The sequence below is a fragment of the Magnolia sinica genome, chromosome 8 (assembly GCF_029962835.1).
Source record: "Magnolia sinica isolate HGM2019 chromosome 8, MsV1, whole genome shotgun sequence".
NCBI lineage: Eukaryota > Viridiplantae > Streptophyta > Magnoliopsida > Magnoliales > Magnoliaceae > Magnolia > Magnolia sinica.
The window spans coordinates 26,847,035-26,985,088 of NC_080580.1; the positions used below are offsets into that span (position 1 = coordinate 26,847,035).

Below are 138,054 nucleotides of genomic sequence, written 5' to 3' on the forward strand. Positions count from 1 at the left end.
ACCAATCCGCTTCCATCCGGAGACGAATGCGGATTGCGCCCTACCACCGCACGTCTCTAGCCTGAACAAGCAAATGGACCACCTAGCCATTTAACGCTCGGTGGTTTGTGGACGCCACCACAATGTATGTGTTTCATCCATGCCATCTATATATTTTTCCATATCATTTTATGGTATAAGACCAAAAATGAGGTATATCCCAATCTCAAGTGGACCACATTACAGGAAACAATGTTGAATGAACGTCGTAGACTATTAAAAACTTTTTGGGTGCCATAAAAGTTTTGGATCAAGTTGATCTTTGTTTTTTTTCCTTCATCTGTGTTTGTATGACCTAATCAACAGATTGGATGTCAAGTAAACAATACAGTGGGCCTTAAGGAGGATTTTAATGGCTAGGTAGTAAATAAAGTGAACACGTTGAAAACCACGATCCATATAACATAACAACCACGACCCATATAACATGACAACTACGACCCATGCAAACCACGACCCATATGGGGCCACATTGATGTATGTGTATAATCCATGCCGCCCATCCTTTTTGTTGTGTCATTTAAGGTGTAAGGCCCAAATATCAGCCTGATCCAGCGCTCCTGTGAGTCAAAAAATAGAAAATAATGGTGACTGTAGAAACTTTCTAAGCTCATTGTGATGCTTGTTAGAAGTGGATACTGCCCAAGTCATGACTTTTTGGGCCCACAACGAGCTAGCCAACAAGGTGGACAGAATAGATCACCCCATGGTGGGCCTCGACTCCTATTATTTAAAAATAAACAAATGGATGACAACCATGATCCATTCGAAGGGTCGTGGTTCGCATGCACTATGGATGTTATATGGGTCGTGGTTGTCATGGGTCGTAGTTATCATATTACATGGGTCGTGGTTCTCATGTGATATGGGTCGCGGTTGTTACATGTTCACTTCCTTTACTACCAAATGAAAGGATAGCCATTGGTACAATAGCCTAAGGCCCACATTGCCCAAGTTAGGACTTTTTGGGCCCATGCCGGGCTGGTCGACAAGGTGGAAGAATAAGATCACCCCATTGTGGACCTTAAGTTATGATACCAATGGTTTGATATGAAAAAAATTGAACACGTTGAAAACCACAATCCATACAACATGAGAACCACGACTCATATAACATGGAAACCACAACCCATGCAAACCACGGCCCAAATGGGCCGCAGTTGTATGGATTGTAGTTTTCATGCTATATGGGTCTCAGTTGTATGGATCGCAGTTGTCCTGTTATATGGGTCATAGTTATTCTGTTATATGGGTCGCGGTCGTGGTTGTCCTGTTATATGGTTCTCAGTTGTATGGATCGCGGTTGTCTTGTTATATGGGTCGCAGTTATCCTGTAATATGGGTCGCGGTCGCAGTTGTCTTATTATTTAGGTCGCAGCTATCCTGTTATATGGGTCACAGTTATATGGATCGCAGTTATCATGTTATATGGGTCGCAGTTATCCTGTTATATGGGTCGTGGTTGTCCTGGGTAGTGGTTATCCAATTACCATTATTTTCCTGTGGTGTGGTCCACTTGAGATTTATATCCCTCTCATTTTTGGTATAAAACTCTAAAATAATCTGTAAAAATGGATGAACGGAATGGATGTAACACATACATCATAGTGGGCCCATAGAGCACCGACCACCAGCCACGGGGCTGTTAGCAGTGGGGAGTAGCCAATCCGTTTCCGTCCCGGATACGAACGTGGATCAGAGAAAGCGGATTGGTTAGTGTACCTCACACCAGCTACATAGCTGTTGTATTGAAGTTAGCAAGTTATGTGTGTCTAATCATGAGGTATATGTTATATCCAAACCGTTCATCCATTTGGTAAGTTCGTCTTAATGCTTGATATGAAAAATAAGACAGATCTAACATATAACATGACAACCACGGCCCATATAATAAGATAACTACGACCCATTTAACATGACAATCACGACCCATATAACATGACAACCACAACCCATGATAGCTACGACCCTTACCACATAACAACCACAACCCATATAACATGACAACCACAACCCATATAACATGACAACCACGACCCATGATAACTACGACCTATATAACATAACAACCACGACCCATCTAACATGATAACTACGACCCATGACAACCACGATCCATTTTTGGTAGTGTAAATGGATCGAAGGCTACAGATTAAGGTCATGGTATACTCCAATTGATCTTTGGATATGCTTCAATTTTGGGCTCAACCCCTTAAATTAGATGGAAAAATGGATGGATGGCGTGGATAGACCACATACATTTAAGGTGGGTCCAACTGAGTACTCAATCCGATTTCCTCTCTCGCGCGCAACTTACATTGGGAAAGAAAGAAAAACGGGCCAACCACACTCCTACCTCATGACAACCACGACCCTTTCCTCATGAAAACCACGACCCATATAACATGGCAACCACGACCCATACCTGGGTTGTGGTTGTAATGTGGTAAGGGTCGTGATTGTAATGTAGTAAGGGTCGTAGTTCTCATGTTATATGGGTCGTGGTTGTCATGGGTCGTAGTTTTCCCAGGTCGCGGTTGTTACATGTTCACTTCTTTTACTATCAAATGAAAGGATAACTATTGGTACAATAGTCTGAGGCCAACAATGGGGAGATCCGTTCCGTCCATCTTATCGGCCAACTTGGCGTGGGTCCAAAAAGTCCTGACTTGGGCAGTGTCCACTTCTAATAAACATCACGGTAAGCCTGGAAAGTTTCAACAACAGGTTCCATTGTCACCATTATTTTCTATTATGTGACCCACACGAGCTCTTGATCAGGCTGATATTTAGGCCCTAGCCCTAAAATGACACGATAAAAAGGATGGACGGCATGGATTATACACATACATCAATATGGGCCCCACGAGTTTAGTCCTTGCCCACGCGCAAAAAGGGTTCCGTACACATCACTTTACTAGCATTAAATACTACGTAACTTCTTAGTCCCTAGAAAACCATGCAACTACTGAATCAAGGTCAGGGGTATTTTCGTCCAAAATAAACTCCAAAAGTTGTCAGAAGGCCCTTTAGGGAATATATGGGGTGTTATAGCGTTCGAAGTAATTTGCCCAAACTTCGAGGTGGTACGGTCAATTTATATATATATATATATATATATATATATATATATATATATATATATATATATATATATATATATATATATATATATATATATATATATATATATACCTAAATTCTTACCCAGTTACCCTAACCATTTACAGTAATCCAGGCCGTCCAAATCGTGGGTCCCTTTGTAGACGAAGCAAAGTCCCAAAAATCTATGACAAAAGCCCTTTCCAAAAATCAAGGCCGTTCAAGTTACCTGCCAAAGCTTTTCCCGAGGAGTAGATGGAGCAGAGTCAAAAAATCAAGGCTGTCCAAATCGTGGGTCTGAAACTGGCCCGAACTCACCCAATTGCTGACCGAACCGGGTTCGGGCTAGACATGTTGGCCTGGTGACCGGGCTGGGCCGCGTTCGGGCTGGTTTGGCTGGTGAGCAGGCCGGGCCGGGTTGAGCCCAGTTCGACTCGGTTCGGCCCAATGTACACCCCTATCTACACCACTTAAGGACTGTATCTACCTCATTTTTGGGCTCATGCCCTAAAATAATTATCTAAAATGGATGGACGGCATGGACAAAACATCTACATTATGGTGGGGCCAGCATAGCACTGTCAACTTTGATACGTAATCCGCATTCGTCTGGGAAATCGAGATACTTTCTCTGAGAATCCCTCTGGCGAGGGCGCAAGTGGATACACAGATCCACTAAGGTCAGTGAATCCCTAACTGTGGGGCCCATTGTGATTTATGTTCCTTACATCCACATTGTCCATCTATTTCGATAGCTCATTATAGGGCATGATAAAAAAATGAAGCAAATCCAAATGTTAGGTTGGCCATACCATAAGAACCAGTCATGATTGAATCCCCACCATGATGTATAGGTTGCCCATACCACCAGAATGTTTATTTGCCATCCAACCTGTTGATAAGGTCAGGAAAATCTGGATGAAGAGACCACATAAATATTAGCTTAATCCAAAACTTTTATAGCTTAGGAGAAGTTTTTAATGGGCAATTACGATGGTTTGTTGTATTATAGTCCATTCGAGACTTGGATCTACTTCAATTTTGGATCATACCTTAAAATTAGTTTTCAAAACGGATGAACAGTGGATATATGGCTCATCATCATGGCGGGTCCCACTCTCATGGATCCCACCTACTTACTGGATTTCCGGACCCACCACGCCAACTCATGGACTTCTTACCGGAATAGGATTAGGTGAGACCCTGGACTCACCCAAGAGGATGCAGCTCTTACCATGGGGCCTATCCTAATGTATGTATTTTGTATTCAAGTCATCCATTCGTTGTTTTATTATTATTTTAGGGCTTTATCCTAAAAATTAAGTAGATCCAATCATCAGGTGAACCATACCTTAAGATATAGTGATGATTGACCAGATTAATTTTAAGGCATTATCCCCAAAATAATAATAAATAAATAAATAATAATTAATTAATTCTTACCATACTTTTATGAAAAAACGTATGACATTTTAATTTTCTATTAAATAATTTAGTTTATTTGAATTAAATGGGTGTTATTTAAAATAGTTTTATTTTTATTAAATAAAAAATAAACCCTTCATGGTATAAAATATCTCCAGGCAGGAGACAGTGGCAAATGTGTTAAATTATCAAATTTCAAATTTTTGAGACATTTGTTAACAAACAAGATGCTACATATCCTGTACTTAATTTTCAAATTTCAGCACTTCTTTTGTACTCTTACCAAACAAGTTGTAGGAATTTAGATTCAGATACATATTCAACTTCAGATTTAACAAGTAGGCCCTGGGACTATCGGCCCAACAGGATCCACTAATCCACTGGCACAGCTTAGTGGATCCGTGGGTGGGACGCCTTACTGTGGGGCTTACAGTGATGTATGTGACTTACATCCAAACCGTCCAACCATTTTTACAGCTCATTTTAGGTCATGACCCCAAAAATGAATTTGAGCTAGGTGGACCACACCCCAAAAAACCGTGGTGAGTGAATCCTGACCATTAAAACCTTGTAGATTTCACTAGAATGTTTATTTTCCATCTATCCTATTGATAAGATCACAAAAACCTAGATAAAGATACCACACCAATATCATTTTTTGATCCAAAGCTTTTGCAGCGTATGTGGAATTTTTAATGGTTAATTACCACTGTTTCCTGTACTATGTTCCATCTGAGATTTGGATCTGCTTCATTTTTGGGATCATGCCCTAAAATGAGCTTTCAATACGGATGGACGGTGTGGATGTAGTCATATATATCAAGGTGGGCCCCACAGTCAGGGTCCCACCCACCTCTACACGTGGCAAACAGCGAAAATCCAGTCTGTCGATCTAGAGCCTCCTCTGTAGTGGGCCATTTTGGAAAGATGAACTTTTGTGATTGTACAGAGCCACATGAGGCCCACTTGCATACACAAATACATGCCACGTGTACAAATGTCTGTGCGTGAGTGTGGATCTTCATACTTTGCCAGCGCATCAAAGATTCCCCACTCAGACAGCTCCCTCCGATCCAGGAATGGCAAGTGCACGGAAGGGGAGCGGATTAGGTTCCTCACCCAACACGGTGTGGCCCTGACCATGGGGACCACCTTGATGTATGTATTATATATCCAATCCGTCCATCTATTTTTTCAGATTATTTTATTTCATTATAGAGAAATTAAATCAGATCCAAATCTCAGTTGGAATGTACTATAAGAAACAGTGGTGATTGGACGTCCACCACTAAAATATTCCTGGGGCGCACCTTAATGCCCATCGAAATTTTTATTTTCCATCCAACCTGTTGGTAAGATCAAACAGAACTTTGTGAAGAGATAAAACAAATATCAGATTTATTTAAAACTTTTGAAGCCCACAACGGTTTTTTTATGGTTAATCTCCAGTTTCACGTAGTGTGGTTCAAATTAAAGTTTTTATAACTTAAATGTTTTATTCATGACCTTAAATGATCTTTTAAAATGTATGGACAGATTTGGATTTACAATAGATATATTAAGACGTGCCCTATTTCCAGGACCACACCAAGTTGGGTAAGGCCAGGGCCGCACCTAATCCACTCCCGCACGGACGCAGATTCCAGACTGACACTGACAGTAGCGACGTCGCTACTGGACGGTGCTTCGTGGGTCCATCATAACGTAAGCGTTTTATCCATACCGTCCATCCATTTTGTATCATTATTTCAGGATACGTGCCTAAAAATTAACTAGATCCAAATCTCATGTGAACCGCACCACAGGAAAATAATGGTGATTGAACGCTCACCATTGAAAACTTCCTATGGCCAACTGGAAAATGGATGGACGGCGTGGATAAAGCACATATTTGGTGGGGCCCACATAGCGTCGTCCAGTAAGGGCAGTTGGTTAGTTGAAAGTGTACTTGCTTCACACGTGGAAATGAAGAGAACGCGTGCAAGATAGAAACTGCTCCTCAGCCGATTCCCACTGTACAGATACCATGTCTCCAAAACAAGGTTGATACGATCATGAGGTGGCCCACACGTGTAGAAAACAAATGAACGGTTAAGAGAAGGCCACCCACGATCCAAAGTATACATACGTTCCTCGTTTCTAAGGCTAAGATTACGCGTCTCTTTACACACGTGAACTTTGAAATTTGGACCCCCGTGTCTATCTCATTTTAGATTTTACCCTTAAGGATTCGTATGATACACTGCGTTCTTCTTCCCACAGTATACTCAGGTTTTCAACTCTGACAATTTAGGGCCGTGGTCCATTAATCAGGACCATTCATCTAGTTGATCATTTAGCAAATATTCTCAATGTTAAAATCGTAACATTTCATTTTTATGTAAGAATAATTAATTAGAAAGATAAATTCAGCAACGGTCCAAATCAAAACTAAAATATAATAACACAAAATTTTTGTAATATGGCCCATATATAGTAATAAAAAAAATATCAACAGTCCAGATTACCGAAAAATGAGTCCCTCATTCGTTAACTGAAAATCAACGTACATCATACAAGGAGGTTAGTCGCGTATCATACAAAAATGAAGCTATCGGATATCCTCTACGATGGAAGTGGATTGCCACAGTGATATCCCTGTGGCACGACGTGGCCCAAGCTCTGAATGTATGTGTTTCATCCACGCCGTCCAAACGTTTTTCGAGAACATTTTAGGGTATGAAAATGAACCAGATCGAAACTTCAAAGGGCCCACTCCATAGAAAGCAGTGGGGATTGAACATCCACGGTTGAAAATTTCCTGGGGACCACAAAAGTTTCGGATCAAGCTTATATTTGTGTTTTCCCTTCATCCAGGACTATGTGAACTTATGAACAGGTTGGATGAAAAATAAAACACGGTCGGGATTCAATCTACACTGTTTTCTGTTGTGTGGTCCACTTGAGCTTTCCATCTTCATCATTTTTATCAGTAGCCTAAAATGATCTGGAAAAACGGATGTACGGTATGGATAAAACACATACATTACGGTTAGGCCCACAGAGCTTGGACCACGTCGTGCCACAGCGATTATCCCTGTTACGGGTGCCAAACGCAGTCAGCTTCCGAACTCATGTGATAGTTTGTCATAATTTGAAAATTGGTGGTGAATCTCCATTAAGTTGGTAACCATCGGAATTCGGCCCATCCACTGGCTTACTGTTAACCGTCCATTTAAAAACCATCAATTGAACGTTTACGATTCCTCGATCAGTACCATCTTACAATGATGCTACATCAACAGTGTACTGAACAATTTAGAAAGTCTTGATAGCTGTACCACTCGTGTGGAGGAGGAGTCACCACCATTTCCACGATGGTGATGAACTATTACAATAACCCAACCATGGACCACAATATAAGGGCCCCACATCCACGCGGCCGTCAGCATCCCTTGTCGGGCGAAATATAGGTGCGGGAGAGCTATTTGATACTCTGCCAGACTACGAAACATGATACTCGTTCACTCAGAAATTGCATACGTGTCATATACTAACTCCAATCAAACCGACTAAATCATGCAATCCACTGTTTCCAAATCAGTGACCGAAAATCGAATCAATCAATCCTAAATGGTGGAGACTTGTTTGTGGAAATATCACTTTATCCTTAACCGTCCAATCAATCCAGTAGAAAGGTAATAAGAAAAGTGTAACGTTTGGATGGTGATAGATGCAAGCTGTACCCCGTGATTTGGAGAGTTCAATTTTAATTAAATGTTGCCACGTCTGCAATTCCTAAGTAATATCTAAATTCCAGCGTACCATCCGTCACACTCTGCCAGAGTATCAAGTGGTTTTTTCTCTGTAGGAACCCGAACGGCCTTCTCCCATATTCGCAACCTCTTCTCTGAGAGAGAGAGAGAGAGAGAGAGAGAGAGAGAATCTGTTATCTGATATCTCTCGTTCGTGTCTCCCTCGCAATACGTGCAAAGGCATGTGAGAGGTATGGGAGAAGGCTTCTCTCCAATCATACTTCCCTTTTTGCCCCCTTAAATCTCTTTAATTTCCATCTTCTTCTTCCCTCGCTCTCAGCTTCTGCTCCTGAGATCTTCATCAATTTCTCGCATCAGCACCGCAATTTCTCGCGATTCCATCTCTCCAGGTACTGCTTCTCTTCCTCCACGCTTCATATTCCTTCTCTGCTGCTTTCTCACGTCGATTTCTCTCTGTTTCTTGATTTCGTGAATTTCTCTTTTCCATCTTTTTTCTTTTCTTAATTTTCATTTTTTGTTGGAGATTTAGATTTCTTGGGTTGTGAAGGGCATTGTAGTCTTTTTCACACGGGCTTTATTTGCATGCTACTCACGGGATTGAAGTGATACGGTGTTTTTTTCCTTCTTAATTGACAAAAATGCCCTTCCAGACGACTGTGATGTTGACAGTTTTTAACTGGAGTTCAGGGTATTATAGTCATTTAAAGAAGGCCAGTTGGGGTTGTTGTTGCGAGCGATGGGCATTCAAAGTACCATAGACCTTCTAACGATGGTGGACCCCACTGCTTCGGCCGGTAGAGCTCATAATCATGCTTGCTCCGCACGTGCCGACGAGGCGCACGTGTGGCAGATCGGAGCTCTCTCTCACGAGGCTATACCGGCTGTTCTGGTGCCCGGTCTGAAAATGTCGTTGGGTGTAGAAAAATCAACGGTTTAGAGATGTTTGCAGACGTTCTGATTTCTGACAGATGATCAGATCCCACCGATTTATTTGACGCGCTCAGGGTCGATTGTATGACGTGGCGGGTACAGTTACAAACTGTGCTCGAGCGTGTACAATGACATTTCTTATACGACACTCGGGCCTACACATATCCACGGCCTGAGCTCTTGTAAGCATAGCCGGTTTTTCCACCGTTGATAAGATGGGCTCCACCGAGGAACCCCAAAGATTTAATGGCTACGATCTTCCAATCAACGCCCTGAATTTAATGGTCCGGAGATGCTATCTCTACTGTATACGACGAGAATTCCGAGGGGGACATATACACGCAGTTAACGTGTTTTAGATAAAATTAAAGGGTATTTTGGTAATTTAGTATGGTGAAGCCATGGAATTCGCCGCTTTCTCCGGCCAAACCCCGTATCTCGCCCGCCGAAAACTCCCATGTGTGCTCGTTCGGTGCAAATCATTTTCGACATTTTCTTATGTGAAATGACAGTTTTATCTTTTTCTTTGTTTTACTGATTAGCCTCCCATGTATTTAATTTTTACTCTAAACTTTAATTTTAAAATAATAATAAAAGTATTTATATAATTTTATAAAGTATAATTAATTAACCACCTATAATTCATATTTTATCCTGACAATATTTTTATTTAATTGAATAATTCTTTTCTCACAGTAGCTTGCAACCTGCCTCTGTAGATTGTTAGCTTGTTTGAGTCGACTCTAACTTGATCAAGACAATCTTCACCTTATCTTGGGCAAGTTGGACCTAGTTATCATCACTTGGTGGGCCATGACTCGACTCAATATCGACTGAGCCGACAAGTAAAAAAATAATATTTCTCTCCTTTTAATAGGTGTTAGATGTACATACATATAATATTGTTTTTTCTGTATGTAGTTTGTACCTTTTTCTTTTAACCATGAGATTTGTTTTTTCTTTTAAGTTTAATTCCTTGTATATCTACGTTAGTCGTTACCTCCATTTCATCATGAACCCTTGGTGCAAAGGGTCATACAATAAATGACTCGTGGCAATGATATGGTGATCTAAACTCGCCCATTGGATATGGACAATTAGTTAATTAGGCCATAATAGTTTGGATGATCCAATTAGTATAGCTCTAGATGTATGTACCCTTTCACAATGGGACCCACAAATTGGATGATCGGATTTCATTTAAACAAGCCACGTGCATGGAGTTAGGTGAAAGTCAGACTCCATTACCAGTAGAAGCTTTGTCACAAGGGTTGTCTCCTTACAGGTGGTTTGGTGGACTTTGAGGTTTGGGGATTGTTTTTATTTCAATTCAAGTTAAAAACGCACGGTAGACAAACAAACAACAAACATGATAGGTGGGCCTTTAGACACCCTAAAAGCAGATTTTTAGATAATACTTTTTGAGATATACCCCAATGCTCACAAAGCACTATAAAGTTACAATGCTCCTAGTTGCATTGAGACATGAAGTTTCAGTTCCAAACGATTGATTTAGAGGACCCCCACCATAATCTATGTGTTACATCCACACTGTCCATTCATTTTGCAAGATCATTTTAGGGTATGAAATGAGGTAGATCCAAAGCTCAAGTAGACCACACCACAAAAAGCAGTGGGGATTGAATGCCTATCATTGAAATCTTCCTAGGAGCCATAGAAGTAATGGGGCAAATAAACATCACGGTGGGCCCTAGGAAGGTTTGAACGATGATTGTCACTACTTTCTGTGGTGTGGTCCACTTGAGCTTTGGATCTACCTCGTTTTCAGGCTCATGCCCTAAAATGATCTTGCAAAATGGATAGAAGATGCAGATATAACACATACGTCATGGTAGGGCTCACATAACTTTGCCACGTCAACACACCACCCATGTTGGTGGCAATTCGCTTCCTAGATTTCATAGGCACACTAATTTGACAGTCATAACCATCTAATGATTAATGATTCGCCTTTAATATAGATGGATGGTCAAGATCATTTACACAAAAATAAGTCCAATCAACAATTAGATGAATCGATTTGTTGGCCTCATCATAGATTGCTTATGATTCTAAAGAGTCACTTTTGTTAGGCAATTGTAACCATCTCATCCATGGCTTAGAAAAAGGAGAGCTACGAAAATAAAGAGAAATCAGAGCTATAGAGCATGATTTACAGGTGAAGGAACCTAAACGGTGGGCCGGGTGACTCACCTGTAGGATAGATTAGATCTTGCAAACATATAAAACATTTGCACATGTGATGACAACATTCCATTCGAACTTCCAGTACCGCTCGACTAATGAGCCGAAGACCGAAATGTTTTAAATTCAAATAGTAAATGTTAAAACAACTCACTCAAGGACTCTGAAGAGGTAATTTGTGGCATGCATGGCCGTCCAGGCAAAGTTCGGCCAAATCGGGTGGCCCATGATCAACGTCCCTGGTAGATCGGTTTCAAATTGGGACCTGGGTGAGGCCCACTTCATTGGAATATATCATAACAAAATCTCAAAAATCGTACTTAGATATAATCTATGTTAGAAAATATGGCAACCACTGCCATGAAAGAGGAGAACTCGCGTTAACACGTTCTTTTTATGAAAAAAAAAAAACGCTGTAGGTTCAACACAATGGAGAACATATCTATATATGCTGTGAGAGGCTAACCAATTTCTAAGATTAATACACTACACAAGGCCTGTCGGACCACAGGTACTTACAAGTAGCGAGAGGAGTACTACATCTATACAAAAGATATGAAAATTTTCATTTCTACATGTCATGAAGAAGGATTTCAAAAGTTCTATTTAAGGAAATTTCTGAACATTCTTTTTTAAATTGGACTTTTTAAAATTGGTTATGCCTAACATCTTTTTTCAACTTGTTGAAGATGTGTCGGACTTCAATTGTATCGTGAAAATATCTATAGCCTGATTATTGGACTTGCAATACTTAAGGTTCACATGCTCTTGAAATAAAATATGAATGATTATTGATGTACTTGCTGATCCATGAATTAATATTGGATTCTTTGTAAGAGAGATTAAGGAACTATTATTACAATAAATTATCACTGGAACATTTTGAAGACTCTGGATCTCTCAAGCATTCTCCTTGGCCAAATGGCTTCATTAATGTACTTTGTTTCTGTAGTTGAGAGGTAAACACATCTTACTTTTTTTAAGGTCTAAATGGATGGACAGCTTTCAAGATAGAGGACATAGCCTGACATGCTCATACATATCAGTGCCTCAATCACAATATGTGAACTAAAAATTAAATTCTTTAATATGTGAATAGAGAAGCTCCTGATTGATTTTTTTTTAATATATATATTAATGGCTCACTTGAATTAACTATTACTTTAAAAAAATCTCAAACTCACTCTTGGATAATCCTTATGAGAACATATAAAAGCAATTACTATGTGACGCAGGGAAGAGTGTGAAAAAAGTGAAGAGGAAGATCACCATCTTCCTTAAGTAAACAAAACCTTGAATCTACAACGAAAGTTTTTGAGTCTACAAGCAAATAATAGAGAAATTTCTGGTATTTTATTGAATAATGTTTCTATAGTTTTTCTCAATTACACCATTAATAAAGAAAGCCAAACCCTAATTCAAAATTACTAAAATAGTAAAATTCTAACCATAATTCAAAAGTTCATGAAAATAATAAAGCTCTTCTAAAGCCTAATCTGCCAAAAATAGAAAGTTCAGGTAAATCTTATTAGGAGATTACTAACATGATTACAAGAAATTTTTAAAATGACAAAAACCCCATAATTCTAAAAATAAGGAGATACGATAAAATTAGTAATTTTTTCTAAAATCGTAATTTTGAACCAGAAACCTGTGTTTTCCTGCAAAACGGAGGTACACAACTTGTTATGTGGGTCAATTGACCCTGGAACTGTTGTTATATAAAGATCGATAAGTTATGCATTTTATGATGATGCCTAGCTAGATCAAAAGTTACAGCTAATTTACGGTCCACACTTCGAACAATAATTTCTCCATATTATGAATAAATTTCTTCGAATCGAACGCATTTGAGGCCTAGTTACGTCATGCGGTACGCAGGACTGGGCCTGGATTTGACAGACTACTTTTATTTTCGTTTGGATTTCTTTTGGTCCAACCATAAAAAGAATGCATTTATAACACATCCTACATCACTAGGAAAGATGAGAATTTGTGTTAAGATATTAAATGGACATAAGACATTTATATGCTATATATGAGAATATACCTATTTTTAATGATATCACTCTAATAAATGAACATGCAACACCAAGATATATGAGAATATACTTATTTTTTAATGATATCACTCTAATAAATGAACATGCAACACCGGGCAGTGGACACCTAACACTAACCAATGACTATACGACATGTTTCTAACTATAATCACTCAAGTTGAAACGGGATGCATTCATACAAAACATATAGGAAATTCTCATTCATATGGTTATTCCTACAAAGGGCTCGAAAAGTCTTATTTACAAAACAAATTTCCATGTATGTCCCTTTGAAACATGGTGAGTAAACAGGTTCTCTTAAATGCATGACCCTAATACAACCCAATTTCTATGGATGATTATAAACCAACGATGACTTTTTATGGATGTCTATTTTCCTCAAACATATATAGAATATCCCACTTCTTGAGCTAATCTGATGTTTTGAAATGGCATGTTGAAGAAGGCCCTACCTGATCAATGGCCCTGATCATTTATCCATTTTTTGGATTATTATAAACCAACGATCACTTTTTTTTCTGTGTTTTTGCAGCAATGGATCCGTCGGATCTCTCTTCAAAGGCCCCTGTCATTCCACCTCTCCCAAGGGACTCCCGCGGCTCTCTGGAAGTTTTCAACCCCTCATCCTTATCTCCAAGGTCCACCCTCACTCAATCCAACACCAGTAAGTTCCCATCCTACTCCACGTGGCAGAACAAGGGAGACCCACGTGGGACCTCAGAATCCGAGTCCCCCAAGCTATCAAAGTCTCCCACGATGCCGCCCACCGATGAGATAACCTCATGGATGGCACTCAAGGACACACCCCAACAGCCCAAAGACTCACCAACGGTCACGATCGAGAATCCAACGGCTAAGATGACAGGAGAGGTAGGGGCAATCGCGCAGCGGGCAGCAGAATGGGGACTTGTTTTGAAGACAGATGTAGAGACGGGTAAGCCACAGGTGGGAGTGAGGAGATCAGGTGAGGAAGGAAGTCATAAGGCGGTAGTGTCGAGAAGGAATTCTGGTAATTCGGTTAGGAGTTCGGATGAAGAAAGTGGATCGAGAGGGATTCCCAGAGCGTCGGAGGATCTCAAAGACGCGCTGTCCACTTTCCAGCAGACGTTCGTTGTGTCCGACGCGACGAAGCCTGACTATCCAATCATGTACGCTAGCGCTGGGTTCTTCAAGATGACCGGCTACCTGGCTAAAGAGGTCATTGGCAGGAACTGGTAAGTGGGGCCCACTCTCTCTTTTTTTACAAGGTTTGATCAGGGTCGTTCATCTGGTAGGACCTGCTATCTATGTGCGTGGCCCGGCTAGTGGTACCTATACCGCCCAAAGTAGGAAAGATGTGGGGCCCACATAGTGTATTATCGCATCCAACCATTCATCAGACACGCTCCATTGAGTTGTAAAACAGCCTTCTTCTTGTCCTGACCCTTCATCCAAGCTAGATTAAGGACCTGGACGGCTTGGATTACGTATACCAACGTAGGATCCCCCCTCCCCCAAAAAAAAAAAAAAATCAAGGGTGGGCGTCCACTCTAAACTTTTTCATGTTTTATGGCCCACTTCGTTTCCATTTGAGCTGATTTTTTAGCAGGTGGACAGTGTGGGACAGAGATTAAGTGGTGATGCCAGCGCCACCCCAGTCGAAGAGTGTTGATGTGTTAGACGCTGTGGGGCCCAACTTGATGTATATGCTTTATATCCACACCATCCATCCCTTTTTCCATCTTAATTTAAGGTACAAAATCAAAAAATGAAGCAGATCCGAAGGTCAGGTGGACCACACCAAAAGGAAACAGTGGGGTTAGTGGCATCCACGATTGAAACCTTTCCAAGTCCAACCGTAATGTTTGTTTGTCATCCAAACTTTTGGTAAGGTCACTCCGACCTGGATGATGGGAAAACACAAATATCAGCTTGATCCAAAACTTTTGTGGCACCCAAGAAGCTTTTAATGGTGGGAGTTCAACCACCATTTTTTCATGTGGTGTGGTCCACTTGAGCTTCAGATCTGATTATTTTTTAGGTTCATGCCTTAAAATTGAGGGAGCAAAACGGATGGACGGCATGGATGTAAAAATAAATACATCACGTTGGACCTACAATACTGGTGGGTGTGATTTTGGCAATAGCACCTGATGTGTGTCCAACACAACGAGACAATGCAACTGATGCAGTGGATTGGATGTGATATAAACATTACGGGGTCCCCAATATCACTGAAGTGGGCCCTCATGTGTACCAAATTTTCAACCAACGGTTAAATGTCTAAGGTTCATGCCTGGCACAGATTTTGGCCATTAATGCATGGACCAGAGGTGATCTAGCAGCACTTTTGGGATTATACCCTAAAATGAATGAAAAAAATGAATGGATGGTGTGATAAGGTCCATACATCACGGTGGCCACTCAAAGCTCCCGCCCCTTCCCAGCTGGAGAAGGGCGGGGTAGGACGCAATCAGCATCTCATGCACAAACCTACGGTTTGGCTGTGGCCCTGACCGTGGGGCCCATCGTGATGTATGTGTAGTATATCCATGCCGTCCATCTGTTTTGCCAGATTATTTTAGCTCATAAGCCTAAAAATGAAGCAGATACAAATCACAGGCGGACCAAACTATAAGAAACAGTGGTGATTGAACTCTCACCATTAAAAAATTCCTAGGGCCCACCCTAATGTTTATTTGCCATCCAACATGTTGATAATGTCACAAAAGCTTGGATGAAGCAAAAATAAATAACAAACATCAGATTGATTCAAAACTTTGTGGCCCACAAAAAGTTTTTAATGGTTAGTCAACATTGTTTCCTGTAGTGTGGTCCACTTGAGATTTGAATATGCTTCGTTTTTGGTTTCATGCCATAAAATGATATGGAAAAACGGATGGACAGCATGGATACTACACATACATCAAGGTGGGACACATGGTCACCTGTTTTACATCACCAAGTGTTATAATGTGGTACATCACAAGTTTAGCCCTTCAATGGTATCCTTCTCAATAATCCAAACCGTTTATATAATGGGGCACACAGTAGATTTGGGTTGCCCACAAAAAAAAAAAAAAAAAAAAATCTCAGATTAAAAGACTCTGACTGCCCATATCTAAAGGAAGAGTTAAATGATCAATTGGTTGAAATACTCTAATATACAAGTTTTTAGTTTATTTCATATTTTAAGGTGAGGCCCATCAAATAGATGGTTTTGACCATTGAAAGATGACCCAAGATCTACACTTTAAAATCCCATATAATGGAGTAGTAGTTTAGTAAGTATTCCAGCAAACCGCCTCAATGAATGGACAGATTCATGCACGTGTAGTATTGGAACCTGTAGTATAGTAAGGTTTGCATTCTATCATTCCCATGCAGTGGGTAAGTAAGGTTGCTCCGGTCATCAGGTGGGCTGCATGTTTATAAACAAAACCTATATTAAAAGACATAAACAGGGGTCCACGTTCGATATACATGGGACCCACCATTTTGAGTAATCTGATCACCCTACAATGTAGCTTGCTCGATTTCCATGGGCCCACCCTCACCGTTTTGTAACCTTAAACATTTATTTTGTGGGCCCACACTAATGTAGCTTGCTCGATTTCCATGGGCCCACCCTCACCGTTTTCGGAACCTTAAACATATATTTTATGGGCCCACACTAATGTAGCTTGCTCAATTTCCATGGCCCCACCCTCACCGTTTTCGAACCTTAAACATTTATTTTGTGGGCCCACACTAATGTGGCTTGCTCGATTTCCATGGGCCCACCCTCGCCTTTTTGGAACCTTAAACATTTATTTTGTGGGCCCACACTAACGTAGCTTGCTCGATTTCCATGGGCCCACCCTCACCCTTTTCGAACCTCAAACATTTATTTTGTGGGCCCACACTAATGGTCCACATTATAAAAATCAGATCAGACCATCTAGTGTGCCTTACGCCTTACATGGACCATGAGCCATGGTCCAAACAAACAATAACCATTGTAGGTTTACCCATCAACTCATGGTTAGAATGACTCGGTCAGTTCAACCCAACCCGAGTCACAACCTGACCGAGTCAGGAGTGACTCTGGATTGATTCTTGGTATCGAACTGGATTAGGTTCGACTGAGAGCAAGTCAGCTGGAACGAGTCAACTCATCCTGGTTGCAGTGGGACCCATAGAATTTTTCACCCATGAAATTTTTATAACCATGGGTGAACCATGAGTCGACTCGTTCGAGCTGACTTGCTGTCAGTCAAACCTAATCCAGTTCGATACCATGAGTCAATCCATTTGTACAACAGATGAATTGTACAAATCATCATAAGAAATGAAAGTTGTATAACCTGGCCCATTCTTCATGCTTCCATGTATTTGATCTTTCTTAGTAGATATTGAGTTGAATTTCTTGCTTGTTTAGCCGATTCCTTCAAGGCGCGGACACCGACCCAGCTGAAATTGCTAAGATAAGGGAAACACTAGAGGCAGGGACGAGCTACTGTGGCCGTTTATTGAATTATAAGAAGGATGGGACACCATTTTGGAACCTGTTAACGATATCACCGATCAAGGATGAAAAGGGGAGTATTCTTAAGTTCATCGGGTGAGTTTCTAAATTCCCCTTCTCCATTACGTTGGCCTTAAAAATTCAAATTGAATCAGTTGACTCAGCTCAGTTGATTTTGAGTCAACTCACATTACAAACTCAGTTTTGCTAGTTGAGGTTTGCTAATCATCCGAAATTAAATGAATTAACAAACCTAATGTCTAATTAATAAGGCATTTGTTTGTTGATCCGGTTAATTGACAAACTCACTCTGACCGTCCATTAAGTATGCACTGATTCTCCGGTTGGGAAAACAAATCAACGTAATTTTTTGGTTAAAAGCCATTGACACCAGGACTCACAATTTTTATAGTTTAGCTTGACTTGAGCACATGTCACGTGAATATTTTTTTAATGCATGTGTATCAACTATCATACTTTGTCATAGCATCAAAGTTTCCTCCATAGAGGTGGGCATCGAGTCGAGTCAAGTCAAGTCGAGTCGAGTCAAGTCGAACCAAGTTGGGGCTGATCCGACTCCATAGGCTTGACCCGAACTCGACCGGACTCGGTACCAAGTCCAACATGCCTGACCTCATCCAAATCCAGGTCTAGCCTGGACTAATCCGAACAAAGTCTAACCCGATCACAAGTACCGAGTCAAGTCGAGTCAGCACCGAATCGGATCAGGTGCAACGGGTATCCATGGGCTGAAATCACAACTCAAAAGCTAGGTACACTTGTGATTATATATATAATGGTACTTTGAGATCGATCTCATGGGAACTTCCCATGATGTCGAGCTATGTGGGCCCCATCGTGAAGTGTGTTGAACATCAACAATGTGCATTTGATAGGTCCCCTTTAGTTTATGGGATATCCCAAAAATTAGCCATATACGGAACTCATGTGAGCCATATCATTTAAAACCATGTGAAGGCATGCTTAAAATATATAAAAGCACTTGGTGTGAGTTTTGGATGCAGCTAAAACTTGCTCTGACCCCTCATCCAAGTGGGACACACACAATGGATGGGCTAGATTTGTGAACCACATCTCTGTGGGCCTAATAAGTGTTTATGAATGTTTTAATGGGAGGGTAACCCCTCTCAATTGTTGTATGTGGTGTGGCCCACCCAAGTCATGGATTCACTTGATTTTTAAGCCCGTGGCCCACCATGGAATGGTGCATCTAACTAATGGAGTAGATGTTCGACATACATCACAGTAGCGCCCACACAGCTCAACCTCATGGAAAGTTCCCACAAGGTCTACCTCATAGTACCACACACACACACACACACACACACACACACACACACACTAGTCGAGTTTCTAATCAAGTCAAGTCAATACCGAGTTGGATTTTGAATTGAGTTACTGGGTGACTCGAACCCGACTCGGTTTGAGTTTGAATTGGACAAAGTCAACTTGATTTGGATCAACTCACCCACTCAATTCGGATCGAGTTGGATCTAAAGGAGTTGCACGAGTTGAGTCGTCCCATACCCAGCTCTAAGCATCTTCACTCAATTACCTAAATGTTATTACTTTTACTTTCTTAAATTTAATTCATATTCTTAAATAACTTAAAGTTTCAGTTATCAAAAATATTAGTTGCATCAAAAAACTTACCTCTAACATATAGAGACGTAATGTAGACCAATTTTCTAAAGGTTAATGGCCTAATATCCGACCGCTCGTTTCAAAGTGAGTTGAGATTTCCCACTATCATTGTACGATGGAGATTGGTGCACACCAAGTTCTCAGTGTGCATTATACATCGATGCGTACACTCAAATTGGAACCTTATTTTATACCATCATACATGGTTTTAAAACTCAATGAGTTGACTCAGGGTTGGTCAGACCTTTTTGTTGAACAGTACAAGTCCAAGTCAGTTGGACCCGGGCCGACTCAGCTGAGTCGTGACTTGACTCGAGACTCGAGGAGTCAGTCCAAGTCGCTGAGTCTTAAATCCATGTCACTTATCCATATCAAGCTCATGGCTTAAGAGCTATGACATGCATGTGTAGCATCACAAGTGCAATGGGAATGGGAATTTGAAAAGGATGCAAATAAACCTTTTGTGGTTGCAGAATGCAAGTGGAGGTGAGCAAGCATACGGAGGGAATAAAGGAAAAGATGGTCCGTCCAAACGGCTTGCCGGAATCCTTAATCCGTTATGACGGTAACGATTTCATGGACCCCACCTTTTACTTTTATTTTTATTTTTTTTATTAGAGATTATTGTCTATGGCTAATGCAACGTATCAGATTCCTGTGATTACTGGTCGGTCTCCTATCAATATCAGAATCTGACACCACACCACTCTCGTAGATTGAGAGTGATGGGTATGCCAATCATGTAGGAGGAATTCTGACAAGTGGGGCCCATTTTTAGGTAATCCAAACCATTGGTCAGTTGCATGCGATCATGATATGCTATACCCAAAAAATATTACTTTGATAGGATGATCCTGATCTAAGGATTTGTGGCCTAGAAATAGATGGTTAAGAAGGAAAATATAGCAATTTCCCCTATTCGATTCCAAAAAAAATCCCATGGTTGATCCTGAAAACACTCAACAAATCAACGGAATGGATTAACAAATAAATGGGCCCTTGTACCCCATCTTTACCGGTGTATGGGCTGGATAATGATAATAGTCGGACAACCCTCTTAGATGGTGGTGATTCAGGTATTTTGGGCGTCTAACCATCATTTTGAAAATAATGTTGTTGGCATACGGAATGGAGTGATGTTTATCCGTTGCAATCACTGGGACCCGATCAGACCCGACCCTTTTTGGGAAATAAATGCCTTCCTACTCCGACGGTTCAACTGCTCGGGACAAGTGGGCCCGATGCGTCTATATCAACTGCTCACCTATATTTTTTTTTCTCTCTCATTTAATTCATTTATGACATTGTGGCCCACAAGGGGCACCCTTTTGAATGGACAGATGGGATTGGCTCTGATCCCATTCATCAATTGCCATCATATGGACCGAAGGAAATGTTTGGACTTTGGACCATTTACTTCTGGCTCACCTCATGGAATAGACAGATAGCAAAAGGGCTCAAATTCAATAAAATAAAATACACAAAAGAGTCTGTTTGGTCAGGAGATCCTGTATAAGGATTAAGTCTAATTCTAATTTTGACCCGCCCTAAAGGTGATTTCCTCTTAAAATGTAAATTAGCAGTGTTTTTTTTCTCTCTCTAGAACTTAAAAGTAATCCCATGTAAGGAGTCTTACATACTTAATAGAAATTACTCAATCATGCTAAAGCGGTGATTTCCTCTTAAAAATATACAATTAGCTGAGTTTTTTTTTTTTTCTCTCTATAAAACTTAAGTAATCTCATCTAGGGAGTTTTATATACTTAATAGAAATTTCATTCAAATACTATTTTCGAAAATATTTTTCAATAAGCTACCTCATTAATCCAAGCAATTATCACTTGAGTACCTCTCGAATTAATGGCGGTTTGAGTTGGCTGATGTGATCAAAGGAGTGGGTGGTTGAGTGGGCCCCACCATGATGATCATGTGAAACCTAACCTGACCGCCAAGGGAGTCATCCCATGTAAGGTGTAGGGCCCAAAATTCATCATCAACTATACTTCAAATGGACCACATGACTGAAAAGTGTACAAGACAACACTCAACCTCCAAATTGTTTTCCATGGTGTGGCCTAACATAATCACAAACGGGCTTATTTTTGAGACCTTGGCCTAAATTTTGGTATGGCATCTAATGGTTTAAGTAGATTTTATATAACCATCATGGTGGGCCATGTAAAAATTAAGCATGGGCGTCTCTCTTAGTTGTTTCTTTTGATATGGTACACCTAAATCAGATATTAATATATTTTTTTACTATAGGGCTAATATGGGATTATACATCTAATTATCGGAGTGGATCTCACATACTTATCATGGTTAGCCTCATCAAAAATCAAGGGTGGCACTCTTATAAAAATTACTTTTTAATATTTATGATCTTTTATTGTATGATTTAGTCCTTCTACTCTATTTTTCTAAGAGGGACACTTGCCCTTGATTTTTAAAAGCCCCATGTGTATGCTTAAACTTCACCTTGACCATTCAATGTTTAATCTCGAATTAGAACCACGGCCAAAAAATCGGGCTGACTTATTATTCATGTGAGTTATATCAAAACAAATTAGGCTGACTTGTTATTCATGTGAGCAATATCAAAACAAATAATTGACAAAGAGACGTCTACTCTTGATTTTTATAAGGCCCACTATGATAATTATATGAAATCCATTCCAACCATCAGATACCACACCAAAATATAAGCATAGGCCTCAAAAGTTAAGCTTATAAGTGATTCACATGGGCTACACCAAGCGAAAACTTTTGAAGAGTGACATTGTCTTATACATTGTTTCCTATTTGTAATGAGTAGCAGGTCTTTAGAAGAAGTTGCAGCAATTTGGAACCACGCAGTTAAAGCAATGTTCTAAAAAATACAAATATTTGATTTAGATCTACATAGTAAATATGGTGATATTTATTAGCAACAAAGATGATGACGATCAGGAAAGATCAACCACATAGGTCAGTAAGCTCAACAACACACTATTAACAAACTATGATCGATGCAAAGATCAAGTGAGAACAACCACAATTCAAAGATCAAGTCAATTAATAATCAGAGAATCACAGAGTAGCATACTGTCAAATAACAAATATGATGATTAAAGATTTTACAAGCAAATGATGGACCAATAAAAGAAGAATTAAATATCAGCATGTTTGATACCATAGTGAAATCGACATCCCTCTAATACTATATTAAACGGCACCAACCGTTAATCAAATGGTAATCAACAATGAGCATTCCCAATATATAACACATTCTTAGGTTGAGTATCAGTCGATCAATAGATAAATGAAATAGATAAGAAATGGATAAAAATTAAACAGAGAGTAGAAAAAAAAAAAGATATGAGTTGCAATAAGATAGAAATATGTATTGCATTTTCAAGAATAAAATCTAGCATCTCTCTTTATAATAAGAAAATGTATTACAAAAAAATATATATATGGTGATTCTTCTACCCTTTTATATAAGTTAGACCTAAGCCCGTTACACTTATTTCGCTTAGTTAAGATTTCTATTTGACTCAGTGTTAAAGCTATTCAATTTGGTCCCGAAGAAAGAGATACTTTAACAATTTAAAAGTAAAAAATAATTATTATTATTTTTAATTAGCTAGAGTATATCAATAGGTTTCTTCCATTTTTGTAATTGTTATACTCACATTTTCTTTTTAATTTCAATTATCTACCCATTGAATATGTTTAACTAATTTTTATGTCTTTTTTATTTTAAACTTTTTATTAAAAACCTAATTAATAAGCTAAAAGGATTTAGACTTATAAAACGTGTCAAGCTAAGCTCTTTAAACTAGGTCCACGACAACCCACGTTATATCATCACTCACTCTGGCCTCTTTTCTAGGTAACCATTTTTAAGGCATGGCAATTGCACTGAGGTTATCCAGGTTACCCTTAGGATTGCAAATGGTCGGGTTTGGGGCAAGTTTAGTCAAAACCAAACCCGTCCATTTACTAAATAGATTTGTGTTCAAATTTTAGATTCAAACCCTTTTTTTTTTTTTTAAATGGCGGATCTAAGTCAACTTCATCCGACCCATTCTGAGTCTAGTAAAGGGAGATCCACCTCGACCCATTTATAAATGAGTCGGATCTAACGGGTTTAAACTTTTCATATTACTTATCAAGGTATGCAAGCATTTTTATCGGGTTTAAAATCGAGTGTAGATAGGTCTGACTGTAGATGTGTCCCTTGCAAAATAGATAGAGCCACCCATTTACTAATTGGGTTTGGGTCAGGTCGGGCCTAATATAAAGAAAATCACACTTGACGGCTGCATTTTACTTGCTCAAATAACTATTCCATACGGTGACGACTTTCACTCTGGTCCAGTTTGCCTTTCTATTGGTCACCTCTTCCGTGACTCAAATATAGAAAATGGTATTGGCTCTAATACTAATTTTTAAAAACCTAAACAATATGCCAAAAACTTTAAGATTGAAGGAATGCATCAAGTTAATCTTTTTAAACTATTATGATCATAACACTTATTCTCACAATATTTAAGATATATTAAATGTAAATAATAAAATAAAATTGATATTCAATATTAAATTTATAATTTTATAAAAGTTTTATACAAAAATATTTGAAAATTAACTTTACTAAAATATATATATAGATATGTAGTATTTCATTTGGATATTTATTTTTAAATTTTTGTGATAATCTAATATAATTGTGTTATTTTTTTTATAAAATAAGATTTATTTTCAAGTCATATCACAAGTCAGACCCAATAAATATTATAATATAAGATCAAAATCATCATTATTATGCCCATACTTAACAATATATATAACAACTAAATAGAATTGTTAAATAGAAGTACAAATGCCCTATAAAATTATCTCTTATTAAGCTATTGATGAATTAAAGTACTAACTTTATATAAATGAAACTATTTAAATTATCATATATATTATTAGTCTAACACTCTTTCTGTTATATCTTTTAACTTGATGAGATCTCAAATAATCACATATTATAAACTTATAATCATTTCATAAGTAAGGAAGAGACTTATAAATAAGGTGCTTAGCAACTAAACAAAACACATGTATTGTGTTAACATTACATTCATTATAAAAATATTTGAACTTCACATTTTAAAAATTAAATTTATTAAAATTACGAGTTTGCACAGCACAACATTCTCATATGCATGAATAACACTTAGTATTAAAAGTATTTATCTATTAAGTTACTTTATAAATATATTATAATTTAAAAATTACAAGCGATCAATCTTCGTTATTATACTTGTGATATATACAATAATGTTATCCATCACGTAAATAGCACATAATTAACATTTATCACCATATTATAAGTTACAAAGAATAATTTTTTTACTTTTTGATTAATTTTTTTATTAATCTTTATTAATACTTAATAATTAGTATAACTTATCTAATTAACTCATATGAGTCTTAACTTAGTTAACATTTTAAGTCTAAATTTATAGTTTTAAAACTTTATTTTTTACTCTCTTTATATCATAAGTGTGCATATGTATGTGTGTATGTTTATATCATCTCTATTAGGATTTATGTCCTTATGTATTAAAAATAGGATATTCTAGTTTTGTAATATGTTAAATGAGATATAAGGATACATTTTCAGATAATTAAACAGACATATCAACAATTGACGAAAAAAATATTCTAACTTTTTTATATTAAAAAGACCCTACTAATTCAACATTATTTTTTTTCAGATCTTTAACGGATCGAAGGATTAAGATTATCCTACTTATGATATTTTTTTAGCATTTATTCTTCTCTATTAAGCCTATAATATCAATAGTTTGGATCACCTAAATATGAGTCTCTCTTGTATGAATTAGCACGTCATTGATTGTATGATTTTACTATATATAAAGTGGTACACATGCCATTGTTCAAATAAGATGATAAAATATATTTAGTCTTAAATTGCATAATAAACACTACAAACTTAACATCAGTTAGAAAATAGAAATTAAAAATAAATAACTATTTTTTAAAAACAAATACTATCAAGCAAATAAAAATAGAATAATAGTAAATGAAATTTATAAAAGAAATAAATAACTCAATATTTGATTAAAATATGATTAATTTATCTAATAATTTGTCTCTTTTACAGCTCGACAGAAAGAAATGGCTACTAGTTCTGTGTCCGAGCTTGTTTTGGCAATAAAGCGACCTCGTGCACTTTCTGAATCAACAAATCGCCCATTTATGCGAAAATCTGAAGGAGGTGGAGAACAGGCAAGACATGATGCCATAGGAAGAAGATATTCAGAAAATATTGCTCCAACAATACGTACTTCACATACTGGTATTAAAAATTCAATGCAAAAAATCAATGAAATGCCCGATGAAGGAAAGAAATCAAAAAGATCAGAACGACGTTCTTTTATGGGGTAAAGTTTTATTTTTTCAATTGTAACTTATATTCATTACTATAGTTTCATCATTGTGATTATCATTAATAGGAATAATATTAAATAAGTAAAATTATTTGAAGTTTTTATCCACCTTCAAATAAGAATGTTGTCATTGGCTTACAAAAAATGATATTAATATGAGCAAAACTAGCATGCTCAATATTGATTTTTTATATCCCAAAATGTAATTAGATGATCTTATTCATCTAGAAATTTAATATATTAAATATTAACAATTTCTTTAGTCTTGAACTGTTCGTTTATAATCCACAAGATTGACTGTCATAATTATTTAATTAGATCAAATTTAAGCACTAACTAATCATTTTTGTACTACTGAATAATTTGAATTATGTTAATATCATTTAATTAGATCCTAGTTTAGTTTGATAAATAATGTGATTTTTATCCCTTTTTTTTTTTTTTTTTTTTATAATAATTTTGATATAGATTAGTGTGGACAGAGAAGTGAACATCTGATTGTAAGCCGACGGTGCAGATGGTTGTGTTTGTTGCGCTCATTTAGTATAACACCCTTAGCTCATATTGTAAAAATTATACTAATTAGGTAACATTAATCATCAATTAATAACTTGTAAAATAAATTATGAAAAAAATCTTCAAAATCAATCTCTTCAAGTGATGCTATTTGTTTGATAAAATTATGAAAGATGAAATACAAATTATCATAACAAAAAATGATAAGGTTTGGATTACTAAATTTATTCAATTAATTATGTCTCGAATATAATAAGTTTTTTCCAACTAGTATGTAATTGTACATGTAATATACGTATAACATCTAACTCATCCAATAAGTTACTATGCCTTAAAGATCACATAATAGAAAAATCAAACATCTTAAAATTTATATACTAGTTATACGATAACATTATTATTTAATTAATTTTATGTGAGATATATATTCATTTAATTAGTAGCATTTCTTCATAGTGGATGTTAGATTGCCAACATGTTTATCCGACACTAGTTAGATCATTATCATTTTTTATTCTAACTATATAATTATTTTATCTATTTAAAAATTCACATTTTCTTTTATAATAATTCATTTTAAAACTACAATTGCATAATTCAATATAATGAAAATACTCTTGAATTTATAATATAAGACAAATCATAAAAAATCGATAATTTTATTGTTAATTGGATATATTATTTAATAAGTAATCTTAACTATCAATTATTTATAATATAAATTGAATAGTTAAAATAATTCAATTATTATATTTTTGCTTAGTAGTTTAGAAAAAATAAGTAGAGTAAATAATTAAAAGAAATATATCATTGTTAGAACTGGGCATTAGACCGAGTTAGATCGGATTGGTTCTAACTTGATTTGATCCGAAATCTACATGGGCTGACCTAAACTCAATCCGATCCAGGACATCTGACTCGACCGATTCGATGCACGGGTGGCCTGACCCGGATCGAGTCGGATCGGGTTGGGTCTGTGGGTCAAATTATTATTTTTTCAAATACTCTAAAAAGATTACCAAAAATGAATAAACGGTATGAATATAATAAATACATCATTGTGGGGCCTATGTAATTTTGATCTCATTTGAGCTGTTCGTACAACTCGGAGCTTGAGGCACGTCTCCGCTCGTCTTTGCACGACACATATCTACACAGTTATAAGCTGGTGTGTTGACGTGTCGTGCACGAAATTGAAATCGGATTGCGTACTGAGTTGCTCTTATCATACTGAGTAAACTCAGTTGGGCGCACCGTGAATGTATGTGGTCTATCCACACCGCCCATCCGTTTTTACACCTCATTTAAGGGGTTGGGCCTAAAATTGAAGCATATAAAAGGCTCAAGTATATCATACCACAAGAAACAGTGGGAATAATGATTTCCACCGTTGAAACCCTACTAGGCCCCACGGTGATGTTTATTTGTCATCTAACCTGTTCATAAGATCATATTGATATGGATGAAAGGAAAATAAAAATATAAGCATGATCTAAAACTTCTGTGGCTCTCAAGAATTTTTCGATGGTAGACTTTCAATTCACACTGTTTCCCATGGTGTGGTTCATTTGAGATTTGGATATGCTTCATTTTTGGGCTTAAGCCCTAAAATTATCTTATAAAATGGATGGAAGAAGTGGATAAAATATATAAATCACGGTAGACCCCACAGAGTTTACTCAGTACGCTTAGCGTAGTGAGTTACTCAATACATAATCCGCTTCCCACGAAATTGCATTGCGGGCTCTTATCGTACTGAGTAAACTCTGTTGAGGCCCACCGTGAATGCATGTGGTTTATCCATGCCGTCCATTCGTTTTTCCATATCATTTTAGTAGTTGAACCTAAAATTAATGCATATCCAAAGCTCAAGTGGACCATACCATAGGAAAAAGTAGAAGTATTAATTTCTACCATTAAAAATTTTATGAGGCCCCAGTGATGTTTTATTTGTCATCCAACATATTCATAATATATATATGTGTGTGTGTGTGTGTGTGTGTGTGTGTGTGATAAATATCTGAAAGAATTACTCCGGATCGAATCGGATCCATTCGATTCGGATTGGTCCGAATTGACCACGATCCAAACTCGATCCGAAAAACTGTCAGATCTGAATGGCTCTACTCGATCCGCACCGATCTAGGCCATCGGTTCGGTTCAAATGGGGTTGGATCGGGTCGAATCCACCGGATCGGGTCAGACATGCCCAGCTCTAATCATTGTGTTTTTTTTTGTTTTTTATTTTTTATTTTTTTTATGACTTACAAGTAAATAGATAATTCATATTGATCAATTGCATGCTCTACATATATACATGCAACTCATAATATTAAATTATTTCATATTCATACTATTATTGCTACTAGTATTAATATTAAATCAAATAACATAATGCATACGAGAAAGAAAAAATATAATGCAAGACTTATAACTAAAATAAAGAAAGCTCATTGAAGAAACTACTAAAAAGCGTTAAGTTAAAATTTTATGACACTCATGAGTTTGGGTTTATTAAACCATGTCTTAGCCCAAAAGTGGAGTAGGTTATTTCACTAGTTTAGTGCACATCTAGCAAATAACTTAACAAAATTTTGAGCAACATCTTATATTATATTCTTGCATATGGCTCATTTTATGAATAAACCAACATAAGTTTTAAGACAGGAATATGATTATGTTTTATATCGTTGATAATGACTTAGACCTTATATTTGTGTGTAGCAATAGCATTTGTGATATAAGCACGAAAATAGGGAATGAGAGAAAAATATTTTTTATAAGATAAGTCAACCTTAATGTTGAAATATATCCTGTATACTATTGAATTATGAATTCAAACTGAAAAATATATATATATATAAAGATTGACTTGGGATGAAATGTGAGAGACAAAAACAAAGAAACCTGTACAGATAGACACAAACTTATGTATCTTTTTAATATAGAAATTTTTTTTATCAACAAGTAGAAATGTCACATCTTGACAATATTTTTAAGTATTGAAGCTAATATAAATAAATAACTTAATTTACTAATTTAGTATAATAAAAAATCTCATGTAAGATAATTCAACTTAATGTTTATAATACATATCAAAGATTAGCCTTATGTTGAGCAATTATAATAGTTCATAGTCTAAAAATAAAACTTATAAATAATTGATACCATATTATAGAATTAATCAAATTTTGGAGCTATAGTCCATTTATGTAGTTAGCCGTCATTAAATGGTTTATTTCACCATTTGTTCAATAAAAACATATAAAATATTTGTTTTCTTATTATTGAGAAAAATAACATATAATTCAATTTTTCTATTTAAATAATTTAAGGTGTAGATATATTATTAAATACATTAAAATAATTAATTTGATAAAGTAAAAAATAAGAAAATTTTATTTTTTTTCTAAAATTTATATTGACTAATTCTAAATTACAATTATATTACTTCCAAATTCAAATAAAAAGTACCTAATAGTATTTTAAGGGATACTTGCCCATTTTTAATATGGTAAGAAATAATATTTGTTTTTGTTATTTCATCTTCTTTTTTTTAAATTTTGCTCACTTTTATCATCATTTTCTATGCTAAAGTTATAATTCAATGGTGGACTTACCATGTTTCAAGATCGAAGCCTTAGATTTGAGCATGCCTTAGTTATAAAGAAAAAAAAACTTTAAATTTTTATAATCTAGTTTAGTGATATAACATATACAATCTTACAATTTTGATAAATTAAAAGTACATGCATTTAATGATTTCTTTATTTTTCTCTTTAGGTTTTTGAGAAAAAGACAATCAATTGATGAAAACCATGAACTGCAAGTAACTATGGATGAAGATTTATTTGAAGATAACGATGATGAAAGGCCCCAAAGCTTTGATGATAAAATAAGGAAGAAAGAAATGAGAAGAGGTATTGATCTCGCAACAACGCTTGAACGTATTGAGAAGAATTTTGTTATCACTGATCCAAGATTGCCTGACAATCCTATTGTAAGATTTACATTCTACTTCTCATTTTCATCAATTTTATTTTTAAATTTGAAATATAACTACACATACAAACATATATATATATATATGTGTGTGTGTGTGTGTGTGTGTGTGTATTTATAGAGTGATGGCCTCCTGTGAGTGAGAGATCGTAAATACTTACGTATAAGCGAAAGGGCCCTATCATGATGTGTTTTTGAAATTCACTCTAACCATCAAGTATGTGATGCAATTTGAGGCATCGAGCTCAAAAACTAGTCCCATCTATAATTTAGGTGGACCACATAATTAGAAACAATGTACAAGGTGATGACCACCCTCCAAACTATTTCCCTTAGTGTGGCCCACCTAAATCACCGATGGGCTTGATTTTTAGGCCCTGAGCCTTTTTTTTTTTTTTTGTAACATCTAATGGTTCGAGTGAATTTCATATAATCATTACAATGGGCCCCATAAAATAATCATTACAATGGGCCCCATAAAAAATCAGTGGTGGATGTCTCTCCTAATTATTTTCTTTGGTATGGCTCACCTAAATCACAAATGAGCTTAATATTTAGGCCATGGGCCTAATAATGGTTGACTCAACTGATGGTTGGAATGGATTGTATGCGCACATCATGATGGGAACCATAAAAAATCAATGGTGGGCATCCATCTGGACCTTGGGCCTACATGAGTTGGCACATCTAATGGTCAAAGTAGATTTTAGAAAAACACATCATGGCGGAGCCCACCCAGCCAACCACTCATTTACTCGCACGTAAAGTTACTTGCGACCTCATTCACAAGAGGCCATTAGGCTTTGCGCATGCGCGTGCGCACGCATATATAGATATTACAAAAACATTAACAATAAGTATTAAAAGAAAGATAAATGTTATTGATCATTTTAATTGTCAGATTTTTGCATCAGACAGCTTTTTGGAGCTTACAGAATATAGTCGTGAAGAAATCTTAGGAAGAAATTGCAGGTATGCTTTTAAAATCACTAAAATATTTTTTTAATACCTAAAATACGTTTTTACTTCAATTTGCTTATCCTTGTTTTCTTTAGTTAGCATAAATTGAATTTGGCATAAATTGAATTAAAAAACTGTCAAATTTATATTTACATTAAAATAATAAATTATAAGAGAACTATCATAAAAAGTTAAACCATGTTATAAGCTTTTTAATTTTATTTTTTAATAAGAGACATTTGTTCGTACTTCAGGAAAATGTTCTCATCTAACATGTTTTTCTTGGTAACCTAAACTAGATAGAAACGAAGAAACTTCTTAAATAGAAAAATTACTTTATTAGTATTTTTATTCACATGTATTACTTATCTTTTATAGTAAGAAAAATAGATTTCTCTTGAAAAAATAGAAAATAAAAATATTAGATAAAAAAAACATGTGATTTTTTAATAGTAGTTATTGAACATGAAAATTGATATACAAACAAGATATTTCAAATACATAAAACAAAAGCTGATAAAAAAAATATTTAGCAACTTAAGAAAGGTCAATAATAATCAAAGTTAATTAAAAGCTTAGAACAAATATTTTATTAAGTTAAAAATTTAATATTTGATGTATGTACAAATTTGCTTTATATTATAAAAAAATAATATCATGTCTTATATTTATTAAGCAGTTTGTTCTACAACTTACATTACTACATAATATATTTAATTCTTAATAGATTCTTATTTCTGTTTTGATTTTGATATACAACAATTACGAAGAGTATTAATTGATTCACGATCATGATACCAAATGATTTAAAAGACAACTATATTTTTATAAAAATTATTAACATATTTAATCTATGCTAATATTATTTATTTATTTATTGTAATATTATTTATTACTTGTTTTATATATATATATATATAATCTATCTTATTATTTTATTGCTTGTTATATCCTAGTTAGTTTTAGGCCAAGCTCCGGCTCAAGCCAATCTAGTTCAGCCCAGCTTACCCCAACCTGACTTATATATACATCTCATATTTTACATTGCCTACTCTCAGGTTTTGTTGGGTAAGGTCAGGCTCGAGCCTAGCCAATCTTTCAGGTTCAAGCTTGGGCTAGGATCGGGCCTTCAAGCTAGTTGTCGGGCCAGCTTAAACCCGGCCCATCACCACCCCTTGGCACAAGGTGAGAGATCTGAACCGTCCATCGGGTGGGTTCCATTGTTTATCTTCTAAAATAGTTCACAATGTTAGAATTTGCCAGGCAACGTAAGAAAACTTATTGAAAGTTTTTCATCCGTCCATTTCTTCTGTAACCTGTGGCCCACCTATTGATCGAGTCAGCCCAACTTCTGAGAAAGTGCACGAAATAAAAAATAAAAATAAAACCACGTGATGGATGGATTGGATCTCATGATCTTGTCACCTACGGTTGTAAATAGTATGAGCTTGTCTGAGGAATCAGTGAACTAATTGTTGATCGATCTTAGCCGTCCAATTGGTGGCCATCAGTTTGGGAGTTCATAATAAAATGGTTAGCAATCCAAATTCAGTGGGAAAGGTGAGACCATTGAGATTACCTCAGCCATTAATAATGTGGCCCATGATTTAGACGGTTTGGATGCATCATGCATTATTTAGAAAATGGTGGTGAACACATGGGCCCCCTCTTGGAGTCTGGAATGAGGCATTCGGATGGGCCCACTGTAGATGGACCATGGTGAAATATTTGTTTATGTGGACGATCCTAACCGTCCGTTCAAATTGACCTCAGCTCGCTGAATATGAATCGTTGTCCTTTGCATTCTGACCATCCATCACAGGCGACAATGGGACCCCACCAGATCTTTCAAATGGTGGGAATTTCGCACTGTCTCTCCCACATTGGAGGCCACCCAATGACCGTTTTCAGCCATCGAAAATAGGGGCCATTTATGTGGAGGTTATGCAGACATGGATGACTTGGTCCAACTGGAAGACCCACCGTTAGAGCCGGGCACGGGACGACTCGACTCGGCTGACTCGACTTGTCCTACTCAAATCCGACTTCACTCGAACCGAATGGGTGAGTCCGTCCAAAACGAGTAGGCTTTGCCCAATCCGAACTCAAACCGAATTGAGTTCAAGTTACCCAATAACTCAACCCAACTCAACTCGGGTTCAAGTATATATATTTTAAAAGAAAATTTTAATTTCTAATTATCTTTAACTCTATTTGCCGCACCTGACCCCGACCTGATCCAAATTCTCTCCCTTCCTCATCCTCCTCTTACAAGACCGACACCCAACTACTCTCTCTCTCTCTCTCTCTCTGTCCGACTTGGTAGTTCTAACCGGGTCAGACTCGGTTCGAATCAGTCCAGGCTAAACCCAGACTCGGATCGGGTCATGCATGCTTGACTCGGTACCAAGTCAGATTGAGTTTAGGTCAAGCTTATTTCAAAACTGGATCGAATCAGGTCAGTCCTAACTCGGTCCGACTCGACTCAATGCCCAGCTCTACTAGTACCCATTCTGTTTGGCAATGCTCACCACAGTCCTGGAATGATGGTTGGCAATGGACTAGAACCGTCCATTATTGCTCCCTGGGCCGACTCATCAACGGTCAGGATTACCCCTGAAATATGAGGTTGTGGTGGGTCCGATGACCTAATATTCGGTCTGATTAATGAACGGGCTGGATCTGGGTGTAGATTTGACAATCTTTCTTTGAACCCCAACCCAATCCTAATCCAAGCCCTTTATTTAAGAGAGCATGAGTTTCAGGCCCAGTTAATAAATGATCAAGGCCGTCCAATTGTAGCCCGCTTAGAATCCAGCCCGTTCACACCCATTGTCAGCGTAAACTAGAGCAACTCCCACCGGTAAATTTGTAAGCCCAACTGGCTCAGCCCAAGCATATCTACCGTTTGTTTCCTTTTTGAGTTTGTGGCCCATGGTTTAGACGACAGCGGTTGGACCTGCAGTGGATGCACCATGGACCGAAAAACCTTCCAGATTGAAAGATCCTAGCCATTGAACTTTTTTCCCTTTTCTGTTGGAATGTGGGCCATTGCTGTATTTCCTTTCTTAACCGTTTATCTGCTGACCAACTTATAGAAGGTCTACACGTCAGTTTGCAAAAGTGCTCCCATGTTTCAGAAGATCCATACCGTTAATTGGATGGGCTCCAACATGGATTGGAGTTATCATAAGTACCCTGATGGAATAATCCTAACCCTTCAATTGGTTGGTGGCATGCAAAATAGACGGTCCAGATAAAAAAATTACAGCAATGGTCCATATTTTCCATTTGAAATGGCCAAACATTGGATGGCTAGGATGTTATGGTCTTGGATATTCTTGGGAACCACACTGGCGGGTGATTCAATGGCCTGGATCACGGAGCAGTGGGTGCCCCACTATCACAGACGCCCAATCTTTTAGCTGAAGCCCATCAGAAATTGTAGATCCTGAAGCATGGGAATGTGAATAGTGTCCTGTGTCCAGATGTATCAGTCTATCCAAATAGGGCCCATCGTTCCATAATCCAGACCCTTGATCTCGTTGATCTTAACATGGATCTCGGATCCCTCAAAGAGATACCCGATTAGAGCCAGCTAACCCTATGATCGGTGGCCTACAAATAGTAGGATGAAATAAAATAAATCTAGAACCCTCCAATTTATAAGATTATTGTGTCATCTCCCATTTAAGATGGTCTCCATCAGATCAACGGTTTGGATCAATCAACCATAGTCCACAATTGTAAGAACAGCGTGCAAAAGTACACTAATCACCTTCTTACCTGTGTTAGTTTTACAAATTTAGAAAACGGTGGTGACTTTTCAACCGTACACTTGCCATAATCCAAATCGCTGATCCTATTACTGACGGAGCATTACCGAATAGTTGCAATTAGAAGAAAATCTTACCATCTAATTTTCAAGTTTGAATTTGGACCGTTCAGTATTTTACCTTTAACTATATATTCTATAGCCATTAATCGGACGGTTCATATTGCTTGATCAGTGTGATTTTGGGCATATTCTCCATCCGCAGTAGGACCCACAATTTAGATGGTCTGGATAGCTGAACATCAGTGCCACGTGCATACTCCTCAAAGACAATTTAAACGGTGACGATGCATTAGAACATAATAATGTGCGGATAGATCTAGTAGGTACTAGTGGAACCCTGGTTAGGTAATCAGAACCGTCAATAATCATGGGCTCCACACCTAAATGGTCCAAAATTCACCATCATGGCTGCTGTCTAAGTCATTCAGGACAGTTTTCATGTTCTGACACATCAGGACCCTAAAAATACAACTCCCCTTCCGGAAGCTGATTGCGTGGTGTGCCACACACGTGTTAACGTCACCAAGTGCTGTGGCCCACCATGATGTATCTGTTATATCCGCACCGTCCATCCATTTGGCAAGATCATGATAGGGTACGATGCCATAAAATGAGACAAATTCATAGCTGACAATAATTCCGACCGTTGAAACCTTTATAGGGCCACCGTATTATTTATTTGAAAAAAAAAGTAAATATCAGATTAATCCAAAACTTCCGTAACCTCTTGTAAGTTTTCAACGGTATACATTCAATCCCCACTGCTTTATCCACATGAGCTTTGTATTGTCTCAATGTATTATTATTATTATTATTATTATTATTATTATTATTATTATTTTTCCTGTTCAAGCTTTAAAATGAACTCACCAAATGGATGCTTGGTAGGCCCATAAAACTTGCTGATGTCAAAACACCACCCCAATCGGCTTCCTCTTCATTCAATCCCCAAGGCTTTTACGTGGTTTGGCGCATGGTATTAGATGAGGTTACGTGGGATGGAATTGCATTTGATGGTGTGCCCATTCCACTCAATGTTTGGGAAGAATGGAAAAGCTTGGAGATGGAATTGCATTTAGTCCGTGCTAATTCCACTCAAGGTTAGCAAGTGGTGTAGGTCCCACCATGATGTGTGAGCTAAATTCATACCGTCCACCCATTTTTCGAGATTATTTTAGAGGATGAGCCAAAAAAATCAAGTAGATCAAAAGCTCAAGTAGACCCCACTATAGCAAGCAATGGAGATTGAATACCTATAGTTGAAAACTTCTTTGGGGCCACATAAGTTTTAGATTTACCTCATTTTTAAGCTCACGTCGTAAAATGAGGTTATAAAACAGATGATCAATTTAGATATATAACATGTGTTATTCCCAATAGTTTCGAATGATGATAAGTATATTTATTCAATGCACCACCGTATTACAAAGATAGCATGGAATTAAGCTTACTCCATGGTAACACTGGACAATCCTTGCATACGTAATAATTACACTTTCTGAATCACATCCCTCCAAATCCTTCCCGCCTAAATATCAGACGGTTTCGAATCAAAAGGACTTGTGCCTTGCAACTCCATTTCTCAGAGAGAGAGAGAGATGGTAGTTTTTCATCTTTCAGTTCTAGAGATGCTAGATTATCCAATTTGGTGGAAAATCATCTACAGTTTTAGCTTGAAAGCATCCCATCTCTTCTGCAAACAGCGAGAAGAGGAAGCATCGGATTTTGGATGAAATTCTTACTTTGTTGCAGTTTCAGGTAGTATCAATCAGTCCAATTTCATGACTGTTTTTTTTTTTTTTTTTTTTTCCGTTTTTTCTTTTTCCTTTTTGGAAAGATGCTTGTGTGAGAATAAATCATAACAGGACCACCCGATGAAATTACCTGCATTTTCGTTTTGGGCTTGAAGGAGATGAAATTGGAATTTTGGAGATTAGGGTTTCTCCTTTCTCCTCTCTTATTTATAATAATAAACTTATTGGAAAATATTTAGTATTCTGTAGGACTACCTGGTATGGTACACACTCCCCCTCAAGCTGGAGCATGGAGGTAACGTATACCCCGCTTGAATACAATACCAAACAAAGATATCCCAGCAATTGCCTTTGTGAAAACAGCAGCGAGTTGATCTTTAGAAGATAGGTTTGGAGTAAGAGTACTAATAAGACTAGCCGCTAGTTTCTCTCAAACGAAGTGATAATCAACTTCTATGTATTTAGTATGCTCGTGAAATACTGGATTTGAGGTGATATGGGTCGCTGCCTGATTGTCATAAAAAAGAGGAACAAGCACAATAATGAGAAGACAGCTTGGAAAGAAACGATCATAACGACTGGACTTCACCAGTGACATGTCCCATCGACCTATACTTAGCTTTTGTAGAAGTACGGGTAACGACAGACTGCTTCTTGCTTTTCCAAGGAACTAAGTTACCACCAACGAACATACATAAGCTTATAGTGGAGAGCCTGTTATTGCTAGAACCTGCCCAATCAGCATCACAATAGGCACATATTTGTAGGTGTTCATGATCAGTAGAGAATTCCTGTTCCTAGAGTTGACTTCACATGTTGAACTGTGTCAAGGTGATGTGAGCACAGTTTCTGCATTAATTGACTAACCATAATGATGGCATAATCTATATCCGCCATCCGGGCATGTGGTAAATAGATAAATGAGCTTTTCAACCAATCTTCTATATGAGGCAGGATCATCAAGAGGACTTGATTCCTCTTAAAATAAATGATGATTCACCTCAATAGGGGAGTCCATAGGACATGATCCAAGCATTCTAGTGGTTTCCAAGAAATCAAGGGCATACTTTCTTTGGGAAATAAAGATGCCATTAATGGAACAATCAACTCCAATCCTGAAAAAATAGTGTATTGGCCTAAGGTCTTTTATTTCAAATTGGCAAGCAAAAAATGCCTTAAGAGATGAGATCTCATCCAAACTATTTACAGTCACCACAATTTCATTCACATGAACATCAATAATATTTAAGGAAGCCCCATGCTTCTTAATGAAGACGAAATGATTGGAAGCGCATCATCGAAACCTAATTTAAAGAACAACAGTACTGAAGCTTTTGAACCAAGCATGAGGGGATTATTGAGACCATATAATGCCTTCTTTGGTAGGTACACTTTTCCTTTGGATTAAAGGGGCTGAAATCTTAAAGGTTGGCACATATAAAATTTCTCTTGTAGGTCTCCATGTAGGAAGGCATTCTTGACATTAAGCTGATGAAGAGGACATTTTCGATGTGTGGCAATGGATAGAAGAATACGAATGGAGGTCAACTTAGCCACTAGAGAGAATTTATCGTGATAATCAATCCTACTTTTATGTGAATCCTTTAGCAACTAGGTGAGCTTTGTACCAAGCTATTGTGCCATCTTGATTATATTTGAGTGTAGACTCATTCACATCCCACTGCGTGATGTCCTTCAGAAAGAGTAACTAGCTCCACTTGTCTGTTAAGGGCAACCATCTTATCAAGTACCGCTACCTTCTATTGTAGATCTTTCACGGCCTCTGCACTATGGAAGGGACTTAAATGAACGAAATTGCATAAATGAATGCACGAAAGGATGAAGAGAGACAAGCATAAGACATGTGATTACTAATCGGGTGAGCAGTACTACAGTCGGTACGATATTGAGCTAGGGGGATAATGATACACTTGGCTTTTCATACAGCAATGGGAAGACCAGTTGTAGGAGGATCCCTCGGGTCTGTAGCTGATGAGTCAAATGAGGTAGGACAATGAGTCTTAATGTTTACCTGCTCAATTGTGGTGGTGCAATCCAAAACTAGAAGGCGAAGAAGCGGAGAAGAAACGTTGAAGCCAAATTAGGAAACTTCCTAAAAAATGGGACGTCTTTAGAGATATATTTATGTTACTAGACAGGACAGTAGCACTTATACCCATTCTGAAAGCTGGAGTAGCTAAGAAAAATGCAACTGATTGAATGAGATGTGAGTTTATCCTGTGAGGGTCCCCCAAAATGGACAAAGTATACACACCCAAACACTTTAAGAATCATGCTAAATAGAGATGAATCAGGTTTTAAAATTTGACATGGATACATAGTTCCTGGAGACTGAGAGAGCATACTATTTATCATATATGTTGCAGTAAGAACTTTATCATCCCAATACACTTTAAGAACAAACATCTTTTACCTCTAACAAATGTTTGTTTTTCTTTTCAGCAACTCCATTTATTAATGTGTGTAGACACATGAAGTTTGATACTCAATCCTCCAATCTATAAAAAAAAAAAAATGTAATTCCTTACACAATATTCTTTAGCATCATCTAAACGAAACACTTTAACGATTTTATTGAATCGAGTTCTAACATATTTAATAAACATTTGAACTATGGTAGGCATTTCATATTTAGACTCGGGTACACAACTAGTCTCAGTAGAGCGACCCTTCCAACTACAGCAGTATTAACCCTGTGTCGGAACTTAAGTCGAAGGTGAGGGTGCAAGTCATAGCAACGGTCCCGAGTATGTCAACAACATCCACAATGAGTGCAGACCAAGCTATCCAAATCAATGGAAGAGAGAGGTGGTCTATCCATCTGCCCGCTAATCTGACTTCAAATAGCATAGCCCCCTGGATTTGGTTTGTACCCAGCTGCAAAGGTAGACTTTTCAGAAATAGACGCCTCTGTAGAAGCATATCAATTGGCCTCACTTTAAATATAGTTGTAAGTTGCTTCCAAAGGGGAGAGCTCGTGCCCAAAATTTAAACTATTTGAGGTTCAAACTCATTATAAAGCCCATCAAGAAATTTGAAGATGTGTTGCTTCTTATGCGGCTGGTGTGTACCTTAGGGGGAACATATTGTAGCATATATTGATCAAGTTCCTTCAATTGCTGGCAGATAGAGATGTGGTAAGCCTCTAATAAAAACTCCCCCTTACGCATATTCACAATCTCTCTATGTGATTGATATGTGCAAGCGAGGTCATGATAATGAGAAAACATCTTTGCAATAATATCCTGTATCTATTGGGTTGTTGAACATATCATTGATAGATCACCAATATCAGGCTTCATAGACTTAAGCAGCTAACCCATAACAGTGAAAGTATCACATTCCTAGTCATCATGTGAAGGGTCACCTATAAATGATGCCAACTTCCCTCCAACTATAAACCCTAACTTCCCTTCCCCCCCAAGGTATATTTTAACAAATTGTGACTACTTGTGACTATCTAATTTCACGATAGTAATGTATAGGATATGATGTTTATTAACAGATCCAGTAAAACTAGCACACTAACTATCCATGATGTGTTATGCGGGAACGAAAAACAATTTTTGATGAATTTACAACTTAAAACAAACTGAACGATCACAACTTCACAAAATAGGTAACAGATATTGATTGTCGAGGATGATCATGAACACAACGGCATGCGTCATGGCTTTGGACAGTTGATTGCCGCAAACATGCAACCTAATACCACTTACATAGAGGACTTGCATGCCGCTACGTCACACGAGGTGGCTGACCATACTAGAACACCAGTTGGTTTGAGAGGATTTAGGAAGAGAAATGAAGATGAAAAGGAGATGAGCAAAAGAGAAAGGTGTGAGAGAAGATAAGAGTTTTGAGATAGAAGCTTTTGGTCTGTTAGGGCAATAATCTACCCACACCTTTTATTATAAGGCTAGAAATACAGAACCATACTCTACAAGAGTGTACAACACTATATACATACACACCCTAAAAATGCACAAATATACACACAGCTATAAATACATCATTTGCATGCTCTATACTCCCCCTCAAGTTGGAGCATAAATATTGATCAAGCCCAACTTGCTAGTGATACGAAGAAGAGCATCCCAACTAAGAGACTTGATGAGAACACCGGTCAGTTGTTCTCTAGGCGAACAAAAGGAGACAATTTCATTGTTAACAACTTTTTCCTGAATGAAATGACAATCAATCCCAATGTGCTTCGTGTGCTCATGGAACACCGGATTGCTGGCAATATGAATAATAGCTTGATTATCGCAATTCAAAGGAATGAGACTAAAGGGATTATAACCGAGTTCCTATAAGAGGGTTTGAAGCCAAGTACGTTCACATGTCGCATGACCCATTGCTCGATAATCAGCCTCAGTAGAAGATCACTCCACGATTGATTGTTGCTTACTCTTCCAGGTGATAATGTTGCAATCTACAAATGTACAATTAGAGTTGTGCATGAGCCGAACCGAGTCGAGCTTGGCACAGCTCGGCTCGGTTCGGCCAGCGGCTTATCCCAGCTCGAGTTCGGCTCGGCTCTTTCCTCGGGCCTGACTGGCCAGCTCTGCTCGGTTTGGTCAGTAGCTCGGGTAAGCTCGAGTTGAGTTCGAGCCAAGTTTGAGCTTGAGCTTTCGATCCAAGTTCAAGTTCAAGCTTTCGAGTTAAGTGTTTTCTTTTTAGTTTTTATACAGGCGGGCCCTTTTTTATATTATATAATATAAAATATAATATATTAATTAAGTTATAACTTGAGCTGAGTCAAGTCGAACTCAGGCCTGCTCGAGCTCAGCTCGAAATTCTTTAGAGCTCAAAAAATCAAGTCAGCTCGGCCCGAACCTAGCTTCTGAGTCAAGCTGAGTTGAGCTTATCCGATCTGAGTCGAGCCGAGTGAGTTAACCGAGCTAGCTCGGTTCGTGTCAAACTCTATGTACAATACCCAGATGTAAATCGTCGATCATCTAAACTTCTAGCACAATCAGTGTTGGAGTAACCAAATAGATAAAGGTGGCCATGCTGTTGAAATAGTAAACCTTTGCCTAGGGAAGATTTGAGATACTATAGAATATAATATACCGCTGTCAGATGTGCGGTATGAGGGGCATGCATGAATTGACTTACAACACTCCCACAACACATGAATGGAGAGGTTTGCTTAAGGCAATGGGAAGATCATTGAGAGAGAGAGAGAGTTTATACCTGAACCACCAGCAGGAACAAATGAAATGATGAGCTGCTGATCAGGGGAGGATTTTGTCCGTCGATGATACACAAGGATATGCTTTGAGACAAACGGAATGAGAGTATCATCTAGACAAGAGATTTGAAGGGGTATTGTGTTAGACTGCATAAGCTCCCCTGACTAGTAAGAGGATTATGTAGAGATTTTCCTTCATCGGAACAATATTGAATATCTTCAAAGAATGTCACATTGGCGAATACATATCTCTTACCAGTCAGAGGATCATAACAACATTTATTCCCCTTTTGTGATTGAGAGTAACATAAGAAGACATACTTAATGGCCTGAGGACTTAACTTGTCATTACTACCATCAAGAATCTAAATAAAACATGTACGTCCAAAAATCTTAGTGGGTAAAGCAAAGGGTTTGTTATGCAGATGCAAAATTTCGAATGGAGACTTGTGTGATAATATTCGAGAGAGAATGCGATTAATTAGAAACATGGTAGTAAGCAAGGCATCATCCCAAAATCATTTAGGAAGATTCATACAAAGTAAGAGGGCATGGGTGACTTCAAGAAGGTGACGGTTCTTTCGCTTAACCAAGCCGTTTTGTTGAGGAGTTCGTGGACATGAAGTACGGGATAAAATCCCGTGTTCTTGCAAAAAAAAAGAGAAGAAAAGGCATGAAACTTGTACTCGCCTTCATTGTTAGAGTGTAAAATTTTAGGAGGATGGGTAACCACCTCATTATAAAATATCTTAAAGATATCAAACACTTCTTGCTTAGATTTTAGAAGATAGACCCATGCCATCCAAGTGCAAGTATCAATAAATGTTACAAAATATTTGCATTCAAAAGTAGAGATAACAAGAGGCGGGAGTGGGCCCCCAAACATCAGAGTGGACTAGTTCGAATGGTTTGGATCTCCTCTCAAATGAACCAGGAGGAAAGACAGATCAATGATGTTTAGAGAACTCACAAGTGTCACAACATAGAAGTTGAGATATAGAAATTGAAGGAAATAGAAGTTTTAACCTAGATAAGGATGGGTGCCCTAAGCAACAATGCCATCGAGACACTGACTCCCTATCTAAGGACAAGGCACTAAAGTGTATCATAGGTGCATCATCCAAGAAGTAAATTCCTTCACGCTCATGGCCCCCCACCAATCATATGCTTTGTGTGGAGGTCCTTAAACACATAGTGATAGAGAAAGAAGGTTACTGAACAATTCAAGGTTTTCATAAGAGAACTAGAAGATAATAGATTAAGGGGGAAATGAGGAACATGTAAAATGACAAATGCATGGAAGGAGAAAGCTTGTTGGAACCACTTCAAGATACAGGAGTTTGGTTTCCATAAGTAATAGTGACAAAATGTGGCTAATTGGAGTGAGGAGGGAAGATAAGAGCAAAATGGATATGGGAAGTGGCTCCAAAGTTAATGACCCAGGGATAGGAAGAAGAGGACACATGAAAATTAGTACTTGACTAGGCTATAGTGGCTCTGTAAGTGTCAGGAACCTCTCGAACATGAAGACGCACCAATGCATCATAGGCCTCACGGGACAAAAGAACAGACTCACTCGTGGAAGACTTCTTTACTGCAATTGGTTGTAGAGTCTTCTCAGAACTGGTGGAGGTACTACTGGTGACAGACACATCGGCCCAAAATGAATGGCCAACAAGATCCCAACATCCCTCAACTGAGTGATTTGTGCCCACACAATGTGTACATGTACAAGGTCCGTCACATCCACGTCCTCATCCACTGTGGCCACGACTACCATGATTAGTATCACGACCCCTGCCTTGGCTAATCAATCCATTATCACGTCCATGTTCTTGCGCACTCCAAACTAGAGCTCTAGAACTATGGGTAAAGGAAGGTCGGTCCCCGGTAGCATATGCGGATCGATCAGGCAAAACGAATGCAGTGGTGGATGAGGTATCAACCATCTAATATGAAATGGAGAGCTAGTGATGTCCTAGATGGTGGTGAATAGGACAATGCCAAAATAATCGAAATAAATGCAGAATATGTAAAGATTACAAAAATCTCAATTGCTTGAGTATTGAAACCTTGATTCCAAATAATTTGTAGGACAACTTTTACCTAAAATATTAGGCAGGACAACCTTATTTCACGAATGTCTTTAAAATCAATCTGTCAAACTAGTAAGAGAATATAAAAAGATTACAACATTCACCACGAGAATGAAATAATAAATAACATTCAATCACTAAAAAGAATAAAACATTCACCACACGGCACAAGGAGTTATAGTGGTTTAGTGCTTAAAACAACCATGCCTACTCCACTCCCAAAATTACTTCCCTCATAATTTTCGCTTTCACTATAATAAGTTTTTCACAGGTTCACCTTAACAACCTGTTACAGTTCCTTGTGATTTTCATGGGCTCACATCAATAAAACCCCTTTTGTGATTTTCACGGGCTATCACAAATAGAAACTCCTCTGAGATTTTCACAGGTTATCTCAGACAAACCTCACTGAGATTTTCATAGGCTATCTCAGAAAAACCTAAAAAGAAATACAGTAAATGTACTTATCTTCAAATGGAGATTCGAAGACGTGGCAGAAGCTTGTAGCAGAAGAAATTCTTTCTTGAACGTAGATGGCACAGTGTTCAATCAAACAGAAAGAGTCTAGGGTTCTATAGATTTTATAAATGGAAAACTCAAATGCTACTTGATTCAATTATTTTAGATCTCAAAGAGGAGTATAAATTACCCTCTTAGAATAAGATTAAAAAGATCTAGAGATAAGGGAATTGAATAAGCTATAAATTAAATTTATAAATACCAACAGATAGCTTGCCGAGGACTTGAGCTTCTCTCTCTCTCTCTCTTGCAGAAGAATTATAGTAATTTTTGTTGTAAATTAGAATGAGAGAAAGCTTCAATTTATAGGTAAAGAGGTTGAAACTTCGGCTGGCCGGAGTCCACCGAATTCGTTCCAATAGCTCTCGGATCGCGCGGGATAAGATATATTTAAAATTCGGATGGCCCGATGACAAATTCGGTTGGCTGAATTTCCGCAAAATTCAAAGATTTTCATTGCTGGAATTTCACCCAAACTTTCTTGGGCTAGCCGAATTTCAAGCTTAGGCTAGTCGAACCAAAACTTAGGCTAGCCGAATTTTCAACAGATTTTGTTATTTTGTTTGAGCTTGAAGTTTGGCTGACCAAGGAAGTTAGGCTGGCTGAATTCCAAGATAAAAACACTTATAAGAACCCAATATAATGAAAATTTGAAAGTACCTAATCCTAAGGTCTTTCTAGGGTTATACCAACTGTGTTTTAGCAAATATATGAGTCATTTTGTCTTGAACTTTGACTTGATCTTGTCTTGAATACGGGCGTCGATTTATTGAGAAGATGTGTCGATCCTGAGTTGATCAAAAGCCATGAAGAGTTGTTGTGATTCCATATTTGTGATCTAACCTTGAAGCACTTTTGTCTTACGAAATTTGACAACCTATGTGTGCTTAACATAATAGCACTTACATAACACATAGCATAGATAGCTATTAGAGGAGGAAGATGGTCCATGACTATAATCCGCTTCCAAACACTATAATTGTCAGAGTCGAGACCAAAGAGAAATTGCGTTATTTGAGTTTCTTCGCACTGCTTCCATGCATGTTCATAGTCCATTATTGATGCAGGACATGGAAAATTAAATATGATATGCAAGATTTCAAGCTTAGATCCTACCAATTCAGAAACAATCACACAAATTCCACGTCCCACATGAAAATCCAAACATACAATTAAAAAGGGGAATCTATGCGGGTCCAAGCCGACACAGGCTAGGACTGGACCAATAAAAATTATAAACCAAATGATGTCAAAGGGAAATAAAATCAACTACTCATGCATAAAAATCAGTCCCTAATCCAAGGGATTCCCTAATTTCAATTCAAGGAACACTAAGGTGATAAAAAGGGGCAAATTAATTAGGGATCATGTAATCTAGGGTTAGGATTCATGAAAAACGGCTATGAGAGGATAAAAGAGGATAGAAACCTGAGCCAAATGATGATCCCGCCTGTGGACAGGACGTGCGTGTGATCCCGGCCGCACATGTGTGGGGCCCACTATTCAGAAAAAGACCACCTTGGCCCTAGTCGGCCAGGGATGGACTCCAAAACCCCCAAATCTCAGCTCGATCCGATGTACGGTTTGTGCGTGGTGCTCCGCCGAAGTTTCAGCTCGTCTGCGGGCCGAAATCTGGAAACCTGTTGTAGTGAAGAAATCTGATGCAACAAAAGGGCAAATTCGAAGTACGGATGGTGGGGGAAGATGGAAGATGGAGGTGAATTGTGATCGATGTGGCTTCGCACCACGGTAGTTAGCCCTTCGAAAAGGGAGGGCTTCGCACCCACTTTTGAATTCTTCCACAACTCACGAAGAGAGCAGAAAAATAATGCAGGAATTTTTTATTAACTTCAATGAATGAAAAGAACTACAAGGGGTGCCTATTTATAGGGAGAACCCTATACCCAAAAACTCGCACCATGTGCGACACCTATTACTTGGTGATGAAGTAAACTAAAATAAAAACCAAACAAGGAAATCTAAAGCGTTCACGATGTTCTAAATAATAACAATAAGCAAAACCTAAAATATAAAGCCAATTCGACGAGTGGGCCACGATCATGAGATCCTATGGTGGGCTTTTCTTGACTATCGGGCCACTTTTCTGAACCAAAACTTGACTTCTAGCTAGAGGCCCTCCCTGGACATCGTCATCGAGCTAGATCGATGGTGGGGTCCTCTTTCTACGTACGTACGTGCGTAGGGGGGGCGGCGTGAGTGCGCTTGATGTCCCCATCAATTATACAATGGGAAGGGAGTGGATGATAGAGATCCAACTTATCCCACATACCCCAAAGAGCTAACAAGTACTCCTTCCTTCAAGGATCTTGAATCCTATTGAAATTTCCCGATGTCTGAGGTCAACTAAAAAATTCTAGATACATTCTAAGCTTCTGAATACATATCATAAAGGGTGTCCCATATTCTTTTTGTTGAGTTAAGGAACATGATAGAATTGCTCATAGTAGGTTCCATATTGTTAAGTAGTCAAGCCATGACTTGGTAGTTCTCCTTTGTCTAAGTATTGAAATTTCCATCAATAGAAGCTTGTGCTTCATCCAAGATATAAGAGGTCTATCTCTTCTTTCTCAAAATAGCTTCACAAGTTGAGCCCACTTCAAGTAATTATTACCATTCAACTTTATTGTTGTGATTAACAAGGGATGGGATTTCGAAGATCCCAAACTAGAGCTCGAACTTATCATCCTCTATAGGGGTCCACAAACACAAACCTCAAGAGCAAATCACTCAAAGAGGGACACAAGAGGCAGGAACAACAACAAATTCACGTAAAATTGAGATCCAGATGATAGCTTGGAGGTCTAGAAGTAGTTGAAGAGGGAAAAATCATCAGTAAGGACCAAGAGATGGTTGAAACAAGCATCACCAGCACTTCACAGGAGAAGATCAAGCACCGGAGCATACACTGTGAGCTGTGGTATATGTTCAAACCCACCAGGACCCAACACCGGCATTGTCGGTCCACGTTTTGGCATCACAACACCAAATTCACTCATCACTCCAAAATAGCACCTTGAGTAGATAAAGATAGTGGATACGACCCACGATGTGAAGAAAAATACAAAAAACAGCTACTGATTTGAGGATAATGGATGGAAATCATAAATTTGGGGGTTTTCCGCCGGATGTGAAAAATGGCTCAAACATACCTCAAATGATCTCCAAAAATCTTTTAAAAAGTACCATACATCGTCTAAAATCGAGATGTATCAAACCATGTCCTTCTGATGTCGGTCATATGGTTGCTGACATAAATAAATTCTTGTGGAACCAATAAAAGCGAAGATCTATGCTTTGATACCAAGTTGATATGAGAGGATTTAGGAAGAGATGAAGAAGAAAAAGTGAAGAGCAAAAGAGAATTGTGTGAGAGAAGATAGAGTTTTGAGGGAAGTTGTTGGTGTATTAGGGCAACAATTCACCCACTCCTTTTATTATAAGGCTAGAAATATAGAAACATACTCTGTTGAAGTGTTCAACACTATATACATACACCCACCCAAAAAGGCACAAATACACACAACTATAAATACACCACTTGCACGCTCTACAACATCGCCGAGCTAGTGGGATGTGGAAGCACAAGTATGGCGTTGCTGAGGGTGGTTGGACGGTGTTGGCTGGTGGTTGGAGTGCCACCGAGGGTGGTGTGAGGTGGCGGTTGTGCAGCTCAACTATTGGTTAATGGCGAACAACGGTGGCATGTGGCAGCGAGATCTGCTGTTGTAGCGTAATGACCTATAGGAAGAATGGGGGAGGGAGGCGGCAATGGAGGCAGTAGGCATCGTGTTGTTAGTGAGCAACAGTGGGGGGGTGACGAAGACAAGAGCTGATGCTACAACAACAATAGGTGGGGTGACATGAGCAACCTGTTACTGTTTGGTGACGTAAACTACTATGCGGTGGCGGCCTACTGCTATGCAACAGCAACGGCCAATTCCGCCATTGTTGCTACTGAAAAAGAGGAGAGAGAGAGAGAGAGAGAGAGAGAGAGAGAGAGAGAGAGAGAGAGAGAGCGCTCCTAGGGTTTTGAAAACCTTGGCTCTGATGTCATGAAGGAGATGAATTTGATATTTTGGAGATTAGGGTTTCCCCTATCCCTCTCTTTTTTATAATAATAAATAATTTAAAAATATTTGCTATATGCAAGACTACCCAATACGACACACACTCAACCTAACAAAGCTGGCTTTTTGTATGGTTGGGGCCTAGTTTTGGTGGTCTGAGATCGTTGGTGGGCCCCAGAATGGGTGGCGATGTTGTTTGATTGGTAACCTTGAAATGGACAAGTGGTAAGAGAGTGTATAGCCAATGTTCCATATGCAATGGGAAAGTGACCATCGATGGCATGGTTGGGCTTGTTTGATGGAGGATATTTTTGTTCCATTAACCATTGTTGGTGGGGCCCACTCAATAAATGGTCTCGATCACTTAAAGATGCGACCTGTCTGCATGAAATACTAGTCCCGATGAAAATTCTAGTGATTAGGGCTGGCCGTATGAGGATTCTAACAGGAAAACAAAAAAAAGCAGGTAAAAGTTGGTGTAATCCTTCTTCTCATTAACACATTTGTAAGCCAAATGAAGGATGCTGAGAAACAATTTGTCCTTTCGAGATAGTTTGATTGCTCCCAATTTGGATTGGATGGGATTAATCAAGTGATGCAAGACAATTAACCACTTGCTCTAAAAGATCGAACTGATAGAGCACGGCGAATTAATTCCTTTATCCCATGGCCCAAGCCCCACATCCATGGTTTAGGTACTCGGCCAAACCCTCCTCATGGGCCCCAAATCCATGGGTTCCGCCCCCTTGTGGGCCTCAAATCACATGTGTTCTGCCTCACACAGGCCCCAAATCACATGGGTTCCGCTGGCTGCCCACCCCGAGTGTGCCCCCACATCCAATAGACCACCTCACTCGAGCCAGTGTGAAAAATGCCCCCGCATTATCGAAATTCTCAATTCTCCAGTAGTTTTACTGGAACTTTTACAAAGGAAAAACCCACACTCGTCATTTTATTTTATTTTTCATTGAATTGGATAGTGATTTAGTGATGGATTTCGAGAAAGTTTGGAATTTGATTGGTGGGAAACAGGATTCAACAAAAGGCAGGAAAACTGTCTTCCTCATTGGTTTCCCTTGTTTGCGACTGATGAGGACTTGCGAAATTGGTTTTCCTTTCCACAGTTTCCTAAAGGAACATTTTCTTTTTCCTCTCTAAAACCTAAGAAATGGAGATTTCCACCCTTTTTGAGAGACATCTCTTTTGTTTTGACCATTGACTATTCCACATTTCCATTGACATCATGCATGCTAAAACAAACAGGTTATTTAAGGATTCATTTCCACAGTTTTTTTTTTTCCTATAATTTTCGGCGGATGTGACGTATTCCCTTCCTCGTCTACTTTTTTGGTTTCCACCAAACCAAACATGCCCTTAGGGAATGTTCGTAATTGTATGAGCAGAGGATTGCTAATCCCAGGCAGTTGTATATGCCCACTGCTCTGCATATTTGCAAGATCCAGTGGCCTCTACCATATAGATGCCCTGGCCCAAAAATCAGGCAGGCTGTCATGCACAAAACAAATGTACGGTGAAAACAAGTTTATTGTAGCCATCCATTTGTTTTATGCACCGTGTCCCATCTGATAGTCTGCCATTCTGATTTTTAGGTCAGAGCATATACGTGGTGGGCCACCTGATGGGCGGCATGGATGTACATCACAGGTTCCAGATTGGTACATTTGGCAGCATGTAGAGAGTTTGGCCTATAAATGTATCAGATGAGCAAATCTATGTATAAGGGTAATGAGGAAATTGAAAATAAGACTACTCAATTTTCTCATGATAGTTAGCAGTAGGTGAATGATCAATGCCAAATAATAATGGGTCCTTTCGTGTCTGTACTTGTTGAACATTGCCTCATGGGAAGACTCTCTAAGTTATCCCCCGGGAATATATGATGCTACGGTAAAGAATAATCTTTTTGTTTTGTTAAATGAAATCTCAAGGACCCATCGGACCCAATTTTATGCCAATTAAGGGCTGTTAAAGTGAGGAATAAAAAATGGCACAGTTGATTGAAATAAAAACATTCTAATCATAGCATGGTAAAGAATGTTCTAGAGATGAAGCTAATTCCTTCGGAGAGTTGTATGATAATTGTGGCTTAGATTTGTATTACTAATTCATATTTAGTTAATTTTCTCAGTGTTTCGTATACACTTCTATTCCTATAACTATCATTTCTAACTTGGTTGAATCAATTGCTTTCTGTTTCCAATTAAAATTCTATAGGATAATTGGGAACCATTTTAGGTAGTTTGTTAGATTTTACGATAGTTCCAACACTCATTGACTCAACTCAAAACTCGCCGAGTCAAATTGACTCAATGAGAGTTTGAGCCAAGTCTCTGGGAAACTCACTACTGGACCTGATGCGGCCTGGACTTGGAGAGAGTCATCGGGTCAACTCAAAATGACCCAGCATGAATCAAACCAAGTCACTTGCTTTCAAGGAGGGATTTTATTGAAAATAAATGATGCGGAACTGGGATTCAACCCCAAACATCAACCAAGGGACGCAATGCCCTCAACCAGTGAGATAAATGTGTTTTTTGTTGGTATGAGATAAGTTCTATGTTACTTATACTAAATTTAACTAATTTAAATATCTATTAACATTATTTTCAATTTACAATAATTAAATATCGAGTCAAGTTTGGTCGAGTCTTCGAGTCAATATGACCCGGCTGGCAATTGACTCGAGTTTTTGGGTTTTTGAACTATAGTTTTTACTATACTGATCCATTTGAATTAAAAGAATGTTATGGACGAATGCCGAGTACAATTTCTTCAATAAATGATAAGAACTGAATTCCCTATCAGTAATGCATTTCTAATCTTTTCGTCTTGAATCTCCTTGCTTTATGGGTTTCTAACAGGTTTCTCCAAGGCCCTGAAACTGATCCTGCGACAGTGAGAAACATAAGACAGGCTATCGATAACCAAACAGATGTCACTGTCCAACTGATAAACTACACGAAAAGTGGTATGCTTATTTTGTGAATTTTGGAATAACATTATATTTTTTTCATTGCCTCAAATTTAGTTTGATGGTCGATGCTAGGCTTAGTTTTTCTTTAGAAGGCAATACAATAAAGATATCCATCTCCACAACATTAACTTTTAGATTATAATTAGTTCTTGTTATAAAATTCATGTCGATATCTCTATTGGCTTACATCCATTGACTTCCTTTTAATTTGAACTTGATTCATAGGCCGCCCCCTCCTGCGATAGACTTTTGTAGTTATTAGTGCATCTTGCAATGGACAAAATGCATTGAATTCATCGGATCTCTTCCTAAGTTGGTGAACATTAACATGGTACCATGCACCAAGGGATTTTTTTTTTTTTTTGGTATGTGCATAATGGGATTTCACAACGATTATTCTCATCTTGTATGGACAAAAAAATCTGATTTTGGCTGTTCCATTGTGTTTATTTATACAAGCACAAAAGCCTTTTCAATGGTCTGTGAAGCACTGCATCTTTTAATATGATGAAATAGTAATGGTATATTTTATTGGGTACTGCAATAAACTTGTCATTCATCATGCAGAAGCTGCCATAACAAGATTTACCTCTTTTTCAAGAGGCAATCTGTCACGCCACAGACTCGGTAACCGGATTCAAAAGGAACCCGATAGCCGGTTCTGGCCACAACAGCCTCTGTAGTACCCTATTCTCGGCTCCTGAGGCAGGTTCCGATCTTGGGATCCTACAAGGAGGATTTTCATAATAGTAGAATCATTTCCAATACGAGCATACCCAAGATCACAGCAAGTAAAATCTCGAAAATAACAAAGGAACACATCACAAAATTCACTATAAATTTGAACTTTTACAAGCTTTCATAAGGTCCAAAAGGACATACATAAGATAATAGAAGAAGGAGAGAAAAGTCTGCAACACTGGGGTCCTCAAGCTCAACTCTACTCCAAGCTCTGCCGCTACGACTCCTGCCTAGGATCTCCTGCACGCATCAATCATGCATAAACTTATAGAAACTTGGAGGGTGTTGAAAGTGTGTGATAATAGCGCGCAGAAGAATAATAGGAGGTACAGGAAAGGAAACATGTTCAATGACAATATCACCAGCTTTACCAAGGCTTGTCATGAATACGATGCAATGAGTACTGGGCGCCATACCAAGGCAATGCATGAAGGGGCTTATACAGCGGATGCGAATGCGATGCAAAGTAATACCAGTGCTCATAACCAATCCACATATCAAGTACATTTCCAATCATAAGGAAATCACTGGGGTACACTGCTGGATGACTGTCGCTCTACAGACCCTGCACGTAAGAGACCTCACTACCCGCCTATGGACAGCCAATCACCGGCAAGGCCTGACGGTAGCGGACCCATATACGAGCTGGTTAGACTCAGCCTAGCAATGCCTCCTTACATCAGGCGAGTAAGGCCACACCCCTACCTAACCGACTACACAACGGTGGGAGTTGCGGCCTAACGGTATAAGGCCCTCGTGCGCTCATAGTTTCTACTCGGTCACGAAGTTGGGGTAGATCCTTAGTACCATGGAAGTTTTGAGAATTTCACCCATGGGCATCCTATGCACCCTGTATGCTCAAGTAATATTTCCGATGTCCACACATACGGCTATCCACGAACGTTCCTGTGGAGGCGAGGCCCTGGTGAAGCAAGGGCGGTATCATCATGAAATGCGATGTCAATGCATGAGTCATACATACAGATCATGCACAACCTTCAGGCACTCAATGTGCACAAGGGGAGAAACTCCATCTCTCTATGACCACCACACGATGCAATCAATTCACACAGATGATTCATATGGGTCACAATGATGTAAGTGCGCTACTTGTAGAATATATTTCTCCTTCCTAAGGAGGGAGAAGGTCTAGATACGTAGACAAGTACCCTAAGGAGAAGCGAAGTCCTCTAGTGGGGGCCCAATACTTTGGGATGGCCCACAAGCTAAGAGAGTCATAAAGCCTCAAGGAGGAAGCGGTCCTAATAACGTCCAAGGCGGGCCTTCAACCACCTATGAGGACCATATGGGTCTACCTTAGGGCCACCAAGGAGGACATGCAACCTCAACTGGGTCCCAAAAGGTAGCCCACTACGCATATAAAGTAAGGTCCAAGGCCCAAGCAATCCACGGCCTAGTGAGCCATACACTAAGCCCAATACATAGGCAACATGGTGGGCCCTCAAGTAAGGTTTGGGCCCACCCATAAAGGTCATGAGTCTACTCATTATGGTGGGCCTAATGGGCAGCCCATTATTCCAACATATTGGTGATCCTTATATTGAGAACAAGTAAGTTGGACCTCACATCTCGGTCCATGTATGGGTTTATTTTAATGGGCAAGCAAGGCCCAACTACTTGAATATTTGACCCATAAAACTCATCACAATGGCATGATAATATAGGCCCTAAGGGTCCAATGGGCCTATCAAAAAGTTTCAAGACAATGGGCCTAGGAAAACCCAACAAATAACTAAGAAGACTAGTCCAATAAAAGCCCGATTGGAATGGGCCTTAAATATGCACTAATTAAGCCCAAAATCTAATTAAAAATAGGGCAAGATATGTGTAACAATATCCCCAAATTTGGTGGACCATGCTGCCCCAAAACATCCATTTATGGGCAGTAACCATGGGTCTATTGCTGAAATTCCAGCCTACCCACAATCTAGCATTAGTGAAAATTCAAAAATTAATTAAATTATATGTTTATTTTAGTTCCTGGTGACCCATACATGTCATAGGGGGGTCCACCAAATGAAGGGAGTGGATTAAACGCATAAATCAGATGGGCCATACTGCTGGACTGGACGTCCAGCAGCAGCCCAATGGGCTGGGCGGCTCATGGTGGGCAGCCTTATGGGCCTGGGTAATTAGCCCAAAACTCACCCAAGTGGACCCCAAAAAATGGAAACAGAGGGAGGTGGCTATGTCCCACATGGACCAAGATTGGATGGAAGGTGGGACAACAAAACTCATCAAGGTGGGCCCACAAGGTGGCTTGGATGGCCAGCCAAGGCTGGACGCCCCAACCTAGTGGGCCACTCCATGCCGCACCACGGTCGGTACAGGGGCCCTATGGCCCTGAAAATTTGTATGGTGGTCCTTCCATGGGTGGGCCACACCTCTACAAAATTTCGCGATTTTTGGATAACTAGAAGTATTTTAATTAATTTAAAGAAAACAGTCTGTCCAGAAAATCTGTCTAATCTGGACGTCCCAACGTGGTGGGCCGGTCCAGCCCTTGCCACGGTGTGCGCAGGGGTCCATTGGCCCCAAAAATTTATAGGTGGGTCCTACCATGGGTGGGCCACCCCTCTGTAAATTTTCATGATTTTTGGATACTCATAAGTATTTTAATTAAATTTAGGAATACAATCTGTCCAGAAATTCTGCTAAGTGCAGAATTCTTGATAAACCATGATTGAGTACCCAATGGTGTGGGCCCTGGATGTCCAAAAATTGGGAAATTAAATTTAAACCTTCCCACATATATGTAGTACAAGGTAGGGTCCACCAAAGTAGCCCACCTGATTAGAAACTATTTTAAAATTTTGAGTTTCCAAATTGCAACCTTGCTGGAATTATAGCAGAAATTTTAGCAAGGTACTCATATTAGCCCACTCTTTTGGAGACCCAAATGAGGTCAGTTGAGACTGAAATTTGGCATGCTTATAAGTGGGACACGTACCTTCAAAAATCATATATCACTTGGTACAAAACTCTCCACCAAAAGCCCCAAATTCTGGCCTCAAGTTGGCCCAAAAATCTGTCCAGACAGATTTGGACAGCAACATGTAATTGAAAGAAATTATATATAGACATCATTTAAGATAGGATTTAACCCCCAAAAATCATGTTGTGGACCACCCCAGTGGGCCCCACAAATATCCAGACCTTCCCCATCATCAAAAACCCCTTGCATGTGCCCCATTTAGGTGGATTTTGGGGCCACATGTCTAAGGATGGACCGCCATGGACGTCCAACCTCCATGGATGGTCTGGATTTTTGTTGGTCCACAAGGTGGGCCACACATGCATGATCAAAATGCTAATATTAGAAAAATAAAGGATCGGCCACAAGAGGAGGGGCTCCGCCACATTGAGGCCCTCCCCTTCATCAATCACACCACACATTTCATTGATTTACATGATACAACATAGATCAAACACATGCATGTCCTAGAATCAAGATCAATGGTTGGGATACCATCCCAACCATGATTCTAAGGTCTAGATGACCTATCATGCAATGGAATCCAAATAATCCTCCATGATGGGGCCTATAAAGGGAAACCCCATGCATATGATATGTATGCATGAAATAGGCCATTTGGCCACATCTAAGGAATGGCGTAGGATCTCCACCATTGATTGGTGGGTCCTACACTTCCCATATGAAAGAAAAAGAGATCTAAGAACATAAAAATGAAAATCTTACATCTTAGCAGTACACCCACCTTAGATCTCTTCAAACTTGTATCTTCTAGCTCCTAGTGCACCAAGGGAACCATATCAATGGGTAAGATGGGATATGAATGGTTAGATTGAGAGGAAATAGGGAAAGATAGGGCTGGAATGGGGTGGATGTCCCACCGTCTCTTGCTAAGGAGGAATGAGAAAGAGAAAGGGAGAAATGAGAGGGAGTGAAGAGAGAGAGAGAGAGAGAGAGAGAGAGAGCCTTTTAAGTTAGGTAATCATTTCTCTCTTGCCTTGGTTAGAGAAGAATGATGATTGCAATAGGGAGTTACAACCAAAGTTGTAGGGTTAGTAGGTTTTCTAGGCTTGTGGGTGGTGTTTAGAGGTAGGTGGTGTAGGAATAGGGCTTAGGTAGTATGTGTGTGTAGTGTGTGTTGGAAATAGTGCCAAGAGATGGAACCTACCTAGAAATCCATGCACACTATCCCTAGGTGGGCCACATGACCATGATCAAGGGCTAGAAATGAAATGCACACAACTTATGATTTACACGTCGGATGGACACACAAGACGCGACGTCGGAACCGCAACGATGAAGCAGACAAGACGGCACAGGTTTCTGCTCGATCCGAGTCGGGTCCACATGACCGGACTTAAGAATAACCGCAAACACTATTCGAGGGTCGTGGGTGGACGGGATTCGACCAGTAGGACCACGAGAACAAGAGAAACGAAATGCACACTCTTACACACACATGCACACTCCTGCACTCGGGTTGGGTCTTACACAATCTTTCATGGAGATGCTCATTTAGATTCAACCTAAATTTTTCTTTGCTACACACATTGTGGTGGTCATACTTGAGCAAATTTTAAAATTGATTTTTTTTTTTTTGCTTTACCATTTCTTCTATAAAGTGTTTCTAAGTTGTTTGAACTAATGTAGGTAAGAAGTTCTGGAATGTGTTCCATCTGCAACCTATGCGTGATCAGAAGGTACAATTCCAAAAAAATATCATCTAATTTCACATTATTTCCATTGCTTTATGATTATTATTATTAGCAACATTGTTATTCTGCTTCCATAAACAGGGGGAGGTGCAGTATTTCATCGGGGTGCAACTGGATGGTAGTGAACATGTTGAGCCACTTCATAACTGTATTCCAGAGGAAACAGCGAAAGAGAGTACAAAACTGGTCTGAACTCATTTTATATATTCAACTGATTCCTTTGCTACTCTCTTTCTGTAGTTTTGTGTGCTAAGCTCATGTTCATGGATAAAGCTGTTTCAAATGTGAAAAATGGTAGCATGTAGAATTTTAAACATTAAATATTAATTGTGACCACACCCAGTTGTCCAATGGATATGTATCTCCAACTAGACCATCCTTTTGCTTGATGCAAATATGGTGTCCTAGGTTCGTGAGATGCTATTGACCACAAGGGAAAAAAAAAAGAAGCTATGTTACACCGTAACGTCCTAAGCTGCCCAATTTGACAATTGAAGTGCTTGCAGCAACAGATAGAACACTTATATTCACACCCACCTACATGCACACAAAGACCACCCTGTTTTAAATCTTTACAAGGCTATGGTGTTTGCAAGTGGTAGCATAAATAATTCTTAGCGAGGTTTCTGTAGGCTATATTCATGAATTTAATCACTTTTCGGTTGCCACATGTTATATCTTGAGCTATGTTTCAGTCTGATCTTTTGAGTTCATGACATCTTTTACATGACTTTTTTTATGTGATCATCCCAATGATTTAGCTAGTTGGTATCAATTTTATGTCATTAATTGCATCCTTTTACCGGATTCATGTTCAGGTGAAAGAAACTGCAGAAAACGTTGATGAAGCCGTGAGAGAACTTCCAGATGCTAATATGGTAATTATCACATATTAACTCAGATCTCTATTAAGTCAAGACTAGACTCATGGTTACAAATAATAATGAGATTCTCTGAGTCCCCTACAGAAACCGGAGGACCTATGGAGCAATCACTCAAAGGTGGTCTTCCCAAAGCCTCATAGGAAGGACAGCTCATCATGGAGAGCTATCCAAAAGGTATATAACTGTTACATGCTTGGATGACATGTACATCGGTCTAGTCATAAGTGCTTGGGTGTTCGAGAGTACTGTGAGAAATAGAATATTTGAAAATCATCACAAAGCTGAGAAACAAACTGTAAAGTTATTGTGAATGTGTCATATTTCTGTATAGCATGTTCTTCTAAGAAATGTTTGCAAGTAACATCTTTACTTTGGTTCTGTTTACCTGGGTCCTACCATGTTTCTTTTTCATTTCTCTCTCTCTCTCTCTCTCTCTCTCTCTCTCTCTCTCTCTCTCTCTCTCTTTTCTCAATATGTTACTGAGAAAAGATACTAATGCTAATGTCGAGTTTTAAGTAATCATAAAGAGGCAAAGGCAATGCTGGGTTTACTGGGAAACAATTGGCTAGACCAGTTATGGCCAATAGGGCTGCAATTTGGGGTCGGGTCGACCCAACCCGAGTTCAGGTCAGGTTGGATTGGGTTATCAAGGTCCTCAGGTTAACCCAATTTGAATTTGGGTTGGGTTTGGGTTGAGCAAAGTCAGGTCAGGTTAGGTTGGTTTGGGAATAATCACATGTATTTGGCTTGGCTTGGGTCGAGTACTAGAGGACTTTGGGTAGGGTTCAGGTTGGGCAACTCAGGTTGGAATTTGGGTTGGGTTGGGTTGGGTTGCAAGTTGGGTCTCTTGAGGGAGGGTTGGGCTCGGGTAGACCCTCAACCCCATCCAACGTGCCCAAGTCGCACCCCTGATAGCTAATAAATGAGTGGCCCCACCAGTCGCTCATATATGACTCCCCTTCATGTCTACTTCCTTTTCTTACTCAAGCTGGATTTCGTCAGTGAAGATATAAAAACTGTACAAGCAAAACTCAGTTAAAATCACATCAAAACTCTTGCAACAATATGACTTCAGCTAGTGTTTCGCATGCATGGACAAGAGCATTGGCTAAAACATTAAAATTATGTGAGTAAAATACCACGGCGGCTTGGTAAAAAAGTTAACTGGTACAATTTTCTTGGGTGCACAATGAATTTCTGTTTGCATTTTTCAAGAACATCTCAAGAAAATGATAATACCCCCAGCAGTTGAGGTTGTTTTTGCAAATTTGATGGGTGAATTCAGCCAAGAAAGGTTGGAGATGGTTTTAGAAAGCATGGAAATGTTCATTTGTTCTCTTTCCCAGTTTATAGCGCGTACTAGAATTATACAGAAGCAACTACAGTCATCTTGAATAAACTAATTTTCTTATTCACATTTCCACTGATTAATAAGCTGAACGCTGATGGCCTACTTTCATCGTGGTCATTATTTGAGTTGAGTATAGTGTCAATAGAATCAGGTAGGTACATCCAGCACTCATGCATGAATCGCATTGGATGTATTTCTCTATGTTTGATTGATAATTTGTGTTATATATAACAACCCTATATCACATCTGTATTTGGTCATTCTAGTTTCTCTGTGGAAGTTAAATACTTTTGGTTATCTTTTGCACATTTAATTGAAATGTGCATCATTGATATGTCAGTAATCCATTCGCATCTACTTGGATCTTCAGGTTCTACAAAGTGGAGAACAGTTAGGCTTAAAACATTTTAGACCAGTGAAACCTTTGGGATCTGGTGACACAGGCAGGTTTGTAGTTCTGTCAAAATTATTTCTTCTCACTTAGTTTGCTACTGATGCTGCATGTTTTATAACCACTGAAGTTTATGTACTTTGTGGATTTTTTCCATGTATGTGGTACAACATGCCCCTATGGAAGTATCTAACCCATTTATTCTCATTCTTTTTAAGAGTCACTGGATTAATTGATGATATTTATAAACGTTTAATTATTCTATTCTGGATTTTTACTTGAAATAGTTGCATTACCTAAATAAAGACATCGATATTCAATTGTGAAAGACTGAGGGTCATCAACTTGTTGTTTTAGATTTTTTGAGGAAAGTAAGGTAATATTTTGAAATGTGAATAGACATGTGCTTAGGTATCTATGATCTTTGGCATCAAAACTGAATATTGATCAGTTGGAACATTGAATGAAGATGAGGAGTTGAGTGATGGTATGTGCAATGCTAAATGAATTGCCCAATGTCCTGTGCTTGTAGCATGTGTGTAATAGAGTATCTATCTAGATTGCATGTCTTGTGAACTATTTTCTATATGTAATAGCGGTTTAAAAAATTGATTGGTGTTAGTTGAGTTTCAGATTTAGTAACACACTGGTAAACAATGAGTATTGTTAGAGTATATTAGGGCAAATCTTATTAGGTTAGGTTATTTCCTATTTTATTAAGATGTATATCTGTTAAATATCTCCTACAGATCATGCAGATATCTCTCTTCTATATATTCAAGTTACTTTCAAATTTTAATGAAATAAACAATTCACAATTTCCACAATGTAGTCTCTTGTGGTTTGACATGGTATTGGAGCTAGGCTTTGCAAAGCTCTCTTCCTTCTCGTCGCTGACAGTCGTTCCGTCACTGCATGAGAGCCACCCTGACCCACTTCCGCTAGCAGTGCCCAGTTCCAACCTGTTGCTTTCTGTCTCTGCCATGTCAGTGTTCTCCATCTGGCCATCTCTACTGGCAATCTGTCATCGACCAAACCTCAACCTCTGCTGCCAGAACTCATCACTGTTGTCATTTTCAGTCTCTGTGTGCACCATCTCTAATCATGTCATCTGTTATTGGGCCTGCTGGATATTTACCCCCACAACCTTATCCGTCATCCCTGCACTGCCATTCACCTTATGCAAACCCATCTCAGCCTCCCACCGCTATTAGATCCGGCAAACCACCACTACCACCATCGTTTCTGGCGACAAATCATCCATTGTCTGCCAGAAACCCATCTCTGCAATAAACCGTAAATTCATCACCCATTAAAATCAAGCCACCATCTTTCATTGATTCCAGCAGCCTCGTCACTGCCACATTCACCGCTGCTGCCTACTGCAGCATCCTTGCCAACCAGCAAACCCATCAGATCCAGCAATCATTCATCATTACTCTTCCCTACTCAGTAGTCACCATCTCAGATCCATCGTGTTTGCTGCCCGAACCCACCTCTGCCCCTTCCTGCGTAGACCCTGCTAAAACAACCTTGCGGCAACGTCTCCACCACTAATCTCTTTGTTGCCTCCACCTCCACCTCTTCTCGATTGTATCTGTTCTTCGTAGATTGATTTTGTAATCAGGATAGAGATTCAATTTCTACATAAAGGTATCGATTTTGTAGAAATCAGACTTCACTATGCGGTCATTCGCCTCTTTCTATTCTTCTGTCCAATGGGTTTGATCTGTTTTCAGTTTTTTACCATGTGGTTTCTTGTGGGAGATGGAATTCACTTTCTAGGCTCTTCTCCTACTGATAGATTTTCAAGGATTGAGTCACAAAGGTATCAGTTTGATTAAAATCAAGCCACCAGGCGCGATCAAATGCCTTCTTTTCTTAGTTTGGAATTTGATCAATTCAGTTTTGGATTGGTTGGTTCTCACTAGGTTTTGCTTTTACTTTGGGTTTTCTTCAAATGGTTGAGTGATTTCATTTTGCGATTCCTTTGTCCACCTTCGATGACGTATCCTCTCGTACCAGGCCTTCTTTACAAGATTTTTTATTTTTTTTTATTTTTTTTTATTTTTAAAATTTTTATTTTTTATTTTTTGTGTCGGGCATATGGACTGGATCCCATTACCTTCGTTAGCCTTGTGATTATACCCATTTTTTTTGTGTTATTGGAATATCTAGAGCCACCAAAAGAGCAACGATTGAATTCCCAGCCACTAGAAGTGCATATCCACCAAAAGAGCAATGAGTGATATCCCGTCCATTGGAAGTGTCATTAGATCGTTCATCGGTCATTGGAAGTATCACTTGTTGATGTAGTTTGTGTAGAGATGAAGGGGAAAAAAAATGAGAGAAGAAATGTATGGCTTAGGGTTTCACATCCCTACCCTTCTATCCTTTATATTTAAATACCAAAAAAGCAAAAATGGAAAAATTCCCCTACTACATTAAATACAATGACTAGTATGTCCAAAGACTAAAAAGACCAAACAAAATAAGTGAGCTATAGGCCCATCACCAAATCCAAGTGGGTCATAGGCCCATAGCCATAACTTTTAACAGTTGACACACTAGAAGTCGTCAAAAGTGCCAGCTCACTTCATGTCACTTGTTGTTTCATCACCTCTCGTCCTTTCACCACCTAATGTTATCGTTAAAATTTTCTTTTGCTTCTTGAATAAATGTTCATTGTATCTTTCAAACTTAAGTTCTTCTTTTCAAAGTGTCCTGAGTTTGAAGGGGGATATTAGAGTATATTAGGGTAAATCTTATTAGATTAAGTTATTTCCTATTTTATTAAGACGTATATCTGTTAAGGATCTTCTACATACCTTACAAAACTTTCTCCTCTTCTATATATTCATGTTACTTTCAGTGAAATAAACAATTCACGGTTTCCACAATGTAGTCTCTTGTGGTTTTACAAGTACAAAGTTGATTGAAATGTGCCCGTCAATGTGTGGTTGTTTTAGACCACCTAGAGTTTTCCTTGAAAAACAACAGGATTTAGAGTGCGAGGGTTGTTATCATTTCTAAAAGTTTGAGTACTGGCGACCTTGATTGGAGATATCTAGATGAGGGTGTATGATCATTATGCATCAATCCCTTTAGTGGGGCTGAGTCCATGAGGCGATACCGTCGTAGGTGCATGGTCTTTTTTCTCACCACCTAGTAATTTTCACATCCACTGTATTACTTAAATGAAAATCTGCAAATAAATGATGCAGTCCAAGCTTGCTGACCAAATACCTTAATGCATTGATATACTCATACACAGTGATGGTAGACAATTTGCTGCATGCTGCACATAGGTAAAAAAATCTGCACTTGTATGAAATATGAATTAAACATGAGCAGATGTTAGATAGAAAGTAACAAAGAAAAGGAGGAAAAAAGTAACTAGTGGGGGGATGATGGACCATACTTGGTATGCCAACTTCCCTATCACTGCACCAAGGAATCACAGGACATTCACCAATGATCTAGATAGCCTTGGGACAATTAATGAAGCACTAAGTCTATACTCTTCATGTGGACTGGTTAGGCACGAAGGTTGGTCCCTTTTTAAATGCCTCAGTAGTGGGGAGTCCCCATCTAATCTTGTCTTTATCAACTGGAGGCTTGGCTGATTTGCTTGATGATTATGGAATGCATATCTTGGTCTTGCAGGCTCATACAGGGATGTTCACTAACGTTAAGTAAGCCTAGTTAGCCAATAAGAGAAATTGTAGATTTTTGTGTGACTACATTGTAGACAGTATCAATTAATGCTTTTATTTTTAATAAAACATGACTTATGATGGGAACAATGACTGTTATACACACCGGAAAAAAAAAAATTGCAAGTTGTTAGCATACAACTTGCTAATATGTACAGTGCATGTATTTCATTACATTATCCACTAGTATTGCACTAGACATGTAGTAGCTAAGGCAGCTTACAACATCTTAACCATGCATCATATTCATGTATAGAGTATGTTTTCGAGGAGATGTTTCTTAGGTTCACATTCCTTTTGTACTCGTGCACCCCCTTTTCCTATACTATTTCTGCTCATGGATATCCACTTCAACTTGAAAACTGGAAAACTTCTTTTTGGTTCTTTGTGGCAGTGTGCATTTGGTGGAATTATGTGGAACTGGAGAGTTATTTGCAATGAAAGCTATGGATAAGAACGTTATGCTTAATCGCAACAAGGTAGAAATCAAAATTTTGATCTGGCAGTGTCTTTTGTCATCTTGCAATTAATATCTTTTTTTAGAGTGTGAAACTTGAAACTTTGTATTTTAACCAAGGATGGTCTTGTACATGGTCAGAAGAGATTAGTTTATTATTTCCCTCTGTGTAACATGAACATGGAAATGTGTTTCGTAGGCAGACATTGGACATGGTGGATTTCAAATGTCAGATTTATCGGTGGTCTGTGAAAATGTCTAATATAATAGAAATTTTATATTTTAATAGTATAGTGTGATTTTTTTTTATATAGGTAAAATAGTCCCCAAAAAACCTTCTTTGCTATTTGGTCACCCTTGGGATACAGAACATATTGGTATCGGATGTAGCAGGAAATGTATTGCTGTTTGAGGGAAACATTGGGAAATGATGGAAATTTTCAATATAACTTCAGGATATGTTGAAAGAGACATAATTCCACTCTTAGAACTCAAAAGATCACAAAAAACAAGTATGCACAACAAGTTCCTTTGCATAGGGTCCTAAACTATTCATTGTCTAACAGAAGTAACACAATTATATCCAAAATAAGTTCATATAATTCATAAAATCATATGATACAAGTATGAAAACATATTCCCCCCAAAGTTTGGAGAAAATGGATTTTTGTGAATTTTTTTCCTTTTTTTTTTCGGTTGGGGAATATATTATGTATCACAATGTATTGCCAATACATATTGCAATGTATCACATGCATTGATGATATGAGAGAATTTTACGAATAGTTTTTGGCAAAATATTGCAATATTGATATATCAGCGATGATACTTTGTGCAATACAGGGGAATTTAATAAATCCCCCTGTATATCATATCGACCACTTGTGATATCGATAGTATCAGCAGATACTCTCGATATTTAAATCACTGCTTCCCAATTCCACAGAAGTTCATGAAGGCACTTGCTGATGTGATGTTTATACTTAAAGGTGAATGCTTATCCTTTTATTTTACTTTATGTTTTTACTGCCTTTATGCTGCAGGTGCACAGAGCTTGTGCAGAAAGAGAAATACTTGACATGCTGGACCACCCTTTTCTTCCTGCACTTTATGCTTCTTTTCAGGTTTGTTACACCAATATATCTTGCAGTAACATGTCAGTTGGTTTGGTTGCACATACAGATAACAACTTCAGGAAAAGTCCTACTAATAAATTACAGAAGCTAAACAGATCTAATAATATTGTTAATGTTAATATAAAAGGATGGATCTAGCACGTGATGCTCTTAAACCTAATTCTTAGACGAATCCAATTCATCTTTTTTCTTGCAATTTACATACCATTGAATTTTCAATTTGAGATAACTTGCACAGAAATGATTGGGATAGTGTTTTAATTGAAGATTGTACATTGATCTTGCTAAATGCATACTTGAACTATGAATTTCCATGCCTAACCGATCAAATTGTCAACTTCTAGCTAAGATGGCAGCTGATGATTTTGGACACATTCACATTCGTAAAGAATTTTTTAAGTTTTATTTTCACATATTTTGCAGACCAAAACACATATTTGTCTGATAACTGATTACTGCCCTGGTGGAGAGCTCTTTCTGCTTTTGGACAGGCAACCCTTGAAGGTCCTTAAAGAAGATGCTGTAAGGTATTGCTTTTCATTTTAAGTATGTTACAAGTAGTTGAGTGAATCATTATATATTCATGAGGTTTCTCCATTGCAGGGAGATTTGTGATTATTTGGGTTTACATTCTGTTCTTTTGAGCTTGCCTCTTTACTGACAATTATCACTGAAGTCGGAATGAAATTTTAATGCCATTTGCAGGCTATCAAATGGCACCTTGCCACTTTGTGCTCTGCGAGTGTGTGTTTGTGTTCTATAACTTTTCCACCAAACTGAGCCCTCTCTCTCCCGTTGAGAGTAGTATTCGGCTTATGGCTCAAAACAACTCAATGGAAATTTTAGTGGCACAATCATTTGATTTCTAGCAAATAACATAACATCTGAAGGCAGCCTATGTTTTTTTTGGTATCGTATGTGGGTTCATTGGCTTACTATAATAGCCATGGTTTACTTCTAACAAGTAAGGCATGCTTAACATCTTATACTGCACTCTGAATATCATATTTCCATGTAACTTTCTCTATTTTGAGCTTGCTATGTCAAGATCTTTTTCATCTCTGAGGAAACATAAACAATATTAGAAACCACATGTTTTCTTTTTATGATTGAAACTTGCCATCATTCTGGACGATTTTCTACCGGATGATACCATGTAAGCCAAAAGTGATGTCGATGCCTTGTTATTAGAGATTTCTGTATTTCTATATTCCCCTAGTTCGTGAAATTGTTCATTTTCCACATTATGGATGGGTTCATAGTAAAAGCCATTTTCCGTGCATTACAAGAACTGGAAATTTTCCACTCATGCTATTATTATTTAGTTTTGCAAGTTAGGGATATCTTTAAAAATGGATTGTACAAAAAGCAGTTCTCCCAATGACAGATGGATCAATATTTGTTTGTCTTGTTGTATATGTGTTGCCTAGTTAATTCCTGAAACTGAACCAACTGTTTGTGACTGCAGGTTCTATGCTGCAGAAGTAGTTGTGGCACTGGAATACCTTCACTGTCAAGGTAGATATCTCAGCATCTGTTGATAATCTTGTCAAGAAGAAAATATCTTCCAACTAAACTAATATATAACAATTCTATTGGTCAATCTGAAATTTTAAAGTAGATATTTTTATGCTACCTTAATTCTCTTGTACCTTTGCTTGCGCTAGTTCTTTTATTTCATTAACTTTGCTAAGTGCACGCACTTGTGCAATAAAGCTCTTGTATAGCTTTGCCAAGCTCGTGCAATAAAGCTCTTTTCTTATTGTCTTGGTGCCAGCATGGCATGTATATGCAAGATCTAATCCATCCATCAAGTTGGTCCAACCTTGGAAATGTTTTCCCAAAACTAAAATATGGTCCAATCAGCATGTTTTCCCACATGTTCTTTCTTATTGGTTTTCTAGGTGCTATAAATGTCATTGCCATGAAGAAACCTACTAGTATTGATTTGTAGGTTTTATATGTAATTGAGTTAAGAATAATCTTGATTAACTGAATTCAATGAACAAGGAGCATATGGGCAACAAGAATAAAGCATTGACAAGTGACAACACTTCTCGTGTAATACGATCAGCAACTTCTGCTAAATCATGGAAAAGTTAACAAGGATCTGAGTACCAACTAATAACTATTTTAACAGGAAGAAAGGGATCCACTATCTAACAACCTTACTAACACCTATGACTTCTACTTTTGGTAAAAGGATAGAAGAATTGCTGTAAAAAATTGTCTTACCATAAGTAGAAAATAAAGGGTGTATTATCAGTCAGTGATGCAGGACATGAAAATTAACTATGATATGTAAGATCTCAGGCTTTAGATCAAACTAATTCAGAAACATTCACATAAAATTTTCACATCCCACACAAAAGTTCAAACATTCAAGCAAGGGGAATCTGTGCAGGTCTAGGCCGACAAATGTTAAAGCTGAATCAATAAAAATTATGAGCCAAATGATACTCAAAGGGAAGTAAAACTCATCCACACATGCACAGCAATTAGTCCCTAATCCAAGGGATTCACCAGTTTTAATTCAGAGAACCCTAGGATTAGAAAAAAGGGGCAAACAAATTGAAATAATGCAATCTAGGGTTAAGGTTATGGAAAAGAGGTATGAGAGAGATAAAATAGGCGGAAATTCTGAACCTGGCGATAATCCATGCGCATGGATAGCGAGCCAGGCCTGACGCCAGTGTGTAGGGGCTTGGCCGCACGTGTGAGGGAGCCCCGAATGTGGAAAACACCTCCTTGGCTCTGGTCGGCCAGGGGAGGGCTTCAAAACTCCCAAGTTTCGTGTTGATTGGATGCACGGTCTGTGCGTGGTGCTCCGCCGAAGTTTCAGCCCTTCTGCAGGGCCAAATTCTAGAAATCAGCTGTAGGGAGAAGAACTGCTGCAAAAGTTGACGGATTCGAAGTAAGGATAGTTGTAGAAGGTGAGAAGTATGAATGATAGAGGATAGGAGCGAATCGGGATAGATGTGACTTCGCACTATGGTAGTTAACTCTTCGATGAAGGGAGGGCTTTGCACCCAATTGGATTTCCACAACTCAAGAACTCAGAGGAGTCAAAAAACACAGGAATTTTTATTAATCTTCAATGAGAAAAAAAAGCTACAATGGGTGCCTATTTATAAGAAAACTCTATACTCTAAAACTTGTGCCATGTGCACAACCTATTACTTGGCGATGAAGTAATAAAAAATAATAACTAATCAAAGTAATCTAAATCGTCCATGATATTCTAAATAACATTAATAAGCAATACCTAAAATATGAGATTAATCAGACTAGTGGGCCACGATCATGAGAACCCATGATGGGCTTTACTTGACTATTGGGCCCACTCCAACGAACCAAAACTCAATCTTCTAACTAGGAGGCCCTCCCTGGACGTCGTCATCGATCCAGATTGACGGTGGGGCCCTCCTCCTTTCATACGTGCGTGGGAGGGCAGCGTATGTGTGCGTGTGTGCGTGATGTCCCCATCAGTCAAACTATGTGTCGATATCAATTCCGTAAAACTTTAACTCTCCTTGTCTAGATGGAAAATGGATATCAATCAGGTCCTCTAAGACATTAGAAAGTAATGGAAACTGACTTTCGTGTTCCTTTCATGAACACACCAGTGATTTGATCTTGGCTGGTTTTCTCACGGATGAAGTTCCAGCCATCTATATGTTTCGTGCTCTCATGAAATACAAAATGTTAGCAATGTTCATGGAACTCTCTTGATATAGAATGTCAACTGCCCACTGTTGCAAATGGAACATGAGGAATGTACAAAACAGGCTTTCTGGGTTCTTCAGGATCAATTAGCACTTATTAGAAGTATAGAAACAAAGAGGCTAAAATCTACTGTCTATGGATTTGATGCAATGACTTATGGGAGGCATATTTCCACTGTTGTATGTCCACTCTATAGCTCATTTCGGAGGTCTTTTCATGATATATGATGGCTATCTGTATGATTTTGCCAGATTCAATCATTCTAGGCCACACTTAAGAGAAAATTAGTGAAGAAATATTGTTGAGGTGTAATTTTTAAAAAAGATATTTTCAATTAATTAGTGGTTAGGATGAAATTTTGGTAGGGTAGTATTAAGATTATAAATTAGATTAGGGCATCTAATTCCATTCTAAATGTGCTCAATTTCTTATATCATGAGTTTTCATACCATCAAGATCTTTTTGCTTCAATAGGAATAAATTCTACAGGGTTATCATATATGCATCCAAAGCCCTAATTCATCCTAACTTAAAGTAGTAGGATATATTTGTGTATTCGAGTTAAGAAAATTTGAATGACTACAGAAAATGGAAAGATTGAGCTCTTGGTGAATATAAGTGATGATTTTTTTAAAAAGGAGTAATGAATATTTTTTTAAAGACCCTCAATCAAAAGTTGAATGAAGAAAGAATACAACAAAGGGAATCCTTAAAATTTACAACCCAAAAAAGGAAGGAAGATTACAATCAGCCACATCTTCCAAAAGGGAAGCCCAATCTATTACTTCCACCTCAACCTTTCTGACCACCATCTCCTCCAAACCTAGTCTATTCCAAAAGCACCGACTATTTCTTTCTCCCCAAATAACCCATGACATAGCCAGAGGAACAAGATGCCAAATTAGCCAACCTTTCTTTCCCACATCTCCATGCCAAGCCCATAGAAGCTCCCCCACATCGTGTGACATAGCCCAATGCATGTTGAATAGGGAGAGAGTGCACCCAAACCTTACAAGTAAAGGGGCTATGGATGAACAAAGGATCGATAGACTTTTCATGCATAAGGAAATATTGGATGATCATAAACCTCTTTTAGAGATCATCTATTGCTGGGACCTTTTTTCTGCCCACTAACAAAGTGAAGGAGGCAACCTTGGGAGGAGCACCATATAACCAGAAATGGAAGGCATGATCCTAGGAATTGTCTGACCCACTCACTTAAAGCATCCTATAAAAGGATCTGGCTGAGAACAGAACCGAACTTGCACCACACCAATTCTTTCACTCCAACTAGAGTTTGGATGGCCTGGTATCAACCCAATAAACTAATGAAGCCATCCACCTTCCTATCCGATAAATCCTGCCTATATAGAGGCACCCATATCACTATGGCACCACAAGAAGAAAAACAATCGGCCACCTTAACTTCTCTATTTGGCACCAAATGAGCAAGTCTAGGGAAATGTTGTTGCAAAGCTTTATCACCGCACCATATGTCCTCCCAAAATCTAACTCTTGATCCATCTCTTATCGAGAAAGAGATGCCTTCTTTGAACTTTGGCATCGAGAGAGAGAGAGAGAGAGAGAGAGAGAGAGAGAGAGAGAGAGAGAGAGAGAGAGAGAGAGAGAGAGACCTCTTTCATTTCCCATCCCCCATCTTAAAGACCATACTTGCAATAATCTCTCACCAAAAGCTCCCTTCTTCAGTACCAAAATGCCACAACCATTTGCCTCAAAGGGCATTGTTTTTTATTTTTTATTTTTATACACACACCCCCACACATTCATGCCATAGTGGGATTTCACCACCTATGGATACTTGAACCCTTGACCGGGTGTTGAAACTCCTGAGAGTCTACCACCAGAGTAAGAGTAAGGATCCATCCTCAAAGGGCAATGTTTATACTACATAATGAGTGCAAAAACATTTTCATACATAAGAAAAAAGAAAATGAATGTACTCAAATGATGATTTGTGGGATGCTAGGATGAGATCATGCGAAGCAGTAAACCTTTTTATCTTTGGAAACTTTCTATTTCAAGGAAGTTTTTACAATGGTAAGGTTTTAGAATTGTTAATTCTTGATATTAGAGAAAGAGGAGAACAGAGGGAAATGACGGAGATTGAATGAGGGGGAATGAAAGGATCCTTTATCCCAACGACAATGAGCTACTATTTAATAGATCGTTAAAAGAGACAAGAACGCTATAATTGAGAATAAGAGATAAGAACACCATCTATGAGAATGAGAGATGAGAACACAATAAATGAGAATAAAATCCTCCCAGTAAGATGCTCCATAGGAACATTCATAACTGACTCTTTAGAAATTTTGACATACTGCATTTTCAACATTCCCCCTCAAGCTGAAGCATAGGTATACGTTATACCACATTGCCCATCTTACCCAAGTATCATGAGGATGAGTACACATCATGTCACTGCTAGATTGTTGTTTTCCTAATCATCGTGAGGTGATCACCTACAGTATGGGCCATGACATTCCTGTTAGATTCTCTTCATCTATCAGCATTGGATACTTCATCTACAACATACATAATGACATCACCATTAGATTATTGCTTTCCCAATCATCATGGAATGGATCATCTACATCAAGTATAACGACATCACTGTTAGATTTATCGCTGTCCCAATCATCATGGAATGGATCATCTACAGAAGGCGCCACAATGTCACTATTAGATTATCCCCTTTCTTGTCAACTTGGGATGGTTCGTCTACAGTATAAGTCGCAACATCACTGTGAAGTTATAGCTTTTGTCACATCATGGGATGGACCATCTACAACAGGTGACATGATATTACTGTTAGATTATCACTTTCCCAGTCCTCATGGGATATATCATCGACAATAGGTGCCATGAAATCAAACCCTTATGATGGTTCTTGTCTAATACACATCCAATTTCATATACTTGCGAGTTCAGCATGTTGGACTGCATTTAGAATTGCGTGTGGAGGGATGTATCTAGGGGTAGGAAACATTGCCATTCCTAACACAATAATCAATGCAATAAATTACACCAATGATTTTGGACTGCTTTTTTTACCTTCAAGATCATTCTCCTGTGATGTTAAGGGGCTTGTTATTATGGGTTTCCTGTCTTATGCCAAGCTATATCAACTGAATTAAGTGCGTTTTTATGGAAGATGCCTTTCTTTGTTAGAAAACCTGTACATGGAATGCATCATGTGTTTCTCGTTTGCCCTTAACTGTAGACCTATAGAAAGTTTATTTGCTGGCTAGGTACCTAACCAAATGGAAGATATGGTTGCATAATTATAGAGCAAGCTGTAGGATTATAAAACTGGATGACTGATAATTTAGTTTTCTGTTGAAGTAATCAAGAAGGATTCTCGTAATGGTTGTGTCTCATCTTGAGAATTGGCAACATTTCCTTTTATGACTTTCCAACGTTTTAAACAGTCTCTTGAAGATGATCTCTGGCGTAATTCTTTTTTACGCTTTATGCAGGTATTATCTATAGGGATTTGAAACCTGAAAATGTCTTAATCCAAGGCAATGGACATGTATCATTGACAGATTTTGATCTATCATGTTTGACATCATGCAAACCACAGGTATTTTCACTATCTATGCTCTTATAATTTAGTCCTTTCTTATTATCTTGGTGCCTATAAATCTTCTTTTCAATTTAGACTTGATGAGAAAATTCATGTTTCCATAATCACACTTTTGCGGTAGCAGTGATCTCATGGAGGGTGCAGTTTCACATTCCAAACTAGTTATACTATCTAGTTTGGACATAGTATGGATCTTTTGGTTGAATTAGGTCCTAGGGTCTCAATTTATTAAGTAGCCACAGCAGCAAATGTCATTGATATTTTGAAATTATTGTGTTATTCATTTGGTGTCCCAATAAATGAAAATTTATATTTTATTCTTAACTCGTTTTTATTTTTTATTTTATTAATTTTCCCCTCTTTTGTTAAAAATATTTTTCTAGCAAAACTTTTCTGAATATACCCTGAGAAAAAACCCAATATTTGAAAACTCCCAAGAAATTCATGTGGTTAGAAAATAGCCGAGAACAATATTTGTCACTCTAATTAATCCCAATTTTAGAAGATTTAGTTCTTTTTTTATGTTTAGAGATTAATGGTGTGTGAAGTTACTTTGAAGTTTGATTGGTTAGTCTTTTGATAGGAATGTATATAAAAAGGTCTGCTAGCCCCATTCACACCCCTTCTACACGCACCTTTACACATGTGCCCACCTGGCATTGTGGTACATCTAGCTTGTGCATAATTTGGTCCCATTGTGCAGATAACTGAGCGTAAAATCCAAGCTAATCTGATTTTCATGTGGGCCACCCTCCAATTGAAACAATTGATGTTTCAAACCCCGTATTCAACATCAAATTGTGGGACTCCTGATGAGAGGACCAGCCTGATTTTAACATCAGGTCATCTGCACAGTGGGGCCATCATTATTCATGGTTTAGATGTCCCAAACATGTGCCAGCCTGCCAGGCTGGTTTATGTGCCATGTGCAAAGTGCATGGGAGCAAGCAAAGTTCTCTCTTTTATCATCCATATATTTACACAGAAATATCTTTGTGCCAGAGAGGATTGGCGCTTGTCATGTATATTCTGTTCTGTACTTCTAAATCAGGATAAAAGTATGTAATGTTCAAAAAATGAAGGGAAAGAAATTTTTATTTTTATTTTTATTTTTTTGTCACACAAACTTCCACAAAAGATATTCTTCGTTTATTTAACACCATATTCCTATCCTTTTTGTTTGACCATTTCTTTTACATGGCAGTCCTAGAAATTTAAACCTCAAGAATCCTTCAATATATCATAAAACTTACTGATACTATTCTTTCTTTTATAGAAAGACAAGGTCCAAGTAGACAATTCTTGTCAGATTTAAATTTATATACGTAAGGTCTTCTTGACTTCTGCAAAGGGACATAGCAGGATTTCTTACATATTCTTCAAGTATCGTAGTGCTTTTCTTCTCAAATTAAATTTCCTTGTTTCTAATATTCTTGAAAAGGAACCCTCAATTAAATTTTAGAGTTGATTTCTATCTAATAGTTGGGATCAGTTTCTCTCACATAAACTGCTATCTTTGATGAAAACCCTCGAATGTTTGCAACTTGTTAGACTTTTTCATTTCGTTTATTATACACTTCTTGAAGTATTTGATGATATAATTACCTCGAAGAATCTTACCCATTATTTTCTTTGTAGCTTTTGCTTCCAAACGCCCACGAAAAGAAAAAGCAGCATAAAGGGCAGTTACCTCCAATTTTCATAGCTGAACCAATGCGAGCATCAAACTCCTTTGTTGGAACTGAAGAGTATATTGCACCAGTATGCATCTTTTCTAGAATCGACATTTCAGTTTCTGCAGGAAAATAAAAATAAAAAAAATGCTGCTTTTAAGTTATTCGTACTCTCCTAAACAAAATTCAGGTGGAATGATTCCACCTTTCCTTGAAAAAAAAAAGAAGTTATTCTTACTCTCATTCTGGACTGTTATTTTTTTCATGTGCTGGAACTGATGGCATGGTATGTTGGTAAATAAACAATGCATCTCCAAATGATTTTAGCAACTATAGCTTCCAGGTCCTCAAAATTCCAAACATTTTTCATTTTCAGATAATGGAATCGTTCATTTGCAGAGAATGAAATCCATATTCCTGTGAATGGATTTTGAAACTCTTTGCATTTTTTGATGGTGTTATTACGTCATTAATATTCTCATGTATTCTACTTATTTTAAGTATGTTAAGATTTGTTACTCCTCTCTTAGAATATGAACATTTATTATGTCAAAGATCTGTTGTGTGACTAAGCCAAACTGTGAGCATAGGAAGCTATTAATGAACACATAGGATTTTTGGGGTCTGATGATGACAATAGGGACTTGCTGTTCTCATTTTTATGTACTTCCCAAAATCAAAGATTACCAAAGCCAGCACTTAAAAGTCATATAACTTCAGAAAAGAAATTTATGCAGCAGAAGCCATCGTGCGTAATAATAAGACTTTTCAAAAAAGAAAAAATCATGCATAATGATAAGTCCCATCAACTGATCTCTGGCTTCCATCACATTGCTATGCAATGTTCCTGTGGACTACTAACTATCATAGAAAGCATTCATAACACAAAACCCAGCACCCTGTATCCCAAGAGGGCATAGGTCTTGGTTGGATAATGAATGTTTCCATATTGTATATATAATCAGAAGGGCATACATAAATAGATAGAAGTTTTATTTCAGAGAACAGAAAATAAAAGCATGAAATCTCTTAAGTAGGTAGAAGTTTCATTTCAGTAGAGACAAAATAAAACCATAAAATCTCTATGTACTGAACATGGGCTCTATTCTATTCATCCTATTTGATAGTCGTTTTGAGCTATGCTTCCATCAAATAATTATTTACCTATTTTCAACTCATGGTGTTGTTTTTTGTTATTCTAATATGTACATTTAATTGTTTTGTTTTATATTTAAGATGGCAGCTAATCATTTTTATTGGAAAAATGTCAATTCATTTCTGCAGGAAATTATCACTGGAGCTGGCCATACTAGTGCTGTTGACTGGTGGGCTCTTGGTAATTACATATTCTCAAATGGGAAAAAAAAAATTTGCAAGAACCTTTTTCAATTTATTCCCGCATATTTATCAAACCATGTTTTTCTTCTTATGCATTGGTGGTTCAAAAATTGTAGAAGTACAAAGTTCATGGTACTAACCAAAAAATCAATGTTTCAAAATATCAGTAATGGAGCACATCTCATCCAGCTCCAAAACTCATAGTTATTAGAAGATAGGCATTACATATTATCCTTCTTGGTGTAAATTGTGAGCAATGTCAGTATTGGATTGGCAATATGTTCAGAAGATGCATCTTTTGCATGAGTTTTTTTTTTTTTTTTTTTAAATTTATTTTAAACGTGCAAAAGTTGCGTAATTTCTCTGTCAAAAAACCAATGCATGTTGGGTGATATGATGTGTATCTAATGATATCTACATTATGGATAAAGGAGTGTATCGCAATAATCCAGCAAGCAGCAATTTATTCAAAACTTGCTTGATAGAAGGGGAACCCAGTGCTTCAGAAATATAAGTTAGAAACTTAAAGGTTTGTATCCATATTGATCTTATGGTCAAAAACATAGTTTGTAGACCTGAAACTCCTGTCCTAAGATATGTTCAGGATATACATCCTACAAACAATTAAATGATGCCAGGAACAAAGAAACGTCAAGGAATTCGAGAGACCAGCATGCAAGGTGTGAGTCGATTTATTAGAGTCTTTGATGGAAATGCTATGGAATCCTATCTGAAAATCATGGCTTACTGGTATCTGAGATAGTTGGAATTTCAAAGTTAAGATGTTAGTAGCAGCTGCATTGTCCAAGGAGCTTTTGTTGGATGGCGACTGTAGACAAAATCTAAACTTGTGACCATCTCCAAAATAGAAACTTCAGGCTTGCAAACACGTGCTTGTTGTATGGGCCTGTGGGGAAGCTCCAAACTGTCCTTTTGTCAATTTCATAGTGTCTAGAGTGGTCCCAAATCATCTTTTGAAACTTTTTTTTTTCATTTTATGAGTTTTGCCTGCTAAGGTGGTGGATTTGGGCTGGGATGCAAGGGTGTTTTCAGATGTCATTTCGTGAAGGTGCCTTCTATTTGTGTTGATAACTTGATATGGACATTTAGAGAAGAATTGATCCCAAGCTCAGTTATGTTTTTTCTGTGCATCTTATGTACCTTTGTTGACTAACTCCTCGGGAATGTACTAACTACATAGAAACATGTGGTGGATGCTGCACTCATTTTCATTGTGTATCAGAAAGGTCTGCTTGCAGACCATTTGAAACAGTAAATGCCAAAAGGGTATGTATCAAGGACATGATAAGCATATCTGACTTCTGACATGCCCCATGGATTCACTGTGTTTGAATTAATGCTGTTATCTAAACATCCATAATTTAAATATAAAAAAAGTGATGGACCAGTTGGTTTTGACCCCTGAACTAAGGTGCTGAAATTTCAAACAGTGTCTTTGCATATGGAAATTGGTAACTTACCAATTAGTGGGTGTAAAAGGCTAATGACTGAAATCAGACAAATGAGCATCATTTCTGGGCAATGACAAAATTTATGAAACATAATCCTTTGTGAGGGATTTAATGCACATGAATCTGGTTAGACATTATTGCAAATGTGTCACATTGTCTCTTCTTGCACTGGATCACAGCTTATTTATGAATATTCAACTACTATGTCAGGAATTCTTCTTTACGAAATGCTTTATGGATATACACCATTCAGAGGAAAGACGAGGCAAAAGACATTTGCCAATATTCTTCACAAGGATCTTAAATTTCCTGCTAGTCTTTCGGTGAGACCTATCTAATCCAAGTTCTTCTTCAAGCACTTTCCTAGTATGCTGTGTCATTTCATATTCCTTAACTTATTGGAATAGGCACTCTTGTTCGTTTTGTTCATTTCCAAATTCCAACACTGTTTATTAGGATATTTGAGATAAACTGTGAGGCACCATTAATGCCAATTCAACCCTATCATATCACATAAAGTTGTATGTCAAGAATATAGGTAAAAATGTTGCATCCATTGCAAGTATTTGTTAATTGTTACAGACTTACAGTAACTATGCAATGTGTTATAATTGGCATATGCATCTAAATTTTCGACATGGAATGCATCAATTGCGTAATAAAGTTTGCAAATGAGATTAGAAAATCATATTTTTAGATCAATGTGAAAGAGTTTACTGATATTAGAGCTTTAACAATGATGGAGGTACCTACCCCAACTGGTTGGCTTGGTAATTCATTTTCTTATACAATAAAATAAGTAGGTTAATTAGGCAGGACAGAACTAATCCCTCTAGGAATTAAACAGCCTTCTACACTTGAACTATCAATTTGGTGAAATAAGACACCTGGCAGTAATAAGACTTGTGATGGCTTTATGTCATGTTCATGCTCTCGCGAATCCAAATGCACTTGCGAATTGGGAAATGCTTCTTTATTACTCCCATTTCACTCCATGTCCAGCTTCTAAAAAACATGTGGATGGTACTTGCGCAACATGGTTCCTATACGTAAACCATACACGTCATCGTTTGAATTTGTAGGGTGTCTTCATCACCACCACTGAAATTGATAAAATCAATGAGAAGGAAATAATAAGAGAGAAGATTGGCAGGATGATGGATTGATTATGGTGTATGTTTATATAGTTCAAGGAAAACTTAATTTTTAATGTCAAGAGAAACACTTATTCAATAATTTAACTAATGTCGTTAGTGTGAATAATATTTGATATTGACATGCCAGTCAAGAACAACCCAATGCAATATTTTAGTAGCCATGCTATTGCTCCGTAGATTAAGCTCTATTTTCTATGAAACTATCCTGAGCATTCACGAAATGTTATAACTGAAATAGGCTTGATCTTTTTGTCATCTTCATGGTCTCAGGTATGTGTTCAACTCAAGTCCTAATTTTTACAATCAAGATGGAAATATTTATTGTTATGATGCTATCATGATTTGTGAAAGAAATGAAGTCCTAAATAGATTAAGAATATTGAGGATTGAGGTGCTATCTAACTGCAACATCCTGTTTTGTGCTAAGTGACATGTTCAACCACGTTCACTAAACACAAGGGTTGATTTGTACCCATTTGTTTCCAAAAGCATCCATATCATAGCATCAGAGATATCCATTCCGACTCATTAAGTGTGTCTCATGCTGTCCTTGATTTTCAATATCTTTGGACTAAGCAAAACATTACTTAATGACTTTTCTACAAAAAACAAAAGAATTATGCTACTTCATTGATGTTTTAAATGAAATATCTGTTATTTGTTCAATACGATGATCATAATATACAAAAAAACTCTTACAACTTCGTAGATTGATCCTAGTCATGAGCTATCAACTGGAATTGTCTGGCCCTAGGTAGGGCTGTCAACGGGCCAAGCTAGGCTAGGCTTCTGCTCAATATCCTTTAGGCTAGCCCAGGCCGGGCCCAACCCATGCCCACTTCTTCTGCTTCTTCTCCTTCTTTTCTTCCTCTTCTTCTTCGTCAAGGTAGGGTTGGTTTTTTTTTTTTTTTTATTGACTTATCTATGCCTAGTCATGGGATCAGGCCAGGCCAAGCCAGGCCATGGGTAGCCCAAGCCCGGCACGAAACTAAAATGAGCTCTTATAGCTAAGCCCGAGCTTGTCTTATGGGCATAAAATTGAGCAATCCAGCCCAAATGCCACTTGGCCCAAAAGCCCACAAAATGACCCAGCCCATTTATAGCCATAACCCTATGCTCTAGTGACCTTCATCTGTGAAAATGTCTCCACCCTAGACAACTAGCGAGCTTGGCTTGTCTAGGTATGACCATTGATTGCAACATCGTATCACAACTAACTAATACGACATTGGGCTAAAGTTGGAAAGTTCCTCAGCATCGGTCAATATACTGTGATATATCTTAACAAATTGACAATATTTTGGTACATTGCAATGTATCATAAATATTACAGTTATAGATTCCACGATATCATCAATGCATATCACACGTATCAACAATATCGCAGCTGCATCAATCCCCTTGTGAAAATTTTGAAAAAAGAAAAATCACAAATCTACAAATATATATATATATATATATATATATATATATAAAATAAAAAAATAATTAAATAAAAATTGTATGAATTTTTTTTTGTTGTTCATGATTACGTTCCTAAGGGGATTTCAACCAATACTTTTCATTTGTTTCAAAGAGAAAGTGGGATTGGGTGCGAAAATTGAGATCAGAGAGCGTGTGGTATCGGAAACCCAATTGGTGAGTTTTTACTAATCCGAAATGTTTTCTCTTATTTAAATTGCTTAGCATCTGTGGTGTGAAGTTAGTAATCCATGATTTGCATGCTTAATCATGGATTTTGACCTTCGATTTTCGATTTTAGAGAAAAGGGTTAAATTTTGGGGAAAATCCAAAATTTTAACGATTTCACCCATTTTACTTGCACTTAATGTTTGGCAAAATAATGTGAGAGTGCTTGGAGGTTGATATATGGATTAATGGAAGTTTTTGAAATTTTTGAGAAAAAAATTAACTAAAAATATCTATAAATAAATAAATAATATTTTTTATATTACGTTGACAAGTATTTGTGCCTAATATTTACTTGTTTACTAGTGTTTGCTGATCTTAGCATTAGCCACACTCATTTATTTATTTTCAAAATATTTTTTTTATTATTATTATCATCTTTTTATTTTTTGAAAGATAACACTATTAGGGATTGAACCTTGGATCACTTACACACACTACACGGTCTCTACTAGCTCATCTAATGAAGTTCCATTAATAAGCAACAAAGGATATGAATATACCAATATTAGTGATTTTTATTATTATTTTAATGTTTAAATAAATATTGTGAAAAATATTTGAGATGATGTTACTTGTTGTTCCTAACCTTCTTTTTTGGATTTTGAATGTATTGCTTGTATTTTTATGCATCTCTTTAGATTTATAAATGATATGAATTGATTTTGAATATAGTTGCATCACTTTTATTAGACAACACATAGCCTAGGACTCTATACGAAGGAAACATATTATGTGGACTTGTTTTGTGTTGTCTCTAGATCTCTAAGTGTTTAATGATGTGCTTTTTTAACATCCCTTGAAGTTTCATTGAAAAATTCGATCAATTTCCCAATGTCTCCCAAAAACCACGATACATCATGCGATACATCCGATATTTCCCATGCGATACCCAATAGGTTTCCGTATACCAAGTTGCAATACATCAGTTGATATAGGTAATGAAAATGCTGGTGTGAGATCCTGTATACTTTGTAATAGTGATCTTGGCTTGTCTAGGGATAAGATCTCATTGATATTCGTACATCTCTTTCGTTATCTTGAGAGTATAGAGATCTCCCATGTATCTTGCATCACCAAAGCTAACGTTATACGTTCAGGGCCTAGCATCCTTAACCCTCCACCTTGCATACTCCTTTTCCACATTCGGTTTAGGTAAACTCCCATCCAAATGTCCCCATAGATCTCGTCCTTCAACAAAGGTCAGGACAAATTTTGCCTCAGAGATATAATTTGTATTGTTTAATTTAAAATCAATTCTCAAATACAACACATCAGAATCACACTCAACATGGTGTCAATAAACTGAAATCAAATCAAACACACTTACCCAGAATTGTGTGATCGTCGGCTCTAAAAACACCCTCTACACACTTCCCGTGTAATGACAAATTTCCAAAAAAATTGACAGCTCTCCCAAACTAGTCTGATCACTAAGAAATTTGTATGGTAATTCCTCTACCAGAACCAATCCACTTTGTTTTTTGGCTTTGGATTTTGAATCCAAAAGTGGGGCAAATCTGTATAAAAAAATAAAATAAAATAAATAGAAGCAAGACTTACATAAAACCCAATATCGATAGATCTCCACAAAGATGAATCCAGACCACATGAAATTTGTACAGATGATTCAGACCCCAAATTGATTTTATCCCCACTCCCTCGTTCTGCACTTCACTGATTGAAAAATCTTAAATACAAAACCAAAATCCTTAATCCCTCTCTAGTGCCAAAACAAGATTCATGGAATCAATCAATGTAATCATTTCGTTCAAGCAGTGTTCGCAATATCGATACTATCAACCGACATTATCGGTATCAGGGCCCAACAATACGAAACCCCCCAAAAATTCGAAAAATACTGAAATTTTGACCAACTTAAGTGTTTCGTGCGATATATAGCAAGATATCACAATTTTTCTTGAGATATCGGTGATATCTACGATATATCGGTCGATAATCCCTAATATTGCAGAAATTCCCATCCATAATTTCGAAAAATATAGAATAAATTTCTCTTACGTTTGTGATCTTCCTGAATGAGTCACTTTCGATTGGATTTGGTGGGCCGCGGTCGACATTGCCAGATCATGTAAGAAAATGAAAATCCCTAAAACCCATTTTTTTCTTCGAAGGAAATTATTTTGGAAGGAAACCAATTTTCCGCCAAGAAAGATGTGATTTGGATTGGGATTTGCCAAAAAAATGAATTGCGGGAGAGAATTTTAGGTTTTGATTCCGCCTTCGAAGAAGAATTTGGGAATAGGTGGGGATTTGCGGCTTCTTTAACGGAGAAGAACAAAGTTTTCTCTCGAACTCTCCTCTTAAGTTAGGAGCAGATTAGTTGTTCCACGGACAACAGCTTAGTGGGTGTTAACCTTACCATGTGGGGGCCATCTTCATGAATGTGTTTCATATCCACTCGGTTCATTAGTTTTTCTCGATCATTTAAGGACGTTATCCAAAAACATAAGCAGATCCAAATCTCAGGTGGGCCTTGGGAAGTTTTTAATGATGATCGTTCAATCATCATTGTTTCATGTGGTGTGGTCCATGTGAGATTTCGATGTGCTTAATGTTTGGGACCACATCCTAAAATGGGATGGAAAAACAAATGGATAGATTGGATATATACAATATCATCAAGGTGGGCCCTCCTGTAAGGTTAACACCAACTCAACTATTACCCGAGTAACACCTAATCTGCGCCCCTTAAGGGAGAGTGGATTCGGTGCGACCCGGTTGCACAGAAGACGGTGCGGCCCTTTCGGTGAGGCCCACGTTAATGTATGTATTGTATATCCATGTTGTCCATCCATCTGGAGAGATCATTTTACGTCATGAGACAAAGGATGAGAAAAATCCAAAGCTCAAGTGGACCCTACCATAGAAAACAATGGGGATTGAATACTTACAATTAAAAACTTATTTAGGGCCACAGAAGTTTTCAATCAAGCTAATATTTGTGATTTCTCTTCATTCATATCTGTATGAACTTATGAACAGATTGGATCTAAAATAAACATCATGGTGGGCCCTCCAGAAATTGTTTCAGTTTCAATGGTGGGCATCACTGCCCCCACTGTTTTCTGTGGTGGGGTCCACTTAAGCTTTGGATCGACCTCATTCTTTGGCTCATGCCCTAAAATAATCTCTCCAAATGGATGGACGGTGTGGATACAACACATAAATCATGGTGGGGCCTACAGTCAGGATCCCACCCACATTGTTGCTCCATCCGTGTGGTTTGGGTGGATGCTCGGATCACTAGTTATGGGCAAATTGGGTGGATCCTCGATAGTTCTCTATGGGGCCCACTGTGATGTATGTGCCTTACATCCACACTGTTCATCCATTTTGAACGATCATTTTAGGACACAATCCTAAAAATGAAGCGGATCCAAATCTTATGTGGATCATAACACAAGAAACAGTAGTGATTGAATCCCCACCAATAAAACTTCATGGGGTCTACCGGAATGTTTATTTGCCATCCAACCTGTTGGTAAGGTCACAAAGAGCTGGATGAACAATGTGGATACAACACATACATTGTGGTGAGGCCCGCAATCAGGATCCCACCCATAATGCTATTTCATTACACGTGGATTGGGTAGTACCCAGGCTAGGGCATACGTGGATTGGGAAGCATCCTCTTGCGAAAGCCTTTGGCAGGAAGTTCCAACACTAGGATACTTAGGTGGGGCCATCATGATGTTTGTGAGAAATCCATTCCGTTCATTCGTTTTGAGAACTCATTTTAGGACATGCGAGTAAAATTGAGGCAGATCCAAAACAGAAGAGGGAAATTTGGGGAAAGGATATCTTACCGTTGAAACCTTCCTGGACTCCACTTTGATGTTTATATGCCATCTAAACCGTTTATAAGGTCATTCCCACTAGGATGAAGTGAAGCACAAAAAAAAAAATTAGCATGATACAAAACTTTTAGAGCCATATGAATGTTTCAGAGGTGGTCACTGAATCCCCACTGTTTCCTCTCGCGTGGCACACTTGAGTTTTAGATCCGCTTCATTTTTGGTCACATGTCCTAAAATGAGCTCTCAAAACGGATGAATGGGGTGGATTTCTCACAAACATCACGATGGGCTCCACCCATCATCCCAATGCAGGAACTCCCTAAATCCACGGGACCATACTGACGCTTCCAGTAGCGAGGTGGTTGGATGGTGCTTTGTAGGTACCACCATGATGTATGAAATCGGATTTCGTACTTAGTTACTCAGTACGCTTTTATCGTACTGAGTAAACTTAGTTGGGCCTACAATGAATGTGTGTGGATTATCCACGTCGTCCATCCGTTTTTCTAGCTCATTTTAGTGGTTGAGCCGAAAATTGAAACATGCCCAAAGCTCAAGTGGACTACACCACAGGAAACAGTGGGAATAATGAATTCTAGGGTCCACAGAGATGTTTATTTGTCATCCAACCTGTTCATAAGATAACAAACACATGGATTAAGGGAAAACAAAAATAACAAATTGATCCAAAACTTTTGTGGGCCCCAAGAAAGTTTCGACAGTAGAATTTCAATTCACACTATTCCCCGTGGTGAGGTCCACTTGAGATTTGGATATAATTCGTTTTTGGGATAGAGCCCTAAAGTTATCTCTTAAAATGGATGGACGGAGTGGATAAAATATGTAAATCATGGTGGACCCGACAAATTTTACTCAATACACTTAGCGTGCTGAGTTACTCAATACGCAATCCGCTTCCCATGATGTATGAGTTGTATCCATGCCATTAATTTATTTTTTCAGATTATTTTAGTGCATGATCCGGAAAATGAGGCAAATCCGAATATCAAGTGGACCACACAATGAAAACTGTTGTGATTGAACGCCCACCATTAAAAACTTCCTAAGACCCACTATAATGTGTATTAGCCATCCAACCTATTGAGTAGGTCACAAAGGCCTGGACGAAGTGAAACACAAATATCAGTTTCCTCTAAAAGTTGTGGCCCCTAAAAAGTTTTTAATAATAATCAACTTTTCCTGTGGTGTGGTCCACCTGAGATTTAGATCTACCTCATTTTTGGGCTCATTCCCTAAAATGAGCTGGAAAAATGGATGGACGGTGTGGATAAAACACATACATCATGGTGGAGCCTACAAAGCACCGTTTAGTAGCGAGTTGCTACTCATGTCCACATTCTATTGCATGGGGAGACATGGAAAGTTTATCAATCCAATCACATTATTATTGAATAGGTATTACAATTTCTACTTCTTTTTTTGCTTTTGAATGAATTAATTGTGTTTTTATACATGTCTTGATACATTTATAAATCTTATGCATTCAATTTGAATATAATTACATTAGTTCAGTCATCCAACATATAGCTTAGAATCCTTTATAAAGGAAGCCTATTATGTGCACTTCTTTTTTGAGATTTTATGATTTAAAAGTGTGTATTAAGGTTTTTTTTAACTAATCCCTGAAGTTTCATTGAAAAATTCAACCATATTCCCACTGTTTCCCCATGTTTCCCAAAAAGTGCGATAAACTATGCGATACAAATGATATATCCCGTGTGATAACCGATACGTATCTGTATCCCTAGGGTGTGATACATTGCACAATACTGATATTTCGAACACTAGGTTCAGGTTTAAATTCAAAAAGAAAAACTCTTTTGGTTTTGATGCAAACTTGTAACTCTAGGCTTGGATTCACATGACTTTACATATTTCTTATATTTTACTCTGAAATTACAAATTGTATTTTTCAATGAAATTACAGAAGTTCCCTTCACCGCATATGAGCAAAAGAGTAAGATAAAATACACTTATACAACAACAAAAATATGCTTTTACCACTTATCCCTTCCTACATGCTCCACGGCAGTTTAAGCCTTTGCACAGATCTATATGGAGGCAAATGATTTGGTTGATTGATTAGATGAAGAGAGTAATTGTTCTTAGGGAGCTTGTTTGCTTGCCCTTAATGGTTCACAAATTCCCCTTTGGCTAATGCACTATAGTTAGGGTAAAGTACAGTGTTGGGCATGGTCGTGTTGGCACCCGAGTTGCATTCAATAAAAGTGTTTTGGTGGGCTTCCTATTATTCTTTGTAGCCCAACTACTTGAGCATGTCATTTCAACTTTTTGTCAGAGGGTGGAAGGTGTCTCCCTTGGTGCCAACTTGGGTGTTTGTGCTTACTACCTGATACAAGGGAACTTGATGTGTGTGCCTTTTGCTCGGCTGCATGTCTGTCGATCATGCCTTTGCTTGCCCTTTGGGGTGTGTGTATTAGGTGAGCTGGGGGTTGGTACTAGATGGGACTGTGTTTGCATGCAAGTGTTGTCATGTGAACCTCCGCCATTGCCGGTCCCAAGTCGCATTAAAACGAGGAAGGTTGATGCCCGATAGGCAGCCAATCATAAAATTTAATCTACCTTTCAAAAGCTGACCCCAAATTGCTAGTAGAAAGGCCAGGATGATGATGAATTGTGAAAGAAACCATCATGGTTTTTTCTCAATCTTTATGTGTATTAGTCCTCATTAGTTTGTCACCAACAGTGTCCGCTTTACATTTGTTTTCTCAAGAAACTATCATGAACTGTTTAACTTTATTCCCTGAACAATTAATCTAATTTATAGGGAAGATTTGAAGAGGTTAGTTCAATAGATAATCAAACAGGATATGATAATGTTTAGATATATTACTTAATGAAGAGCAACAAGATGGGTACTCACTGAGATATCATCTTTGTGCAGGTAAGTTTTCATGCAAGGCAGTTAATGTACCGCTTGTTGCACCGGGATCCAAAAAACAGATTGGGTTCATGTGAAGGAGCCAACGAAATTAAGCAACATACATTTTTTCGCGGCATCAATTGGGCTCTTGTTCGATGCATGGTTAGAAATCTTTACCCTCTTTAGCATGATTGAGTAGATTATGTGTTCCAATTGCGGTCCATACATAAATATCATCATGGTTGAATTATGATTTTGTGCTATGAATGCATTCTACTAACGAGTTCCATTTTATGTTTACTTGTGTTTTTACAATTTAAAGTCGTCTCTTTATCTTTAGATGCAACACCAACATCTAGACATGTAAACCCTCATTTGTTCTCGTCTTGTTTTTCCAAGTCTATTTAAGTATAGAAGTCATTCAATTCAACCACGTGGAGAAGAAAATTATGATGATTCTCTCCTTTTCAGTAACATGCCATGCTGTTTGAAAATTTAATAATAACTTACTGAAATCAATGATACACAGATCCTTCAAAAATTGGATTAGATGAATAGGATACTTTGAAGCTTGGATAACGATAAGGATGCCCCTTCCTCAGGTATTGAAACTGAGATGCACTAGGATTTTGATCCCTGGAGTTATTATGATGTAGAACAACTAACCACTTGCTCGAAAAGCTCAAACTAATAGAGCATAGTGAATTAATCCCTTTATCTCATAGCCCATACCCCACAGCCCATAGGTTAGGACCTCAGCCAAACCCCCCTTGTGGGCCCCACATCACATGGGTACCGCCTCGCACGGGCCGCCCACCCCGAGTGTGCCCCTACATCCCACAGGCCACCCCACTCGAGCCCGGTGTGAAAATGCCCACGCATTAATCACCCCCGGTGAGGAGTTTCAAACATGAGACCTCCCGCTCTAATACCGATTTGATGCAGGATAACTAACCACTTGCTCTAAAAGCTCAAACTGATAGAGCATGGAAAATTAATCCCTTTACTAAGAGCCCAAGCCCCACATCCCATGGGTTAGGACCTTCGCTGAAACCCCCTCGTGGGCCCCACATCACATGGGTACTGCTTTACACGAGCCACCTACCTCACATGAGTGGGGCCCACCTCACACGGGCCCCCACCCCGAGTGTGCCCCTACATCCCACAGGCCACCCTACTCGAGCCCGGTGTGAAAATGCCCCTACATTATGTTAATTATTAGATTATCTTGAATTATAACTAGTGGGATGGTGTTATTAATTGAAATACTCGGTTTGTAGTAGATGAAAAGATTGTCCCTTCTTCATCGTCTATGCAAATAGAAAAGCAGGGGGATAATGTTAGTAGATCGAGTAATTCGAGCAACTCTAGCGGTGAATATGGATCTTCAAGTGATCGATCGACTGGAGAGTACCACCCAGTAAAGACATTATATCGGTAATCTGAAAGATGCTAGCTCCTAATCTCCCACCTTTATGCCTCAGTCCTAATGGAGTAGGTAGCTTATTTCAGGGAGAGTGTTCGAGGTTAGGAGATAGTGCTCTCCTTTCAGGTCGGTCCAAAGGGAAATCTATGGCAAGGCGCAGCCGAGGTGCTTCCAAAGTGAGAAGAAGGCCCTTGAGAGGTAAGAGAGGAGCCCAGATCGGTGCCCTCTAGAATGATGAAGAATAGGGAGGATGGATTACGGTAGGAAGGAATACAAGGAAGAAGCTCAAAAGTGCAACCCGAGAAGTTTGGTGTTGCTCCTTTGCTGGAGTTTCCCACTCTTTGTGGATCATTTCCTGAAAGGGTGGATGGAACTTCATTTCTCTCAAGTTTTAAGTAATTTCGAGAAGGTTATGGAGGTTGTCTTTCCCTGGGAGAGATGCTCATCATCGATCAAGGGTTTTGCTTTTGTGAGGTTGGAAAAGGAAGAGTAACTTAAGGCAGCAATAGAGGGGTTTAATGGATGAAGATTTAATGGTAAAGAGCTTAGAGTTTGAAGGGCTCACTTCGGCCCAAGGGAGGTTAATGCTAAGAATTAGAATGGATGAGGCCCTCGAAGAGCATTTGATCCAATTCCTTATGCTCAACAACACCTAGGTAGGGGAGCATCCTTGATGTCGATGGGTGGAGACCTTAACAGAGCTAACCCTAATTCTTTCTGAGAGGCATTGATGGGTAATCGGGTTTCGGCTAAGGTCCCTGCTAGTTATCCCTTGAGTCCTCCCTTCGTTTCCTCTAATCTTTTGGCCTGCTAGTGGAAACATTGAGGTCATTGTTCCCTCGAGGGCTCTGTTGAAGGCTTTAGATACCCTTCTTTGGAGTGTGGTTGTTTTGAAGCATCCAAGATATTCCCTTATTGATATCGAAGTTTGGCTTGAGCATTTTTGCAATCTCCACTCTGGGGACTTTCTTCTTCTTTTCCTTAATCCTACCTCAATATGGGTTTCTCTTAGTTCTCTAGAAATTATCGAGCATATTATCCTATCGAGTCGTATACACTGTATACGTCCAGTGTTGTCTATTTGTAAATGGGTAGACTGGTCTCCTTTGGGGACAACAAACATTTGGTTTCAGTTTGCAAAGCTCCCCTTGGAGTTCAAGCATTGGGATTTCTTTAAGGCCTTGGGGTCATGTCTCGAGGAAGTGGTAATGGTGGACCAGGCGGCTGCAAGATGGGAAGAGCTCCCCTTTGCTAGACTTTGTATTAGGGTTAAGAAAACACAGGTAGTCGTAGTCCTAGAGATCATTAAGATTCAAGCTAGTGAGGATATCCTTCTTATGAAGGTGGTTAGGGAGGTGGTCGCCTCTCCTCCTCTCCCCGGTTCTCCTCAGGTTGATGCTCTCGATGGCGCTCTTTGGTGTCATTAAGCTCCTAACGGTATGGTAGGAGGGGCTTCAATGGCGGATTCCGGTCTCTCGACCTGTTGAAGGTCGAACATGCAAGGCAAGTCAAGAGCCTCAATCGCATATAGTGTCACACGTGTTAGGTGGTGCTTCGTATCGGTCCAATTCTGGACAATTGTCCCCCGTAGCCCCTGCTTTAAGGCCTCAAGTGGATGTGGGCTAGGGCCTTAGGCCTATGTACACTCAGTCCACGGGCGCAGACTCTAATGAGGGAAGAGTTGTGATCATACATCAGGAGGGCCAGGTGCCCATTCAATCTCATTCGTCGATTGATGGGCCCACTTCATTTTCTCATCACGAGAAATCATTTTCTCCTTTAGTCTCGTTGGCTACAGATGGTCATCTTCATGTAGCTTTGACTGTGTAGACAGGACACTTGGCATCGAGTGCTCTGAGAACCTCTCAGTGCAATTTAATGCTGACTAGCGGGGTGTTTATTGCAAGGTCAGGCGTTTCCTCCAATCTAGCTACATGCCCAGTGGAGATAGCTCCTACCTTGATGTTTCATCCGCGCATCTCTTGTAATGGCTCATGTCGATCCTGTCAACTGTATATCTCAAAGGTTGACTCTCCTATGTCCACATAGCCCCTCCCCCTTGATAGATCCCAAGCAATAGTGTCACATGTCCCTCCTGATGTAGTTTTGGAAGGTGCCTCGAATCTACACGCTCTTCCGGTCATTATGATTGATGACGTGGCTTTGATTAGAGATTATCTCTCCAACATCCCTGTGCATGAATAAAAATCGGCTTCTTTTAATTTTGGGCACAATTGTCCTAGCCTGAGGCCGGCTGTCAGGAGGCAAGTGTTAGACATAGATTATTCATCTAACAACGAAGTCTCGAGGATGGTTGACGCTAACTCAGCCTTTTCAAATTCTAGCAAGGAGCCCTTCCAAGGAGCGGTGAAGAGATCTGAGCGGGACATGTGTTTCTATTCTTCTGAGGAAGAGTTTCTCGAAGTCATAGAGGAGGAGGTAGGTCCCTCCCTTCTCTCCCAATGAAGTCCTTTGTCCTGTGGAGTCAGGTTTCGCTACCTTTCCTCCAGTGGAGTGTTCTTCTCCTCTCTAGCCTCAGATCAATCCCTCATCTCCTAGTCATGACCCCCAATCCTCCCGATCCCCTTGTGCTGGGTTAGAGTGGGCATCCCCTTTGTCTAGCTTCGATATTGTGGAGTTAGGGTGTGACTAGCGTTTTATTATAGCTTGCCCATTGATGATTCCTTTTTTCCCAACCCTTGTCCTCAGTCTCTGTGGATGGGCTTGCCCTAGCTGTTCCAGAGGGAAGGGAAGGAGGCTTCCATACAAAGGCTCTTGTCATTACCCCCATCAGACCTTAATTAGTATGGTTAGTTATAGGGATTCCTCTAGTCTGGGTTCCCTCTTTGGTATTTCGTAGGAGCAAGGGATTTTGTGGAGACAATAAATAAGAAACATTGGGTGAAAGATATTGTGTGCCACGTGGGAAGATTGTTAGGAGCAGTGTTCGAAGACTGTAATGAGGATTACATTGCGTTGTTTCATTTGGTGGCGAGAGATGTATCCAGATCCCTGTTGTTGTTACTTCGGTATGCTCCTCTAGGAAGTCTAAGGGAAGCAAAGAGTTGGAAAATCTTAGTTCTTCTCTGGATTCCTAGTTGGAGATCCTTCCTCATGGGGAGAAGAAGGGAAGAGGGGAAAGGTCGGTTCCCCAATGAAAATCCTATCTTGGAATGTGTGGGGGCTGGGTAGTTCCCAAAAAGGTTCCGAGTTAAAGACATTTGCAACTGTTCGAAGGCGGATCTAATGGTCTTTTAGGAGTCCAAGCTATAGTCCATCGACAGGGATACAATAAGATCTTTATGGAGTCCTAAAATGGCAAATTGGGTGGCTCTAGATGCCATCAAATTAGTGAGGGGTATTCTAGTTTTGTGGGATTCCTCGCTGTGGAGGAAGGTTGACAGTTGGGTGGGAGTTTTCACGGTTAATATAGATTTTTAGGAGGTGTCTTCTAGATTTAAGTGGTCCTTTTCTGAGGTTTACAACCCTAATAGGCCATCACTTTGGAGGGATTTTTGGGAAGAACAGTCTTCTGTCTGGGACAGATGGCATCTCGCTTGGTGCGTGGGGGGAGACTTCAACGCCGTACACTGCATTCAAAAAGTCTTCAGGAAGTCGAGTGTCCTCTACCATGCAGTCATTCTCAGAGTGGGTTAGGAAGCATGAGATGGTGGACCTACCCATGGGAGCAATCAAATATACGTGGTCTAATGGTAGGTCTCCCCCGACCATGTGTCTTTTGGATAGATTCTTAGTGTCCCCTGATTCGGTTAGTCATTTCCCCTTTGCTCATTAGTCGAGGCTTCTGAAACCAGTCTTAGACCATTGCCCGGTATTGCTTGAGGTTGAAGACATCAATTAGGGATCAAAGCCCTTCAGATTTCAATTGTCATGGTTAGAAATGAAGGGTTTTAGGCTATGGTGTCTAAGTGGCGGTCGTCTTTTTGGTCACAAGAGATTGGGCTTTATTTTGTTTTAAAAATTGCAGATGTTGTGAGCCAAGTTTCAAGTCTAGCACTAGATGATCTTCGGCCTTAGAGAGAGAAATGGCATCCCTCCTTTGCGATCCAATGGCTGGACATTCGTGAAGAAAGCGGCCCATTGATGGAAGTGGAGAGGTCTTTGAGAGTTAAGTTATCCTTAGACTACTATTCTAGCCTTAGAGAAGAGGAAAAAAAATGGAGGCAGCGCTCTTGGGCAGTTTGGTTGAAAGAAGGCAACAGAAACACGAAATATGTTCATGGGATAGCCAGTGCAAGAGCCCATGCCAATCCTATTTTCTGGAGGCAGGGTGTTCAGATTTCTGGTAAAGATAGTATTGTTTCTCATGTTGTAAATTTCTATTCCCACCTGCTTTCAAGTGAGGGCGTGGAGCATCCTAGGCTGGACGATTTGGGTTTCGACTTGATCACTCAGGTAGAAGCGGATGCTCTCAAGAACCCAATTCTCCTTGATGAAATCAGAACTACTGTAGTGTAGTCAACCTGGGAAGGGATAAGTATCCGGCATCTAATGGTTTTCCATTGGCATTTTCCAGTCTTTTTGGAACTTAATCAAACCTTGCTTATTCAACTTTGTTCAAGACTTTTTCCAGTCTGGCCGTCTGCCAGTAGAAATGGGAAGCTCCTTTATAGCCCTCATTCTAAGTTGGAGTGAGCAGAAAATCTGAAAGATTTCAGCCTGATTAATTTGATAGGGAGCACCTACTGTCATAACTTTATCCTAAGATTTCAGCCCGATTGTTTCAACTTCTAATATTGTAAAGTGTTCTAAGATTATTATACTTATGGTTGTAACCCACTATTGTCATACCTTTATCCTAAGATTTGTGTTTTAAGGATCCACCAAACCTGATGGGTAATGTACCCATACCAATGTAATAATTGGGAAGAAATAGAAAGATCACGTAGTTCCTTTCGTTCATATTACTTCCTTCGGTACAATCCCCTTATAAAGTGGCGTCACCATTGTAATCAATATTTTGGAGCCTCGAGTGAATAATCCCTTGGTTGCGGGAATCCTTTACCTGAGGTGATGCCCCCTCTTCCGCTTCAAAATCTCCCATTGGACCTACTGCCAACCACACTACTACTATGATCCGACCTGGAATATCTGTCACTTAAGCATCTGTTTATTGTTTGTTGTTGTCATTCCTGATGACTCTAATGATTTCTTTAAGCATGCTTTCTAATTGATTTAATTTCTATATTTGGACTGAATCGTTTTGTGATCACTTCTTCTCCGATCCTGCACCAGAACTTCTGCAACTAAGACCTATTTAGTGGGAAAGAAGTGAAATTTCATGGACAAATTAAAGTTGAGACCTACTAGACCAAACCAGGGCCAACCATGAACTGTACTATAAACTCTGATTCCTGAAAGAGGGTGTTTTGTGCTACATTACATGACTCTACATATCCAATTCAAATTCTAAGCATAAATCAACAATGAATTAACTAAGGCTGCATTTGGATGAAATCTGAATTGGTTTACGAAAATTTGGTTGAGTAAAGTCACCAAATCATAATACATTTCCAATATTCGTTGAGCAAGTAGCCCTCAAATTGCGGTTAATTTCCTCCCAACTCAAACTTGGTGTAATTGTAATATGGGACCAAATCCCTGGAAAAACACAAACATAAATACAATTTGGTCAATTTCTTTTTATTGAACTGAATTATTGGAATTCAAGTAAATAGCAAATAAAAGCACAACCTAAGAATCTCAAGATTTTACTTGTTTATATTGGAAGTCAATTGATTTTGTACTTCTTGTTATATGATATCTCCTTTTGCAATATCTGATGATATTTGTATTGGTTTTCAGAAACCTCCTAAACTTGATGCACCCATCCAAGTGACAGATGAATCTGAAAAGGAAGTTAAAGCTGTGGATCCTGAACTTTTGGATGTCCAAATAAACATCTTCTAAAAGGTTCTCTCACACATGCATGAATAGTTTGCATGAACACTGGTTTTAGAAAGCATGCAGTAGTTTCTTCCCGCTTGCTTTTTTCTAATATGGCTATATGAACATGTTGACAATCAGTTACGATACAGACATGTTGTAATCTTATCAGCTGCCCGCATTATGCGATATTGGGGTGAACCGATCTGTTTCACCAAAAAAATAAAAGTGACTGTATCAGCACCAATGCAGGGCAGATACAGCTGATAGGGACAAAGTGCACATTTCTTTTCTTCTTTATTTAACTTTTCTCTATCTTTCACTCATTTCTTCAATTCAACCATGGAGGAAGCTTAAAACTCATTTTCTACTGGATTTAGGCTTATTTTGGGGGTCAAAACACAAGATCTGAGTGATGTTCAATTAAGTGAAGCGGAACGAACCATTTTGGGCTATAAAATTTTTTGTTCTTTTTGGTTGTATTTCATTATAATAGACCCTAATCTATAAAACCATGGTTGATTGTGTTTGACTATGGCCCATTTGATTGACTTTCAGCAGGTCAAGCCGATATCTTTGACGCACCATTGAATGTGAAGTCCAGTGTTTCACATTTTTTTCCTTTTTTCCTTTTTTTTAGAGAGAGAGAGAGAGAGAATTCTCGCCCATACTTGGTCTGACATCATATCATTTTTGGGCCTACCCAGTACACCGACTAATGCCATTATTCAAAACCTAGCATGTTTAAATCAAGGAAGAATCACATATTTGAATGGTTGCCCCATATAACCCAACCAATGGAGGAAATGTGCTGCTGCTATGGCTTTGGTAATGCCGCTGCTGCTAGTGCTAGTAGTACTGTAGTGGTTCTACTAGTAACGTGACCTATTGCTACAACTACTTGAATCAGCCCAGCCTCCTAGCCTCATCCAGATTGGACATGACAGTACCAATTCAGCTAAGAAAATGGAATCAACTACCAATTAGTTAAGAGATGCCAGCAAGACCATCAGTTCAGTCGGCCTGGCTTCAACCAGGTCAGACAGGACCAATTCAGCAAAAAAAAAAAAAAAGGATTTGACACGAAAATTAGTTAAGATCGGTGTTCAAAATATCTTTATCATGTTACTTATCGCACCTTCGAGATACAGATACATATCGGTTATCGCATGGGATATATCGGTTGTATCGTGTAATGTATCGCTGTTGTTGGAAACATGAGGAAATTGGTTGGATTTTTCAATGAAACTTCAGTGATTGTTAAAAAAGACATCAACATACACTTATAAATCAAAACATTACAAAAAATAAGTGCATATAATAGGTTTTCTTTGTATGGGGTCCTAATCTATGCGTTGTCTAACTGAATTAATGCAAGTATATTCAAAGTCTATTCATATAATTTATAAATGTAAGAAGACGTGTGGAAAAACAAGCAATACATTCAAAAGCAAAAGAAGAATCACTAGATTTTATGTTTGGACACAAGGATTGCAACCAATTTGCTCGGAAGTGGGAATTCTTGATTTTTTTTTTTCAATTTTCCGCAATTCGGCTCATCTCCTCCAAATCTCGAAATTGAAGCTCCCAATCCATTTTTTTTCATGAAAAACCATGGATTTGTTACAATTTGATACTGATTTAACATGATTTACCAAAGAAAAAAAAAAGGATCGAAAATTGAATATGCTCACCGGATCGAACATGTGAGATATATCGCACTACTTGCGAGTTTCGTATCACACGGGTGGGATACAAGATATATCGTGGGATATATCGGAAAATATCATCAATATTGAAAACACTGGTTAAGATATGGTTTGGGAGGCAGCGCATGTAGGCTAACACTTAACTAAATGATATGAAACTGTTGATTGTTGGTGACATTGCAATGAATCAAGACCATCCAATCAATTGGCCACCTCTATGTCTGTTCAAAATCCATGCTGATTAGAACATAACTATTTATTCTGATTTCCATTTAAAGACCACCCATTCAGTGGACCCCACCTTGGATGGTTTATGGTAGGGAAGTCGCCTCATTTGGATTATTGTTCATTGTGGGCCACTAAAAGTTTTTTCACGTGTCATCTAGGATCGTTGCTCTTAAAATCATATACAATTTTAAGAAAGAAAGATTAGAAATTCTCTAAGAATAAAGAAAGCCAACAAATATTCTGTATATGTGTCCTAGGGAAGGAGCTGCGGTTAGTGCTTCCTATTTTTCTTGCATCTTGGTATCAAATGTTTTACATGTGAGAATCACTAACCGCTGGCTTATGTCGCTACAATAGCTATTAAGCGAATGATGATTTTGCTTTAGGAGGGAGTTATGTGATCCACCCTTGAATTTGAAAGAGTCACATGGTTTTGTGATCCAGACCATTGATCTCATGGGTCTCACAATAGAAAGGCCTCTTCTCCCAGATTGGAAGATCCTATCTGTCAATTATAATAATTTTTTCCATTGAATTTGAACCTTTTCTTTCAATTCTTAGCCGTCCATTTTCAGGACATTTATTGAAGACTTAGGATTGTGTCATCGAAGAAATTTGGGCATTGGTCTAATCCACTGTGGTTTCCATCAGATCAATGGTCTGGATCACCTGTCCATGAGCCCCAGCTGTACAAACAACGAAGTAAGGCTCTAGAATAGTGTGCATATCCTCATGCCAGGCATCATGTAATCCGTTTTATAGTCTTATCTTGTTATTAGAAACCATTTTGTGTTCCTTTGTTACTGATGCTTGATTACAATGTTATAATATCTCCAGATTCAAATGTCTGAAGTTCGAGTTCTTGTACCAGAGAAGCATAGGAGTTAAATTTGAAGAATTGCATTCCCTTTGCTAAGGACACAATATCCAAACCGGTTGGATGTTGGCTCACTTTTCTAATCTTCTCAGGTCTCTCATCAAGAAGTTATGACAGTTTTAAGGGGAGAAAGGTTAGAATGCCTTCGTTGTATTGTTTTCATTTTTATTGTGTGCATGGTATGGTGTTCTCTCATCAAGAAGTTACGACAGTTTTAAGGGGAGAAAGGTTAGAATGCCTTCTTTGTATTGTTTTCATTTTTATTGTGTGCATGGTATGGTGTTCTGAAGCCTCGACTTTGTAGCAACTTTGAGTTTTTGGTAATAAATAAGAATCATTTAATTCATGTTTTACATCTTTTTCTTTCTTGTTGATGAATGCATTTTCCAAGGCACCATTTTTTTTCTTCACAAACTAGGGGGCTGCATTTGTATGCAATGTTGAATTGAATTGCAATGATCGGTATAACAAAGTATAAATTGGAAATTGCTGAATTACAATCACCTTGGTAATCAGGAATTGGGCTCCAAATTGCAAATATATTTTTGAACATGAACTTCAGAGGAATGCAACTTCAATTTGAGGGTTACTTGCTTGTAACAATGCCAAAGATAATTACAACTTTGTAATTATTTGATCCCCTACTCAAGAATAGGTATGTTGTCGTCAAGCCCTTAGTTTGTACCACAGTTTTAAAACTCAAGAAAAACTCATCTTGACTTGCCTGAACTGACTTGACTCAACCAGATTTCACCAAGACTTGAAAAAAACTTGAACTGGTCAAGACTCGGTCAAAACTCAACTCTACTTGAAAATTTTTGTCAAAACTCAACAAAAGCTTGACCGAACACAACTTGGCATGACTCAACATTATTTATATATTATTTATGCTTTTAAATATTAAATAATAATGAAAAAACTATTTATTAAAAAAAAAAAAAAAAAAACCTCATACAAGATTTTAAGAAACTCAACTGAGTTTTTGAGTGGAGTATATAGTTTCCGTGTCTTTAAACTATGGTTTGTACCAGTGAGGTCCTTGGTTTGGTGATACAGAGTCAATCTGATAGGCCCCACGGTGGATGGACCACCCCTCAAAAGTTTTCATCTAAGAAAAAATCATTACTCTCAATTGGTGGCCTGGGAGTAGATGGGTTAACAAAGGATAAAACTGACAGACAACATTCAAGTGAAAGAAGGAAAACGACTGGATAGCTATTATCTTCCAGTCAAGGGTGGCAATGGTCCGGGTAGCCTGACCGAGCCAGCTTTGGGCAAGACTTGGACCTACTAGTGGGTTGGGCCTACAGCTCGCATGCATGGTCCGATCAATTTTTGGGTCAGGCTTGGGCTCAAGTAATTTTAACTCGATCCGGCACAGCCTGATCCTATTTACATGTACATGTTTTATCCTATTTACATGTACATGTTTTATATCATACAAATATGTTATTCTAATCCTCAGGCATTCCTTCTATTTTGAATGTAGACTCTTGGTATCATTCCTCTAAAATGTTTATTTCTTTGTGCATGTGTGACCCACTTAATCAATGGATAGATTAGGAAAATTCAAGTGGAAAATTGATGCTTGATCAATTTTTAGGCTAGGCCAAGTCAGGTTAGTCATGGGCCCAATCAATTTTTGGGCTCGGGCTTGGGCCTACAGTCCTGGGTCCATGACAGGCTTGGGTCGGGCTCAAGCCTTGGGTCTAAGTGTCGGGCCAAGACGGAGCCCGGCCTAACCCCTAGCTCATTGCCACCTGTACTTTGAGTCTGGGAGGTTTTGGTGGCATGGTTTTACTATCACAACTAGTGTTCAGTATTGGTACCAACGGATGTATCGCGCCCTTAGAATACGGAAACATATCAGGTATTGCATGGGAAAGATCGAATATATCGCTGTTTTTGGGAAACATTGGGAAGTAGTCGAATTTCAATAAACTTCAAGTGATGTTAAAAAGACCTCGTTACAGACTTAAAAATTAAAAAATTACAAAAAATAAAAAAAAATCTACATAATAAGTTTCGTATAGGGTCTTAAACTATATGCTTATTAGAAATTATACAACTATACAAAATCAGTTCATATCATTTATAAATCTAAGAAGGTATATATGAGAGGTTATTAAGATCAGCCAACCATCATTAACACATGAATCTTAATGCTAAATAGCCACAGATCAACATGAAATTTAAAAATATATATATTGTTATTTATTTTTGAAATATTTTAACTAAAAAATATTTTTTTTTCAAAAATTTCAAGAACTTCCATCAATCTATAGATCAGCCACCAAATAGTGTAATGTGATTTTTCCACACTCTAATTGCAAGTTAAATGGGTGAAAAAAAAAAAAGAATTTTCTCCAATTTTTTCCAAATTCGCAAATGGGAGGTTGAAATCCATGATTGAGCATGCAAAATTTTTTCCATCTTTGTTGCAATGATTCAAAGTGATTTACAACCAAAAAAAGAAAAAAAAAAGATTAAAATTATAATAATAGTAGTAGTAGTAGCAATCGTTTGCAATTCCGAACCCACCCACTCTCCGATATCAATTTCCGCACCCAAATCTCCTTCTCTCCAAACAATCAAAGGGGTTGATTGAAATCAGCTTAAGAATGGATTAAAAGCAAAAACAAAACTTGAGAGAAAATAGGCTTTTTCAATTTTTCAAAAAGGGGACTGTGATGTCTTGGAAACAATGATATATATCATATGCATTGTAGATACCAGTAAATTTATAACGGTGTTAAACTGAAAATATTGCAATGTATCGATATTTCTACGATACATTGTGATATTTACCGAAATATTGACCGATATTTGGAAGTCCAGTAACTTCTGGGCTGTTTCGTATCGTTGGCCCTCGATACAAATAGTATCGGCCAATATAACACTAATCACAACAGCGGTTCCAACCATTTCAGTGGTTGGGATCCAATGTATTTCTTTCCACACGTCCTTAAGAGTGAAGGTCATATTATTCATCATTACAATTTCGTCATTCCCAACCATTTCAGTGGTTGGGATCCAATGTACTTCTTTCCACACGTCCTTAAGAGTGAAGGTCATATTATTCATCATTACAATTTCATCATTCCTCTATTGAACCAATTGCAATTTAATTCAATAATGAATTCAAATGCAGACCAAGCTTTCGTAATGAAATATACTCTTTTTTTCATCAAAAAATCTTCCGTATAAAGTACTTTTTGGCTAGATACACTAGTCTATACATTTGACCAGATCTTTAAGGCATGTTTAATTTGTTGTAATGTAAAGGAATTGTAAGGAAATAGGCAGTGATTTCAAATTACTTTACCCATCTCCTTACATTAGCTGCATTTGCCTATTAATGATGGCATTTTTACAATGTTTGATTACGTTGAACCGTAATTACATAGAAAAGAGCAATGATTAGAAATTACTCATCTCCTTAATACATCTGCATTTGACCGGCCATTCCCTTGTTTGATTTGGTTGTGGTAAAATTGCAATGATGACATAACTCCTTCCAGGAAAATCAAACAGGCCCTTGGATGATGAACGGTATGGATCACTCTAACATCATGTGGGTGGGCCCAAAACGTGAATGTTGCCCATGTTTCATGGATGGGTATTGTTCTCCAAAAAAAACAAAAACAAAAACAAAAAGAACAAAAGATCACCATAGCCTCAACATTAAGATTAGTTAAGTGGAGGAATTTGTATATTGGTCGGCACATCCTCCAACACCTTGTTCATTCTACTGGGACACATAGTTTGGCGATCCAGACTGTTGATCTAACAGACCTCTCTGTGTATAAACCATGCTCAAAAAATCTATTGGAGTGGAAGATCATGGCTGCCTAATCTTTGACCTTTCTTCCACTGAATGTGGACCGCTTCTCTATTTTCCTTCTTTTTTAACTATTCTTTAGTTACTTGAGAAACTACTGCCTAGTGAGCATTAGCAAAGTGTGTATGAAGTTGGGCCCACAGTTCAATAAATCCTGAATCCATGAGGAAAATAATAATAAATAAATTTAAAAAAACACTCCAAAATGCTGGAATGAAGTTGATGAGATTAAATGAATTGTTCTTCGAAACATACTTAACCTAGTTAGTATAGGCAAAGACTTTCAAGACTTCTAATTCGACCCAAATTAGTAAACACTCTTGAAATAATTAAACTTACTATAAATAGTAAAGACATTTGAACCTACTCAAAATCATTAACTACTCTTAGCTAACTCAAACAATACCTAGGAGATAATACATGACTCTTAAAGCCTTAAAACAAATGAAAAATAAAAATAAAAAATAAAAAATAAATTAAGCTGACGGAACATAATAATGTTTGAATTCAGATGGACCTTTGATGCTAAACATCTACTTTTTTTCAAAAAACCCATCAGAGCTAACTGACTTCATCAGTTGGTGTGTGAGGTAGGGCTCATCCATGACTTTCAAACAAAATTAATAATTTCAATAACCGATCACAAAGTTATAGCCATAGGCCCCTCTGGTTGAGTTTCTTTTAATCTTGACGCTTCATGAAGTCATCCACAGCCCATGCTACATCAGTAGCCCACCTGCTTTGTTGACTAAGCCTTCGCATGCATAGGAAAGAGAAACGGTAGGCAGTCTGACCATTTCTCCCTTATAGCTAAGCCCACCGCTTCTTTTAAAGGCTCTTTGGGGCAAGCGAATTGGTGAAATCCAAGAATTTCAAATCTCTCCTATTTTTGGTTTTTGTTAAGGATTTATCAATTTCACCAATTTCTTAAATCCATGGATTTAGAACATCCAAATCCCCAAAAGAACTAAAGATTTTGCAAATTGACAGAATGAATTAGAATTGTAAGCCCCTCAAAAAAATAACTACTCTCCTGTGTCCTCTGCTGACTAAGCCATTTTTCTCTTATTTCGGGTCACTGCATTCTGCATGTTAATGGGTTTTCCCACATCCTCAGCATGGAGCTCGCACGAAGACTGCTTGTGTGTGTGACTGTCCTGTGTGTTGACCGGCAAAGGTGGACCCCACTGTGATGTGTATGTCAAATCCACTCTGTACATTAGATGTGTACACATCAAAAGCTCTCATGAGAATGCACTCAATAGTACCTTTTTCATAGGTATATTGTGGTTGCGGGTTCTGGATGACAAGTGTTTGTTAAGTCAAAAATCTTAAAATCTATGGCTGGCTAGACATCATAGGATCATGATGACCTAATGGTCCACATAAACAGTTTATATTTACATAATTCCACGTATGGTATGTGTCCACAGACTTTGAATAAGGACCTCAATTACGAAGAAGTATTAGGCACTCTTCTTCACTTGTATAAACATATAATGGTCTCTACTTTATGGGATTTGGGATTTAAAGAATTCCAGTTCTAAATTATTGCTTGAAGTAAATAAAACATAAAGTAAGAATACATATAATGGTCTCTACTTTATGGGATTTGGGATTTAAAGAATTCCAGTTCTAAATTATTGCTTGAAGTAAATAAAACATAAAGTAAGAATACTACAAATATACAAAGGTATATGAGAAAGAAAATATAACAGCATGGTAAATATAAAATGATGTAAATAATAATAATAATAGTTTAAAAAATCACTTAAATTAACTGAGGGTGCGAGAATGTAAGTGGGGAAGAAAAAACATTGATACTCTTCTGTAGGAAAAGATGATCGAAGCTCTTAAATTACTAACCCTACCTTGTGAAATCTAGATCGCAAGATATTCGGTCCCATATGGATATGGGAGTTGGGAAAGAGGGCACTAGCACTACATAGAATAAGATAATTGGGCTCTTCAATACAAACCCTACTCATAGAACACACGTCAATAGTTTTTATGAAAAGGCTAAGGATAACTTATATATGGCTAAGGAAAGAATATGAATGAGCTTTATTTTGCATGTGTGAGGTGTGTAAAGAATAGGGGATTGAGGATTTATACATATGAATGTGATAGTGTTTAGGTAACTTGGATAAATTTTATAGGCAAAATACCACATGGATTGCTTTAATTGCCTCTTGCAAGCTCTTGGGACACTAGCATTCTCTAATTAGCTAATATGGGTGGTAAGCTTGATAATTTGGAGGGTAATGAAAGAAAAAAAAAAGTAAAATATTTTCTTTTTTTGATTTTTTTTTTAATAATACTATGAATGATAAGGGTGGGTATGATAAGGAAATTTGAAATTTTCATAAATAATGTAATAATTGAGTGAGTCATCAAAAGTAAAAATCCAACCACTAGTGGTAGATTCACTCAAATCTTGACACCAATTTGATTGGACATTAAATATGAAGATTGCCACAATTTTCCAAAAAAAAAAAAGGAATAGCACAATCTTTAGATATGGTTGACTTGTTATTCATCTTGAGGACACTGGGCAACTTTTGGATGAAGACATCCGAATACACAATCATTTTGCTGCTCACTAAAGGAACACATGTTAGCTTCTAGATACAAAAAAAGATGTTAGCGAACTTTGGATTATGACTACCATCAAAATGTCATTCACAACTTATTTTAGGATTTGGATGGTTTGGATGAAGAGTTGGACACAGCTGAGGGCTTCGTGTTCTTTGAGGATTGTGATCCATTTAATTCTAGTGCAATTGGTCATTCTGCACCTAAGGTATGTATGTATGTATGTGTATTATAGGTCAGACTCTAACATGCAATGGTCCCCTCTATAACTTAGATGACCTTCCAACCATGTGAACTCATGCCTAAAACATTTAAAGGCACTTAATGAGGCCCACTTTAAAATGGTCTGAAATTTCACACAATGGATAGGCCTGATCTCTAAATGACATCTTAGTGGGCCCTATAAATATTAAATAAGGTTTTAATGAGGTTTTCTGAGCCACACGATATTTATGAAAGCCCATTACACCCATGCATGTTTCAAAGTGGCACATTTGTGTCTGATCTTATACATACATCAGGAGGGCCCAGCCATGAAAATTCTCTTTATTTTCCAAACCCAATAAAAATAATTTAAAAATAATAATAATAATAATAACAACTAGATCCGAAATCCCGATGGGTGCCCTAACCCGGGGTCTTGAAGAACGAGATCCGGACCCGACAAGGCCGAACCTAGTTAAAACAAGTAGAGAGAGTTACCATAGGACCCGATTTGAACAAACCTGTCGAGAGCTAAGGTGTCAAAAGTCCTTGTAATTTTGGGCCTTAAGCTGATCTAACCGTCGATCATCGTATATAAGAGTTAGAACTTAGAAGAGGGGTACGAAGTGGTTGGATTTTTATTTTTATTTTTTGGGCATAGAGTAATTGTCCACATTGAAAAAGAATTCCTCAGATTTGATGGATTTAGTCATCTGATTATTGAAAATTCAGGGTTTTAGCTGATCTTCCATGAGGATGTATGCATGAATGGTCCGGATCATGCTCACATCATATCAGCTGGCCCAACCGCAGGCTCTGATGGTCGCATTCCCTTCCATCTGGTAAAAAAACAAGAGGAGTTACCTGATACTTTGTAAACATGTATTCAGAAATTGCACACGTGGCATTATGTGAATCAAATTAAACCGTCCAAAATTTCGAACCCAAAATGAGATTGATTAAATAATCCAAAGTGGACCACCCCACATTTCGTTTGTATGTCGTTGATAGAGAAATCATATTAGGCTGTTTTTGCACAGTACCACATAAATATCATATTCACCACAGCAATGTGGATCACTCATCAAATGGGCCCTGCTCCAAATTTCAAGTTTTTTAAGTCGCACAAGCGGGACGTGGTTGCCTACTGACGGACTGCTCTGTGGGCGCCACCATATTATGTGTTTTATCTGCACCGTCCATCTATTTTGTCAGATCATTTTAGGAGATGAGACCTAAATTGAAAAAGATCCAGATCTCAAGTGGACCACACCATAAGAAAACAGTTGTGATTGAACGCCCACTGTTAAAAAATTCCTAAGCCCCACGCCGTCCATCCGTATTGAAAGCTCATATGAAGCAGATCCAAATCCCAGATGGACCATGGAGCACGAAACACTGGTAATTTATCATTAAAAACCTCGTGGGCCACACAAGGTTTGGATCAAGATGATATTTGTGTGTGTGGTCTCTTCATCTAGGTGTTTGTGACCTTATCAACAGGTTGGATATCAACTAAACATTTTAGTAGAATCCATGGGATTTTTAATGGTGGGAATTCAACCACGACTGTTTCTTGTGGTGTGGTCCACCTAAGATTCGAGTCAGCTTCATTTTTGGGATCAATAACCCTAAAATGATCTTTCAAAATGGTTAAGACTCCGAGGATTTAAGGCACATACATCACTGTAAGCCCCACAGTCAGGGGTCCCACCCAGGGGTCTCACCTAATCCGCGCCGCACAAGCAGGAGCAAATGCAGCCCACTAACGTTATCATGGGCCCACGGAGAACTGTCAATACTACAGAGTATTATCTCAGATAGTATATAACCTAACCCTTCAATTAGTGGTCAATCATCTCACATTTTAACCAAGTAAAAGGCCAAGATCTCTCAATCTTGGGGACTTCTATAGCATAAGGCACCAGACAATTGGACTCGTTCAAACCAAACTCGACCCAAACCGAGCGGGTGAATCAACCCGAACCAAGTAGACTTGAGTTCGGGTCACCCAGTGACTTGACTCCACCCAAAATCCAACCCAAATACTGACTGGACTCCATCCAGGACCCGACGCGTATATAGTAAAAAACAGCACCTAGATTTGATGTTTCAGTTCTGAGATGCCATGTAGCTGATGGTAGGGCTGCAATTATGGCAGCTGTGATTTCAGCCGCAGTTACCTGCCACACCTTACCCAACTCGGTACCTGTGACCAGGTCGGATTCGGTCAGGGGTTAGTCCAGGCCAGACCAGAACTGGGATCAGGTCAGGCATGCTGGACTCAGTACCAAGTCGGGTCGAGTTCAGGTCAGATCTATTTCGAAACCGGGTTGAGTTGGGTCAGCCCTGACTTGGTGAGGCTTGACCCAATGCCCACCTCTACTTTTCTGCAGCATGTATGTTATGTACAATGATGCCCACCATATTAATGGTTTAGATTGTTGAACCATGGGCCCCACTGGTTCAAACTGAAAACCCAATAAATATGGTGCGAGCAAGCGGGGTCCATTGTTCAGTGGTCTAGTCAGGGTACTCAGTAAGGATGGATCATGACGCAAACATCCCCGTAAGCTCCTGCAAAATGCCCTTTTCTTCCCCGCTGTTGTATTTAATCATTTCTTATGAAAAACACAAAATGCCCTTTTCTTCCCTACTGTTGTATTTAATCATTTCTTATAAAAAACACATTTCAAGGACCTGTTATGACTTCTATATATATATATATATATATATATATATATATATATATATGGGGAAAAGGTTCCATACGGTCGAGCTCATGGGAACTCCCCGTGAGGTAGAGCTATGTGGGCCCCACCATGATGTGTGTTAGTGTTTGTTGGGTCCCCTTTAAATTATGGGATATTCCAAAAATCAGCCATATATGGAACTCCAGTGGGCCATACCACCATCTAAAATCACGTGAAGACATGCCTAAAACATATAAAAGCACTTGGTGGGGCCCACCTGAAACTTGGATGGTCGGTCACCTCATCCAAGTGGGACACACATAATGGATGGGGTGAATTTGCGAACCACATCATGGTGGGCCCAAAAAATGATTATGAATGTTTCAATGGAGGGTAACCCCTCTCAACTTTTGTATGTAGTGTGGCCTACACAAGTCAAGGAATGACTTGGTTTTTAAGCCCTGGGCCCACTATGGAATGGTGCATCTGACTGATGGAGTAGATGTTCGACATACATCATGGTGGGGGCCACACAGCTCGACCTCATGGGGAGTTCCCATGAGCTTGACCGTGGTAGACTGAGTGAAAGATAACCTCATTTCAACACAGAGGTCTTGGCATCGATTCCCCAGTGGGGGTGGCTAAACAGTGAAGTGTGGGTGTACTAACAAGCTAACCAAAAAAAAAAAAAGGACGGGCTCCAGTCGATCAAATCTGAACAGTCCATTTGAGTTTTAGAAGACACTTCATGGGCCACCATGACAAAATATCACACTAACCAAACAATCCAAATCATTCTTAATTTGGCGTTATTTTCTATAGCCATCCTTTTTCAAAACTGTTACTCAGACGTGTAAATGATTTTGACCTTCATATTTAAGACCATTGATAAAATGATGGTAACCCTTGAAATGTGGGTTAGACCTAATGAACAGTATAGATCAATAGATCAGATTGTCCACGTCCCATGCGTCTGGATGCAGCTTAGGGCATGTTTGGATTGGGGTAAATTGAGAAATATTAAAACTGCCGATAGAATCACGAAGCAGCAGCTTGGACCGTGGACAAGCTTAGAGGGTACTATTTAGTAAAAACAAACATGTGGAAGAAAATATGTTTGAAACAGCTTAAACTACAAAAATTCATTGGTGTCATACATGCAACACCTAGATTCTGATGAGATTATAATTCAATTAGCCTTGTGTAGAGAGTAGAACCGCATTCCTGAAGACGAGACCGTCTATGAAAGTCCATAGCTCTAAAATATGGTATTACCTGTAGAGCTGTTCCTATGCAGTGGTGGCAGATGCAGCTGCAAGGCGCTTCCTGGCCTCTTCAATGATGGAGAGCTTGATACCCTTGCCCTTGGGCAGGGAGACCCACGGCTTTGTCCCCTTGCCGATGGTGAACACGTTCCCTAGGCGGGTTGCAAACTCATGGCCGGTGGCATCCTGAACGTGGATGGTCTCAAAGGTGCCCTTATGCTTCTCCCTGCTCTTGATAACACCGACACGTCCCCTGTTCCTGCCGCCTGTCACCATGACCACATTCCCAACATCAAACTTGATGAAGTCAACGATTTTATAGGTCTCAAGGTCAAGCTTGATGGTGTCGTTGGCCCTGATGAGTGGGTCTGGATAGCGGATAGTCCGCCCATCATAGGTGTTGAGGTAAGGAATGCCCTTCTGTCCAAATTGCACTGACCTGACCTTGCAGAGCTTGAACTGCAGAGAAAACACACAATCATAACAGGCTTATCCATCAGGTTTTCCAATGTACTGCAAGTTAAGACTGATTAATCACTGAATTATCATGAATTTCATGATATTTTTAGCAAGTTGATTTCCCAATTTGGGGAATTTGAGAACATGATTCTCAAAAAGTAAATCTAGCAATGAAATATGTAAATCCTGTGCCTTATTCTCTATTTGTTGGTGTATACCCAGATCTACGGCTATGCTTGTTTCAAATTTATCTTTTGCACCATAAATTACACCCTCAGTCAAAGTGCTTCAACGGTTGAGCTGGGATGGTTTGTTGGTTTGTAGAATATGATCTGCCCAACAGTAGCCACCCAAATTGCAGTCTTTTTTCTTCATCTTTCTTTCTTTTCTTTTCTTTTTTTTTTTTTCTTTTTTTTTTGAGAGAGAGAGAGAGATCCAAATTACGGTCATATTTCTTTCACATTAAATGTTGAGCGATCCTTAGCTGTGGATGACTCGATATGAATGCCTATTGAAGGAAATTACAATTTGGTTATTTCCGCTTTACTAGACTAATAATTGCAGTTACAATTCGATAGTGCATCCAAATGCACACGTATTTGCAGCAGTGGCACTGCCATAGTCATCCCAAATGCACCCATAATGACTTAAATAGCCATCCACACGTAGCTACTATTAGAGTTAGGTCATTAATAATGATTAAAAAACAGCATCGAAGCCAGCAAACCTTTATCAATACTTTAGAAAGCACTTGAACAGTATCTTCAGCTAATTAATCCAACAGTGTCCCCCGGAGGATTTACTTTTAAAGGAACACAACAGAGGATATGGTCCTTGATAGAGTGGAATGGCAGAACACGATTCATGTAGCTGACCCCAATGAGTAGGGATAAGGGTTATATGATTAAGACAATGAAGAACACAACAGCCAATTTGGACAAGAGAATCAAAAGACTACAAGAAAATAAAATAGTGATCACATAGAGCTAATGATAGTGTTAGGTCACAACAAACAAATCCATTGAACTCAGCACATCTCCATCATTGATTTCACAAGCACTTAAACAGTACCCTAGTTAATGAAACTCTGTGCCCTGCAGAATTTTAAATTTCTGAAAGAATGAAACAGCCAATTTGGACAGGAGAAGCAAAATGTTGTGAGAAATGAATCCGCAAAAGCTTCAGGCCACAGACAGCTCTTTTGTGGACTTTATTTTTTTTTCTAAAACCTTGGTGTTCGCATTTTTATGAATGGCAGTTCTGTGATTCCAGAATAATGCATCCTTGGAACTCGAATGGCAATTTTAACCTCAACGCACTATACTTGATTCATTAAAATGCCACATACTGACCTTAGCCTCTTCATCCTTAATTGTGTGTAGACGGAAGCGACCCTTAGTGTCGTAAAGGAGTCTGAAATTCTCATTTGTTTTCGGAATAGAGACGACATCTGCAATAACCTCAAATGGCAATTGTTAGGATCCAACAAGCAGGTGGATAAAAGTATCCGAGTACCAATTGAATATCAAACAGAACCAACTAAAAATAAAGAAAGCTTAGTCAGCATACCCATGAAGCCTGCAGGATACGTCTTATCAGTCTTAACCTTTCCGTCGATCAAAACATGCCTTTGCATCAAAATTGAGATTACTTCACGGTACGTAAGAGCATATTTCAGCTTGTTACGTAGGATGAGAATCAGAGGCAAGCATTCCCTGGCTTTATGAGGACCGGACGATGGCTTGGGGGCCTGCAAAAGCCATCGGATTATACAAATAGAGCTACTAAAGATGGCGAATGACCACACAGAACAACACAACAAAAGAAAATTCTTTACTTACAAATGCACCACCAAGTTTGTCGAGCATCCAATGCTTTGGGGCATTGAGCCTCTTCAAATGTTTCTTCAGTCCTCTAGCCTGAATTAAGAAAAATGATATGAGCAAAAAAGATTTAGCAACCACAATAAAGCTACAAAACAAGGAATAAATGGAGCAACAAAGTAAAGTCCATGTGTACATTTCATGAAGGAAACCTAATTCAAAAACAGTAGACATAATGCGCCTTGCACACAATATCATGCACCGGAGCAATTTTCAATCCAATCCGAACAAACCTAATGGATGCTATCGGATGCCATCGCCTACCCGACCAAAATAAGTGTAACATTAAGATTAACGAAAGGCATCTCAAAAATCATAAAACCACAATCCTTTGCACAGCCGCCCCATCTCCTTCGCTTGGACACCATTAAATAACTGCTGATTGGCCAATGTGGGTATGGTTGAAGGGTGTGAACATCCAACATGACAGACCATGTCAAGCCCTCACCAATATCCTTGACAAGGCCCACCTTAGTCAAGCTACCATCACTTGTCTCCTCAATCTTGTGATCTATGATTGCTGAAGAGCTAAGAAAATACTACTCTTTATTTATAGATAACTAAACAATTAAAATTTCAGAAATCCAGAGCACACAATGAAACAGGTAAAGACTCTGCTATGGATCATGAAGGCACCGGTGAATATTCAACAAATCAAGCAAAAGATGTGATTAAATAAACAAAAGAACAATAACTGGTAGAGTGCTTAAGCGTGGGGTGCCATGTGCAAATTCAAGAGCAATCAGAGGAAGGAATGCAGTTTCCTTTTATGTTGATTATTTTAATAGCCCCTCAAAACTCCTTAAGATTCAAATGTGTTTCCATTAACTTAGAATGGATGAAGTTGTCCAGCGAGAATGGAAATGAAATTAATGGAAACTGAGTTTCATCTGTTGGGATGAAGCTCCATACTTTTGAGGCATACAAATTTCCTAGGAACCTTTTGAATCCCAGGCCTCGCCCCCTCTAATCTCAAGGCTATAGAATTTGGAAAACAATATCAAGGATGCTCCAGGTATGCCATACACATACATGATACCCGGAAAGCCAATGAATTATCCCTATATCAACAATAGACACAGTATTCTTAAAGAGGAATCCAATGATACTCTAACAACTTAGGGGCCCATTGCGGACATAATCAAACTAAAGGAGTCTTGACCATCTGATCAATTGGAGTCGAATGAACACTTAAAAGGAAAATGGTCCAGACTCAGCAACGTAAATGCCATCTAATCAGTGAGTCCAGCTCCATGGCTCACAGACTCTATTTCAACACTCAGATCATGGGATCGAGTGCCCATGTGGGTGGGTGGGTGGGTGGGTGTAAAAATAAAAGAAAAAGAAAAAAAAAGAATGCCATCTTATCAGTGCATTTTTAAGCTATGACCATCCACAGAGGGGCCCTTAATGTGGACAATATAGATCAACAGATGAACAAATCAGTGCGGAAGTGTGACTTGTGCTTCTATGCCAAAGCATAATACAACCCATCATCACTTGATACGCAATCAGTGGGTTACTGGACCCATGGGAATCAGAGGTGATATGTAAATGCATCAAAAAGTTTTTCCTCTGAAGGATAAGGAGTTAGCCTCTTACATCTAAAACATTGTCACGCAGAGACTAAATGTACAACTATACACACACACACACAAACACACACACACAGGAACTTTAAATTTTACCCAAGAAAATTGAACTTCGAAAGCACTTCTCATCCAATTTTTACAAGAACATACTAACAAACTACCGAAATGCACAGTTATAATATATATATATATATATATATATAGAGAGAGAGAGAGAGAGAGAGAGAGTCATGCTCACCTGCGCACCTTTGCACACGTGCCATGCGCTCAAAATCCGAACGGTCCATGTGATGTGGCACCCCATGAAACCCATAGGAACCAACTTTCAACCTGATCCAAAACTCTGGTGGGCCGTAGCAAAGAGAGAGGCAAATCAAGGGAGGAAAAAGCTATTTCCTTTTGCCATGGCCCACCAAAGTTTTGGATCAAGGTAAAAGTTAGGCGCTGAGGGTTTCATGGGGTGCTGCATCATGTGGACCATTCAGATTTTGGGCTTATATCACGTGAGAGAGTTCTCAAGAAGTTGTGTGTGTGCGTGTGCGTGTGTGTGTGTGTGTGTGTAATGCATTAAATCCCACATATTCAAAATTAAGACATGAAATCCCAAATATAGTCAGAATTAAGAGCTGGTGTACTAAAAGAAATCACCAAAAACATGTTGTAGGCTAATTTAAAATAAAAGTCCTTTCTACAAGCAACATGCCCTTGAAATTGAACTTCGTAAGGCATTAAAAAATGAGTTGTTGGGTACAATAATTGTACATGTTGAGTCCTGTTGAAAATTTACTAGATAAAAACAGCTATGACAAATCTAAAGTTGAACTACCAAATACAAAGCATACAATCAGATAATGCCAATAAATGAGATAGAACATTAACTCGTGATAAGAAAAATCCTATTGTGTTGTAGCTCATATTTACCTACATAAGTTACCAGGCATCCTATTTATGCATTGATGATGTGGATGTACAATCCTACTGTTCCTCTGCAGTCCCTACTGCAGTTCTGAAAGATGTTGCATGCCCCCAAGTTCACACTAGTTGGGGAGTTTTAAGGATTATAGGTGTACAGTAGAAATTTAAAAAATATTCAATATTCAATGAGGCTAGAAGTCCTCCAATCAGCTTCCAGGACCAAGTGACCACTGGTTTCTAGGATACAATCCATCAATGAATACTCCAAAAAATTAATAGTAGGGCCCATTTCTTGGATGTTCATGGATGGTATGCAGTATGCGCGAGATCCAATTGTTCATCTACTAGACCATACCATGGCTGTGACGTAGATCATGTAACCCAGAAGTCACACCAATAACATATGATCAAGCCACAAATTAGAAGAACTTCAAGGCAGTGTAATCCAAGGCCTTCTCTAGGCGTGCACCTAGGGGTTTGGGCCATGAATGCCTCTCCTCACCCCCAAGGCATGGCACCTAGTTGTGCCCCATTGTCACCTACATAATGTTGTGACATAACCTTTTGGTACCTCGCTAAGGGTGGAAAGCCGTCTTATAAACCTACTTTGAGCACATTTTGCCCATTTCTTTTATATCAAAGTTTTGATTTATGAAAAATACCTCCTCTTCCAAATTTCTTAGATTTTTCATAAACTCATGAGATGATTTCTTGATTTCTTTCTTCTATTTGTGTTTTAAGCACTACATTGGGCTCCCTAAAACCAATTAGAGTTTCCATTTGTGCCATAGTAGAGATAGAAAACTAATTTGGAATTTTAGGGAAATTGGAAAATAGGTTACAAATTTTGGGATATTGAAATTTGGAGTTTCGGTGTCTGGTAATTTTCAGGATTTTAGCAAATTTAGGATTTTGGGTTGGGGAATTTGGGGGAGTCAAAGAAATCAAGGAATTCAGGGTTAGGATTTATGGAAATTGGAACATTACAGTTTAGAATTGGGGAATTTAGGAAAATTGGGGATATGAGGTTTTGAGCAAAGTTCTTAAAAAAAGGATTTTGAGCTTAGAGAAAATGGGAATTTTATGAAATTGGATTCTGCGGTGACAAATCTCATTCTCGGTAATTTCATGGCTTAGAAATTTCTTAGGAGAATTTCAAATTTTGAGATATTTCTTGCGATTATTATCAGGAAAATCTCGCCAAAGATAAAAACATTTTAAAATATTTTTTTTTTTTAAGTAGTGAGAACCTAAAGGAATTTGTAATATAAATATCTATTTAAATGTTAAAATTATTTATTAATTTACAATAATATTTTAATAAATAATTTTAACATTTAAATAGATATTTATATTACAAATTCCTTCAAGCTCTCACCACTTTCCCATTAATATCGTGATATTATCACAATTTTATTTTTATTTAAAAAAAAAAAAGGAGCAGTCTTCTAAATTCTACTGTATTTTGAAAAGCTCGTGTTAATATCATGTACTTTATTTTCACGATATTATCTTGAGACTTTCTAAACCACTGCAATATTTGTTAAACTGGTTTCTAGGTCTTGTAAATTGGAAATTTTTGAAATTTTAGGGTTTTGTCGATTCATTAGAATGCTTAAGTAAATACAAGTTTTTAGAAATGGGGTCTAATATAACTGTAAATAAAATACATAATAATTTTACAATAAGTTTTATTTCATTGTGTTAAAATTAATTCTAGAGTTAAAACTACTAAAAAATCAATATGTATCTACACATAACATATATAATATTAAAATAAAGTTCTAAAAAATTGCGCTTGCAATCTTCAGACAAGCACCTACACACCTCGAGCATTCCATCGTGCCTAGGAAGTGCCTAGCGCCTTTAAATACACTTTTTCAATGATTACTAGTGGGCCCTTAGGGGTTGTTTGGATGCCTATAAATGGTTTTAAGTTGTAAATGACTTACAGGTGTAAATTATTTACAGCCTGACCTGTTTGGCTTTAAGCTGTAAATGATTTACAGGTAAATAATTGTTTGTGTTTGGAATGGATAGCTTGTAAATTGTTTAAGTCCTGTAAATGGAGAGTCAATCTTTCCATTTATAGCCGTTAGGCTGTAATGGAGAGCCTGTAAATGAAATCCAATTTTTTTGCCTGTAAATGAGATGGGGGTAAATGCTGTAAATGATTTCCGGGCAAAAAAGGCCATCCAAACACGGGCATCCAAACGACCCTTACGAAAAAGTACAAACAGTGGGCACCAATATCAAATGTGGGCAAATGCAAGGCAACCAACTTCTCTGATCTATGAGATGTGACCCATCTACGGTAGGGTCTGTTTCTTCAAAATAACTAGCTTGCACCTATGCTTCCAGCAATCTGTTGTTTACACATGGGCATTGCATTTGCATTTATGGAAACCCCATCATTCATGTACAAGGCCATAAACATGGACAAGACATGTGCCTCAGTCACACCGGTAGAGCAATCAAGCCACCAATTGCAGGAATTTCAAGGACTACAAGCAAACGGTTGGGGAAAAAGTCCGAATGATGTTAGATGCTGTGCGGCAAAGGTCCTCAAATCAGCAGCTAGAGATAGCATCAACCAACTACTGTGAAAACCATCCTCAGAAGAGCCCAACAGATGAATAGTCCGGATCTCAACATATACAAGGATAGAGTGCTGGATAACGAACTAAAACGCGCATACACAGAGACGAATGTATTAAATCATAGAAATGGCCACTGCATCTGTCGACGAACATATCAATGTCATCCCACACCCGTGTTCTAAATCACTCCGAGATTCCAAAGAGCGGCTCTTTTACCGCCAATCTAAACTCAAATACACCATACATCGGCGTATAATCCCCCACGCACATGAGATTTTTCGATAAAAATTGCATTTTCCTTCCGAATCTAAAGATATGAATATCTACCCATAGTGATTTCAGTCATTTCATTCTAAAGAGATATGAAACAAAAGAAGAAGAAACTGAGAAGGATTATTTTTTTTTCAAAAACCCCAGAAAAAAACTAGGGTTTGGAAAGAAGAAGAAAGAAAGGGAAGGAAACTGACCATTTATACGCCCTCAGGATAGAGAGGTCTACGCCTTCGGGATAGAGAGGTCTGCGCCTTCGGGAGAGTGCCTCTCTCTCTCTCTCTCTCTCTCTCTCTCGGCTCCAAAACCCTTACCGACGGTTTATATATATATATATATACCCGGAGCACGACGTGGCACAAGCTCCATGCGGCCCACCGTGATATATGTGTTTTATGAGTCGGGATCGTCTGTTATCGGGTCAACAGAGAATTCCTGTTACCCTAATGGTTTGGCGTCCGAAGCTGTTTTTTATTTTTTTTATTTTTTTAGTGAGGGGTGACGTGGACCAATGAGGATTAGGGTATCAGGAAATCTCTGTTAACCTGATAACAGAGGATCCGGACTCGTGTTTTATACACCGTCCATCCGTTTTGCCAGACTTTTTTTTTTTTTTTTGAGGGTGCGTGTGGGGGGGGGGAACGGATTGGCTACTGCCCCTGACACCAGCTCCGTGGCTAGTGGTCGGTGCTCTGTGGGCCCACCATGATATATGTATTTCACCCATGCCGTTCGTACATTTTTACAGATTATTTTATTGCTTTATTCCAAAAATTAGAGGGATATAAATCTCAGGTGGACCACACCACATGAAAACAATAGCGATTGGATATCAACCATTAAAATCCTCCTATGGCCCACTATACTGTTTATTTGACATCCAATATGTTGATTAGGTCATACAGGCCCAGATGAAGAGAAAAAACAAATATTAGCTTGATCCAAAACTTTTATGGCCCCCAAAATGTTTTTAATGGTCGACCCTCATTTAACACTGTTTCCTATAATGTGGTCCACTAGAGAAGTGGATGTATATCATTTTTGTAGTTACACTGTAAAATGATCTGTAAAAACATATGGATGGAATGGATGAAACACATACATCATCGTGCGGCTCACATAGCACTGACCACCAGCCATTGGCTGGTGTCAGGGAGAGTAGCCAATCCGTTCCCCCCGGGGGGGGGCGTGGGTCAGCTTGTTAGTACACACCATGTCAGTGCACACACTCCATGTTAGCCACCCCCACTAGGGATCGATACCATGACCTAAGTGTTGAAACGAGGTATCTCCACTCAGTCTGCCAGTTGAGCTATGGACCTGGGGGTTCGTTTTGCCAGACCTTAGGGCATGAGAACAAAATTATAAAGCTGGGTCCTTACTCCTCCCCGGGTGCTAGACTCTAAGGAGTTTCAACTCCCGGTCAAGGGTTCGGGTACCCATAGGTGGTGAAATTCCACCAGCCTGAGTGTGTGGGGGTGTAAGAAAAAAAACAAAAACAAAAACAAAAATACAAAGCTGAGGTGGAGATCACCACAGGAAATAGTGGAGATTAAATGTCCGCCGTTGAAAACTTGTTGGGGCCACAGGATGTGACCTTATGAAACATCAGGGTGGGCCCCAAGAAGGTTTCAACGGTGGCGATCATTGTGCCCAATGTTTCCTGCAGTGTGTAGCAATTGAGCTATGGATCTGCTTCACTTTTTGGGTCGTGCCCTAAGATGAGAGGGTAAAACAGATGGACGGCGTGGATAAAACACATGATCATGGTGGGCCCATGGAGCTTAGGTAGTAAAGGGATATAAAGGATTGGTAGAGCCATCTCTCCATGGAAACGGATTGCTTGGTGAATCAAATCCCAACACGTCTCCAGTTATTTGGTCACCAGGCAATCTGCTTCCTCATTCCATTGGACGCATGTAGAAGATTTGTAAATGAGGGCCGTCCACATGCAAATGCAGTCTCCTGAATTGATGTTATATATCTTAAAAATGACTTCGTATCCAACTAATCATTAACATTGATTAATGACCTCTTTGATACTATCAAATAAGTTGCTTGTTAAGGTATGTTAAGTTATTAAGGTTTTTTTTTAAAAAAATTAGTTTTTTTTAATGCTTTTTTTTCCTTTTTTTTCACACACACCCCACACACATACACACGCGCACACAGCCCACACATGCACGCAGTGGGATTTCACCACGGATGGGTACTTGAACCCTAGACCCGGTGTTGAAACTCCTGGGAGTCTACCACCCAGGTAAGAGTAAGGACCCTATTAAATTAGTTTAATAAATGTAACTATGAAAATAACTTATATACTGAAAGCTACTTATCTTAATAATAATAATACTAAAATTATTTAGCTTTTTAATATATTACTTTTCAACTTTTCTCACTCTTGCTCTCCATTTCAAACTAGGCTCTTTCTCACAGTGCATGTCAAAGTATTAAAGAAGACACATGATCGATTGTCCACATCAAAAGTGGCCCCCACATGATGGGTGACTTCATGTTAATGTAGGCCCACTTAATGGATAGTCCACATCAAAGGCGGGCCCATAATAATAATGTAGATGCTGGTGGGTAATTTCCCCCCGGGTTGCCCCATTAGATGTTTGAAGTTGGACCGTTTGATGGTTGCTTGAGTCAAATGGTGTGTTTATGTATATGAGAGAGATAAATGTACAACTATAATTTACTCATATTTCTGAATACCCAGAAAGTTATAGAGCATACAACTTTTATAAACCTAGAACATATCGTATGCTTGGTTGATATAAGCGATAGCATATGAAGGCCCGAATGCGAAGTCTATTCAAATCCGATGAAACTCATAGCTAAGACCTCCATACATAAACTTTCCACAATAATGATGTTACTTGCGAGGACGTCAATATATGTGCAATGGTTGGCCCACAAAACAACCCAACAATGTTTGTCACAATGATATACATGATTAGCCAAGTAATTATTATTCCTTATTCAAACATAATGTTAATAAAGCTAGGATATCTCCATTATATTAAAAGTTGTCAAATGGATCCACGTATCCCGTAACGACATGTAACAACCCCTCACCAGTGTCCATTGATCTTGTTATAAGTTTGTCACTCATAAGTCCAACTTATAACTTAATTATATTGATAATAGGACCTGTCGCCCAAGGACATTCACAATTAGGGCAAGGGTAACCTAAGACCTAAATATATAGAAGGCACGCCACCCTAAACCATTAACAACATAGTAGGGTCATGGCATTCATTTGTGCTCAATGGTCACTGAGGAGAGTCTTGTCACCCAATGTTTCGCCAAATGATGGGCTCGTCACCTAATGTTTTACTAATGTGGCAAGTATGTTACCCCGGTATAAGCCGACAACTCGGCACGGTGTCTCATACTACCATGCATGGCCCATAAGTCTTCGTAGGATCATAACACACTAACGGTTATAAATGGACTTAAATCATAGATAATGGTGGTATCTCGAATTCTATTAAATGTTATATAATTACCAAACATAAAAATAATCAAGCTATATATTAGACTGATCTGATCAACAACGAGGGACTATGGACAAAACTGGCATTGGGTGTAAATAGGGGTGCACACTGAACCGGTAGAACCGTGGAACCGTACCAGAACCGACCAAATGGTCTGGTTTGGTCTGGTTCTAGAGTGCAGCGGTTCCGGTTCCGGTTCCAAAAATCAAAGAACCGATTACATCGGTTCGGTTCTTGGTTTGGGGGTATATAGAACCGTACCGAACCGTGAATTGATCCGTAGAACCGAACCGTGGATCCGATCCATAGAACCGAACCTGGAACCGAACCAAGAACCCTTTGATTGTTTCCATATTTGACTCATGATTTATGGTTTATAATGCACCATTTGATTGTTTCCATAAATGTATTTTTCCACACCTTATACAATATCTTAACCATTCATCAAAATGGATCACAACATGAATGGAGATGGGCTAGATAATAAACTAAAAGATGTAATTGGGCTAGATTATAAAAAGCCTAGAACCGTGGAACCGATCCAAAACCGAACCGGTTTTAACGATTCGGATCCAGTTCGGTTCTAGGGTGCTAATGGTCTGGTTCCAGTTCTGAATATTCTAGAACCATTAGGAACGGTTCGGTTCCAGTTTCACCCCAGATCCGGACCGAACCGACCCGTGTGCACCCCTAGGTGCAAAGCACCCCGTGTAGCTTTAACTACTGTTGGTTATCTGTGTTTAGCATCAGTTGACCATATAAGTTTGGGATAGCCAACTCAAAGTGGGTCATCCACTTAAGAGATTTGCAGGGCTCGATCCACACAGCAACATTTTATATTTTCAATACATAATCATAATCATAAAATAACTTAATACCATAATAGAGTATATTAATTAAACATACATGCGAATCAACACGCTTCAACTTATTTAATACAATCCAACGTATATCAATAACACCAATAACCCACAAAGGTACAATAACATAACCTATATATTGTCATCACAATCCAATGTATGCCAATACAAATCTAATACGCACCATAAACTCAATTCACATAACCTAACAATTTTCTAACATTTGCAAAAGCACACTGATCAAGCATTTCATCAAACTTGTGTAATTACTAATGCTAGTAATGTTGAGTGTGAAATGTTGTATATTTCATCCTTATTATGCATTAGTTCTATAAGTACAGATGTGTTTAATTAATCTAATTATGTATGTTTTGTTATGCGATGTGATTTGGAGAGTTAAGATGTAAAGAATGATTAAAGAGAAGATTTAATGCTCAAAGAATGATCTTGTTTGGAGATTTGGAGGTTATCAATGAAGAATTATATTATCAGATATCTAAGAAAACCAAGTGCGAAAGAGATAGAAATGACTGAAAAAAATACAAAGTACATAATAAAAATAAAAGATTGTTTGGTCTCACCTAAGGTTTGTTCAGTCTGACCGAATGTGCGCAGAACAGTCCAGCGACAAGTTGTGATTTTCAAACTTAATTTGACTCGACACTTAGGTGTGATAGAAGCCATGTCCGGTGCCATTGAAGGAGAGTTCGGTGCGACCTCATGGAGATATAAATTCAGATCTATTTTGGAGAAATTCGACTGCAACCAAAAGAAGGTTCGGTGTCATCGAAGGTATGTTCAATTGCAACTGAAGGCTGTTGTTAGTGCGACTAAAGCGTAACATAAGTGTATAAAATTAAAGTCGATTCCAAGTAGGTGAGAGTTTTTCTTATTTAAAGGGATAATTTTATCCTTCATATATATGAATTAGTATAGAATAGACAAAGCAATGAGTTGTGGAGCTTCTACGATGTTCTTCTTCTCAATCATTTTGTTCTTCTTCAATTTTTTATGTTTTTCATTTAAGTTTAGTTCAATCATGTCTGTGGCTGGCTAAATCTCTTAGCTTGAGCTAAGAGGTGAAGCTTATAATTATTTTTAATATCTTAGTTTACTTTGATTCATGTTATTGGTTTAATTGTTGAATAATTCATTAATATTTGATTTGAATGAAGATATATTTCTAGTTTACTTTGATCCATTGTCGACTCTGGGCCTAATAGATGCTTAAGAAAGGTAAGAGTAATTGCTTATCTATTTTGCAAGGAATTGATCTGTAAATTCTATTAATTTATTGTCAACTAAGGGTATGATAAATGCTTTGAATTCCATACGATCAATGCTTTGAAGTTTTATATAAGAACCAAATCAATTGAAGTTTAAATATGTTTTGAGTTATGATTGATGGTTTAACCGCTCTAACGCCCCAAAAATAGGCACCGAGTATAAAGACCTCGATCTCGAGTTATCGAGTGTGAACTGAATGAAAACGCACGCGTGACCTCATTCATATTCACATTCGTTCAACACGAGAATAATCAGAGTAGTGTAATTCAACTTAGTAGATCCAAAGTGAGGTATAGATAATAATAATAAATTTATAAATATAAGGCAAACAGTCAAAGTACAATTCCAATAGTAGTTATTGCCTAAAATGAAGATTATACAGGCCACAAAGCCAATACAACAAAATTAACATATAGAGTATGCTGAGTCGGGGACTCCAACATATACATACACAAAATTCAAATAAAAGTAAGGTCTTCCAGTTTCGCCCGACACTCATAAGACATTATGATAAAAATGCAACTCGATCCAAGCTTACCCGTCGGAGGCCTTTATAACACCTGAATCAACTTCGTTGCCCAGGTGGGAGTAAGTGGCTAACTTAGTGGTTCCATTACTTATAAGTTATATATGTTATTGACACAATTAGCGCATGTAATAATAAACACGTAAACAATCACTTTTAAATACTTTTGTTAAATGCATGTATGAAATTATGATATGATGCATATCCTTACAATCGAGCACTTCCTCACAAGTAATTTTAACATCTATTTCGTAAATGTCAACACTCCCTCATAAGCGACTCCATCGCCCAATCGCGACATCTTATCTAATGTAATGCGATTGATGCGTATGTTAACCAAGTAGTTATTAAATTACTTTCATCCAGTATATTTGGAAAACTAAGGTACCACCATTTTATCATGGTCTCAACCGAATCACAAGGCTTGGGACATCCATAACCACTCCTCACCTATGTCCCTTGATCCGTTTTTGGGTTCTTCACCTAAGCGACGACTCCCCAGCCAATGAGGGAATAACATTGGGCCAACCGATTGGCCTGACCGATATCAAAGGACCCAGGTGACACATGGTTAGTCACCTCATTAATATGGTGGAGGACTGTCACAATTAATGCAAGAGTTGTCACCCAAATGCAATTGTGGTGCGTTTGCGCCATTCATTCCATTTATGATATATTAGACTTATAGCCTTCATGATTGCTCATTATTCACTACAGGAAGGCTTATCACCCCAGCATAGGCCGACAGCTCAGACACAGTATCTCATGCCATTATCTCAACTTATGAATCTTGCAGATCGTACTGTTAATTGTTATAAGTAGACTTGTTTAATGGAAATAGGGTATCCAAGATTCCATTTGATCGTGTCATACATTATAAACATACATGATCAGTCAACCATTAAGCTAATTTGATTGACTAGGGAGATCCTAGCACAACCGGCATTGGGTACAAGCATCTCGCATAGTCTAACTACCGTCGGTCATCCATATTCAACACAGGTCGATCGAACAAGCCTAGGGCGGCTGACCCTACTTAGGCCACCCCTTATTTCGGGCAGTTAGCTGACTGTCCCAACATTTTAAGAAATACGAACCAGATATTCGTCACGTAGTCACAGCGAAGTTTCATATAAAGCATAAATTCAATGACACTACTACTTAGGTATTTCATCAAACACGTGAGAATTAATAGAAATAACACACTCACTTAAGCATTTCATCAAACATATGATATCAATAAAAACACATATTCACCTAGGCATTCCATCAAACATGTGAGTATCAATAGAACAACACATTCAATCACTTGGATTTAAGAAATTTGAGATTATCAAAGGTAGGAATCCGTAAAACAAAATTAATAATATAGATTCTTTAAAAACTTTAATTTCTGCTGCGTTTTTTGAAATTTCCAACGTAGGCTATTAATCAAGTAGTTTTTAAGCTATCCAGTGCATTTTAAATATTTTAGATGTTTAATTTGTCGATTTTAATCGTTGAACTTTTTATTCTAACTATTAAACTATTTTGATCGTGCTTGATGAGACATCTAATAATTAAGATTTATTAATATATCTCTTAGACTAGCATGAGAATAGGTCAAGGATGGTGATCATGGAAAGTGGAAGGATTTGATCGATTTAGGTGCATGGGCAAGGCAGGTTTGCAAACTTTTTATGTAGTGGAGCACACTAAGGGCTTGTTTGGATTTAACAAATACCGTCACTTGGTTGTAAAGAAGTCATCATGATTTCTAACGGATGTTCGTTTTTTATTTATAAATTTGGATAATTGAGCAAAATATGAAACGACAATATTCGAAAGTAACTCAGCTGCCCAAATCCAACAGACGTGCAGGTAAAAGGGATTTGCATTTGATATTTTCCAGTCCATACGTCAAAGACTGCATAGTCCGTAGGACTACAGAATCAAAGACGGTTCGTCCCGAATAGCTACAAAATCGCACTTTCCTTCTTTCTTCTTCCTCACCCATAGTCGAAAACGACATATCCCATTTCTTTCTTCCTTATCACTCCGTTCAAGTAAACCGACCAGGATCGGAGTCATGACAATCCTCTCTGGTATATACATTATTAGCTATTTATACAAACTTCAGATAATTTGTATAAATCATACGGTCCGTTGATAACTCTTCCCTGTTTCCATGATTGACAGTCACAAACGGATGATTGAGAGTAGAAACCTCAATGGTCATTGCGCAAATCAGGAACAGATCTAATCGAAAACAAGTAGATTGCAACCATCTTTTTTGTCCTGAATAGGAATCGAACCTAAAGGGGTTTTCCAATAATATTTCTAACATGTCAGCAGTTGTTGCCTTGCATGTTATCTTCATTTTCAGTATTGCTTATTATTCTGGGATTTTCTTGCCTTGCATGTTATTGCAAGTGTCCTGCCATGTATGAGAATGAAATTTATGGGTCTTGCATGTTATTGCAATTTCCTGATTTGTATGGTGGTGGATTTTTTTCTCTGTTATACCGAGTACTTCCTTATTTTACCAGACTGTTGCGTTTACAACTACTGAAATCTACCCCACCACCTACGCATATTCCCCGATAGGTACGGATTCCTTTTCCTCATTTGACACTTTGCAAGGCAGATTGCTTTGATAAATAGCATTTTTGGGATGAACCGTCTTCTGCTGCATACGAAGACACTGTCGTTCTTTGATACATAAATAGCTCATCTGATGATATCGATACTCTGTGAAACATACATGGCCCATTTGCTGGGTTGTCGGATTTTCTCTGATCAATATGATTATTCATTTCTATATCATCTTCCTTGTCATTCTTTAGTCATACTTCCTCTTCTTATTCTTCTTCTTCTTCTAACCCAGTAAATATTATTCAGGGTTTTCCCTTCTTTGCATGTTTATTGCAAGTATACTGCCTTATATGTTATTATTGTTATTTCTGGAAGGACCCTGTTATTGCATTTTCCCTAAAATGTATGTTTGTGAAATATTTTTCAGTAGTTGCATTGGGACCCTTGGAAAGTTCACCCCATCGATCTAGACCAGAGATCAGGTCTAATGCAGATGTCGCGGTCTACCCTGTAAATATTACACTAATATAACAAATATTAACCATTTGATTAAATAGACTATTATATAAACAGTCAAGAATATTTACACAAAAGTAGGTCGAATCAACAATTTAATTCACCAAATTGTTAATGCAATGAACAATCAAACAGCTAATTACAGTGTTGTAGATCTGCTATGGTGGACACCATAAGAACAAAAACGAATTGATGTGACTACTACACTGTCTACCCAAACACAGGACTCGTGAATCACCATTTATTACACCCAAAAATTTCTAAAAAACAAACATCAAAAAGCAGTGAACTGGTACTGCTCTAATCATTGGTAATACATGTAAAAAGTAACTATGACGTTCTTTACAACCAACTACCGTGGTAATTGGAAAACCAAACAGGCCCTAAAGATTGTAAAAGTGAAGAGCACCATATCAATGTTTTCCTTTGTAACATCAATAAGTTCTTATAAATAAACCTCATCTTAAGGTAGTTGGTAGCTGATAGAGACGCTTTGATGTAGAGAGAGGGAAGAGGAGGAAGGGGAGAGAGAGAGAGAGAGAGAGAGAGAGAGAGAGAGAGATCACGTCTCTCTTCCTTTCTTCATTACATGTACAAGTGGGTCCACCTATGGACGACTCTTAAGGTGCGGATAGCCCCACCCTACCTCAAGGTGGCGAGCATGCCTATTCGCTCTCTCTTTTTATGAGGTAGATCGAAAGAGACTTCCTATATTGGAGGATCGACATCAGACTCTTACATTAATCATAATGCATGAATTGTAAAATCCTAACCATTGCTTATGATTTAGAATATGATTTTAGCCTATGAATATCTTATTCTTACCTGTAAAATCTAAAAATTTTATAAATTTAAATTTTTGCGTCGTTCTAAAAATTGTCAATAGTCCCAAGCCTTAATCCATGCCCAACTCAATCTAAGGTGGTGTTAAATATTTTTAACCTCAACCCGACCCAACCAATTAGATGGGGCCAATTGGGATAGAATTAGCCTAATCCAAGTCACACCCCTATTAACAACTAACGATTAAGATTTTACCTGTCAATAGAGGTGTTAATGGGTTGGGTTAGGGCCAGGCCAAGCTCTGTCCAAGCCTGGCCCGCACTTGTCAATTTAAGCCCAAGCCTGGGCTGAGCTTATGATAGGCCAAAATAGTCCAGTCCAAGCCTGAGCCTAGCCCAGAACGTGTACACACAGGGCTCGACCCAAGCTCAAGCCTGAAAGAAGTCTTATAAAATAAAGGGAAGGGAAGGGGGAGGTTCTTCTAGTTTTTATTTTTTATTTTTATTAGAGCTTGAATTTGAATGAGGAATTGAAACAAAGGAGAGAAATCATCATGCAATTTGAGGGAATGCTGGATTATCGCGAGAAAGTCTCTTTTTCCTTTTATTTTTCTACTCTTTTAAATATTGAATTAGAGCTCGTGGGGACGTATGTGTCATTTATCTGTTGCGATGTCCGACACCGCTATTACGATGGCGACAAGGGCATTCAAAGAGAAGGGAGGTGTGGGTTTGAGTAATAGAGAGAGAGAGAGAGAGAGAGAGAGAGAGAGATTGGTACAATGGGTTCTAGGTGAAAGAGACATGGAGAAAGATGGGTCATGGGAGCCGTGGCATGAAGGTGAGAGATCGAGAGAGATGGAGATGGGATAGAACCGGGCTGGGATGATGGGCTTTTGGACATTTAGTCCAAGCCTGACCTAACTTAAAAACGAACTTGAAATTTAATCTCGAGCCTGGCCATTGGGCCTAATACTCTAGCCCAAGTTTGGCATGAGGCGACCAAGCTTAGAAGGTCGATAGGCCAACCCAACTCGTTGACACCCCTACCTATCATGACCCATAAAGTGGTGTAAATTGGTAGGCTTTAGTTACATGTGGACGACACCGCGTCAAATGAACCGATTGTTTGCTAAAATAATTCCTAACGTATGGGTATAAAATACCTTAGGACTTTAGCCTTTAAGTCCCGGGTCGTCTTCTAATGATCTAAATTGTCGTATAGCAGGTCTCACCTTATAAGGGGTATATGGAAAAATAAAATGTACTAGACATAGATATCTTACCCCTTTGACCATTTGGTTCAAGAGCTTTTATTTAAGTTGGATTCTTGTTATATCCCAAGCCATCATATATCATGGACCCTTAATTACGATTTGAGGAAATACCCTCAATTATAAGGCAAGCATAAATACACTAACAAATGCACATGCTATGTACTTTAAACAAATAAGAAATAAAGCATTTAGCCTTTATAGGGGTGCATAAATAATTAATTAGAATAAACTCACCACTTAATGAAAATCAAAACTATTTAAGTATACGAACATTCATAAGAGTGTACAAATGCAAGCCTCTAAGAGTGCACGGGGACCTATTGAGTGGGTGTGGATCACAGGGGGGCATGAACCTTAAAGACAACTAACCTCCAAAAGGCATGATCCTCTAAGGCACCAGCCACAAGAGTGTCTTACCAGGCGAGGGCATGAGCTTGAAGACATCTAGCCATAAGAGGGCACGAACTTAGGGAGCAACTAGCCATAGGAGGGGACGGGAAGGAAATAGAGTCTTGGAGGTGGTCTCAGCACAATTACTCTGAAGGGCGCGAGCAGGGGACAAAATCCTTGTCTCAGGGCCTGGACACACAAGGTGTTGCGCAGCGCGCCAACAACGTAGTGAACCGAGATCCAATCTCCGATCTCATTCACAAATGATAAATATAAAGAAATATAATCTAGAAGTAGAATCAAAGCATACCAAACAAACCACAAGACAAGATATACGTGGAAAAACTCCAAATAAGGGTAAAAAACCACGGGTGCAAACTTTCACTATGAAGAAAACGAGATTACAAGCAATATACTAACTTTTTTCCTTGGATGTATAGAGAAAACCCTTTGCCACACTTTAGAATAACTCTCATTACCCTAGAAAAGCCCTAGGGACCCCTATTTAAAGTTTAGGCAACTTTCCTTTCGGACCCTTGTGAAACCGACTCAAATTTTCGCAGTCCGTATCAAATCCACAAAACGAATCTGCGTAACCTCAACTGGTCGAGCATGGGCCTTGACCGGTCGAGCACCTCGGAGTCAAAAAAATGATGCTCGCTGGACTTTGAGTCTAGCCAAGCCTTGACTGGTCGAGTGAGCCACTCGACCGGTCGAGCAGACCACTCGACTAGTTGAGCGGCCCTGTCCAGATGTGGCTCAACATCTTAACAATCTTTCACTTGGAGACACATCACCATAAATCTTCATCTTCTACATCCGCAGTGTACCACCTCCCCGTCTTCAAGCTTGAAGATCAATCAAAGCTAAACAGAGCTTCAGCTTCTCCAGTGTGACCGCCTTGGTCAGCATATCCACAGGATTTTCACTTGTATGAATCTTCTCCAGAGCAATCAATCATCTTCCAGTAATGAATATATGAAGTGATATCTGATGTCAATATGCTTGGTCATTGAATAAAAGGTTGAATTCTAACCAAGTGTATTGCACTTGGACTGTCATTGTACAGTTTACAATCTGCTTACTTCTTACCCAACTCTTCCATGAAACCTTACATCCATACCATCTCCTTCCACGCTTCTGTAGCTGCAACATATTCTGTTTCTGTTGTACTGATTGATACTATCTTCTATAACTGAGAGACCCAACTGACTGCAGTACTAACCAGAGTAAAGACATAACCTGTAGTGCTTCTTCTGCTGTCGATATCTCCTGCCAAATATGAATCTATGTAGCCTTGTAGCTTGATTTTCAATCCACCATAGCCCAACCCTATATCCACAGTACCTACCAGGTATCTGAGGATCCACTTCACAACTTCTCAATATTCCTTCCTGGGGTTGTTCATGAACCTGCTAACAACTCACACTGCATGAGCAATGTCTGGCCTCGTGCTCACCATAACATACAGGAGACTCCCAATAGCTGACGTGTATGAGACTTTGGCCATGTAGTACTGTTCCTCATGCATCTTCGCACCTCGCTCCTTAGAAAGCTTGAAGTGATTGGTTAATGGAGTGTTAACCGGCTTAGCACCTCCCATACTGAATCGTTCAAGTACCTTGGCTATGTACTTTACCTATGACAAAATCAGTTTCTTGTTTTTCTTGTCACGCTTTATCCTCATGCCTAAGATTTATTTTGCAGCTCCTAAATCCTTCACGATAAATTCTCTAGACAGTTGTCTTTTGAGATCTAAGATGTCCTTCATGCTTGATCCCGCCACAAGTATATCATTAATGTATAGAAGAAGGATAATGTACGACGTATCAAACTTCTTTAAATAGCAACAGTGGTCTGCATGACATTTCCTAAAACCGTTTCCCGACATGAAACTGTCATACTTCTCGTACCACTGCCTTGGGGCCTGCTTCAGGCCATATAGACTCTTTTTTAGTTTACACACCTTATTCTCGTTTCTTGGTGCGACATATCCTTTCGGCTGGTGCATATATATCTCTTCTTTAAGGTCCCATGAACAAAGGATGTCTTAACATCTAGCTGCTCCAGATGTAAGTCCTTCATAGCCACTATCCTCAAGACCATACGAATCGTAGACATTTTCACCATTGGTGAAAATATTTTAGTGAAGTCGATACCTGCCTTTGTTAGAACCCTTTCACAATTAATCTAGCCTTGTACCATTTCGAACCATCATGCTCCTCCTTCAGTATGTAAACCCACTTGTTATAAAGAGCTTTCTTACCTTAGGTAGAGTGACTAGCTCCCATGTATGATTAAACTCAAGAGAGTCAATCTCATCATCCATGGCCTGCTCCCACTTAACCCGTGTATCTGACTATAATGCCTCTTCAAAACACTTTGGTTCACCATTATCTGTCAGTAGTAGATAATGTAAGTAGGGTAAGTATCGAACCATGGGTCTCCTCTCCCGAGTAGACTTTCTCACAACTGGTGCCTGCGACTCTGCCTCGTAATACTCCTGTGCATGATCATCCTGTGGTGTTGTAACACCTGTATCAGGTAACTCTTCCAACTCTACGAATTCTTTCTTATCGATCTTATTTTGATGCACATTGTCTTTATGCATCACTTTTTCATTGAAGACTATGTCTTTGCTTCTGATGATTTTCCTGTTCTCTGTATCCCAAAAAATGGTAGCCAAAATCATGCTGCCCGTAGCCTATAAATGTGCACTTTATGGAGTTCGCTTCCAAGTTGTTTCTGTGCTCTGCATCAATGTGAATGTATGAAGTGTAACCAAACACTTTGAGATGTGCAAGGTTCACTTCTTTCCTAGTCTACGTTTCTTCTGGTAGTCCACCATCCAATAGTGCCAATGGACTTCTATTGATGAGATATGCGACAATATTCGTAGCATCTGTCCAAAATATCTTGGGCAACCCTGCATGTAACCTCATGCTCTTAGTGCGCTTAAGGATGGTCTTATTAATGCACTCGGCCACACTATTCTGTTGCGGTGTCCCTGCAATCGTTTTCTGATATTTGATTCCATTTGCTGCAAAATACTCCTCAAACCTCTTATCACAGTACTCTCCCCCATTATCTGATCTGAGACATTTTACTATTTTACCTGTCTCATTTTCTACCATTACTTTCCACTTCTTAAATACATCAAAATATTAGATTTATGCTTTAAGAAATAAACTCACAGTTTTCTACTAGCATCATCAATAAAAGAAACAAAATAATGTGAGCCACCAGGAGATGATACCTGTGCCAGTCCCCACACATTAGTACGTACAAGTCCAACAGATGTGTCTTTGAAGCGCGTCCTATTTTCTTGAAACTTACCCTCTTCTGCTTGCTATAGACGCAGTCCTCACAGAATTTCAAGTCAATAGACTTCAGCCCTGGTAGCTTCCCTTTTGACAATAACACTTTCATCCTTTTCTCACTCATATGTCCCAACCTCTGATGTCATAACTGCCCATTCACTTTAGTTGATGCGACTGCGAGTGAACTATACGATCCTGAAGTCACATACAAAGTACATTCCTTCTTACCTCAAGATATCACCAAGGCACCTTTTATGATCTTCCAGGAATCACTAGTGAATGTCGTCACATATCCAGTATCGGCCAACTGCCTCACTGAGATCAAATTCCGTTTCAAACTCGGTACATGTATAACATCCTTCAATCTCAAAGTCATTTTGTCTTTCTGATTTATATGAACATCTCCCTTTCCAACAATACTACAAGGCTCATCATCACCCAGGTAGACTCTCCCGAAGCTACTTGACACATAATTATGCAGAACTTCCTTACACGAAGTGTTATGAAACGAAGCACCCGAGTATATGACCCAAGACTCATTCCTCGCATCAAGAGACAAGATCAACGCTTCTGTGTCACTCTCCTCAGATAGATTCATTGAATCCTTTCCGCTTTGAGAGTCTCCTTCTTGTTTCTTAAGTGCCCTGCAATCACGTTTAATGTGTCCCTTCTTCCCACAATGCCAACACCCGTCTTTGTCTTTCGGTCCCTTGGACTTCTTCCTCGACTTAGAACGTCTATGTTTATTGCCTCATTTGTTCAATAATCTTTCTTTTCCTTAAACGTTTAGAGCATTTTCTAAATCCCCTAAAACTCCTGATGCCTTTCTTCTAGATTCTTCGCTGAAAATTAGACCGGTCACATCATCAAATTTCAACTTTGTTGACCCTGAAGAATTGCTCACAGCAATCACCAAACCATCCAAACTGTCTGACAAACTGGACAAGATCAATAACGCCCTGACCTCGTCCTAAAAAATAATGCCAATGGATTCCAACTGGGTCGTGACTGTATTGAACTTGTTTAGATGTTCAGCTACACTCCCACCATCTGACATCTTCATGTTAAATAGTTGTTTCATAAGATGAACCTTGTTGGACGCTGAGGGTTTTTCATACATCGTAGCTAGGGCTTCCATTAATTCTTTTGTGGTCTTCACCTTGGATATATTGAAGGCGACGCTCTTAGACAAAGAGAGTCGGATTGTTCCTAAAGCCTTCCGATCCAATAAAAACCATTCATTATCTGTCATCTTTTCTGGTTTATTTTCTTGTCCTCCTAGAGGAATATAAAGGTCCTTTTGATACACATAATCCTCCATCTTTATCTTCCAGAAGGTAAAGTTTGAACCATCAAACCTCTCAATTCTAGTCTTCCCTTCTTCCGTCATCGCTCCCAATAGAACTAAACCAATAGCTCTGATACCAGTTGTCGCGCAGCACGCCAACAACGCAGTGAACCAAGATTCAATCTTCGGTCTCACCCACAAATGATAAACAGAAAGAAATATAATATAGAAGTAGAATCAAAGCATATCAAACAAACCACAAGACAAGATATACGTGAAAAAATCCCAAATAAGGGTAAAAAAACCACGGGTGCAAACTTCCACTATGAAAAAAATGAGATTACAAGCAATATACTAACTTTTTCCCTTTGATGTATATAAAAAACCCTTTGCCCACACTTTAGAATAACTCTCATTACTCTAGAAAAGCCCTAGGGACCCCCATTTATAGTTTAGGCAACTTCTATTTTGCACCCTTGCGAAACTGACTCAAATTTCCACAGTCCGTATCAAATCCGCAAAATGAATCTGCGTAACCTCGACTGGTTGAGTATGGGCCTCGACCGGTCGAGCACCTCGGACCCAAAAAACCGATGCTCGTTGTACTTTGAGTCGAGCTAGGCCTCGACCGGTCGAGCAAGCCACTCGACTGGTCGAGCAGCCTTGTCCAGATGTGGCTCCATATCTCAACACAAAGGGTTCCTCGTGGCCTCATTATGTTAGGGCATTGTAACACCCCGTACTTTCTAGTACTCGAGTGTTACCATTTAATTTAATTCAATATGAATACAAAAAAAAAGAAAAAGATAATACAACCTAAATATATGTATTATGAAATGTTATTTATATATTTTATAAATATTTAAAGTTTCAGATTAAAATGATATGTATATAACTACGTATACAAAATATTACGAAAAACAATATTATAGTGAGTAATAATTTTACAATGTATGAATGAATTATAAATACTGATGTAGTACTGAATATCTTCTATGAATATGAGTACTAAATTTATTAGATATTTTAATAAGATTTTATATGACTTAACAATATTGAGGAATACAAAGATGATTTTAATTAAATATATATTAATATTATATATTGTGAATTATATACTAATAAACATGTGATCCATAGCACGTATATGATAATATATTAATATTAAAATTTATATATTATTTGAATAAAAGTATATGATGGTGTGCTTAGACACATAAGTGATCCCTTAAGATATTTTAACCATTGATAGTTGAAATCACAATCAATGATAAACAACTTAGAAAAATAATAATAATGATAATAACAATAATAATATTAATGATATTAAAAGCATTGAAAATAAATAGCTCATGCTATAAGTGTGTATTAGGCCATATGATTCATAGAACAACCACTAAATTCTAGCTTAAGTAGTCCCTAGGACTCTTTTAGCCGTTGACATCCAAATTCAAGATTATCCGACTAGCGGATCAGCGAGGATCCATACTTAAGGCTAAGAATCACTTGGTATGGCCCACCTAGGCTTTGGATCCACCTCATCTTTAGCCTAAGGTCCTAATTAGACCTGTGAAACCAAATGAATGGAGTGGATTTCATCCAAACACCATTGTGGACCCCACCTAAATGTTGCATGCGCACATTTCATGTGCACCCGCTGTGCACCGGTCGGCCCAGCACGGTCAAAGCGGGCTGACCCGATATTTCCTTAAGCGGAGAGAGAATCTCTCTCCTTCTCGTTGCGCCAGCTGACGGACAGCGTCCGTTTTGGGACCCACCATGGCCCACAAATGGGGACCCACCTTGATGATCTAGACCGTCCATCGTGCGCGTGGCATGGGCCTAACCAGAACCATGTCACTCGTGCAAGCCCCTACGCATGTGTGTCCACACAACAACTGACACAAGTAGGACCCGAAAGCACATAACTCCCAAAAACAGAAACTCTGTTTCTCTCTCCACACGCCAGCTCAGCGATCCGCATGAGGGGCGTCTATCACGATCTCGGACGTCCATCTAAAGCAATCTCAGCCGTCCATTTTAGCTGAGCGGTTTAGGGCTCCCTCAACAAAGAAAACCACAAGCAGTTTCGGATTCGCCCACCATATTTGGCGATGGTTTCAACTAGGACGATCCGGACCGTTTGTTGTCAATCCTACGGTTCTAACACGTTAGGGTAAAGGAATAAAAGGGCATGGATCGAGCAACAAGAGCTCATTCCCCATTCTTACAGCCGTTCGAGAGAAAACGACCGTCACCTTCCACCTCTGAACCCATCACCTAAACCTTCCTCAAGCTTCGAAAGAGCTTGTCTGGGAGCTTTCTAAGACCCCTACGAACCACCTATTGGAGGCAGATTGAAGGAAGGATGGGTGCTTTCAGATGCACCATTAATAGCCATGCATCTTCCTCATTGTTGCACCGCCCATCTGAGTTGTAATTCGGGCTTTATTTGGGCAATAATGGGGTCCATCTGATGGATGTTGCAATGATGTCTTGCTGGGGGTCCACACCCTGTATGCGGTCCCAATGCGTTTAAAAGCCCAACAGGGTGGACTGGGCCGCACTGCAGCATCAGGCAAGCCGAACCGAGCTAAGTCAGGAACGAGCCAGGTTCGAGCTAAGCCTGTTCCAGCTAGGATGGGCCTAGTTCAGGTGTTACTGGGTGCTTCTAGTAGCAGCAAAGGGAAGAAAGGAAGAGAAGAAGCTGAAGTGAGGGAGAGAGTGGTTGTTATCTCGCCGCGAGATTCATACCACACCAGGGTGCTCGACTCGTTGACGAGTCTGAGTTTGAGTTCGAGTCGAGCCTGATCATTCAGAGATGTTATTGGCCTGAACAAACAGGAAGAAACGGAGAGAAGGAGAGAGTGATAGAGGACAGGCAGAAATGAGAGAGAGTTGGGGTGGTACTACCGCACCCTGTTTTCACCGTTGAGTTGCTAACTCAGTCGAGTCGCCGACTGAGTTGGAACTCGGTCCAGGTCTGACTGGAACCCTAGGGTAGAGAGAGATAAACCAGAGGGAGAGAGTGAATGGAAAAGAAAGGGAGAAAGAAAAGAGAAGCAGGGAGTGGCTATGGGCCTTTTCTAGCTGAGTCGACTCGGTGGATTTCCCTCGAGTTGTCGAGTTCTGGTGAACTTAGCCGAATCCAGTTATATCAGCTTGGTAGTGAAATTCGACTCCACGCTTGGACCCCGTTATTTCATCCGAGTTGCCCTTTGCAAGATAGATCCAAGTTGAGTGACTCGCTTGGATAGGTAAGTTGACCCAACATATTGTGATGCTAATTTGAGTTTAATTGGGAATTATTTCTATTATAAGGACATGAGGAATCTTAAATTTCCCATGTGCGGGATCCTCCATATAAGAGATTGACTATGGTGGTTCAAATCAAATTAAAATTGGGATTGGTTAAGGGTTTTGGAGTCCCCCAAATCACCCAAATAGTTACCACTCTTATTATTGGGATCATTAATATTATGCATGATTAGACATTAGTAGGTCATCTATGACTTGTTATTATAAACAAATTTCAATTATTAAATTATAATATTTTGTTTATCATTCTTGAATATTGTATTGGAATGTACTAATTGGTTCATCATAACAATTATTATTGGTACATTAGCTAGTATTAATTATAACACTCATGTTAATAAATACTTTATAATTATATAAATTAACATTGTGATTAAATACACACCACCAGGGTTCAACCTTAAAGATCTAAATCCTATAACTAAACCCTAGGATGAAAAATCCTAATCGTATACTAAAACCCTAAAAGTAATCCAAACCATAGGTTGTATAAATCTTGACCAAGACACTTGGTAGAACATTGATCTCATGTACGAATTCATAATCCATGGTAGGACTCAACTCTGAGGGTGCACGCGCTTCCTAGCAACGTCAGTTAACAATTCAAGTAAAAGGTGATGATTCTTCCCCTTGAGCTTTCCATCTTCTCGTTAGCTTAAGTTATAGTTTTTATTAAAAATTATAATTGATATCTCTCTCTTATAATCACATGTGTTAGCTGGTGGAAATTAAATTGTTATATTGTCTGCTTAATGTTCATCCTGTATATTTGTTCATGCTTGTGGATTATTTGTGTATTGCTTATGGACTTTAAACCGGTACATTAGTAGGAAACCTCCACCTATAAATGTACACCCATACTTAGGATGTAACCCGACTGGTTGTGATTAAAATGGACCTTCGACTTAGTGGTTATTGAGTGGTGGTCTAAATGGATCATTAATGTGGGCCTACCATCTAGGGTTGTTGTATCCAATGGTTTTCAATGATGGTCTTTTATCGCATGGTTTTGATACTTGCCCTATGAGGCCTATTTAAAAAATTGCCCTATGTGGCTTGTTTGATATCGCCCTATGTGGCTTTGTTCTGGTATTTTCCCTACATGGGTTCAATGTTTTATACCGTGCAACCATGCGATGGTAAACCCCATATACTGTAATATGATTGGCCACTAGTCGATAGGTTTCCATTAAACATCCTAAGATGGTAGCCTCATGGGCAGGGGATGGTGGTAATGGGACACTATGCCTGAGCTGTCAGCCTACGCTGGGCCCTGCGCTCTCCATAGTGACCGTGAGCTTATTCAAAAATGACTGATTGCAATTGGACTAATAACGGGCTGACAAATCATACACGCATAGCATACTACGACGGCTTAGATCATTATGCTCATACGATTACGCCGCGTGTTGCGCTAATGACCAGTCGATCGATTTATGATGATGACTTGGTTCTTCATGCCCATACGATTACGCTGCGTGTTGCGCTGATGACCAGTCACATCCTTAGGTGATGACCCCATTGCCTGTCTGGATGTTTTTCCTAGGACACCGACCGTCCGGATGGTTTACCCGGGTCGATGATTGGATTCATGCATCTATGCACCTAATAAGACTGCATCTACTCTGTTTTGGTTGTTTGGATGTTTTATACTATTTCTTACCTAATACAGCGGTGTGTAATCTTGAGGAGAATTTACACTGAGTTGGCCACTCATCCATCAAATATAAAACCATATAGGTAGTACAGGTGGCTTAAGTGATATGCATGTTTAGACTTGATAAGGAGCAGGGTACGATCACCAAGAATGCTTGACTGTATGCTTGGAGGAGCTGTGTGATCTTGCGGCTTATATTTATATGCTTTATATTATTTCTTATGTATTAGATCATGTAATTCTTGTATTTGTTAATTTTGAAGACATTAGTTTGTATAAGTCATTATGGGCATATTTGAATGATAATGAAATTTTTCTTTATGTCGATTTGTCCACACTACGCTCATTTGCTTACTTTGATAAAAGAAAAATTTTATATCTGACCATCCTTTAAAGTTAACACTCGGGTTTCTAGGACACGGGTCATATACTCGGGTCTTGAAAACCGGGGCATTACAGGCATGAGCTTATATTTGCAGGGATGCACGCTTCTTCTTTGTCCCTCCCTTGATCGAGGGTACAAGTAGCGTGAACCCATCTTCTTGTAAAGATAGGATACCATTGAGCTCCTCCTCACTCAAAGGGTGCAAGGTCCTTTGCTCCTTGAGGGCGTAAGACTCCCTTCTGTAAGAGGGCACGAGTGTCCCTTTGTTATTTTTTAGAGCGTCAATATCATTTGAATCTTTATCTTTAAACTCGCAGGGTTGAAATACCCCAACCTTTTAAAGAAGACCTTTATTATAAGATTTGTTTTGGGTATTCCCATCAATAACCAAGCAAATTATTTAAATAAAATTTGGTTTTTATTTATTTTTTTTAAAAACCTAAATTCAACAATTAATATCCCAATGTGTCACGCTTTACTAGAGTACTAAATAAATCACATTTTACAGTCTCTCCTCCACCCCCTCCATGTCTTGCAAATCACTTCTTATCATCACATGGTAGCAAGAATACATTAGGTTATGATGCAATAGACCTCTAAAAGGAGATGATATAATATAGATGGAAAAACAAAAATACAATAAAGACATCCCCAAAAACATACGCAACATGATAACTTGCCCATCTTCTTGTCCTAGTGTGGATGGGAACTCCCTCAAAATAGACACAGGTCGGGATCCAAATCCAAGCCAAAATATTGTTTTTACTTCTCAGAATTTAGCATAGGATTTGGGATCCACATAAGACCACTTTTCAATTCCGCTTTAAACAGCAGGTTATAAAATTTGAGGATTTTCAATCCTTTATAGCAATCATATTTCTAATGGACCCAATGTAAGTCGTCGAACAAAATTTCAGATTCCATATATTGAAGATCTAGATTATCAAACATAGCTAATGGAATAAATATCTCAAAAATTCAAATTGTGGATTTAAATTATTAAGTAAAAAATCCAAATCCAAGCTAGC

The 138,054-nt window shown here is 38.5% G+C and overlaps 2 protein-coding genes and 2 long non-coding RNA genes across 6 annotated transcripts; 3 read left to right on the forward strand and 1 right to left on the reverse strand.

Annotated features, from left to right (window-relative positions):
• Positions 1-8,388: 8,388 nt before the first annotated feature.
• On the forward strand, positions 8,389-97,755 carry LOC131253131 (phototropin-1). Of its 3 annotated transcripts, none has more exons than XR_009174938.1 (25): positions 8,389-8,710; positions 14,052-14,733; positions 17,919-18,101; positions 20,144-20,235; positions 25,831-26,110; positions 30,416-30,632; positions 31,536-31,606; positions 51,990-52,096; positions 57,489-57,538; positions 57,635-57,739; positions 58,372-58,431; positions 58,522-58,611; positions 60,159-60,235; positions 64,290-64,374; positions 65,396-65,476; positions 65,912-66,015; positions 66,957-67,006; positions 72,715-72,821; positions 74,463-74,585; positions 75,782-75,833; positions 77,518-77,630; positions 86,901-87,041; positions 94,132-94,239; positions 96,987-97,159; positions 97,543-97,755. XR_009174938.1 is itself a non-coding variant. In XM_058253964.1 (23 exons), the coding sequence occupies exons 2-23, from the start codon at positions 14,054-14,056 to the stop codon at positions 94,234-94,236; spliced, it is 2,973 nt and encodes a 990-aa protein (XP_058109947.1). In that variant the 5' UTR covers positions 8,389-8,710; positions 14,052-14,053; the 3' UTR covers positions 94,237-94,243. The 3 variants fall into 3 exon arrangements, 1 of the variants encoding a protein (XP_058109947.1); XR_009174937.1 differs by lacking the exon at positions 97,543-97,755 and adding an exon at positions 97,255-97,379; XM_058253964.1 differs by lacking the exons at positions 96,987-97,159; positions 97,543-97,755 and having other exon boundaries at positions 94,132-94,243.
• A 1,271-nt stretch (positions 97,756-99,026) lies between these two features.
• On the forward strand, positions 99,027-100,691 carry LOC131253132 (uncharacterized). The gene is made up of 2 exons (XR_009174939.1): positions 99,027-100,003; positions 100,097-100,691. It is a non-coding gene; the product is annotated as an uncharacterized LOC131253132 (long non-coding RNA).
• Positions 100,692-107,461: 6,770 nt separating this feature from the next.
• Positions 107,462-115,618, reverse strand: LOC131253133 (small ribosomal subunit protein eS4z-like). The gene is made up of 5 exons (XM_058253966.1): positions 115,541-115,618; positions 109,925-110,002; positions 109,653-109,833; positions 109,436-109,533; positions 107,462-108,083 (listed from the first exon to the last, which is right to left on the reverse strand). Exons 1-5 carry the CDS (start codon positions 115,541-115,543, stop codon positions 107,649-107,651), a joined length of 795 nt encoding a protein of 264 aa, XP_058109949.1. The 5' UTR covers positions 115,544-115,618; the 3' UTR covers positions 107,462-107,648.
• A 19,088-nt stretch (positions 115,619-134,706) lies between these two features.
• On the forward strand, positions 134,707-136,968 carry LOC131253923 (uncharacterized). Its single transcript, XR_009175354.1, has 3 exons — positions 134,707-134,923; positions 135,539-135,598; positions 136,725-136,968. It is a non-coding gene; the product is annotated as an uncharacterized LOC131253923 (long non-coding RNA).
• Positions 136,969-138,054: the final 1,086 nt, after the last annotated feature.

Coding starts and splice junctions, on each gene's coding strand:
- LOC131253131 (XM_058253964.1), top strand. CDS start 14,054: ATGGATCCGTCGGATCTCTCTTCAAAGGCCCCTGTCATTCCACCTCTC. Junction 20,236..25,830: donor ATCCTTAATCCGTTATGACG/GTAACGATTTCA, acceptor TCTCTTTTACAG/CTCGACAGAAAGAAATGGCT. Junction 57,740..58,371: donor CGAAAGAGAGTACAAAACTG/GTCTGAACTCAT, acceptor ATTCATGTTCAG/GTGAAAGAAACTGCAGAAAA.
- LOC131253133 (XM_058253966.1), bottom strand. Junction 109,534..109,652: donor GTATCCTGCAGGCTTCATGG/GTATGCTGACTA, acceptor AGGTTATTGCAG/ATGTCGTCTCTATTCCGAAA. Junction 108,084..109,435: donor TTAAGGATGAAGAGGCTAAG/GTCAGTATGTGG, acceptor TTTTCTCTGCAG/TTCAAGCTCTGCAAGGTCAG.